The 124092-nt window shown below is 44.7% G+C and overlaps 5 protein-coding genes and 1 long non-coding RNA gene across 6 annotated transcripts; 2 read left to right on the top strand and 4 right to left on the bottom strand.

Moving 5' to 3' along the window:
- Nucleotides 1-16963: 16963 nt before the first annotated feature.
- LOC115104104 (C-type mannose receptor 2-like) lies at nucleotides 16964-58490 on the bottom strand. Its single transcript, XM_029625324.2, has 29 exons — nucleotides 58246-58490; nucleotides 51873-52307; nucleotides 47433-47606; nucleotides 47157-47321; nucleotides 46742-46855; nucleotides 44731-44874; nucleotides 44035-44226; nucleotides 43066-43220; nucleotides 42777-42881; nucleotides 40851-40966; nucleotides 40574-40722; nucleotides 40034-40254; nucleotides 38828-38973; nucleotides 36650-36746; nucleotides 36267-36396; nucleotides 29835-29867; nucleotides 29552-29718; nucleotides 29037-29205; nucleotides 28798-28940; nucleotides 28439-28553; nucleotides 27859-28025; nucleotides 27534-27642; nucleotides 27075-27313; nucleotides 26689-26854; nucleotides 26390-26539; nucleotides 22839-22958; nucleotides 22359-22538; nucleotides 22191-22214; nucleotides 16964-22015 (listed from the first exon to the last, which is right to left on the bottom strand). Exons 1-29 carry the CDS (start codon nucleotides 58361-58363, stop codon nucleotides 21795-21797), a joined length of 4464 nt encoding a protein of 1487 aa, XP_029481184.2. The 5' UTR covers nucleotides 58364-58490; the 3' UTR covers nucleotides 16964-21794.
- Nucleotides 58491-62023: 3533 nt separating this feature from the next.
- Nucleotides 62024-73796, bottom strand: LOC115104105 (serine/threonine-protein kinase tousled-like 2). The gene is made up of 21 exons (XM_029625327.2): nucleotides 73131-73796; nucleotides 71930-72012; nucleotides 69954-70025; nucleotides 69773-69842; nucleotides 69599-69642; nucleotides 69407-69508; nucleotides 69127-69228; nucleotides 68893-68985; nucleotides 68574-68684; nucleotides 68310-68446; nucleotides 68022-68174; nucleotides 67862-67928; nucleotides 67655-67752; nucleotides 67491-67572; nucleotides 67137-67228; nucleotides 66935-67024; nucleotides 66400-66569; nucleotides 63881-64019; nucleotides 63667-63778; nucleotides 63428-63535; nucleotides 62024-63235 (listed from the first exon to the last, which is right to left on the bottom strand). Exons 2-21 carry the CDS (start codon nucleotides 72008-72010, stop codon nucleotides 63062-63064), a joined length of 2097 nt encoding a protein of 698 aa, XP_029481187.1. The 5' UTR covers nucleotides 72011-72012; nucleotides 73131-73796; the 3' UTR covers nucleotides 62024-63061.
- LOC115104107 (uncharacterized) lies at nucleotides 69979-73120 on the top strand. The gene is made up of 2 exons (XR_003859695.2): nucleotides 69979-70205; nucleotides 71244-73120. It is a non-coding gene; the product is annotated as an uncharacterized LOC115104107 (long non-coding RNA).
- A 101-nt stretch (nucleotides 73797-73897) lies between the features above and the next one.
- LOC115104106 (tRNA N(3)-methylcytidine methyltransferase METTL2-like) lies at nucleotides 73898-80387 on the bottom strand. Its single transcript, XM_029625329.2, has 9 exons — nucleotides 80196-80387; nucleotides 79592-79680; nucleotides 76005-76279; nucleotides 75747-75796; nucleotides 75493-75553; nucleotides 75271-75410; nucleotides 75049-75155; nucleotides 74788-74853; nucleotides 73898-74435 (listed from the first exon to the last, which is right to left on the bottom strand). The coding sequence occupies exons 1-9, from the start codon at nucleotides 80348-80350 to the stop codon at nucleotides 74272-74274; spliced, it is 1107 nt and encodes a 368-aa protein (XP_029481189.1). The 5' UTR covers nucleotides 80351-80387; the 3' UTR covers nucleotides 73898-74271.
- A 1763-nt stretch (nucleotides 80388-82150) lies between these two features.
- Nucleotides 82151-103806, bottom strand: LOC115104108 (integrin beta-3-like). The gene is made up of 15 exons (XM_029625330.2): nucleotides 103651-103806; nucleotides 102416-102501; nucleotides 101887-102091; nucleotides 101452-101704; nucleotides 101038-101200; nucleotides 99324-99485; nucleotides 99136-99231; nucleotides 98950-99039; nucleotides 98142-98276; nucleotides 97570-97999; nucleotides 85598-85820; nucleotides 85321-85421; nucleotides 84270-84386; nucleotides 83612-83778; nucleotides 82151-83497 (listed from the first exon to the last, which is right to left on the bottom strand). The coding sequence occupies exons 1-15, from the start codon at nucleotides 103715-103717 to the stop codon at nucleotides 83429-83431; spliced, it is 2364 nt and encodes a 787-aa protein (XP_029481190.1). The 5' UTR covers nucleotides 103718-103806; the 3' UTR covers nucleotides 82151-83428.
- Nucleotides 103807-116978: 13172 nt separating this feature from the next.
- LOC115103606 (reprimo-like protein) lies at nucleotides 116979-117646 on the top strand. The gene is made up of 2 exons (XM_065006726.1): nucleotides 116979-117003; nucleotides 117237-117646. Exons 1-2 carry the CDS (start codon nucleotides 116979-116981, stop codon nucleotides 117644-117646), a joined length of 435 nt encoding a protein of 144 aa, XP_064862798.1.
- Nucleotides 117647-124092: the final 6446 nt, after the last annotated feature.

Raw genomic sequence — 124092 nt, forward strand, 5'->3', positions numbered from 1 at the left:
AGCTCCCAGACACATAAACTACTGCAGCATAAATACTGGAGGCCAAGACAGGAGGGGTCAGGAGAAATCTCTAGCTTTAAACAAACAGATTTTGATGGGGATTTGTTTATTGTGTTAATTACATGTGCATCAATAGACTCTTTAAGGACGAGAGGTGAGTTCCTGAAGACACAGAAAGCAAACTATGAGCATGAAAATGCCATTTTAATTCCCTCTGAGTTTTCCCAAACTGGCCTTACTCGAGAAGGCCTATTTGCTTCCCCATACCACAGTAACAGGGCCCTGGAAATAAACGTAATCAAGATAAGCCATCTGCTTGCTCTCATAAGCCTGAGCAAGAGAGAGATGTTTTCTGGGCGTCCTTTCTTCCTGTCGACACCACCACCACCACCGCCTCCACAGCCAGACCTGGTTAACACATGAGAGGAGAGATGGGTAATTGTCAGGGCTGCTGTGTGTAAAGTGCGGCTTCAGCAGACTGTGTTCTTCAATAGTACAACAACAGCCCAGATTACCACTGCCTCTGCCTGGGTCTGCTCCAAGGTGGGTGTGGGTAAGTTGAGGTGAGGACGGGACGGGGTAAACTGAATTGATGCCTCAGCCTAACCAAGTCTCATCTATCCTGAATGGACAACGAGGCATCAGGTCCACTCTCTCTGCAAACTGCAGAAGCAATATCAAATACCACTAACTGCATCAAATATTCAGGCAGATGAGTTTTGACAGGCAGCCTAAGTGAGATAAATTACACAGACATTTAGTTTTCTTTCCCTGCAAGAGAAACTATTTCCCTTGCTTGATTTGGGATGAGTGATTCCCTCCCTACACAGACGGAGAGGTCTCTCGCTTGATTAGGGCACAAAACCAATCTGCCTAAATACCAATATTAATCCAAGTGTTCTGCCTAATCACTACATTCCTGGTCCATTGGTTCATGGAACAAACCCCTGGACAGACACATAGGTTCAATCATTTGTCATTTTGGTCATAGCCAAACAGTGTACCAATGGCCAGTGGATGGAGCCGTCAAACCTCATGTCCGCCTGGCTGGCACACCCAGTCTGATTGTCTCAGTCTTAGCTCCAGTTGAACTCATTACAATGGCTCACAGCACATTAGTGCTACAGCTAGGGGGGGCCAGCCACAATGCCTCGCTGCCAGATCAGCCGCAACAGGCAGGCCGCACATAGACAAGCTATTGGTGTCTGCCAAGCCAGGCAGCAGGAGTCCCTGCCAGAGCAAAGGTAGAGGTCCTCGGTCCATTCTCCTCCAATGAGGTGTGGCAGATCAGGATCACAGCCTGAACTGAGAGTCTGAACAGACTGGATGGAGACACAGCCACAGACATTCAAGCACACAGAAACATGCACATACAGTAGATGTGTATGGGGTGGAGAGAGAGAGAGAGAGAGAGAGAGAGAGAGAGAGAGAGAGAGAGAGAGAGAGAGAGAGAGAGAGAGAGAGCGAGTGAAAGACAGAGAGAGAGAAAGAGAGAGAGAGAGAGAGAGAGAGAGAGACAGAGAGAGAAAGACACAGAGAGAGACAGAGAGAGAGAAAGACACAGAGAGAGACAGAGAGAAAGACAGAGAGAGAGAGAGAGAGAGAGAGAAAGACAGAGAGAGAGAAAGACAGAGAAAGACAGAGAGAGAGAGAGAAAGACAGAGAGAGAGAGAGAAACAGACAGACAGACAGACAGACAGACAGAGTATGAGAATATGACACATCAGACCAGGAAAGTGAGGAACTCATTTGAAACACAGTCAAGGTGTTACGGTGAGCAAGTCCTGCCCTCTGGTGGGGGTTCTTCAACATCACAACTACAATAGTCATGTTGCTAGTTCAGTCATGATATAATGATGTGCATATAATAGAGTAACTAAAGTACCAACAATTTATTCAATAATTCTATTGACAGTCATTTAGCCAAAATATATTTTTTATTAATTTCATAATTAAATTCAATATAAAATCAAAACAGGTGCTTATTTGAATCTTTCTTCACAGGGACTCAAATTTAAAAAGCCCACTCCACACATTCAAACAATGCCAGATAGGGTAGGACATCAGGGCCAGACTCAAACATCATCACTTTGTAGGCAGCTCCAACTGGTAGGCAGCTCAAATTCATTGCAAAATCGTTAGGAGGCAGGGTGCTACAGCAACCTTTCACTGGGTGAACCTAGGACATTTCAACCGTCTCTTTTCTAATCTCCGCTCCTCCTCCCTGCCCCTATTCTTACCCCATACATGCCTGCCTGTCTTTCTCTATCTCTCTCTCTCTCTCTCCCTTCTTTCTTTTCTTTTCTAACATTTCTGAGGACACTTTATCCTGAGCTCAGCGCAAAGCTGAAGCTGCTGCGTCGTCAGGACAATGGACAGAACAGTGCCAGAAAGCATTAGTGAAAACCAAGGAAACACTCCTGAAATCTGAGGCACTGACGTACTTCGACCCGTCATTGCCCATGAAACTATCTTGTGATGCTAGTCCCTATGGTGTGGGAGCAGTCGGGTCCCATATCATGCCTTCCGGTGAAGAGAAGCTGATCGCTCCGCATCCAGGACATTTAACAAAGCCATAAGTAACTATGCACAGATAGAACGAAAAGCCCGAAGCATATTGTTTTGGAGTAAGCACGTTTCACCAGTATCTGCACAGGAGAAAGTTCACCCTTCTTACAGATCACTCACCGCTGACGAGCATCTCTGGACCATATACTGGGATTCCACCACTGTCTGCAAGCAGAATGCAGAGGTAGGCGTTTGTTGTTGTCAGCACACACCTACGACATCAAGTACCACAAGTCAGAACCACACTGCAACGCAGACGGACCTTCCAGGTTTCCACTACATCTGGTCAAGCCTGAGTACATTTGATTGATTGATTGATTGATTGATTGTGCTTGAAAGGATGCACATAACTCTGCAGTGTTGGGTTGTCTTGGAGAGAGTCTCAGTCTTAAATCATTTCCCACACGCAGTCTGGGAGGGAGGCCCGAGAATCCACTCTCACATAGGTACATGGTTGCATAGGGCATCAGTGTCTTAACAGCGCGATTTGACAAGGCAATAAACTCTGAGCGCAGCCCTGTCCGGAAATCTGGCAGTGGCATCTGATTAAATTCAATTGTCACAGATCCGCTCGTTGCAATTTTGATGAGGTTCTCTTGTTCAGATACCGGTAAGTGGACTGGAGTCAGGGCATGAAAGGGATATCGAATCCACTTGTTTGTGTCGTCCGTTTCTGGAAAGTACCTGCGTAATTGCGCACTCAGCGCACTCAGGTGCTTCTCTATATCACATTTGACATTGTCCGTAAGCTTGAGTTCATTTGCACACAAAAAATCATACAATGATGGAAAGACCTGTGTGTTGTCCTTGTTAATGCAGACAGAAAAGAGTTCCAACTTCTTAATCATAGCCTCAATTTTTGAATACAGTTGTGGAGAGTCCCTGTAATCCTTATTTCCGAACACTCAGGTGAGAAAAAACACCACCCAGATTTGGCCAGTCCTGTGAGAAACTCGTCATCATGCAAGCGGTCAGACAAGTGAAAACTATGGTCAGTAAAGAAAACTTTAAGCTCGTCTATTCAAAGAAACGTCTTTCCAAAACATCTTTCAAGCGGTCAGGCATCCTGTTGGCAGCAAGAGCCTCTAGGTGGATGCTGCAGTGTACCCAAGTGACATCGGGAGCAACTGCTTGCACCCACGTTACCACTCCACTATGTCTCCCTGTCATGGCTTTTGCGCCATCAGTACAGATACCAATACACCTTGACCACCAAAGTTAATTTGACGTCACAAAGCTGTCCAGTATTTAAAAAATATCCTCTCATGTTGTCATGGTTTCCAGTGGTTTGCAGAAGACGATGTCTTCCTTAATTGACCCCCCATAAACGTAACGGACATATACCAGGAGCTGTGCTAGGCCTGCCACGTCTGTTGACTCATCCAGCTGTAACGCATATAATTCACTTGCTTGTACGTGAAGCAGTAATTGTTTCAAAACATCTCCTGCCATGTCACTGATGCGCCATGAAACAGTGTTGTTTGATGAAGACATTGTCTGTATAGTTTTTTGGGCCTTTCCCCCCAGCATTGTCCCAGCCATATCTGCGGCAGCAGGAAGAATTAAGTCCTCCACAATCGTATGGGGCTTGCCTGTCCTAGCCACTCGGTAGCTCACCATATAAGACGGTTCTCGCCCTTTCTAATTAATGCTATCTGTTGCTTTTATACATGTCTTACTACTCGAAAGTCGTCTTTATTCTTGCTCAAACACTCCCATGGCTTATTTTTCAAATGGTCATGTTTTGTTTCTAAATGTCTGCACAAGAGGGAAGGTTTACTACCAGAGAGTAACGGTTAATGTGATTGGATGTTCATTATTTGACAAGGCTACCTGTATTTGACATTACGTTGTTACTTCGCTGAACACTAGATGGTTTAACTTTATTTCACCCACATGTATAGCCCCATTGGAAAATATAAATGTACAGTTTGAAAATGTGAAGAAAATCACATTTTTATTTGGCGTACCCCCGACGACATTGCGCGTACCACAGTTTGAGAAAACCTGCTCTAGATATGCCTTTCTCCTTCGTGGATTTGACTTGTTGCAAATGAAGTTGGAAATGCAGCAGTTCAGTTGTTTGAACATCGACTTTGGCAGAAATATGGGAATCATTTGGAATCACAGTCGTGGCCAAAAGTTCTGAGAATGACACAAATATTAATTTCCACAAAGTCTGCTGCTTCAGTGTCTTTAGATATTTTTTGTCAGATGTTACTATGGAATACTGAAGTATAATTACAAGCATTTTATAAGTGTCAAAGGCTTTTATTGACAATTACATGAAGTTGATGTAAAGTCCAAATTTGCTGATGGTAGCGCTCACCTTGTCTTCTCCGGACAAGCTTTTTTCCGGGTGCCCCAAACAATCAGAAAGGGGATTTATCAGAGAAAATGACTTTACCCCAGTCCTCAGCAGTCCAATCCCTGTATCTTTTGCAGAATATCAGTCTGTCCCTGATGTTTTTGCTGCCCTTCTTGACACCAGGACATCCTCCAAAAGTCTTTGCCTCACTGTACATGCAGATGCACTCACACACGCCTGCTGCCATTCCTGAGCAAGCTCTGTACTGGTGGTGCCCCGATCCCGCAGCTGAATCAAATTTAGGAGACGGTCCTGGCGCTTCAATGGCACCCTGAAGACATTTTCACAACAATTGAACCGCTATCCTTGAAGTTCTTGATGATCCAATAAATGGTTGATTTAGGTGCAATCTTACTGGCAGCAATATCCTTGCCTGTGAAGCCCTATTTGTGCAAAGCAATGATGACGGCACGTATTTCCTTCCTTCCAAGCACCACCCTCCTTTTGAAGCTTCCAGTCTGTTATTCGAACTCAATCAGCATGACAGAGTGATCTCCAGCCTTGTCCTCGTCAACACTCACACCTGTGTTAACGAGAGAATCACTGACATGATGTCAGCTGGTCCTTTTGTGGCAGGGCTGAAATGCAGTGGAATTATTTGGGGGGGATTCAGTTCATTTGCATGGCAAAGAGGGACTTTGCAATTAATTGCAATTCATCTGATCACTCTTCATAACATTCTGGAGTATATGCAAATTGCCATCATACAAACTGAGGCAGCAGACTTTGTGAAAATTAATATTTGTGTCATTCTCAAAACGTTTGGCCACGACTGTACAGTCATCTTAACATAATTAATGTGACCCACTAATGAAATGGGAAGAGACGAACACATTATGAAGTCCTGCATAATGCACTCCAGGAATGTTTAAACAGATCCTTAAACGAACGTGGGATCTTTATCCCCAAATAAGTAAAGACCTGATGCTCCACCTTAAACGTAAAATTGGCATACCCAATACCTTCTGCTAAACTATTAATGGGGAGGAGCACACTTTTTGTTAGGTTTAACTTACAACGAAAGAATGTCCCAACACCTTGTTGCATGTCCAACAGATAGGGTATAGACTCCACATGGTTAGAGATGTATAAAAGAAGATTGTCTGCATATAAAGACACCTTGTGAGTTATGTCACCCCTTAACATTCCCTTAATCCCAAGTGGTGCAGCGGTCTAATTACCTGCATCTCAGTGCTAGAGGTGTCACTACAGACCCTGGTTTGATTCCAGGCTCTCTCACAACCGGCTGTGATTGGGAGTCCCATAGGGCGGAGCACAATTGGCCCAGTGTCAGCCGAGTAGGGTTTGGCCGGGGTAGGCCGTCATTAACTGACTTGCCTAGTTAGATAAAGGTTCAATAAAATAAAGAAAGAAAGGTGTCTGAGGCAGTTTCTGATTAGAAAGGATTTCATTGAGCTGAGGATAGGGGATAGCTTGGAGGAGAACGCTTTATTATATTCAGTAGGGAAGCCATCAGGCCCAGGAGCTTAACCGCTCTACATGGACTGGATTGCTCGAGGCATCCATGTTAGTGAATTGATGTCCAGATTGTCTAGAAATGTCTGCATACAAGATGTGTCAGGAAGAGCCTCTGACGAGTAAAGAGCAGAGTAGAATTGCTTCAACTGATTGTTGATTTCTTTGGGATTGGTAGAAGTTAAATCAGCTGCAACACAGATTTCAGGTATGGTGCTGCTAGCAGTGGGACTGTCAAAGCTGGTGAGATAACAACTTGATAGCTTTCTCTCCGTGTTCATAAAATGTCTGCCTCGAATTAAACAGAATCTGCTCCGTTTGTTTAGTGGAAAGCTTGTCAAATTCCGATTGGTGTAGCAGTCTCTCTTTGTTGAGTTCAGGAGCCCGGAGAAGAGGCATATCTGTTGTCCACATTGAGAATGAGTTGAGATATCTCCAATACACTTTTAGTGCGCTGTTTATTGTCATATGCTGTGTATGACATCATTTAGATCTGCTTTTAACGACTCCCACACAGTAGTATGAGACATGTCAGGTGTGCAAGTTGATCTGCATAAAGACATCAACGTGAGTTGATATGCCTTTTTTAAAGGCACTACAGGATAGCATTAGTGGGTCAAGTCGGCACGCTCGTTGTGACGCAGTACTGTCCGGAAAACTGGTATTTTAGCTTTACAGGGCTATGGTCTGAAATAAGATGCTGTGATATTGGCTATTAGTTACAAAAGGAAGAATTCTACTGTCCAGCAGGAAAAAGTCAATCCTAGAGTATGAGCTGTGGACTGGAGAGAAAAAAGGAGCACTGTTTAGCAGTGGGATTGCTACTCCTCCATGGATCAGACAAATTATATGATTCTAGAATTGAGTTGATTCCTGCGTCTGATTTTGAAATGACATTGTTGGGCTTCGGTCTGGCTCTGTCTTCACTTGGATGTAATACACAATATCAAATGGTGAGAGTTGAGGTCAGGAAGTGTTGCAATGAGTTCAGAGGAAAATCACTATAACATATCTGCCATTAGTGTCTGAAATCACTTTGGAGACAAACGGGGTGCATTTTCTGACAAGGAGGGCTGCCCCTCTGGCCTCAGCACCAAAGAAGGAGTGAAATGTTTATGGTCGCTGGACCGAAGATGGGTCTCTTGGAGATAAACCATGTCCGGACTTAAAGACTTGATGAGCATGTGCTCGGCTACGCTTGACCACATGGTAAATTCCAGCTGATAAAGTATGCAAATTAGGCATAGTAATTACAAATTAATGTTATTACAATCACATGGCCAGTGTGCTGAAAGATCATAATAATATTATAAAACAGGTTAAAAAAAATTAAAAAATCAGAAGAAAACCTTGGACCCCTATGCTGCTCTAGTCTACCTCTCCGAGACTAGAGCAGGATACTACCATGTTAAACCAAACTTCAGTAGAGCTCGATCCAGGGTGAACATCATCAAGTTTACACTTACGCAAGGGATTCTGGAGGGAACCACCTCAGTTCTCTAATGTATCTTACGCAATATGCATATTTGAAGGATAATGAAAAATAGATATACGGTAGCAGTTAAAAGTTTGGAACCACCTACTCATTCAAGGGTTTTTCTAAGTGTTTTATCATTTTCGACATTGTAGATTAATAGTGAAGACATCAAATCTATGAAATAACACATATGGAAACATGTAGTAACCAAAAAAGCGTTAAACAAATCAAAATACATTTGAGATTTGAGATTTTGCAAAGTACGGTGGGAAAGCTGACATCAAGGCAAAGGGGGGCTACTTTGAAGAATCTCAAATCTCAAATCGATTTTGTTGAACACTTTTTTTGCACACTTGAATGAGTAGGTATGTCCAAACAAATAGTAAAACAAACCCAGTATAATTCACCATTTGTATAAAATGTAACCCTCGATTGAACATCCTAACAAGCCAGAACACAGAAAAATGACTGGAAAAATGCATGGTAATTAATACACGTCCTGCAGTGTTCACTCGGCTGTACAACTTGCAGCCCCGTTGCTAGCAGCCATGAAGCACCAAAGTGGGCCAACCAGTCAAATAGTAAAGAATAATACACGTGGTCCTTTGGGAGTATTAACTTGTAATGTTAGGTATTAAACATGCTAACAGTATTCTGGTAGGGTATCCTATTAAGGCATGGAAATAGAGAGCTAAGTGACTAGCCTTATGTAGCGACTAGACAGCATACATGCGCTGGTTATCAAGGGGCAAAGTATTGGCACCTTCTTTTTAAGAGACGAGCTCAAATATTTCTTTACTGACCATCATTTTCACTTGTCTGACTGCTTGCATGATGACGAGATTCTCACACGACTGGCCTATCTGAGTAATGTTTTTTCTCGCTTGAATGATCTGAATCTAGGATTACAGGGACTCTCCGCAACTATACTCAATGTGCGGGACAAAATTGAGGCTAAGATTGAGACCTTTTCTGTTTGCATTAACAAGGACAACACACAGGTCTTTCTATCATTGTAGGACAATGTCAAATGTGATATAGAGAAGCACCTCAGTTGGGTGCGCAATTACGCAGGTACTTTCCCGAAATGGATGACACAAACAACTGGATTTGTTATCCCTTTCATGCCCTGCCTCCAGTCCACTTACCGATATCTGAACAAGAGAGCCTCATTCGAAATTGCAACGAGCGGTTCTGTGAAAATTTAATTTAATCAGAAGCCACTGCCAGATTTCTGGATTGGGCTGCTCTCAGTTTCTTGCCTTGGCAAATCATGCTGTTAAGACACTGATGCCCTTTGCAACCACGTGCCTATGTGAGAGTGGATTCTCGGCCCTCACTAGCATGAAAACTAAATACAGGCACAGACTGAGTGTGGGAAATGATTTAAGACTGAGACTCTCTCCAATACAACCCAACATTGCAGAGTTATGTGCATCCTTTCAAGCACACCCTTCTCATTAACCTGTGGTGAGTTATTCACAATTTTCGATGAACAAACAAAGTTTTATATGTAAGATGGTTAAATAAAGAGCAAAATGATTGATTATTATTATATTATTTGTGCCCTGGTCCTATAAGAGCTCTATGTCACTTCCCACGAGCCGGGTTGTGACAAAAACATTCTTATGTTTCTTAAATGTACCGTATAGTGTGTGTGTGGCACGCTTACAATCATTTAGCTATTTTATTTGGAATTTTAGGACCCCTTTAGATATCAAAAAAATATATACGCAAATTATATGATCAAGTATTGAATTGGTCTTTATTATTATAGCCCATGGAAACGCATTGAATAATACATTCATAAATGGCAAAAAAGCCAAACAATTAATCATGAGGAATACGGTTTTGAAGTGTCTGTCCTATATCTAGGAGTTATAAGAAAGCTCAGGAAATATTTTTGTTCTTTTGGACTCACATACAGTATTTAACCCTATAACTACCTTCAAACTTCCATTCATTTGAATGGGTTAACATTCAAACGAGAGATCTTCAGGTGCAATGCTCAGCCTTGGTTGGCCCTGTCCGTGGGTAACTTTCCCATCTTTACGTTTCAAACACACCGACAGTGTTAAGACGCTAAATGGTCCGCAGCATCATCTGGATATGTGTGCGACAAAAGTTCAACATTCACCTTCTGCTACCATTTCTGTCAAGCCGTCGATGCATACAGTTTGACAGGTAAATGAGATAAATCCAACGTTTGCACCACACCGAACGCACTGCAACTGCCTCTGCAGCGCTGCTGGGCAAACGCAGCGTTTCATTGGAAATGAATGTAATTCTGGTGTGCCAAAATGCATAGACGCTGCCAGTGTGATCGAGGCACTAGGACAACGACTCCCTCACTTAGGGCGGAGACATGAGCATCTCGCCATTATATACAGATCTGTGGTTTCAGTCTCTTGCGAATTGGAAAGGAAAGTTGGCGATGCACAGTGCACTGTTAGGATGCTGGCTTCACCTAAAGTAAAATGATGTTCTGCGCAAACTATATAATTACCCCTGTCTAAATAAAAACATTTTAAATACTTCACCAAAGAGCACGACTTAGCCACAGATGATCAATCATTAGCTTCTTTGAAAAAAAAATTGCCCTGGATTATTTCAAATCACAAGATGTGTAGGCCTTTGGCCATTTGGGCAGCCCATGTTGCAATATGTTTAGCTGATTGAGTTGCGTCTGTCAGTGAAAAACATCTAAAATATTTAGGAAGATAATGTGTCTTGAGTATAATTAAAAATGTTGCAACAAGAAGAAGGGGGGGGGGATATGGCTTGTCTCGCTCCAGAACGCATGCTCTCAGCTCTCCAGAACGCATGCTCTCAGCTCTCCAGAACGCATGCTCTCAGCTCTCCAGAATGCATGCTCTCAGCTCTCCAGAATGCATGCTCTCAGCTCTCCAGAATGCATCCAGGGGTCCAGAAGCTCTCCAGAATCATGCATGCTCTCAGCTCTCCAGAATGCATGCTCTCAGCTCTCCAGAATGCATGCTCTCAGCTCTCCAGAATGCATGCTCTCAGCTCTCCAGAATGCATGCTCTCAGCTCTCCAGAATGCATGCTCTCAGCTCTCCAGAATGCATGCTCTCAGCTCTCCAGAATGCATGCTCTCAGCTCTCCAGAATGCATGCTCCAGAATGCAGCTCAGCTCTCCAGAATGCATTCCCTCAGAATGCTCTCCAGAATGCATGCTCTCAGCTTTCCAGAATGCATACTCTCAGCTCTCCAGAATGCATGCTCAGCTCTCCAGAATGCACTCAGCTCTCCAGGATCTCAGCTCTCCAGAATGCATGCTCTCAGCTCTCCAGAATGCATGCTCTCAGCTCTCCAGAATGCATGCTCTCAGCTCTCCAGAATGCATGCTCTCAGCTCTCCAGAATGCATGATCTCAGCTCTCCAGAATGCATGATCTCAGCTCTCCAGAATGCATGCTCTCAGCTCTCCAGAATGCATGCTCTCAGCTCTCCAGCTCTCCAGAATGCACTCAGCTCTCCAGAATGCTCTCAGCTCTCCAGAATGCTCTCAGCTCCAGAATGCATGCTCAGAATGCACTCAGCTCTCCAGAATGCAGGATCTCAGCTCTCCAGAATGCATCAGCTCTCCTCTCAGCTCTCCAGAATGCATGCTCTCAGCTCTCCAGAATGCATGCTCTCAGCTCTCCAGAATGCAGGATCTCAGCTCTCCAGAATGCATGCTCTCAGCTCTCCAGAATGCATGCTCTCAGCTCTCCAGAATGCACTCAGCTGTCTCCTGCAAATTCTTGTTCATTCATTATTTCATTCTGTGAATTGTTTTCCTTTTGATTGTAATTTTTTTTTTTTTTTTATCAATTCCCCATTACATATGTCACCAGTAAACCAAGTAAATGTACCGTTAATCCCCCGTCATTTGGTTTCATACATTTCTGTTAATGCATGTATTAATTACAGTCATGTACCTGGCCTGCTGTGTGCACATGCACAGACTAGAATATGTTCTGGGATTCTTCACCTTTGGCAATTGTCTTAACTTCCCACAGTAGAGAGGTGAATGTGATTGGAAAAGAACAGAATTTTTATCAGGATATTTTTTACTGTTTTTGTTTGTCGGCTTTAGGCTTATTTATTTTGCTTAATTAAAGATACCTACTGCTGCATTGGCCTATAGGCTATGTATCTCTGATAAGCTATGTGCTTATTTCTTTAGCCGCCAATGGACCACAGTGTATCAATGTGTCCATATGACAGAGGCTGTTGCTCTTGCTTGAGTTGAACTTCAACTTAAAGATTTTTATAATTGTATGATTAACCATGTGACAATGATTTTGAGAAACAAAACGTTTTTTTTACTCAAATGTAACCCTTCACAAAAATGCACATATAAAAATACTCAGAACTGTCACTCAGATCGGTAGAACTGGTAGGCTAAATTACAAGCTTAGCCAAACTTGAAACTCACGAGCTGCAATGATCTACTATAAGATCCATGACAAAAAAATGTGTGAACACGCAAGCACATGCACACATAGAAGGTCCCGTGAAATAACGTCCCCACCTCTGGATATCAAAGGCCCGTCCAACTGATTCGTTCTGTCGCCGGCCCTGCCTCAGACTCTAACCGAGCCTCATCTGTCCTGAATGGACGAGGCATCAGGACCACTCTCTCCACAAACTGCGGTGGGGCCGGCTTCTCAAAACATTCAACCACGGTCTATGTAAAAAGCAGTGAGTCGGAGGCTTCTCAAAACATTCAACCACGGTCTATGTAAAAAGCAGTGAGTCGGAGGCAAATAAAAACATTCAAAAGGTTTCTCCGTTTTACCTTTTATATGGTAATGAAAAGTTTACAATGAAACTGAATTTAACGTGTTCAAAAACTGTATTCTTCTCGTCTACTGATTGAAGCAGTGATGTCAGGGATATGACGTCATATGGATTCAACTAAATGGAGAATCAAATCAAATCGTATTTGTCACATGCGTTGAATCCAGTGAAATGCTTACTTTACAAGCCCTTAACCAACAACGCAGTTTGAAGAAAAGACCTAAAAAAGTATGAGATAAGAATAAGAAATAATTCAAGAGCAGCAGTAAATAACAATAGCAGGGCTCTATACAGGGGGTACCGGTACAAAGTCAATGTGCACTGGTGTCCAGGTAATTGAGGTAATATGTACATGTAGGTAGAGTTAAAGTGACTATGCATAGACAATAACAGAGAGTGGCAGCAGCATAGAGGGGGGGGGGGGGGGGCAATACAAATAGTCTGGGAAGCCATTTGATTAGCTGTTCAGGAGTCTTATGGCTTGGGGGTAGAAGCTGTTTAGAAGCCTCTTGGACCTAGACTTGGAGCTCCGGTACCGCTTGCCGTGTGGTAGCAGAGAGAACAGTCTATGACTAGGGTGGTTGGAGTCTTTGACCATTTTTAGGGCCTTCCGCTGACACTGCCTGGTATAAAGGTCCTGGTTGGCAGGAAGCTTGGCCCCGGTGATGTACTGGGCCGTATGCACTACCCTCTGTAGTGCCTTGCGGTCGGAGGCCGAGCAGTTGCCATACCAGGCAATGATGCTTTCGATGGTTCAGCTGTAAAACCTTTTGAGGATCTGAGGACCCATGCCAAATGTTTTCAGTCTCCTGAGGGGGAATAGGTTTTGTTGTGCCCTCTTAATGACTGTCTTGGTGTGCTTGGACCATGTTAGTTTGTTGGTGATGTGGACACCAAGGATCTTGAAGCTCTCAACCTGCTCCACTACAGCTCTGTTGATGAGAATGGCAGAGTGCTCCTTCCTCTTTTTCCTGTAGTCCACAATCATCTCCTTTGTCTTGATCGAGTTTAGGGAGAGCTTGTTGTCCTGGCACCACATGGTCAGGTCTCTGACCTCCTCCCTATAGGTTGTCTCGTCGTTGTCGGTGATCAGGCCTACCACTGTTGTGTCATTGGCAAACTTAATGATGGTGTTGGAGTCGTGCCTGGCCGTGCAGTCATGAGTGAACAGGGAGTACAGGAGGGGACTGAGCACGCAGTGTGGCGGATGTGTTACCTACCCTTACCACCTGGGGGCGGCCCATCAGGAAGTCAAGGATCCAGTTGCAGAGGGAGGTGTTTAGTCCCAGGGTCCTTAGCTTATTGATGAGCTTCGAGGGCACTATGGTGTTGAAGGCTGAGCTGTAGTCAATGAATAGCATTCTCACATAGGTGTTACTTTTGTCCAAGTGGGAAAGGGCAGTGTTGAGTGCAATAGAGATTGCATCATCTGTGGATCTTTTGGTGCGGTATGTATATTGGAGTGGGTCTAGGGTTTCTGGGATGATGGTGTTGATGTGAGCCATGATCAGCCTTTCAAAGCATTTCATGGCTACAGACGTGAGTGGTACGGGTCGGTAGTCATTTAGGCAGGTTGCCTTAGAGTTCTTGGGCACAGGCACTGTGTTGGTCTGCTTGAAACATGTTGGTATTACAGACTCAGACAGGGAGGGTTGAAAAGGTCAGTGAAGACACTTGCCAGTTGATCAGCGCATGCTCGGAGTACACGTCCCGTTAATCTGTCTGGCCCTGTGAATGTTGACCTGTTTAAAGGTCTTACTCACATCGGCTGCGGAGAGCGTGATCACACAGTCGTCCGGACAGCTGATGCACTCATGCATGTTCCAGTGCTACTTGCCTCGAAGCAAGCATAGAAGTAATTTAGCCCGTCTGGTAGGCTTGTGTCACTGGGCAGCTCTCGGCTGTGCTTCCCTTTGTAGTCTGCAATGGTTTGCAAGCCCTGCCACATCCGACGAGTGTCGGAGCCAATGTAGTACGATTCCATCTTAGTCCTGTATTGGCGCTTTCCCTGTTTGATGGTTCGTCGGAGGGCATAGCAGGATTTCTTATAAGCTTCCGGTCTTTGAAAGCGGCAGCTCTACCCTTTAACTCAGTGCGAATGTTGCCTGTAAATCCATTGGGGGGTATTGGGGTATGTACGTACAGTCACTGTGGGAACGACGTCATCGATGCACTTATTGATGAAGCCAGTGACTGATGTGGTGTACTCCTCAATGCCATCGGAAGAATCCCGGAACATATTAGTCTGTGTATAGTCTGTGTATAGGCTAGTCTGTGCTAGCCTATACAAAGGGGGATTCATATACAAATAGATATAAATAGTCTAAATATGAACAAATGTACAAATAAATAATACGGTAATAACTTAAAATATAAAAATGCTATTTTCTACATCATGGCTCTTACATCAATACCACTAACAGCGTAAAATATTTAGGCAGATGAGTTTTGACAGGCAGTCTAAGTGAGATAATGACAAAGACATTTAGTTCTCTCCCTGCAAGAGAAACAATCTCCTCTGTTTGATTTGGGATGAGCGATTCCCTCCGTACTCAGACAGAGAGGTCTCTTGCTTGATTAGGGCACAAACAATCTGCCTAAATACCAATATTAATCCAAGTGTTCTGCCTAATCACTACACCCCTGGTTCATTGGTCCATGGAACAAACTCTGGAGAGACACCTAGGTCAAATAATATGCCAAACAGTGTACCCCTGGCCAGTGGATAGAGCCGTCGGGCCTCATGTCCACTTGGCTGGCACACCTGGTCTGACAAACTGATTGTCTGTCTTAAAAGGCTCCAGTTGAACTCGTTACAATGGCTCACAGCACATTAGTTATTACATTTACATTACATTTAAGTCATTTAGCAGACGCTCTTATCCAGAGCGACTTACAAATTGGTGCGTTCACCTTAAGACATCCAGTGGAACAGCCACTTTACAATAGTGCATCTAAATCTTTTAAGGGGGGTGAGAAGGATTACTTTATCCTATCCTAGGTATTCCTGAAAGAGGTGGGGTTTCAGGTGTCTCCGGAAGGTGGTGATTGACTCCGCTGTCCTGGCGTCGTGAGGGAGTTTGTTCCACCATTGGGGGGCCAGAGCAGCGAACAGTTTTGACTGGGCTGCGCGGGAACTGTACTTCCTCAGTGATAGGGAGGCGAGCAGGCCAGAGGTGGATGAACGCAGTGCCCTTGTTTGGGTGTAGGGCCTGATCAGAGCCTGGAGGTACTGAGGTGCCTTTCCCCTCACAGCTCCGTAGGCAAGCACCATGGTCTTGTAGCGGATGCGAGCTTCAACTGGAAGCCAGATCAAGTTATCAAGTATCAAGGTAAGACCCAAGTGCAGACTGTATGAAGTAACAATGTTTATTGTAACAGAGAAAGGCGAATGACAGGTCAAGGCAGGTAGGGGTCAATAATCCAGAGTAGGAGCAAAGGTACAGGACGGCAGGCTCAGGGACAGCCAAAGTGGTCAGTCGAGCGGGTACAGTGTCAGGAGTGGCAAGGGTTAAAAACCAGGAGGACGAGAAAAGAGAACCTGGGAAAAGACAGGTGCCGACAGGACAAACACTGGTAAGCTTGGCAAACAAGACAGGAAACACAGGTATAAATACCCAGAGGATAAGTGGGCAAGATGGGCGACACCTGGAGGGAGGTGGAGACAAGCACAAGGACAGGCGAAACAGATCAGGGCTAGACAGCTACAGCTAGGGGGGGCAGCCACAATGCCTCGCTGCCAGATCAGCCGCAACAGGCAGGCCGCACATAGACAAGCTATTGGTGCCTGCCAAGCCAGGCAAAATGAGTCCCTACCAGAGCAAAGGTAGAGGTCCTCGGTCCATTCTCCTCCAATGAGGTGTGGCAGATCAGGATCACAGCCTGAACTGAGAGTCTGAACAGACTGGATGGAGACACAGCCACAGACATTCAAGCACACAGAAACATGCGCATACAGTAGATATGTATGGGGTGGAGAGAGAGAGAGAGAGAGAGAGAGAGAAAGACAAAGACAGAGAGAGAGAAAGAAAGACAAAGACAGAGAGAGAATATGAAGCATCAGACCGGGAAAGTGAGGAACTCATTTGGAAACAGTCAAGTGAGCAAGTCCTGCCCTCTGGTGGGGGTTCTTCAACATCACCACTATTTATCTTACCATTTCAGTCATGATATGTCAACCGTAAACATCTTGTCCCCCCACAATAATGTGCAAATAATGGTGTAACTAAAGTACCAACAACTTATGAAATAATTCTATCGACAGTCATTTAGCCAACATATATTTTATTCATTTCATATAAAAACAACAAATATTTAAAAAATCAAAACAGGTGCTTACTTGAACCTTTCTTCACAGGGACTCAAATTTTAAAAGCCCACCACAGTCACACAGTCAGTCCCAGACAAGGCAGAACATCAGGGCCAGACTCATACATCGTCACATTGTAGGCAACTCCAACTTGTAGGCAGCTCAAATGTATTACAACCAGTTCGGCAGTCATTTGGAAGCAGGGTGCTACAGTAACCCTCCACTAGGAGGCAGGGTGAACCGATGACATTTCACTTCTCTCATCTCCATTCCTCTCTCCCTGACCCTTTCTTTCCCCATACGTGCCTGTGCCTGCCTGTCAGTCTCTTTCTCTCCCTCCATTCTCCCCCCCCCCCATTTCTCCCATTCTCTCACCCTTCTCTTTCGGCCCTGAGCCCTTTTGCTCTGATTGGTTCCAGACCTGCCACTGAGTTCTTCTTGTCGACTCAACATTCCACAGTTGGAGATGACAACACACACACACACGATCCCCCCCTCCTCCGTCTCCTTCCATCTTCCCTCCCCCATCTCTCCTCAGCCCCATTTGTCTGGTTTACAGAGCAGAAAAGAGCTGGATTCGAAGCGTGGCTCACTGGCCCACCGAGAGTTTCTATCTCAAACGTCTCCAAAGAATTCCACGGATCAGGAGGACAGAAATCCGGTCATGAGAAGGAGGGAACTGTAGGAAGAGGAATGTTATGTGGGGGGAGAAAACATCTGTTTTTGCCTCCTATTCAAATGGGAACCCAGAAGTTAGGGTTTGGGTTGATTCCCTGCATTGAATCTAGTTGTGCTTTGTTAGAAACCTTACTTTCCTCCCCACAATAATGTACTCCACAAGGTTAAGACACGACAAGGGGAAATAAGATGGATGAGTTGATCTTTCTATTTCTAAATATTTTAAGTATGTGGTGGATCCTTTCCCTTTTCAAACTAGTTCTTTGGTTTTCCTAGCTGTATTTTGCATTGATATAGAGGGTACCCCTTAAGTAAGGTTCTCTAGTACCTTGTGGAACATACCACATACAAATGACAACAAGTTTGTCGCAACATCCAGAACTGTAATACTGCATATACAGTACCAATCAAAAGTTTGGACACACCTACTCATTCAAGGGTATTGTTTTTTTATTTTATTTTTTACTATTTTCTACATTGTAAAATAATAGTCAAGACATCAAAACGGTGAAATTACACATATAGAAAGAATCATGTAGTAACCAAAACGTGTCCTGTTGGTCAACACACCTCCGTGCTGTGTAAGGTCTATTTGACCAAGGAGAATGATGGGGTGCTGCATAAAATGATCTGGCCTCCACAATCACCCGACCTCAACCCAATTGAGATGGTTTGGGATGAGTTGGAACGCAGAGTGAAGGAAAAACAGCCAACAAGTGATCAGCATATGTGGGTACTCCTTCAAGACTGTTGGAAATGCATTCCATGTGAAGCTGGTTGAGAGAATGCCAAGAGTGTGCACATATTATTATTTATTTTTTAAACACTTTTTTGGTTACTACATGATTCCATGTATGTTATTTCATAGTTTTGATGTCTTCACTATTATTCTACAATGTAGAAAAAAGTAAAAAATAAAGAAAAACCCTGGAATGAGTAGGTGTGTACAAACTTTTGACTGGTATCGTACATGTTGACTCATGTCAGATGTGTCACTTTCAAGTGAATGACCTACAGGTGACCTAAGTTCCATGACATGACCAAAAGTTTGTGGACACCTGTTCATCAAACATCTTGTTCCAAAATCGTGGGCATCAATATGGAGTTGGTCCACCCTTTGCTGTTATCACAGCCTCCACTCTTCTGGGAAGGCTGTACACTATATGTTGGGACTTCCATTAAGCCACAAGAGCATTATTGAGGTTGAGCACTGATGTTGGGCGATTAAGCCTGGCTAGCAGTCGGCGTTCCAATTCATCCCAAAGTTGTTCGATGGGGTTGAGGTGAGGACCTCGCTTTGTGCACAAGGGCATTGTCATGCTGAAACAGGAAAGGGCCTTCCCCAAGTTGTTGTCACAAAGTTGGAAGCACAGAACCATCTAGAATGTCATTTAATACATTAAGCATTTAAGCATTAAGATTCCCCTTCACTGGAACCAAGGGGCCTAGCCAGAACCATGAAAAACAGCCCCAGACCATTAGTCCTTCTCCACCAAACTTTACTGTTGGCACTATGCATTCGGGTAGGTAGCATTTTGCTGGCGTCCACCAAAGCCCAGATTTGTCCATCGGACTGTCAGATGGTGAATCGTGATTCATCACTCCAGAGAACGCATTTCCACTGCTCCAGAGTCCAATGCCGGAGAGCTTTACACCACTCCAGCCTATGCTTGGCATTGTGCATGGTGATCTTAGGCTTGTGTGTGGCTGCTTGGCCATGGAAACCCATTTCATGGAGCTCCTGACAAACAGTTATTGTGCTGATGTTGCTTAGTTACAGTTTGGTACTCAGTAGTGAGTGTTGCAACAGACGATTTCTACACCCTACGCGCTTCAGCACTCTGCGGTCCCATTCTGTGAGCTTGTGTGGCCTACCACTTCGCGGCTGAGCCGTTGTTGCTCCTAAACGTTTCCACTTCCCAATAACAGCACTTACAGTTGACCGGGGCAGCTCTAGCAGGGAAGAAATTTGACGAACAGTGGCATCAAAGTCACTGAGATCTTCAGAAACGCCATTCTACTGCTAATGTTTGACTATGGAGATGGCATGGCTGTGTGCTTGATTTAATACGCCGGTCAGCAACGGGTGTGGCTGAAATAGCCGAATCCAATCATTTGAATGGGTGTCCACATACTTTGTATATATAGGGTATGTTTTCCATGGCTGCAGGTCAGTGTGTAATCGTACCACCAACAAAACACAGATATTAACATGGGAAATCTAACCATCCGTACCAGTCATGAGACTAACACAGACATTCACATACTTTACACCAGGTTGCCCATCCAAAAGTCAAAGGAAGGAAATAACACAAAAACAATTGAAAAGTACCTTAGTAATAATGCATAAACAAAGGAGTGAATGCACTGTCCTTTGCTTAAAGTAACTGTCTAGAGGCCTCCTGACTGGCACAGTGGTCTAAGGCACTGCATTGCAGTGCTTGAGGTGCCACGACAGGCCCAGGTTCAATACCAGCCTGTGTCACAACTGTCCATGTCCGGGTGTTCCATAGGGCGACGCACAATTGGCCCAACGTTGTCCGGGGAGGGTTTGGCCGGGGGGATTTATTTGAGTCATTGTGCTCTTGTGGCAGGCTGGGTGCCTGCATGCTGTAATTAGTTGGAGAGTGCAGCTGGCGGGTGGGTGTTGAGAAGTGTGGTTTGGCAGGTCATCTTTTGGAGGATGCATGACTTGACCGTCGCTCCTCCTGAGACCGTTGGGGAGTTGCAGCGATGAGACAAGATCAACAAAAACAAAAGTAACTGTCTAGTGAAAATCTCACTTTTTTCTTCTGTTAACCCATAACCAAGTAATGTTGTTGACTTATCCTATACTCGTATTTGTGGTCAAAGCATGAAATGGAGAAAAAATACTTCAAAAGCCCCACCTCAAACCTGTATCTCAAACAGACTGTTTAAAAAACGCTTGCTACTTCCTCATAGAAGATGATTTCATCCTCCTAAGGAGGATGTGCTGGCGGTCAGCAGTCTACTCGCATTAATATTTTGAATGACCGATATACTCCCACACCATTCTGTTGTTGGGGTACGCCCCCACCATTCCAACACAGAAAAGCTGCTTTTAAACATTTTTAAGGAAAACTATTTCACTCATATTGTAATTAATTATAGGTCCTATTTCATAGAAATCTGGAAACACTGGACAGTTACTTTAAGTAATAAATGTTGGCTCTTCTCGTGATGGTGGTAGAAAGTGCTAAAACAAACCCTCTAAAACCCTCTAGAATGTTACATACTGAAATATAATGGGTGTCATACCCTTATCGACCCCATCACACTGTACCAAGGACAACAAAAGACGGTATCAGTCTGTATCAACGTCAAATTTCTCTCTCTCTCCTACTGTGGTGAACAGGCCAGGGACTCGTTAAAATCACTCTAAAATCACCACTCTAAAAATCACTGTCCTCTTCTCTTCCACACTGAAGTAAGTATTGCTTTCCAACCAGCCTGTGCTGACGTGTCAGTCAGAACAGAAGGGAGGGAGGGAGGGAAGGGGTCGGGCAGCAACAAAAGCTTCACGACAACAACCAGAATTAGAAGGAAGATTCGCTACAGATTCACTACAGCTGCACTGGACAAAAGAAAACACACAAAACAAACCAAAAGGAAATATACAAAACAAACCTGAAGTTAACCTCAGGTAAATACTGTCATGGTCTCGATGGAAATTGTGTTGATATTTGGATGATACTGAGTCTCCTGACAAGGGAAGAACTGGTGCAAAGCCTTAGTCTTTGGCTTTTGGCATCTGCCTTAATGACTTAGGGACCAAAAACAGGAAGTGTTTGAAATTAAATGTGAAACTGACATCTGAAACAGTATTGCTATACTACTAAGAAAAGCAGTTCATATTGTAATTTGCATATTATTAACCCCTTTGGAGAATGACTGTTTAAATGGAATTTGATTGGCATCTGCTGCGCTCGACACAGCACAGACCGTCAGCATCTTCAGCATCTTTTCAAACAGAACAGGGACATAAAATGTAGAAGCAGAATGCGTATCAGTCAGACAGTGGGTCAGTCAGTATTAGGTACTCCCAGGTGTCTCCTGCCCTGGGGGGAGGGGCCAGGCCTGGTTGGCTGTGCTACTCCGGCTGCTCGTTGAGCTCCATGTCAGACACCAGGATGTTCTTCTCGGCCTGTTCGGAGGGGTTGGAGTTGGTGCGGCTGTAGCGCGCCCCCTCGTAGGATCCACGGGAGCCTGCCTGGCGCCGGCGGTACAGGTAGATCACGCCTGCGATGAGGATCACCAACGCCAGGCCCGTCACCATGATCACAATCAGAGTGGGCAGGTGGTCCTCTTCAGCTGAGACAGACAGGGAGGGAGGGGGAGAGAGAGAAGGAGAGAAAGAGAGAGAGAGCGGGAGAGAAAGAGGGACTGTTTTTTTGTTTGTTTTTTTGCAGATTAGTATTACAGATTTAAACAAATCTAACATTTGATGACTTGAACAATCAACATGGGATATCCTATCCATACTTACAGACTACCGCCAAAGCCTCAGCACCTGCAACGGAAAAGGTAACATTTGAGTTGTGTTGTCAGTTCAGAGATTGCTGTTTGCAGATACAAATGAAGCACAGTAGGTGGTCATACTATGGCGTTGTCCATAGTGTTATTTGTCTGCGCTACAGGGTGAGGCCTTCCTTACTGCGTGGCCGTTTGCAGATGACTCCGTGTGTGTGGTTCTTGCAGGAGCCTGGTTTCCAAAGGCCCGTGTTGCTCTGGATCCAGAAGCAGGCGTTGGGAAACAGCGTGCTCAAGTTGGTGCCCTGCACCTCCCAGTTAGTGAACTTCACCTCCGCACTCTCAGACCACATCAGACTGCCCCCTGCAGGACAACACCAGGAACAACACACACACACACAAACACACACACGCTTGTCTGAAGAATATCTTGAAATATCCCTGGAGAACCCTATCACTGCTAATTTAGACTTATTGACGTGTACAAATCATGTATGTAATATAGGAATGAGTATATGGATAGCATATGTCACTCTGATAAATGACTCTTCTTACAGTACACATTAGATTATATGACCTTGCATTATATAATATGTACATGTTTTTAACAGTTGGGACCATCTGTGTATACTTTTCACTGTGTACATCCTGAGGAGTTCCTTACCTTTGGAGTTAAAGGTCATACCCAGCCAGGCTCCGTGGGCCTGCTCCTGGTAGCCCTGGATGTGCTCCCACACAAAGCCATTCTCTGTTTCATCCAGGACCGACAGCAGCTGGCCACCCACTGGAGGGGAGAGAGGGGGGTATAGAGAGAGAGAGAGAGCGAGAAGATCAGATAACCATATTGAGATAATTAAATGCGGTCAGAGAGGAGTTGACAGACAGAGGGAGGTGTGAAACAAGGAAAGAGAGGGATGATAAGGGAAAATGAAAGTGGGAAATCAATGAGATAATAAATAGAGTGCATTTCAATAATAGCTCAATGAATCACTGCTAATTTAGACGTATTGACGTGTTTGGTCATTGACGTCAGTGCTGAGCGCTGAAAGCTCTCTCCATGACTACAGCGATTGAGTGGAAAGAGCTGTAATGTACTCTGTGATCTTTTAGTGTCACAATGTGCATGTAAAGTGTCACATATAGAGACTGTTTGTAGTTATTATGGATCCCCATTAGCTATATATAGAGACTGTATTTGTATTTATTATGGATCCCCGTTAGCTACATATAGAGACGGGTCGTATTTGTATTTATTATGGATCCCCATTAGCGGCTGCCAAGGAAAAAGCTACTCTTCCTGGGGTCCGGCAAAATTAAGGCAGTTATACAATTTAAAAAACATTACAATACATTCATAACAGATTTCACAACACACTAAGTGTGTGCCCTCAGGCCCCTACTCCGCAACCACATATCTACAACACAAAATCCATGTGTATGTGTGTGTATAGTGCGCATGTTATCATCTGAGTGTATGCATGTGTCTGTGCCTATGTTTGTGTTGCTTCACAGTCCCCGCTGTTCCATAAGGTGTATTTTTTATCTGTTTTTAAATCTGATTCTACTGCTTGCATCAGTTACCTGATGTGGAATAAAGTTCCATGTAGTCATGGCTCTATGAAGTACTGTGCGCCTCCCATAGTCTGTTCTGTGAAGAGTGTGAAGAGACCTCTGGTGGTATGTCTTGTGGGGTGTGCATGTGTGTCTCAGGGCTCCCGAGTGACGCAGCGGTCTAAGGCACTGCATCTCATTGCTAGAGGCGTCACTACAGACCTTGGTTCGATTCCAGGCTCTATCACAACCGGCCGTGATTGGGAGTCCCATAGGGCGGCGCACAATTGGCCCAGCGTCATCCAGGTTAGGGTTTGGCCTGGGTAGGCTGTCATTGTAAATAAGAATTTGTCTAGTTGCCTAGTTAAATAAAGATGAAATTTAAAAAAAGGTCTGAGCTGTGTGCTAGTCGTTTAAACAGTCAACTCTGGACTCTAGGTCACCAGGCTGCTCGTTAGGGCGCACACCTGTCACCAGCTTTACGCGCATAATGACACTCACCTGGACTCCATCACCTCCTTGATCACCTGCCCTTTATATGTCACTCTCTTTGGTTTCTTCCCCAGTCGTCATTGTTGCTGTTTCATGTCGGTGCGCTGTTTGTGTTTCTTGTTTTGTTAATTAAATGTATTCACTCCCTGAACGTGCTTCCTGACTCTCTGCGCATATCGTTACGTTTCAACATGTCAATACCTCTCTCAAATGCAAGTAGTGATGAAGTCAATCTCTCCACTTTGCGCCAGGAGAGATTGACATGCATATCCAAGGACCAGTTGTGCTGCCCTGTTCTGAGCAAAGTCCCTCTTTGCGGCACCTGACCACATGACTGAACAGTAGTCAACGTGCGACAAAACTAGAGTCTGTAGGACCTGCCTTGTTGATAGTGCCGTTAAGGTAGAGCAACAGTTTATTATTGACAGACTTCTCCAAATCTTTGCTACTGTTGTAAAAAATATGTTTTGACCATGACAGTTTACAATCCAGGGTTACTCCAAGCAGTTTAGTTACCTCAACTTGCAATTTCCACATTATTTATTACAAGTTTTAGTTGAGGTTTAGGGTTTAGTGAATGATCTGTCCCAAATACAGTGCTTATAGTTAAATATTTAGGACTAACTTATTCCTTCCCACCCATTCTGAAACTAATTGCAGCTCTTAAGTGTTGCAGTCATTTCAGCCGCTGTAATAGCTGACGTGTATAGTGTTGAGTCATCCGTATACATAGACTAACTGGCTTTACTTAAAACCAGTGGCATGTTATTAGTAAAGATTGAAAAAAGGGGCCTAGACAGCTGCCCTGGGGAATTCCTGATTCTACTTGGATTATGTGGGAGAGGCTTCCATTAAATAACACCCTCTGTGTTCTGTTAAACAGGTAACTCTTTATCCATATTATAGCAGGGGATGTAAAGCCATAACACATACGTTTTTCCAGCAGCAGACTATGATCAATCATGTCAAAAGCCGCACTGAAGTCTAACAAAACAGCCCCCACAATCTTTTCATCATCAGTAATTTGTGTAAGTGCTGTGCTTGTTGAATGTCCTTCCCTATAAGTGTGCTGAAAGTCTGTTGTCAGTTTGTTTACTGTAAAATAGCATTGTATCTTGTCAAACACCATTTTTTCCATGAGTTTACTAAGGGTTGGTAACAGGCTGATTGGTCGGCTATTTGAGCCAGTAAAGGGGGCTTTGCTATTCTTAGGTAGCGGAATGACTTTTGCTTCCCTCCAGGCCTGAGGGCAAACACTTTCTAGTAGGCTTAAATTGAAGATATGGCAAATGGGAGTGGCAATATCATCCGCTATTATCCTCAGTAATTTTCCATCCAAGTTGTCAGACCCTGGCGGTGTGTCATTGTTGATAGACAACAATCATTTTTCACCTCTTCCACACTCACTTTACAGAATTCAAAATTACAATTCTTGTCTTTCATAATTTGGTCAGATATACTTGGATGTGTAGTGTCAGCGTTTGTTGCTGGCATGTCATGCCTAAATTTGCTAATCTTGCCAATTTAAAAAATCATTAAAGTAGTTGGCAATATCAGTCCGTTTTGTGAGGAATGAGCCATCTGATTCAATAAATGATGGAGCTGAGTTTGCCCTTTTTCCCAAAATTTAATTGAAGGTGCTCCAAAGCAATTTACTATAATTCGTTATGTAATTTATCTCTGTTTCATAGTGTAGTGTCTTCTTTTTATTCAGTTTAGTCACATGATTTCTCAATTTGCAGTATGTTTGCCAATTGGTTGTGCAGCCAGACTTATTTGCCATTCATTTAGCCTCATCCCTCTTCAACCATACATTTTTTCAAATCCTCATCAATCCACGGGGATTTAACAGTTTTTACAGTCGTTTTCTTAATGGGTGCATGCTTATTAGTAACTTCATAAATGTATCAAGTGCAACGTCTGTTTGCTCCTCATTACACACCATGGACCAACAAATATTCTTTACATCAACAACACAAGAATCACTACAAAAGTTATTGTATGACCTCTTATACACTACATTAGGCCCGCCTTTGGAACTTTGGTTTTCCTAGATATGGCTACTATATTGTGATCACTACATCCAATGGATTTGAATTGAGGAGGAGTGTCTGGCTGACTAAGGGCGTATCTGGACTGTGTGATTGGCAGTTGACAGAGTGTCCTCCTTACCCTTTCTGCAGGAGGAGTGGGCGTCGGTCTGCAGCCGGAGGCTCTGCAGGTTGAAGGAGTAGCAGTGGTTCCTGAAAGGCACCCAGGCCCAGTCGCCCAGAGAGTGAGGGCACTGTCCTGGGAAACTCCACTTGTGCACCAAAGCCTCCTCTGGTGTGTGTGTGGGGGGGAGAGAGAGAGAGAGAGAGAGGAGGACAGGGCTTACACACTATATACACACATGTTCATATACTGTATTAGGGCACACACACAAACATGCACACACACACACACACACACACACACACACACACACACACCTGTATTAATCTGACAGATGACAGCATCCAGTTTAGCGTCACAGGGGGTCATAGTCCACTGCCCCACCGTGGTCATGTGACCACATCCAGACAGTGTATTAGGCTCCCCATCCCGCCAGGCAGTGTAAATCAGGTCCTCCTCGCCCAACCAGCTGAAGTGCCGTCCCTGAGTGTGGAACAGAGGAGGAGTTAATCCTAAATCTTACCTCATTGGTCAATCTAGTTAAATCAATCTTTAAAGATCTGATTATATCAATGTAATATTGATTTGTAGTGATACAATTATCTCACCCTACATGTTACCATGTTGTTGTATCAAAACAAACCAATTAAGGATCTCGTACATGTGCATTACTCCTTCCAGCTTGTCATGACCAGGGCCTCACCCCATAGTTGTAAAGGCCTATCCATGCTGGGAGGTGTAGGCTGTTCATCAGCAGGGTGAGGTAAGCCTGTTGGTAGGGGTCTCTCACTGTAGCCAGCGTCCCGTTCAGAGACTCGCACACATGCAGCGCCCCCATCCAGTCCAGACGCTTCTTCACTATGCGGTACGACATCCCACCCAGGTCCAGGGCTCCGGACAGGGAGGAGGGCAGGAGGGCAGCGGCAGGGGGCAGAGCTGGGTCTAAGGAGACAAAGTTAAATCAGTATATAAAGGAAACTGTTTCTGATGACTGATGTTTAATATATGTTTAATATATCAGGTATGTTTTTCAGCAGGTACAGTACTATGTAATAGATTCACACAGGAATGCTTGTCTGTTACATAATTCACTGGTTAGTTATGTTATGCACTGTTGAATTGCGAGTGGCTGTGCCGTTTGGAGTTGTGACATGTCCTGTACCTTGTTTCTTCTGGCAGATGTAGCCATGTTTCTCCATCTCACAGGCCCGGGATGCCCACATGCCAGTATTTTTAGCTGGGTTCCCATGGATCATCACCACACAGTTCCCCTGTCAGGTGACAATGACGAACAATGGACATGACAAAGACTGAACCCACGGACCAAATATGCGTCCCAAATGGCACCATATTATATATATAGTGAACTACTTTTGACTAGTACCCTGGTTCTGAAGTAGTGCACTATGTGGGGAATAGGGTGCCATTTGGGATGCCACCATAGACTGGATTAATACAGAAAAAGATTAGACCAGGGTGGTATGTACCGGACTCTTGTTGTGGAGTGGTCCACTGTTGTCCAGGGGTTCTCCAGAGGCCCAGTTGGTGTAGCTGAGGAGTCCAGGACGAGCCCACTGGAAGTGGCCTTTAGAGTCAGACGTGAGCCCCACCCACAGGTCAAAACTCACGTTGGACAGCAGAGTGGTGACAAAGGCTGTGGGAGACAGCATGCATGATGTTATTCAGTGCTTCCCAAACTTTTTCAATCATGCCCCTCTTTCGTCATTGGGGACCTGGGACAAGTTACAAAAAGCTCTCTAAGGTCTGCAATGACTGACATGACAAGAGCAAAACTGCTGATGCACTCCCCAATTTCAAAACTTTCAAGAGTAAGTCGAAAGCCCGACTGAGTTCCTCAAAAAGTCTGTTTTCGTGTATGTTCATCTCCCCCTACCTCTCTGCCCCCCCTCTGCCGACAGCCCGACAGTTTGGGAACCACTGATGTTAATGGATGGTGTATTTGTGTGTTTGCCCTTGTGTGGGTATGTGAAACCGTGCGTGTGTTTGTTTGCTCGTGTGTGCGTGCGTGTGTGAGTGCGTGCATGTGTCAGTTGAGTATAAAACTACCTTGCTCCACGTGATTGGGCACCACAGCCAAGGCTCCTCCCTGTGACTCACACATGAGCCTGGCTCCTGACCATGTGGCCCTCCGGCTCTCCTCATGACCAAACACCTTATAACACTACACACACACAGGAAGGTCAGAGGTCAGGTCAGGAAGGACCATCATGCTCTCACATGTAACATAACCCAGGAGAAACCAGTACCTCGGGTGAGAGGTCTGTTTGAGATCTAACGTGAGATCTGATAACAACTGAGAGGCTAAAACGGAAGAGCAAATCAAAACATAACACCGTGATGTCACATTCATATAACTTTCACATCTTTATCAGCACAGTAGAAACTACATAACCCAGGAGCCCTACCTTGTGTAGGAAGGGACCCCAGCCATCAGGGCAGCCCGCGGGGGGCAGGGGGGTGGAGGGTGTGGGTGGGATAGTGCCTGTGACATTCACTCTCTTACAGATGTAGGGCAAGTCTGAGTGGCATTTCTGATCTGCCCACTCCGCTGTAGAACGTTTTAGAATTAAATATGAAATATTGTTAAAAAAAAAAAACACACACAAAATATGCTATTAACATTACAGCATCCCACAACCCTCACCTTTGCTGACTGACATGTGGACACACTTGCGGTCGCGGCTGAGTGGGTGTGGCCTGCTGAGAGCCCAGGACACATAGTTGAGCACAGAGTGGTCTGACCAGTGGAAACGGCCATCGTTCTCATACGTATGAAGCCCCACCCACCAGTGGTCCCCCTCTACCTTGGTCATCTGCAGGTGAGAAAACACACGCGACCTCTAGCCACACACACTTGACCTCCAGTGACATGCAGCGATGTACAGTACAGCAAAGACTATTGGCTTGGATAAAACAACATGTGGTGGCTGGTACCTTCTGTAGAGTTATGAAAGTGCCCACGTGGATGTTCTTCATGAACATGAAGTAGCTATAAAAGGGTTATAACTTTTTTTTTTTTTACGAAGGTTTATAAAGGTTATGTAGCGCACCTTGTGCACTATGTCAACCAGGAAGGCCTTCATCTCAGCAGTGGATGTGTTACTTTATGAAGGGTGATAAAGTTGTTGTAATGTTTTCATAAAAGCTTGTGTGTGGTACCTTGTGCAGTGTGCTGGCAAGGAAAACCTCCTCCGCAGAAGAGTGGATGGAAGCCAGAGAAGCACCGAACCAGGAGCAGATCCTCTGGGCTTGGTCCCACGTAGACCGGTGGTCGAAGAACTTATACTCTGCCTCCTGGAAGCCCACCCACTCACTGGCAGTGGGGGCTGGGGGTGATGAAGAGAAATAGGAGAAAGAAAAGAGAAGTTGGTGCTAGTGGGTTATGATGGAAGACTATAAAAAATAACAGAGACAATGAGAGGAGTGTGGTTTTTAAACTGACCTTCAGTGGGGTTTGGATCCTTATCAACATTTCCTGAAAACACAAAACAAAAAGTGGTCTGAATTCATCATTCAGAACAAATGCATAACACTAGTGCTGAGTGATTAGTGTTTTTTGAGGTCGTTTCGGTTTCGGGTAGATAATTAATAAATAATTACTGTTTTCGATTTCAGTTTCGGTCGTTTTTTAAAAGAATAAATGCATTATGAAATAATGAATGACATGACAAATATTTTTGAGTGTTTTAATGGAAATTCCAAAACCATAAATTGTGAACATTCAATTGCCAAAACGTTGAAAATATTCCATTGTCTTGTCAGGTCCACATTGGGTAGACGTCAATAGAAAAGTAGGAAATGACTATGAAATAATATAATATTTCAGGTGTGTACGGTGCATTCAGAAAGTATTCAGACCCCTCCACATTTTGTTATGTTACAGCCTTATTCTAAAATAGATTAAATACATGTGTTTCCTCATCAATCTACACACAATAGCCCATAATGACAAAACGAAACAGGTTTTAAGAAATACAGAAACACCTTATTTACATAAGTATTCAGACTCTTTGCTATGAGACTCGAAATTGAGCTCAGGTGCATCCTGTTTCCATCCTTGAGATGTTTCTACAACTTGATTGGAGTCCACCTGTGGTAAATTCAATTGATTGGACATGATTTGTAAAGGCACACACCTGTCTATATAAGGTCCCGCAGTTGACAGTGCATGTCAGAGCAAAAACCAAGCCATGAGGTCGAAAGGAACTGTCCATATTTTGGGCTTATTTTAGACCGAGGGTGAAACCTCTCGCTTTTGCCTCTTCTTCTCTGATCCTGTCTTTGTCCGAGTCAGAAAAAACTGGCGCAGTGGATTATGTTCATTGTAGTTAATTACCACGTTTGTTTTGTGTTGAACTAGGTTGAATATGTGACTCTGTGATGGAAATGTTATACTTGTGCTATTGTATCTACCAATTCCTATGTTGCATGTTTGTGCTTTCCTGTAAACTTATGCCTGTGTTCATGCGAGTGACTGACTGAACGAATCCTCACTATCAATAGCTGCAATTAGGCTGTACGACCAGACCTTTGTTTTGAGAATGAAAGATATCTTCGTTTCAAGGTCTCAGCTTAGAGAGAAGAAGCCTTGTGAGGTGTTGGTATGTCACATGTTATGAACCAGTATTGGTCGGTCGAATGAATGAAACAAAACGGTAATGAGGAATGAATTATGCTAAATCATGCAAATATAACTTGTCTGTGTAAAGCCATTATATAAGACAACTGCTGGGACTGCCCCAGCAGAGCTTCTGACAGACGTTCACTATGGTGCATTAGGTTTGTTGGAACCTCTCCAGCACAGTGTCAATAAACAACGATTCATTTCAAATTGACTTTGAGTGTCCCTGTGTAAGAATTTCCACAACATCTCATTTCAGGAAACTAGGCGAATGTTGCACGTCACAACTTCACAGGAGAGACATTTGAACGTAAACATACATTTCTTTATCAAAAGGCGTTTTTTAGCAGAAATGCCTTCTGGAACATGTGAACCTTTATGTGCCTTAATAAGAAACTTGTTTCCTATCTGTAAATACGAATACAATTGTTAATTTACGAGCCTATTTGTTTTAGACAAGGAAAAGACAGGAATCTTCCGGCTAGCCATAATTGACTGAGATAATGGATGGGCTGGACATGCCGAGATTTCGGATTGGTCTGCCATGTAGCAGGCTTTTGTCTATAGTCGTGGCCAAAAGTTTTGAGAATGACACGAGTATTAAGTTTGCTGCTTCAGTGTCTTTAGATATTTTGTCAGATGTTACTATGAAATACTGAAGTGTAATTACAAGCATTTTAGACGTGTCAAAAGCTTTTATTGACAATTACATGAAGTTGATGCAAAGAGTCAATATTTGCAGTATTGACCCTTCTTTTTCAAGACCTCTGCAATCCGCCCTGGCATGCTGTCAATTAACTTCTGGGCCACATCCTGACTAATGGCAGCTCATTCTTGCATAATCAATGCTTGGAGTTTGTCAGAATTTGTGGGTTTTTGTTTGTCCACCAGCCTCTTGAGGATTGACCACAAGTTCTCAATGGGATTAAGGTTTAGGGAGTTTCCTCGCCATTGACCCAAAATATTGATGTTTTGTTCCCCGAGACACTTAGTTATCCCTTTTGCCTTATGGCAAGGGCATGCTGGAAAAGGCATTGTTCATCACCAAACTGTTCCTGGGTGGTTGGGAGAAGTTGCTCTCGGAAGATGTGTTGGTACCATTCTTTATTCATGGCTGTGTTCTTATGAAAAAATTGTGAGTGAGCCCACCCCCTTGGCTAAGAAGCAACCCCACACATGAATAGTCTCAGGATGCTTTACTGTTGGCATGACACAGGACTGATGGTAGCGCTCACTTTGTCTTCTCCGGACAAGCTTTTTTCCGGTGCCCCAAACAATCGGAAAGGGGATTCATCAGAGAAAATGACTTTATCCCAGTCCTCAGCAGTCCAATCCCTGTACCTTTTTGCAGAATATCAGTCTGTCCCTGATGTTTTTCCTGGAGAGAAGTGGCTTCTTTGCTGCCCTTCTTTGACACCAGGACATCTTCCAAAAGTCTTCGCCTCATTGTGCATCCAGATGCACTCACACCTGCCTGCTGCCATTCCTGAGCAAGCTCTGTACTGGTGGTGACCCGATCCTGCAGCTGAATAAACTTTAGGAGACTGTCCTGGCACTTGCTGGACTTTCTTGGACACCCTGAAGCCTTCTTCACAACAATTGAACTGCTCTCCTTGAAGTTCTTGATGATCCGATAAATGGTTGATTTAGGTGAAGTCTTACTGGCAGCAATATCCTTGCCTGTGAAGCCCTTTTTGTGCAAAGCAATGATGATGGCACGTGTTTGCTTGCAGGTAACCATGGTTGACAGAGGAAGAACAATGATTCCAAGCACTACCCTCCATTTGAAGCTTCCAGTCTGTTATTCGAACTCAATCAGCATGACAGAGTGATCTACAGCCTTGTCCTCGTCAACACTCACACCTGTGTTAATGAGAGAATCACTGGCATGATGTCAGCTGGTCCTTTTGTGGCAGGGCTGAAATGCAGTGGAAATGTTTTGGGGGGATTCAGTTCAGTTGCATGGCAAATAGGGACTTTGCAATTAATTGCAATTCATCCAATCACTCTTCATAACATTCTGGAGTACAGTATATGCAAATTGCCATCATACAAACTGAGGCACCAGACTTTGTGAAAATTAATATTTGTGTCATTCTCAAGTTTTGGCCATGACTGTATATTATGAGCTGCTCAGTATATGTAGGTAATCCTTTTTAACACAGCTTTTTTGAAAGATATCGCGAAAAACTGCAAAAGTATTGCTAATGCTCGCCACTTTCAAGATGAAGCGAGTTTTGAAATCAGTGGAATGTCCGGTGGAAGCAGAGTATGATAGCTAAGGAGATGGAGAAAATTCTGCCTTTCAAATATGCGGAGGGAGTCAAAAAGGGATACAGAAGGCTGTTGTATAAAACACCTGTCTCTGGATTACATCTTCAAACTAAGGACAACCATGGCATCTGTAACAGGGAGGGAGAAGCGTTCATCCATGTATACGGATAAGAGAGTCTAGCTTGCTACATTTTCAGATATTATATGTTTCTCTAATTTTGTCATAAAGTTGTTTTCATTGCAAGTTGAAGCGCACTGTTAGCTAGCTAACATTAGCTGGATGGCTTACTAGCTAACACTACGTGTATGATCTGTGTAGTAATATTATTTGTATCTCAGAGCCATTTGCATTGCTAGTTATATAGCCTAATGTGAACTAGCTAGCTATCTTTGAACCTAGTTGTTTAGCGTTCGCTACCTGCAGATTCATGCATGGTAGTAACATTATGAGTTGGGATTATGGTTCTTTATTTAGCTAGCTAGCTACATGTCTACTCAACTATACAAGTAACCATTTCACTGTACTGTTTACACTTTCTGTATCCTGTGCATGTAACAAATAAACTTTTATACAGTGTGTGTTTACCAGAGACGGTACTGTGAGAACAACATGACCTGCACCAATGTCAAATTAGTATATAATGTTAGGCCAACAAGACAGTGTCAAAGTTCTAAAATTCTCAGGTAGAATGTCCTGCTTTTATTTGTGACCGTAAGCTATTTTCTGTCATTAGCTCGCCATTAACTTGTAAATAATGATCTTGTTTTTAGTTATTTTCCTGTAATAATGAATACAAATTAACTAACGTTGTCAGCTATATGATATGGTCATTATTTGAACTGGTTAGCTAGCTAACTTAACATTAGCTAGCTAGCTAACAACCTAGAAACAAACCAAAACATTGTTTAGAAAGTTGCTTTTAGTTGCCTGGTTTGCTAGATTGACATATACTAAATTCATTTTTAAGCAGATGGGTTTATTGGTGTTAAAATAGACAATCTATGCTATTTTAGACCAGCAGGCTGCTCATTTTTGTGTTCAATAGAATATTCATGATGTCACTGCAACAACTGTCTACAGACATGTCGATAGAAGTAGTATAAACCAGCCGTTAGTCTTGAAATCTTTGGTTGTTTAGTGCACTACCGTACTCACTCTGTTTAGCACATGGCCTCACATGTGAATCCTTAAAGAGATGGGTGGGGCTAAGGCTTAAGAGGGTGTGAACAATGCTGAATGTGTGTAGATAAAGAAGAGCTCTCCTGTAGGTGTGCCAAAACATTCAAAGGGACATTTTCTCAAAAGTGGTGTTACAAGGATATCAACTTCCAAAGCAGAATTACTTTTCTATTGTTCCTCAACTGTAGCCAGTGCTTAATTTGAGCCAGATTCTGCTGGAACAGGATCCGGGACCTCGCTGTTTTGGACTATTTTGATCCCGAACCAATTTGTCCTTATACGGTAAAAAATTGCAATGTAAAAATTTGAATAAAAGCAATCAAAGTTAATTTGAGTTGCCTCTTCGTTAATTCTCCTGCCCCCACAAAAGAACGTGGTGCAACATTGTAACCTACTCTATGTGTGAGACGAACGGGTGGTGGCTGTGTGAGAAGCATGCCTGTATCTCTTACATAACTAGGATGAGATTCACTTTCTTTTTTCTCTCTCCCTCTCTGCTCTGATAGACACGAGCCTGCAACCCTCATCTCTCAAGCCTTGCACTTCATCATTTATTTCCTTATAGAATGGTTCTAGAATTACTGCTGAAATCATTCCGAATAGCCTACTACACCATGAGAAGGATCAATAGCTTCTTGTGGATTGTTGCCCAATAACAAAGAATAGCCTACGGTCGTGAACGCGTGGCAAATGTGTCAGTGAACAAGCAGCATGCAGACAAAACAGACAAATACAATCGAGGGAAAACAGAGGTTGGAAAGCAAATGGCTCCTGCTGAAAAGAGAAGACTATGTTGCAGGCTACCAACATATTTGATGAACTTCCAAATATTGTTTTACAAAGTAAAACAAGCGAGAGAGAGGCTTTTGGCACGAACGCATCGGCCATCACCAGCGAGTGAGCTGCATGTCATTGGGTGAGTCAGTGAAACTGGAAAGTATTTTTAGGACTATAATTTCCTCCTCATATTGTAGCCTACAACATGCGCCTCCACACACCTAGGCCTAGGTTGTTTTTATTGATCTCAGATTCACATTTGTGCTGTATTAAATATAGTCTGCCAACGTCTCCAGTCACTTAGAATTGCATGAAATGTGTTTATAAAAGGCCACATTCTTCCCGGACACTAGGCTACAAAAATGTTCCCCAATGTGTGCAACTTGTGTAAGTGCCTCTACTCTACTGCTCTATGTCACCACGCAAATGCAATGATATGCATGCAATGCTTTACTATAAAGGTACCTCAGAACCTCAGAACTTCTCAACCCCCCTCTCGTGCTCCCTTTTTGTTCCAGAACCTCCCGAGTTACAAATTAAGCACTGACCGTAGTGTAAGTCATCAAATGTTCTAGCTCCGAGTCTCTACTTTTATCCAATGTGAAAAAACACCATTGCAAATGTTGCAACATAAGACCGAATCGAGCCGGTCGGTCACATATTTGCTTAATGAAAACTACAACTCCCTTCAACATCCCACATAGTTAATGACTGGATTTCTCTCCTGAAGTATTTGATTTCTCTCCAGGGAAACGGCGCATTAGGCCCCCCCAAAAAACGAAATGGAATTCAAGTTATTGAACCGACGTCGGACAATTAGTTGTTTAATAACCGATATAAACATTTTGGGGGGTTATTCGCTCAGCACCGTATAACACAGACTTGAATGTTCAAAATGAAAGCTTTCAGGCAACAACAAGGGCCCCTTGTGTCAGCGTGTCTCTATAGTGTCTGTATACAGCAGTAGCACTCCTTTGTGACTGTATCAGTGTCTATGTGTGGTTCCGTTGTCTTGCTGTTACCTTTGGGGATCTTGCAGATCCAGTCCAGTTCAGCGTCACAGCGCATGGCCAGCCAGGTCATGGTGCCCAGATCTGCTGCTGCACACTGACGGACGTTGTAGTAGTAACGCCCAAAGTTCTGGTACGTATACTGACATGCAGAGGAAGATGGGTTAGAGGACGTTACAAAATTAGATTGAAAAGTAGGTAGCTATATCTCTAAGCTTTGAGGTACACGTCTATGGTGCAAGAGGCTGTATGATGTTGCAGCTGGGCTGTAGCTATCGGTAAATCAAGGTCGGTGTGTCAATAATAGATAGTGCTGTGGTTTGGCTGCTCGATTTAGGTCCATGCTGTGATGTAATGCTGTGGCTGGATGACGGAACGGTGATGCTGTGACTCACGGCCAGTCCATCGCTCCACTTCCAGCTACCGTTGTCCATGGGGTTCCTGCGGTTCAGGCCGATCCAGAACCAGCGCTGCTCATGGTCCTCTGACTCCCTGTGGACCATCATCATCAACATCATCATCAGCAGCAGCAGAGTCGTCGGCATCATCATTATTGTCATTGTGATCATCAGGAGCAGCAGCATCATCATTACTATCATCATCAGCATCATAGTCTTCACCATAAAATATATATATATACAGTGGGGCAAAAAAGTATTTAGCCAGCCACCAATTGTGCAAGTTCTCCCACTTAAAAAGATGAGAGAGGCCTGTAATTTTCATCATAGGTACACTTCAACTATGACAGACAAAATGAGGGAAAAAAATCCAGAAGATCACATTGTAGGATTTTTAATGAATTTATTTGCAAATTATGGTGGAAAATAAGTATTTGGTCTATAACAAAAGTTTATCTCAATACTTTGTGATATACCCTTTGTTGGCAATGACAGAGGTCAAATGTTTTCTGTAAGTCTTCACAAGGTTTTCACACACTGTTGCTGGTATTTTGGCCCATTCCTCCATGCAGATCTCCTCTAGAGCAGTGATGTTTGGGGCTGTTGCTGGGCAACACAGACTTTCAACTCCCTCCAAAGATTTTCTATGGGGTTGAGATCTGGAGACTGGCTAGGCCACTCCAGGACCTTGAAATGCTTCTTATGAAGCCACTCCTTCGTTGCCCAGGGCGGTGTGTTTGGGATCATTGTCATGCTGAAAGACCCAGCCACGTTTCATCTTCAATGCCCTTGCTGATGGAAGGAGGTTTTCACTCAAAATCTCACGATACATGGCCCCATTCATTCTTTCCTTTACACGGATCAGTCGTCCTGGTCCCTTTGCAGAAAAACAGCCCCAAAGCATGATGTTTCCACCCCCATGCTTCACAGTAGGCATTCTTTGTCCTCCAAACACGACGAGTTGAGTTTTTACCAAAAAGTTGTGGTTTCATCTGACCATATGACATTCTCCCAATCTTCTTCTGGATCATCCAAATGCTCTCTAGCAAACTTCAGACGGGCCTGGACATGTACTGGCTTAAGCAGGGGGACATGTCTGGGACTGCAGGATTTGAGTACCTGGCGGCGTAGTGTGTTACTGATGGTAGGCTTTGTTACTTTGGTCCCAGCTCTCTGCAGGTCATTCACTAGGTCCCCCCGTGGGGTTCTGGGACTTTTGCTCACCGTTCTTGTGATCATTTTGACCCCACGGGGTGAGATCTTGCGTGGAGCCCCAGATCGAGGGAGATTATCAGTGGTCTTGTATGTCTTCCATTTCCTAATAATTGCTCCCACAGTTGATTTCTTCAAACCAAGCTGCTTACCTATTGCAGATTCAGTCTTCCCAGCCTGGTGCAGGTCTACAGTTTTGTTTCTGGTGTCCTTTGACAGCTCTTTGGTCTTGGCCATAGTGGAGTTTGGAGTGTGACTGTTTGAGGTTGTGGACAGGTGTCTTTTATACTGATAACAAGTTCAAACAGGTGCCATTAATACAGGTAATGAGTGGAGGACAGAGGAGCCTCTTAAAGAAGAAGTTACATGTCTGTGAGAGCCAGAAATCTTGCTTGTTTGTACGTGACCAAATACTTATTTTCCACCATAATTTGCAAATAAATTCATAAAAAATCCTACAATGTGATTTTCTGGATTTTGTTTTCTCTTTTTGTCTGTCATAGTTGAAGTGTACCTATGATGAAAATTACAGGCCTCTTTCATCTTTTTAAGTGGGAGAACTTGCACAATTGGTGGCTGACTAAATACTTTTTTACCCCACTGTATAATCTGTCACTGTGCCCTTGAGCCAGGTACTTAACCCTAATTGCTCCAGGGGTGCTGTACAATGGTGACCCTGCCCGTGACCTACTCCCTGCGGGTATCTCAGGGAGAGTTGGGATATGCAAAAAAACAAATTTCCATTACACACTGTGTGTAACAGGACAAATATAAGCACTCCCCCAAAAATCTTATTATATTTATTATTATCATCCTCATCATTACATCCACATTCCCTCTTTAAATTACAAACCCATCCCCTTTTCAAATAAGAACAACATTCTCCCTCCATCCAGTCTAGGCCCTGTAATAGAGAACCTTTCATTACAACCCATGGATGATCAAGGTGGAGTGTCCACCCACCCAAAGGCTTCATGTAGTATCTGCAGTATGAAGTGCTCCTCCTCTGGGCCACTGACACTCAGCAGGTTGGCTCCATGGTGTCTCTGACAGGCTAGGTGGGCCTGCAGCCAGCTCAGCTTCTGGTCCATCTGGGCCGAGTCGAACACCTGGGATACACACACATGCAGGCAGGCAGGCAGGCAGGCACACACGCGCACACACACACACACACACACACACACACACACACACACGCGTTAGAGGCAAATAAATGGTATCTATATTGACTAAACTAATACATATCCTTAAAATATACACTACCGTTCAAAAGTTTGGGGTCACTTAGAAATGTCCTTGTTTTTGAAAGAAAACCACGTTTTTTTGTCCATTAAAATAACATCAAATTGATCAGAAATACAGTGTAGACATTGTTAATGTTGTAAATGTCTTGTAGCTGGAAACGGCTGATACTTTATGGAATATCTACATAGGCATACAGAGGCCCATTATCAGCAACCATCACTCCTGTGTTCCAATGGCACGTCGTGTTAGCTAATCCAAGTTTAGCATTTTAAAAGGCTAATTGATAATGAGAAAACCCTTTTGCAATTATGCTAGCACAGCTGAAAACTGTTGTTCTAATTAAAGAAGCAATAAAACCGGCCTTCTTTAGACTAGTTCCGTATCTGAAGGATCAGCATTTGTGGGTTCGATTACTGGCTCAAAATGGCCAGAAACAAAGAACTTTCTTCTGAAACTCGTCAGTCTATTCTTGTTCTGAGAAATGAAGGCTATTCCATGCGAGAAATTGCCAAGAAACTGAATATCTCGTACAATGCTGTGTACTACTCCCTTCACAGAACAGCACAAACTGGCCCTAACCAGAATAGAAAGAGTGGGAGGCCCCGGTGCACAACAGAGCAAGAGGACAAATAGTTTAGTTTGAGGAACAAATGCCTCACAAGTCCTCAAATGGCAGCTTCATTAAATAGTACCCGCAAAACACCAGTCACAACGTCAACAGTGAAGAGGCAACTCCGGGATGCTGGCCTTCTAGGCAGAGTTGCAAAGAAAAAGCCTTATCTTAGACTGGCCAATAAAAAGAAAAGTTAAGATGGGCAAAAGAACACAGACACTGGACAGAGGAACTCTGCCTAGAAGGCCAGCATCCTAGAGTCGCCTCTTCACTGTGTAGTAATATCAAGCAGTGGTAAAGGTGTAGGATACCTTGTAGCAGTGGTGCAGCTTGCCGTTTGTCTTCCACCCGTTGGGGCAGGATCCAGTGAGGCTGGGGGTGGGGAGCGGGGTGGGGGGCTCAGGGCTGAGGGACGTGTCCTGGTTCAGTCTACAGATGAACTTGGCCCGGGCCGACGCACAGTCCTTCACCTCCCATAGGCCTGTGGCGTAGCCCGTCTCCATGGTTACACAGCCCCCTTTGATGTTTCCTCCTGACAGAGGAGAGGGGGGAGAGAGTGGTCCATGTTACGTAATTGCATGAGTCTGGGTCTGGGAGTAACTGACTGACTGGCACACCAGTGGGGATGGTAGAGATCGTGGCAAAAAGATGGTCTTGAAAACGGCAAACAATTGGCAATTTATCCACAATGAATACTCAAGAGATAAGTGTTTATACCGTATCTAGTTTTGACTTTGCTCTGGGCATATGGCATACAGCACAGACAGGTGCCCTGAAGACTAGTACAAGACCAACATGTCCGTCATGATAGCTCTGTGGACAGATAGAGAGACAGAGGTCCATGTCCCCACCTGGCTGGTCTCTGTTCCAGTTGGTATAGGCCACTTCATCCCCGCTGAGCCAGCGGAATTTCCCGGGGCTTTTCTGGTCAAGCAGGGCTATCCAGAACGAATCCCCAGAACGGCCAAACACCAGACTGTTGACAAATGCCTGCTCAAACCTACAACAACGCACATGGAAAAGGCTCGGGGGTCAGAGGTTACCCTAGGTGTGTGTGTTTGTGTCTGTGCGTGCTTGCTTGCATACGTACATGAGTGTATGTACAGGTACGCATGTGTGTGTGCGTACCTATTGGTGATGGTGATGAGGGTTGCTCCGCTGCCAGCGCAGGCCTTCCTGCCCTCCTCGAAGGTCACCTGCTCCTCTCCCACCCAGTAGCAGGCCGGACTGTGCCATCTCCAGCCCTGGCGAGAGAGAGAGAGAGGTGAAAGGTTGAGGAGGTGTAGAAATTACAACTATCCAAAGAGATCTATCTACGTCCAGAGACTTGCATGAAAACACAACCAGATGAGATGGTAACGTATAAGCATAAAGTACTATAAACCACACACGGCTAACAAGGAGAGGGCAATTCTTTTTCCCCTACTTATAAAACCGGGACAGGACAGAACAAGTCCAGGCTCAGAGCTACGCTCTCTCTCCACCACTCTCTCTCTCTCTCTCTCCAACACACAAAAAGGTCACAAGGGTTTGAGTGTGTAGTCGTGTAAATGTGTGCGTTGAAGTGAGTGTGTATGTGAGAGAGGGAGAGAGGGAGGTGGAGAGAGTCACTTTGTGTGATTCAGTCCAACTTCAGGCTTTTGCACAACTGCACTTGGCAGGGAGGGAGAAACCTCAGACTTCCAGCTGGTGAGCAGCCCTCCTCTATACGAGAATCATACTGGAGAGGCAGATGCGCATGTTATCTATTTCTCTCTCTCTTTCTCTCTCTCTCCTGTCACATGACCCACAATGCAACACTCTCTGGGGCTCTCTAGTGTTACAGTTCCCTGAGCCAATGAGCCAATGAGCTATGGATCATATAGACCCTATTGTTCCGACAGAACCGCAGAACCGCAGAACCATTAAGTCAGTAACTTAGTTTTCTCACACTTTCTCTTCACTCAACAACAAAAAAGCGAGCATTAACTCATACAAAATCACACAATGCAGTCAACTCCACCGAGAAGTTGGCCAAGCAGGAGCCAAGCTAACAGCAGTAACTCATTTGCCATGAGGCATTAGCTGGGCTATCCATCATGTCTAGTGAGGGAGGGAGAGAGTACATAAACACTAAATTACTGAAGCATCAGGATCAAACAGCAATACCTCTGCCCGAGTAAACGTTTTTAACCCTTTAAACAGGAGGAGAGGGTTGAAATATAGCAGGAGAGGAGAGCACACAACCACGGGGGAAACTAGTCAAAGATAAGAAGAGAATTACAGTCTGTGAAATTGCAGAGAGACAGACAGAAAGACAGAGAGACACAAAGAGAGAGAGAGAGAGAGAGAGAGAGAGAGAGAGAGAGAGAGAGAGAGAGAGAGAAAAAGAGAGATGGGTTTACCAGATGTGAGACCTGTGGATATGGTTCATTTGTGTGTGGATATTTTTTTGTGAATGTGAACACATTTGTGGGGTTGTCTGGGGGTTGTCTGGCTGATCTCCCTGGCCCTGAGGGAGTGATTCAGAGCAAATACAGACTGGGGCGGGAGGGGAGGTGGCGTGTGGTCAGAGGGCAGAGGGGCGGAAGGTGGAGGGGGCGGAGGGGTGCACGGGGAAGGGGAGAAGAGTGTTAGGGGGTGCACTCAAATATGTACCATCTGCATTCAGAGTGCCAGTGCTGACTGTCTGCATCTGGAGTTAGAACAGCGTGACACTGCTAGAACTGTGAATAGAGCGTTTCTAGGCAGACAGAGAGATAAAGGGAAGCAGAGTAAGGACGGCGAGGAGCGACAGATCAGACAGAATAAGAAAGATACAATAGATACAGGAGGGGAATAACAGATGGAATTGTTTGCCTTCAGCAAGCACACTAATGAGTGGGGGAGTAGGAGGAAGGAGTGAGAGAGAGAGAGAGAGAGAGAGAGAGAGAGAGAAAGAGAGTGAGAGAAGGGGTGAGAGAGAAAGAAAGTAGAGAGAGAGGGGGGAAGGAAAAACAGAGGAGAGGGAAAGGGAGAGGGAAAAACAGAACGTAGAGAGAGGGAAATAAAGAAAGGGACTACAGTAAATCTTACTGGTTTGCACCCATGGTCCTGTGCCTGTCCGTCAGTCTTCTGGGCTGCTTTCTTACAGATGGACGGCAGGGTCTGGTTACAGGGACTGTCATTCCAGCGGCCTTCCTGTACACACACACACACACACACACACACACACACGTACACACACACACAGAGAGAAAGAGAGAGGGCACAGCTGCAGAGTATAAACAATCGTTTTCTGTCGGCCTTGTTGGCAGTGAGAACACAATGCTGTGAGATGACGAAGGATCCAGGCTTTAGGGGTCAAAGGCCAAGGGTCACTCACGGGTCCCCAGATGGTGACACAGTCCTCGGGGGTGTTTTGGAAGTTGTTGGGCTCAAAGGGATGCCAGTAAGTGAAGATGACGGGCGTGTGGTCTGTCCACTGGAAGTCCATCTGCATAGCCGTGTCATGGAGACCAATCCACAGCTCCTCCACATCTGACACACAGAGATAGGACGATAACTATCACAGAGCAGGGAGGAGGAGACACTACAGCAATCACATTAGGACAGAAACAAGATGGGAGAAGCAGTGAGTGGATTGGAGTATTAGACAGTCTTCAACAAATATGCTCCTAAGGGGTTCTTCGGCTGTCCCCATAGGAGAATCCATTTTGGTTCTAGGTACACCCCTTATGGGTTCCATGTAGAGTCCTCCGTGGAAAGGGTTCTACTTTGAACCCAAAAGGGTTCTACTTGGAAATAAAAAGGTTCTTTCTACCTGGAACCAAAAAGGGTTCCTCAAAGGGTTTTTCCAATGAGTGCAGCCGATAGCACATTTTTTTCTAAGAGTGTAGGCAGGGTGGAACTACAGTATGCCAACCCCTGTCCTCATAGTGTGTTGGTGAAAAAGTTGTAAATAACTTATTATATACAGTACCAGTCAAACACTTGAACACACCTACTCATTCAAGGGTTTTTCTTTATTTCTACTTTGTAGAATAATAATGAAGATATCAAAACTATGAAATAACACATATGGAATCATGTAGTGACCAAACACTTTGACTGGTACTCTATATTTTTATTTCATTTAATTGTTGTTGTTTCAGGTAAACAACGTAAACAAATTGTACACGGGTGCTATATATAAACACGAACAAGAACCAAGATCAACTGTCTCCCGTGAGAGAAACTGTCGACACCGAAGTTGACGCTCCCTTTCGAGACATGTACATTGTTGTGCTATCTGTGTAGCTGCCTGTCTTCGGGTTGAGGAACCTTTCCGTGACATGCTGCACTATCTGTGTACCTCGCTTGATGTTGTTGATGATGAACTCTAGTTCAGGCAGGGTGTGGAGGCTGACCAGGTTGGCCTCCATTTTCTGACAGGTTTTCTGAGCAGCGTCCCAGTCCACCTTCTCTGACGTCAGTCTGTAGCAGCCTGCCTGGAACGCCTGCCAGCCCACATCACACTCGTACTTCTCATCATCCGCCCACGAGTCTGCAGCCCACAGAGCAGAGACAGAGAGCAAACAGAAGGGAAATATACCCTATATTAACTATTTGTTAATACAGTAGCGAGCATATAACCCGATGGTAACACAAATCTATGATTTTTTTCTATGACTCACATACAGGGGATGTAACTATCCATGAAACAACAAGCTACAGATCTGGATCTTAATTTGAGCCGGTTTGCCACAGCGGGAAAATAAGCCTGCAGCAACAGGAAATGTGAATTCTTATGTGGATTGTAACAAATTGACATTTTGTTGATACATTTTACGTAAAGGAAAATCAGGTCTGAATTTTGAAAGTGGAAATTACAAACATTCTAAAACTTTCTAAAAACTCAAATATACTAAAAATGTGCCTTTCCTGTTGTGCAGGAAAATTCTCAGCAACAGAAGAGTGATCAAATGAAGCTCCTACAGCTGTCAAAGCTTTAGCGGGGAGGATTGGATAAGGAGGTCTAGAGCCTCGACCGGTGACTAGGCAGACGTACCGGTGGTGAAGGGGTCCAGGGTGGCATTGGGTCTCTTCTTACAGACGTAGGGAAGGGCTACAGAGCAGTCTCTGTTCTGCCAGCGGCCGGACGACTCTGTCCTGATCGCCGCACAGTTCTCCTCATCCACATGGCTCGGCTGGTCTGGGATTGAAATACAACACATATTGGGAGATAGAAAGAAGGGAACGTTAGATGTTATCTGTGTAGTCTGTGGTGTTGGTGTTGTAAACAGATGGCAGAGGTTGGGTTGGGTTAAATGGATGGTTGAGGATGGACAAGGTTGGGTTAAATGGATGGTTGAGGATGGACAAGGTTGGGTTAAATGGATGGTTGAGGATGGACAAGGTTGGGTTAAATGGATGGTTGAGGATGGACAAGGTTGGGTTAAATGGATGGTTGAGGATGGACAAGGTTGGGTTAAATGGATGGTTGAGGATGGACAAGGTTGGGTTAAATGGATGGTTGAGGATGGATAAAAGTTGGTTTAAAAGGATGTTTGAGGATGGATGGGGTTGGGTTAAAAGGATGGTTGAGGATGGATAAAGTTGGGTTAAAAGGATGGTTGAGGATGGATGAGGTTGGGTTAAAAGGATGGTTGAGGATGGATGAGGATTGGGTTAAAATGCGTAGGTTGGCATTTATTGTCATGAATATTGCCCTGAAGGCAGCTCTGCAGAGTGGTCACTTGCTGGCATAGCCACAAAATCATAAAATCTGATTTTAAACTTAACCATAACCCTAACACTGCTAACCCTAACCTTAAATTAAGACCAAACGCTCATTTTCCTTTTCATACATTTTTACTATATAGCCAATTTGGACTTTTCAGCTGGCCCATCAAGCGAAGATCGCTCAGGTCTGCTTCCAGGGGAAGATTCATGACAATAAGCATCAATCTGCTTTTAAAGGAGGGTTGATGATGGTTGAGGTTGGGTTGGCTTAAAAAGATGGTTGAGGATGGGTTAAACAGATGGTTGAGGATGGTTGAGGTTGGGTTGGGTTAAACAGATGGTTGAGGATGGTTGAGGAGGTTGGGTTAAACAGATGGTTGAGGATGGTTGAGGTTGGGTTGGGTTAAACAGATGATTGAGGATGGTTGAGGTTGGGTTAAAAAGATGGTTGAGGATGGTTGAGGTTGGGTTAAAAAGATGGTTGATGTTGGGTTAAACAGATGGTTGAGGATGGTTGAGGTTGGGTTGGGTTAAAAAGATGGTTGAGGATGGTTGAGTTTGAGTTGAGTTAAAAAGATGGTTGAGGTTGGGTTGGGTTAAACAGATGGTTGAGGTTGGGTTAAACAGATGGTTGAGGATGGTTTAGGTTGGGTTAAACAGATGGTTGAGGATGGTTGAGGTTGGGTTAAAAAGATGGTTGAGGATGGTTGGGGTTGGGTTAAACAGATGGTTGAGGTTGGGTTGGGTTAAAAAATGGTTGAGGATGGTTGAGTTTGAGTTGAGTTAAAAAGATGGTTGAGGTTGGGTTGGGTTAAACAGATGGTTGAGGATGGTTGAGGTTGGGTTAAACAGATGGTTGAGGATGGTTGAGGTTGAGTTGAGTTAAAAAGATGGTTGAGGTTGGGTTGGATTAAACAGATGGTTGAGGATGGTTGAGGTTGGGTTGGGTTAAACAGATGGTTGAGGATAGTTGAGGTTGAGTTGAGTTAAACAGATGGTTGAGGTTGTGTTGGGTTAAACAGATGGTTGAGGATGGTTGAGGTTGGGTTAAACAGATGGTTGAGGATAGTTGAGGTTGGGTTAAACAGATGGTTGAGGATGGTTGAGGTTGGGTTAAACCGATGGTTGAGGATGGTTGAGGTTGGGTTAAACAGATGGTTGAGGATGGTTGAGGTTGAGTTGAGTTAAACAGATGGTTGAGGTTGAGTTGGGTTAAACAGATGGTTGAGGATGGTTGAGGTTGGGTTAAACAGATGGTTGAGGATGGTTGAGGTTGGTTTAAACAGATGGTTGAGGATGGTTGAGGTTGGGTTGGGTTAAAGGCAGTGTTCTCTCACCGTTCTCCCAGTTGAGGTATTTGAGCGGGGAGGAGTCAGCCCACTGCCAACCTCCGCTGATGTCCAGGTCATTCAGACCGATCCACAGAGCAGCACTGTAACCAGTCAGCAAACCTACAGCAGCAGGGAGAGACTTCTCTTAAAAACCTAAGATGTCCTCATATAAACCCGAGACAAGAACACACTCTACCTCTTTAAAACTATTGGAGAAGAGGTAAGTTGGGAAGAGATGGTAACACTTGATTTTAAGGTATCCTTTTAAATGACTTAATACATAGTTGTTTACCAGTAATGTTTAATACCAGTTCATAACACACCTATAAACACATTTCCATCAAACTGAGAATAAGGGGGAAAAGCACTCCCGTGTTGTAGCACAGAGGACTGCATTTTAGACTCTCCTCTGGTCTCCTACCGTTGATGTAGGTCTGCTCATGCAGCTTGGTGATACTGAGCAGGTCAGCCCTCTGCTGTTGGCAGCTGATGCGAGCCTCGCTCCATGACAGGGTGGCCTGGAAGTTGAACTGGTAGCAGCTGTCTGTCAGGGGGTCTGTGTCCCAGAACGTCTCACAGTCATTGCCTGGCAGGGGGAGAGAGAGGGGGGGAGGAGAAACAGAGATCATTGCAAGGGGAAAAAGTCATAAAGAAACATAGAGTCTGTGGTGTGTGTGTGTGGGGGGGGGGGACTCACTCTTAACAGGACAGAAGCCCCAGCGTTCGTCCTTGGTATAGTCGTAGGTGGTGGCACACCACAGGTGACCGTCCTCTCTGCCGATACTGGTGCAGTTGTGGAACCACTGGCCATCGTACATGAAGGGCAGGTAGCAGGGCCGACCGTGAGAGTTCCCCTGGATAGTATAGATCTCTGCAAAGGCACAGGATGGAAAGACTTCACATCCCAGGAAGCACTGAAGCTCCACTCTCTGTCCCATATTGATTTGTGTGGACCGTTTTACTGAGTAAACAAATATGTGTACTCAAAGACGTGCAATTAAACATGAGAAATAAATACTAGATATATTGCAGGAAATGAAGACACACGCCAAAGTGTGATTTTGGACCAAAAGTTATGGGAAAGCTCATCAGATGTAAACAATAAACCAAAATAGACCAGATAAATGGAAAAACAATCAAACAATTTTCAACTGAAAAATAGATAACTGAGGACAAAGCTTTTGAAAACTCAATACACTGTCTCAAACTAAAAAAAGTATGCCAGAAAGTAATTTTCACTAGCAATTGACAAGGGTAGAAAGGATACTCCTTCCAAAAAACCTTCTCTAAAATAATAAAATAATGAGTTTAATTTATAAGCAGCTGTTTTAGTTATTTTTCCAGTCTATTATGAGACTGCCATGTATAAACTAAACTTGTTTTTTGAGAGGTGAATGAACATTACTTTGAATGAAACCTGATCTCCACAGTTTGACAAAAAGCCCAGGGGTTGCCACGGTAGCCTCTGCATTCCACTGGATGGCGGGGTATGAAGGAAAGGGCAGCAGGGGGAAAACGCAAATCAACTCTCCAAGACACGGTGGAGAAAGAGAGAGAGAGGGAAGAGAGCGAGCGAAGAAAGATAGGTAGAGCGAGGAAAGAGAGAGAGAGCGCGAGAGAGAGAGAGAGAGAAGAGCGAGGAAAGAGAGAGAGAGAGCGAGGAAAGAGAGAGAAAGGGTGAGGGAGAAAGGGAGAAAGAGAGCGGGAGAGAGAGAGAGAGAGAGAAGAGCGAGGAAAGAGAGAGAAAGGGTGAGGGAGAAAGGGAGAAAGAGAGCGGTAGAGAGGGGTAGAGAGAGAGAGAGAGAGAGAGAGAGAGAAGAGCGAGGAAAGAGAGAAAGGGTGAGGGAGAAAGGGAGAAAGAGAGCGGTAGAGAGGGGTAGAGAGAGAGCTGTAAAAGAGAAAGACTAGAAGGGTGTTTGCGATGTTACCAAAACACACAGAGAACTAGCCAGGCCCATGGAAAGTAGGGCATATGTGTTAAAAAAAAAGTGGGAAAGGCCTAGAAAGTTCCCTCCCTCCTTCAGTCCCAACTCTCCTCCATCAGTGGCTGGTTCGTGTCAAGCTGCTAGCCTGCTAGCTACACAGCGGGGTGACTAATGTCCGTGGCATTCATTATTCAGCAGCCTGTTGACTTCACAAAAGCAAGTTGTGAGGAATGGCAGTTCAAAGTTACAAATGCTCGTTTGCCTCACCACAAAAAAAAGGCAAGAAAAGAAGGAGAGGAACGATAGAGAAGAAAAGTAAAGAAGGAGAGGAAAGATAGAGGAGGAAAGTAAAGAAGGAGAGGAAAGATAGAGGAGGAAAGTAAAGAAGGAGAGGAAAGATAAAGGAGGAAAGTAAAGAAGGAGAGCAAAGATAGAGGAGGAAAGTAAAGAAGGAGAGGAAAGATAGAGGAGGAAAGTAAAGAAGGAGAGGAAAGATAGAGGAGGAAAGTAAAGAAGTCGTTTTCTGGACTTAGGTTGTCAGAAATATGGTTTTAATTGCAGTCAGACAGGCTAGAGACAGTATTTCACAGACTAAGGCCAGCAGAAAGGCTGTCAGTGCAACTTAAATTATGACATTTGATATCTGTATGAATAATAATAATAATAGTGGAAACAAGGCTTTGCTTCAAAACCACACTGCTAACCCTTAAAGAGGGGGCTTCAACTCCTGAGTCCTACATAAGCACTATCATACCGTAGGCTAGAACTGGGCGATATGGACAAAAATCCATATTGTGATAAATTGCCTGAATTGATGCGATGATGATAAATAGAAGGATAGTTTATAACATTAATGTGCAATTTTTTTTTAACGTTTCCTTTAAACTACTAACTTACTACGAGTCTGATGGTTGTAGCCATCAACTGTCCCATGAACAATCACCCACATTAACACACTTAATTCATTTCAAACTTCACATTTCTCTAGTACAGGCTACGTATCGTAATGAACGATATCAGGAAAATGCCCGCGATAAATTATTGTTATGGTCGGTGTCGATCATTTCCGGTTTAATGTCCCAGCTCTACCGTGGTCTATGCGAGGGCAAGGGCATTCCACTGTTTACGTCTTGAGTTTACGAACACAGAGTGAGAGGGCTTTCCTTAGCTGTCTAGCTGGCGGGCTGCCAGTCAGTCATACAGTCAACAGAGAGGCCCAGGGCAAAAAAATTGCAGCATGCGTCTGAACAGACACAGCTGTACCCTCCTCAACAGTGCAACACAGCTGACTAACCCTGCCTCAGCATTTAATTTACAAGCACTGTTGGGAGAAATAGAGACAAACCATATTCTGACTTGTATTTTCAATTGCAAAATGGCTGACTCCCCTGTTCTACCAGATTCAAACTAATGTCTTGTTGCTCCATACCAAAACAAAATCAAGACTGTTATTTTACTTGTCAACCAACAAGTAACCAACACCATCACTTTATATAATTACAGTTGAAGACGGAAGTTTACATACACTTAGGTTGGAGTCATTAAAACTCGTTTCTCCAACCACTTTTCAACCACCAAAAAATTGTTTACAGACAGATTATTTCACTTATAATTCTTCGTATCACAATTCCAGTGGGTCAGAAGTTTACATACACTAAGTTGACTGTGTCTTTAAACAGCTTGGAAAATTCCAGAAAATGATGTCATGGCGTTAGAAGCTTCTGATAGGCTAATTGACATCATTTGAGTCAATTGGAGGTCTACCTGTGGATGTTTTCAAGGCCTAACTTCAAACTCTGTGACTCTTTGCTTGACATCATGGGAAAATCTATAGAAATCAGCCAAGACCTCAGAAAGCAATTGCAGACCTCCACAAGTCTGGTTCATCCTTGGGAGCAATTTCCTGATACCTGGTACCTGAAGGTACCACGTTCATCTGTACAAACAATAGTAAGCAAGTATAAACACCATGGGACCACGCAGCCCTAATATAGCTCAGGAAGGAGACACGTTCTGTCTCCTAGAGATGAACGTACTTTGGTGCAAAAAGTGCAAATCAATTCCAGAACAACAGCAAAGGACCTTGTGAAGATGCTGGAGGAAACAGGTACAAAGGTATCTATATCCACAGTAGAAAGAGTCCTATATCGAAATAACCTAAAAGGACGCTCAGCAAGGAAGAAGCCACTGCTCCAAAACCGCTATAAAAAAGCCAGACTACGGTTTGCAACTGCACATGGGGACAAAGATCGTACTTTTTGGAGAAATGTCCTCTGGTCTGATGAAACAAAAATAGAACCGTTTGGCCATAATGACCATCGTTATGTTTGGAGGAAAAAGGGGGAGGCTTGCAAGCCGAAGAACACCATCCCAACCGTGAACCACGGGAGTGGCAGCATCATGTTGTGGGGTTGCTTTGCTGCAGGAGGGACTGGTGCACTTCACAAAATAGATGGCTTCATGAGGGAGGAAAATTATGTGGTTATATTGAAGCAACATCTCAAAACATCAGACAGGAAGTTAAAGCTTGGTCGCAAATGGGTCTTCCAAATGGACAATGACCCCAAGCATACTTCCAAAGTTGTGGAGAAATGGCTTAAGGACAACAAAGTCAAGGCATTGGAGTGGCCATCACAAAGCCCTGACCTCAAGCCTATAGAAAATGTGTTGGCAGACCTGAAAAAGTGTGTGCGAGCAAGAAGGCCTACAAACCTGACACCAGCTCTGTCAGGAGGAATGGGCCAAAATTCACCCAACTTATTATGAGAAGCTTGTGGAAGGCTACCCGAAACGTTTGACCCAAGTTAAACAATTTAAAGGAAATGCTACCAAATACCAATTGAGTGTATGTAAACTTCTGACCAACTGGGAATGTGATGAAAGAAATAAAAGCTGAAATAAATAATTATCTCTACTATTATTCTGACATTTCACATTCTTAAAATAAAGTGGTGATCCTAACTGACCTAAGACAGGGAAGTTTTACTAGGATTAAATGTCAGGAATTGTGAAAAACAGAGTTTAAATTGATTTATTTGGCTATGGTGTATGTAAACTTCCGACTTCAACTGTACATGTCAGTCATTTCCTGGCCAGAATGACTCAACTTACACTTGAATTTATCAGACAAAGAGTACCAAAATAGCCTCATCAACCCTTTGTAATCCACTGGAATGACTTTGTAAACCAAAAGCAGAAGCTCTTCTACTTACCACGATAGGCCCTAGAACAAAGGTCCTGATCGTCCCCAAAGAGCCTCCACTTGAGCCCCTCCCGTGGGGGCTTGACATCCGAGGCCACCACTGAGGAGTTAGCGGAGGGGTCAACAGGGTGCGAGGGTGACGGCATGTACAGGTTGAGGTTCTCCAACACATGGACACAGTACCAGGTCCAGCGGACCCCTGGAGGCTCTCTGTCACAGGGGTAGACGCCCAGTGGTGAGGCGTCCTCCCTGGAGCTGTAGTTGCCTGTTGTCAGGCCCAGGCACAGAGAGGAGCCTAGGTTGAAGAGCCGGCCCCTGGTCACCCACTTCCACTTCTGGGCGTCATCCTCGCAGGACTCGGACAGGGACAGGGAGTGACCCTGCACCCCTAGACAGCCCTGAGCCCCCTCGTGGAAGAACACAAACACATCACCATTCACAGGCTCTGTGGAGAGAGAGATAGAGAAACAGAGACACACACATAGAGAGATACAAAGAGAGAGAGAGAGAGAGAGAGAGAGAGAGAGAGAGAGAGAGAGAGAGAGAGAGGACAGTCAATAACACTGTTCAGAAATGATTCCATCTTTAGCTGCTAATGTGGAGAGAGCCGGAACACGATCAATATCACTGTTAATGGATGTCCTGCTTTGTTAGAGCAAGCATATTTCAGCTGGTCGTGGTGCTGTCGAAAGGCTAGCTTCCTCACAACGATACCTAGCCCACTGTCATGTCTCCTCTCACATGTATGACAAAGCAGACAAAAAAGTTGGAGAAAGAAATTATTTAATTTGCGTATTTAAAAGACCATAGGAGGCTCTAAAACCTGTATCAACTTAAGCAGACATTGACCCAGGTTATGTGTCTAGACATGTGTTAATTGGACGGGCCTGCTGCTTTGAAAATGTAGTTGCACGTGTTTTTTCACGCGTCTATTAACGTTGGTAATGTCTATGTATTTGTTATTTCCTGTCAGACTCTAGGACATTTGCCCCATTTCAGACATGTGACCTGGAATGGCCTTTCTCCTCACGGGGAGTCTGTGGTCTGAATGTCATGTGAGGGAAGGTTGGCTGAAGAACGAAATGAGGACTGGGCGGTTTGGGGGTTTTGGGGGACTGGTTTGGAACTTTATCAGGAGAAAATGTCTGGTTTCATATATGAAGATGTTTCTGTTGTCAATATCAGATGATATTACATGTCATTACTTCACTTAATTATGTCAGTAATTTACCCAGACCGAGTGACCCTACAGTTAACTCTCAAAAAAGTTACAATGAAATGTCATGAACTGTACCTTGGCTTATTTCATCCTCATGTAGTAATGTATATGTCAATGTGCCCTGCGCATTGGGTCTCCACTGTAGGCTCAGTGTAAGACCAGAGTAAGTATACTGTATACACTCCAAGCCTGTATGAACTGAAAAGAGGAGGTAGAGAGAAAGTGAGATATTTAACTCTGAGCTAGCTAGACGATACTGGCTGGACTCCAGCCTCTATGACTGGAATGTCGGGAAGAAAACCCAACAGCCGTCCAAAAAACCCAGTGTGGTTTTCTCTCATTCCCACTTCTTCTCCAATATTTTCTTTTTATTCTCCTGCGAGGGGGTAGTACGGGGATTGGGAGGTTAAGGCCAGGTGATTCAAAAGTGTGCGCACTGGTGGAAGAGAGCGAGAGACGGGGCCGAGAGATGGAAAGGGAGAGAAAGACAGGAAGAAAGAGAGGAGGGGGAGAGCAGCTGTGATGTTAAGCGAACACAAAGAGCAAGGAGAGAAAAGGAATGACCCCAAAACAAACAGAAGCTTCTACTTAGTGAATCTGGGTCCAGAGAAGAGAAACAGAGAGAGAGAGAGCGTCAAGCATTCCTCCTTCACGGGGCCCTCCGAGGGGCCAGGAAGTAGGGAAGGTGGGACAGATCACTGGGCGTTGGGCTGGACATAGGGAAAGGGGGATACCTAGTCAGTCGCACAGCTGGAGGCATTCAACTCAAATGTGTCTTCCACATTTAGCCCCTTCTGAATCAGATGGTTCTGGTATGGGGGTACTTCAGTCCACACACAGAACAGGGGTCCTGGCCTGTAGCACAAAAACCTCCTCAAGTCATCTAATCAGTCCACTGTAGCTCTCTCACAGAACTAGCAACACCGCCCTTGCAGCACTACCAACACTAAAACGACGGAGAAGCTCCACAAAAAGAGTCCCTACAAAAGTCGTTATAAAACAGACCTTCAATCAGTGTGTAGCACTGGTTTTTCTCAAGACTCACACAACCTCTGTTGCGACGTTGTTGAGAAATAATAGTCAGCTTGTGGCCTTGGTCGGCTTCCAGACGCTGCGAACGCTGTAGTTACAAAACACAATGGCTGCGTGGTTCCACGGAGCTGTGAGAGCCTCCACTGGCAGTGCTTTGTACAGTGTAATCAGATACAATTACCAGCTGGAGCCGACTGCTGCAGACGTCTCCTTGTAGCAACCTGTTGTTAGTCCTGTTTGCTGTCCACTAATTGTGACGCAGTAAAGAGTCAGAAGTCAAAAGACCTTTTCTCACCTGGTAATCGGGCACCTCTGGAAACATCTTTACTCGGCACTCTTAGAAGAAAAGTGTTCCAAAATGTTTTATTTAGTTATTTAACCTTTATTTAACTAGGCAAGTCAGTTAAGAACAAATTCCTATTTACAATGGCGTCCTACACCGGCCAAACCCTAACGATGCTGGGCCAATTGCGTGCGGCCGCCATATGGGACTCCCAATCTCGGCCGGTTGTGATACAGCCTGGAATCGAATATGGGTCTGTAGTGACGCCTCTAGCACTGAGATGCAGTGCCATTACACCGCTGCGCCACTCAGGAGCCCAGTTCTGCAGTTGTCGCCATTTGAAGAACCCTTTTTGGTTCCAGGTAGAACTATTTTGGGTTCCATGTAAAAACCCTCTGTGGAAAAGGTTCTACCTGGAACCAAAAGGGGTTCTTCAAAGGGTTCTCCTATTGGGACAGCTGAAGAACCCTTTTTGGTTCTAGATAGCACCTTCATCATTGAAGTAAAAAAATGAGGGGCAGATTCCAACAGACAAAAAGCAACTGAATGTCTTAACATTGACAAGTCTGCCTTTCCATGAGTTTATAATGTCAGACTCCTATTATTAACGTAACACAATCCATAACAGTCTGGAATGAAAAAAACGTTCCATGGACTCATTTCTCTCCAGGAAACTCATTGTCTGTCATTTCCATTAAATGGCATGAGTTCAATAACCTTGCTACAGTTATTCAAGCATTCTCTACAGATCTCCAACAGCAAAGACAAACTGAGTCCTGTTAATGCCATACCGTATGGACCCTGTAGAGCAGACCGCTCAGCAAAGTCGCTGTCCTTGATGCCTCTCAACTCAATGATCTTTCTTAGCTTTTGGTCCATGCCAAAACATTTAGCAGTGCTCCCAGCTACCTCGGGTCTGAAAATCCAAACTTTCTATTTGTTATTTTAATTGGCTCTACTCTGCCATGACAGGCAATCCACCCCAGCTGTGAGCAGATTACAGGATCAACTTCGCCCTTCCCAAATTTGTCAAAACACTGTACAGAACAATGAATTCATTTTGGACATCTACAGCACTGACTTAAGCCGGATGCTCTGAGGCAAGCCGCGCTGCCTCCAGTGGTGTGTGATGTCCCTGACAGGGCTTACATAACGATGGTTGTGGCCACGCTAACGCTTGGCAACACTCACGACGGTGTGGTAAGAGGAGTTTTTAGGAGACGTACATTTTATTAAAAGCCGCCTGATGTCATTTTGTCTTCGGTCGTGATGAGAATAAGAGCCACAACAACAGGAATGTTGGTTTTCTGTTGCTACCAAGGCAGTGAAACTGGGACTCCCTGTTAGGGGATGACCAATTTCCCACAGGCCATGACTAGTACCCAACAAGCTGGGTGCTGATGTTACTGATGTTGTGAAGTAGAAGCTCTTAACTTCTCAAAGTGCTCAAAGCTGGGCCCTGCAGCTGTGTTTTGAAGTGCTGATTCAACCTCAGACGGCTCTGCCAAGTAAAGGACAAACTTTGAATGTAATTCCAGAAGCGGAATTGAAAGTGTTTGATGTGAATACAGTAAAGCACAGATCAACAGCTTCACTGAATCTTGGCGAAAGTTAAACCTTGGGGAAATACAACCAGAACAACACCCATCTAGCCTGATGCCTCCTCTCCCTCTCTCCCACTCCCTGCCCCGTCATCCTGCTCAGACCCACGCCAGTTTCCTGCTGCAAAAGAGAGAGGCTTAAACCTGCAGCCAAGAACAACAGAACACAAGGAGCCAAGAGCAGAGAGGTTGATGTTCCCAGAACCACCTTCTTCTCCTCCAACTCTGGCTGGTGTGTTGATGAGGTCTCTCTGGGCGTGGGGGTGTGAGCAGGGCGCTGGAGCTGGAGGACAGAGGTCCAATGGAGGCTGAGGTACACGAAACCAAGGTGACTGGCTTGATCCACACTGAGGTGAGACGTACTGTAGAGATGGAGGCACTGGGACTGGGAACAATATTGGAATATAAATTTGAGATAACAAACATTTTACTCCCATAGATGTTGAAGCAAAGTTGGAGTAAAAGTGTGGGTGGATGTTATTGGATAAGAACAACAACGATGATAGATTCTGGTATCAGGTTAAAGACCCCCAGGTCTAGATGAGGGTCTGGTGGTGGGACCAAAGGATTGTCCCTTGAACCTTTTTCTTATTTTGACAGATGTTTGAGATGAAAGGGGACGCTTGTTTACCGGGTAAGCTTTATAAAACAGAACATCTCCTTGTTCAGTAAAAACAGCAACCAACAAATTGAGAGGACATTCCAGCCTGTTAGTATGTTTGTTTTTATTTATTTTATGACAGTCCAGGCCATCCTCTGACACTGCTGAAAGCGGTGGTAGGCCCCCACCCAGGAAACATCTCAGTGGGAGGGGAGGAGAAGCAGCAGTGAGTGGGTGGGATTTGTTAGGGGCTGATCAGCCTTTTAGTGGGTGGTTGGGGGGGATTTGTTAGGGGATGATCAGGCTGTTAGCTTCCTGCTTTCTGTACAGCTCGAGTCCAAAGACACAGAGGTGGGACCTGAAATTCCTCAATGATCCTAAAGGTAAGACCGAGCCCCAGGATAGAGGGATTGTTCTGAGACCTGTACACTCAGGTAGACCTCAGGTTGTGAATAAGTGTCTAAAAGACAGAATAAATAGAAATGGTGGAAAACAAGAACGAAAGCATGTGAATGAGAGATCTGCCTTGCCTTTGCAGTCGGCAAACAAACCCAGTAACATCTGCACTGCAGGTGTAACAGTTAGACACAACAGTATATCTGGCCCCTACATGACATTGTGTTGAGATGACGCAACTGTGCTTTCCTCAGAGAAATGACACAGAAAACAAAAACAATGACTGTAATAACACAGCAATAACAGAACCCGGTGAATTACAGTGTATGGTTGTCTTATTTATGTCATCACCTTGAATCATCATACTCAGCTTTGTTGACACTGTTTCCCCTCCCTTGTACTAAGTGAACTAATTCTGACCCCATAACACACAATGTATATTCCGGTGTAGACCCATATCAAAGAACTGAATAGATCTTGTTGAAAGCTCAATTCCCTCTGGATTTGTGATATAGGGTCGGCCAAGTAAGTTTAAGTTCTGTTTCCACTTGGGAAGAATTGAGAATTTCAGTTTTTAGTTAGGCCCACCTCGAAAAGTTGTCGACACTGTCGAGTTGGTTACTGGGCCTACTTTGTCTTCATTTCAGAGTGGCAGTGTGGTATTTCTAGAAGTAACTGTTATAGCCTAGTGTTATCCGTCTTCATTAATGTAATATAGCTTTTTTTAACCTAGATTTAATCTCTACAAATCGACCCATAGCATGCCTAGGAGTAAGGCAGGTCAGTGTTCAAAAGCGAGAGGTCACTGTCGTGGCAATAGGGCTACACGGTAGTGAGAAAGACTAAAAAGGGGACCGAGAAGAGATGGACATAATTGTATAACAGGATGTAAGGGTCACATCTGCCTGCGGGGCAGTCCCATACCAGCTTACAGAGGAACGACACGGAGGTGTAGGACATGTATGGCATTTTAAGTTTCCAAAGACCCCCCCCCCCCCCCCCTCCGACACACACACACACACAGACACACACATCTGGTTCCACTTAGAATTCGGACTTTCGTGGCATTCCAATGCATCAGTGAATTTCAGATTTAAAAAGTACCAGTAAAATCCCACCAGGTCTCCTACCCCAAAACAACAAAAAGCTAAATAAACTTTAGGTGGATATTCAAACGTCCCATAACAAAGAGAGCCTGCGACTCTTGAATGAAAAGCCGAGAAGCATTCGACAGCAACATATTGTTCTTACCTGAAACGCTGCGGTTTAGTTCCAGACTAAAGATGAATAAATATAAAGTGCATTTGTAAAAGTGAAGGCATTTTTTCCATGTTCTCCTCGAATCCTTGTTTCGGTCGCAGCGTGGCATGCCCGCTATTGCTCAGCAAATTGTAAATCGGAGCAATTTTTTGAAAGCTTTCCTTTCGGGACGGATGGGTAGAGTGGTGGTGAGTATGATGGGGTGCAGAAGAGAGGAGGAGTAGAGTGGGCTCTGTGTCTTTTTAGTGCGTCGTTAAAAGTGAAGTTAGCAGACGCGTTGTGTCAGCGTCACCATACTCTAGCCCGCCTCACATGCATACACAGTTGTGCACAAACTAGACACATTGTGTTGCAGATATGCGACATTGTATCTCAGAATCTCAGACTTGCAACATTGTTACCTTGCATCTTCTTCAGATCTGCCCCGCTGTTACATTACAACAACATCCCTGCTTGTGATACGCTACATGCTGCGAATATGTAGCCTAGCTACCCTAGGCCCATTTGTTTCCTTCAAAATAAGGTATTGGCATTACAAATATAATATATATATATATATATATATATATATGTATGTACACCTATATACACTCGATTTAGCATATTTAAAACTACAGTAAAGATTGAAAACATAAATGTTTTATTTGACTAGATTCTGGCTCATAGAATCATTCCCCAAATCAGCAGTGGGGTGACAGTTAAGCACACAGATCATCCAAGTGAGATTGCAACAAGAAACACTTTTTACAAAGCTAACTCATAAATATGTTTTAAAAAATACTAAAGTGATGGCTTCTTGGCCTCCACCGTTGTGAAGAAAGTATTCTGGATGATTTGATTATCACAGTATTGCTGTCCCTTCCTCGTGAATCAATTAAGATGCCATGGTGCACATAGTTTCACATGGAGTCATCCTTATTCACCCCTGGAATTATTCCGTGTTGGGGATTGGTAGTGGTGGATGTGGGGGAGAGTGGAAACAATCCCATGTCAATCTGTTGGGAAATGCAAGAATGATGCATCAATCAGAACAATCTTACATTGTTGGACAATGTGGGAGTGTGTGCACAATCTGCACAATCTGCACACGTAGCCTAACAGTTCAAAGCTGGTGTTACTGATGTGTTGGCTTCATCCTCTCTCTTGGGAACACAGACATTGTTGGACCATTAGCAGTATGTATGGCTCAGGGCCCTGTCTGTCTCCCTCTCCACTGATCGTTATTGATCTGTGGCTTTGGCAGTGCACTGCACACAACCACACTCAGTTTAACATACAGTGTATAGAAAGAGAGATGTTGAGATCAGACCGCGGACCCCCTGCAGTACCTCGGGGTCCGTGGACCCCACTTTGAGAAGCCCCGGGGAGCATAGACGGGTTGGTTGTTTAGCAACAAAACACATAAGAAGAAATGGGGCAAAACATACAGTGTTGGTTTAGATTGTTGACATGTAAACTATATTTAGTCTCAAAATGTTTATTGAAAACAAATACATTTGCACAAGGAGCACTTGTTTCTCAAATACATCATTACAGTTGTTGGTTAGCTAGCAAATTTGAGCCATATTAGCATAGACATGAGTCAAAACACCTCAACACAGTATCAACGAGATGAAACTAGCCACCTACGATTCCCCACATGGTTGTTAGCTATTTTAATCATACCACCACATGGCCTTCTTCCTCATCGATGTGCTCACATTCTCCTGACGTTGTCAGCCAACCCGTCTCTCTAGGTCATTCAGACTTTTCCATCAGGTTTGGTTTCCCCCACTTCGTTATATTAATTTAATATTTTTGTCATTTAGCAGACGCTCTTAACCAGAGCGACTTACAGGAGCAATTAGGATTAAGTGCCTTGCTCAAGGGCACGTCGACAGATCTCACTTACAGTTGAAGTCAGATGTTTACATACACTTAGGTTGGAGTCATTAAAACTCGTTTTTCAACCACTCCACAAATTGCTTGTTAACAAATTATAGTTTTGGCAAGTCGGTTAGGACATCTACTTTGTGCATGACACAAGTAATTTTTCCAACAATTATTTACAGATTATTTCACTGTATCACAATTCCAGTGGGTCAAAAGTTTACATACACTAATTTGACTGCCTTCAAACAGCTTGGAAAATTCTAGAAAATGTCATGGCTTTAGAAGCTTCTGATAGGCTAATTGACATCATTTGAATCAATTGGAGGTGCACCTGTGGATGTATTTCAAGGCCTACCTTCAAACGGAGTGCCTCATTGCTTGACATTATGGGAAAATCCAAAGAAATCAGCCAAGACCTCAGAAAGAAAATTGTAGACCTCCACACGTGTGGTTCATCCTTGGGAGCAATTTCCAAACGCCTGAAGGTGCCACGTTCATCTGTACAAACAATAGTGCGCAAGCATAAACACCATGTGACCACGCAGCCGTCATACCGCTCAGTCTCCTAGAGATGAACGTACTTTGGTGCGAAAATTGCAAATCAATCCCAGAACAACATGAACGTCCTTTACCTTGTGAAGATGCTGGAGGAAACAGGTACAAAAGTATCTATGTCCACAGTAAAACGAGTCCTATATCGACATAACCTGAAAGGCCGCTCAGCAAGGAAGAAGCCACTGCTCCAAAACCTCCATAAAAAAAGTCAGACTACAGTTTGCAACTGCACATGGGGACAAATATCATACTGTTTGGAGAAATGTCCTCTGGTCTGATGAAACAAAAATAGAACTGTTTGGCCATAATGACCATTATGTTTGGAGGAAAAAGGAAGAGGCTTGCAAGCTGAAGAACACCATCCCAACCGTGATGCACGGGGGCGGCAGCATCAGATTGTGGGTGCACTTTACAAAATAGATGGCTTCATGGGGGAGGAAAACTATGAGGATATATTGAAGCAACATCAAGACAACAGTCAGGAAGTTAAAGCTTGGTCGCAAATGGGTCTTCCAAATGGACAATGACCCCAAGCATACTTCCAATGTTGTGGAAAAATGGTTAAGGACAACAAAGTCAAGGTATTGGAGTGGCCATCACAAAGCCCTGACCTCAATCCCATAGAAAATGCATGGGCAGTACTGAAAAAGCGTGTGCGAGCAAGGAGGCCTACAAACCTGACTCAGTTACACCAGCTCTGTCAGGAGGAATGGGCCAAAATTCACCCAACTTATTGTGGGAAGCTTGTGGAAGGCTACCTGTTTAACTTGGGTAAAACATTTCAATTTAAAAAGGTCAATGCTACCAACTACTAATTGAGTGTATGTAAACTTCTGACCCACTGGGAATGTGATGAAAGAAATAAAAGCTGAAATAAATCTCTATTATTCTGACATTTCACATTCTTAAAATAAAGTGGTGATTCTAACTGACATAAGACAGGGAATTATTACTAGCATTAAATGTCAGGAATTGTGAAAAACTGAGTTTAAATGTATTTGGCTAAGGTGCATGTAAACTTCCGACTTCAACTGTAGTCAGCTCTGGGATTCGAACCAGCGACCTTTCGGTTACTGGCCCAAAGCTCTTAACCGCTGGACTACCTGCCTCCCTTTGAAAGATATTCTTGATTATTTTAGTTCTTCCTCGATAGACCTTCTCCAGCTGTTCCTGGGTCTTCCCGGTTTCCTTTTCCCCCTGGAAATTCCAGGTTACAGATAATAAATATTACACAAGTGTGCTTTTGTGTTGTTGATGTAGAGAAATGAGCTTGCCGAGCTTTCTGAGAGTAAACAGCCCAACCAGAACCAACCCCCCCCCCACATACACTCAGATCGCACAGTTTAACCAATAGTATTTAATGGGTTATGCAATTCTCTGCTAAGGCCCAATCTCCTCCCAACAGTACAGTACAATGAGTAAACCAGTCCCTTGCATTTTATTGGCAAAAAATTCAATAAAACAGACCTAAATAAATATGTGTTTTCATGAAGGGGCAATTACTAAAAAGAGAACAGGGCAAAAATCAAAATAAATCAAAATTTAAAAACCACCAATTGCTTTTTTTTTCTTCGAATTGGGAAAATGTAAAAGTAACGATTCTTAAAAAAGGGACCATTCATTCGTTTTCCACGTCACATATCATGTAACACAACTAGAACCAATATAAAAAACTGCAGCGAAACAGTGCCACCATGTGGAAGTCTTAAGCTTTGGTCACAGGATTTAAAACACACGGGGGGGGGGGGGGGGGGGGGGTATGCCTCCCTTCAAAAACTACCTGGACCCTGGAGAGTGGCTTAAATTAACGAACTCCATAGGTCTTGTACAGGTCCAGTCTAAAGGCAGGCTAGACTGGTACTGTCAGTCAGGGGAGGGGGTTGGATGACAACCAAAGCATTTATCAAAGGAGAACCCAGAGCATCTGGGACAACTCCGAGGCATGGTGTGTATGAGATGGAAAACAGTCCCATTTCTCAAAACTAATGTAGCCCGATTCCATTCTTTTCATCTTAAAATTGTTGAATTTTCTCATCAGCTTAGTGCCATGCCCCCCTCCTCACTGTGGGGGGACCCTAGGGCTTTGACCCCCAGAACAACACCGCCCCTCAGGGGAGGGAGAGACAGGGAAGCTGGGTGGGTGAACATGGGAGATGGAGGGCTCCAAGTTGCAGTTGGAACACTGATTACCCCACCCCTCCACCTCACCCATGATTACTCGCGCTCCCCCTGCCTGCACCCCAGAGGTTTCCCTGGGGTGCTGAGCCCATGGCAGGACATAGCAGGATGGTAAGTGGTGAGGGGGCTGAATCAGGCAGCCACCCCCACCTCCACCTTCCACTCAGGTCAGTCAGTTCGTAGTGAGATAGATAGTGAGGGCTCAGTTTGAGGCGCTGCTGTTGGAGGAGCTGGAGGTGGAAGGTATAGCCGTGCCAGAGGCCCCGGAAGTGGCCACAGACTTGCGGATGTGAGGCATGAGGAAGGGGTCACTGGCTAGCTGGTGCACATCGATACGGTCTTCCTTCCGGTAGACCAGACAGCGCCTTATAAAGGCCTGGAGAGAGATAAGGAGGGGACATTTAGAGAAGTTGTGACAGGGGAAGAGTTTGTGTACAGAGCAGAAAGGGATGAATGTGTAAAGTGAAACAGGGCTGGAGAAACAACACCAGGTGAGGATGATTTTAAGGAATGGACTAACAAATGACAGAAAGGTGAGGGAAGGACAGACAGAAAAAACAAGCAGTACCTTAGCTTCTGGGGTGACTACTGGTTTGGGGGGAAACTGCACCTCTGTTGCCTTCAGTATGGTGTTCTCCTGCAGGATGTCCTGTTGAGACTGGTTATGGCCAAAGGGCTGGAAGGGAAGACAAAGAAAGAAAAAAGGCTAAAGTTAGCAACACAAAACATCCTCATCTCTTAAATGGAATATAAAGAGTATGAAAAAAATTCAGAGAGTAGTTAGTAGCGTGTGCGTGCTTGCATTACCTTGCGTCCATACAGAGCCTGGTAGAAGATGACTCCCACTGACCACACGTCCACCTTGTTGGAGATTTTAGGAGGCTCTTTACCCACCACAAAGCATTCTGGGGGAAGGTACCTGCAAGGGAAGATCATTTATTAGAGAAACACTCTTTCCACAATAACAAATCATCCAAAACAAGATAGTCATTCTATTGCTGTAGTTTGTGCGAAGCCTCACCAGTAGGTCCCTGCACCCTGCGAGGTCAGCTCCATCCCGTCCACTGAGTTGTAGCTGTCGTCGTCCATGATCTTGGACAGGCCGAAGTCGGTGATCTTGATCTCCCCACAGGCTGTGCCATTCACCAGGAGGATGTTGCCTGAGGAAAAGACAAGTCAGAGATCAAGACAATAAAAAGGTCATAATGAACATTCCCCAGTAATATGTGGTCAAGGCTGGTTTATAAATTGGTCTAACGACGTGTCTGTAGACAATTCGAATATGACAAGTTTCGCTGGGCCAAACAACATTTCATTTATACTCCGGTGGAATGTCTATAGAGACGGTCACTGAGACTTTCAGTTTCCTTGTGGCAGACAGATTTTAAAAAGTGTTGTCATGGTTACCTGACTGCGACAGCAACGAGACAAAAAAAAATATCCAGTAGAGTGCCCTGCATTTAATACGTCACACTCGCAACAGTAAGCTATTTTCTGTAATTAGCTTGCCTTTACCTTGTTGTGAGTTTACTTTCCTGTAATAATTAATAAAAATGTACTAAAAAAGGCAGCCTAGTGGTTAGAGCGTTGGGCCAGTAACCAAAAGGTTGCTGGATTGAATCCCTGAGCTGACAAGGTAAAAACCTGTCGTTCTGCCCCTGAGCAAGGCAGTTAACCCACAGTTCCCCAAATGCCGAAGACTTGGATGTCGATTAAGGCAGCCCCCCCAGGGTTGGGTTAAATGCGGAAGACACATTTCAGTTGAATGCATTCAGTTGTACAACTAACTAGGTATCCCCCTTTCCCTAAAAAGATGTCAGCTATGCTCATTATTTGAACTGCCTACCTTCTAACACGCTAGAAACTAACCAAAACATTGTTTCTAAAGTTGCTTTTAGTTGTCTGGCTTGCTAGATTAACATATCGAATTAACGGATGGGTTCATCGGTGTTAAAATACACCAGTTATGCTATTTGGACCACCAGGCTGCATATCATAACAACAACGACAAGTTTCATGTCGGGCAACGATAGAATGTTCAAGATGTATGGATGTGATGTCTTTGACTATTTTCTACACTGTAGAATAATAGTGAAGACATCACAACTATGAAAGAACACATATGGAATCATGTATTAACCAAAAAACAAATCAAAAACACATTTGATATTTGAGATTCTTCAAATTAGCCACCCTTTGCCTTGATGACAGCTGGGCACACTCTTGGCATTCTCTCAACCAGCTTCATGAGGTAGTCACCTGGAATGCATTTCAATTAACAGGTGTGCCTTATTAAAAAGGTAATTTGTGGAATTTCTTTCCTTCTTAATGCGTTTGAGCCAATCAGTTGTGTTGTGACAAGGTAGAGGTGGTATACAGCAGATAGCTCTATTTGGTAAAAGACCAAGTCCATTTAACGGCAAAAACAGCTCAAATAAGCAAAGAGAAACAACAGTCCATCATTACATGAAGGTCAGTCAATCCGGAACATTTCAAGAACTTGAACGTTTCTTCAAGTGCAGTCGCAAAAAGCATCAAGCGCTATGATGAAACTGGCTCTCATGAGGACCACCACAGGAAAGGAAGAACCAGAGTTACCTCTGCTACAGACATCTCAACATCAACTGTTGACAGGAGTCAGGCCTTCGTGGTCAAATTGCTGCAAAGAAACCACTACTAAAGGACATCAATAAGAAGAGACTTTCTTGGGACAAGAAACATGTGCAATGGACATTAGACTGGTGGAAATCTGTCCTTTTGGTCTGATGACGCCAAATTTTAGATCTTTGGTTCTGACCGCGTTGTCTTGGTGAGACACAGAGTAGGTGGATGGATGATCTCCGCATGTGTTGTTCCCACCATGAAGCATGGAGTAGGAGGTGTGATGTTTTTTTTGCTGGTGACACTGTCTGCGATTTATTTATAATTCAAGGCACACAGCCTTCTGCAGCGATACGCCATCCCATCTGGTTTGCGCTTAGTGGTACTAGCATCTGTTTTTCAACAGGACAATGACCCAATACACTTTGAGGCTGTAATGGCTATTTGGCCAATAAGGAGAGTGATGGAGTGCTGCATCAGATGACCTGACCTCCACAATCACCCGACCTCAACCCAATTGAGATGGTTTGGGATGAGTTGGACCGCAGAGTGAAGGAAAAGCAGCCAACAAGTGCTCAGCATATGTGGGAACTCCTTCAAGACTGTTGGAAAAGCATTCCAGATTAAGCTGGTTGAGAGAATGCCAGGAAAGTGCAAAGCTGTCATCGAGGCAAAGGGTGGCTACTTTGAAGAATTTGCTTAACACTTTTTTGGTTACAACATGATTCCATATGTGTCATTTAAATTGTTTTGATGTCGTCACTATTATTCTACAATGTAGAAAATAGTACAAATAAAGAAAAACCCTGGAATGAGTAGGTGTGTACAAACTTTTGACTGGCACTCTAAGTGATGGCATCAGTGTTGACCTGGTACTAATATTGCAGTGTAACTGCTGCCATGCTAGTGTCCGTGCGATCCGTTGCTGTGTGTACCCACCAGGTTTAAGGTCGTAGTGGATGATGGGTGGGCGGATCTCGTTGAGGTACTTGAGGGCGTTGACCATCTGCATGATGATGGAGCGGCCCTCCTTCTCCGACATCAGCTTGTGCTGCTTCAGGTAGAAGTCCAGGTCGTTCCCTTCACAGTACTCTAGAACCGTACAGAACCTGGAACACAACGAGACAGAGGAACCCACGGTGAGGTAGTGTTTAAATCTCGAACCGTACAGACCCTGGGACATAACGAGAGAGAGAGAGGATGTGGTACTGTTAAGCGCTAGAAACGCACAGAACCTAGAACAATGACAGTGCAATCGGCTGTGTGGTACTGTCTTAGTTTAGAACCGTACAGAGCCTGTTCCACAACGAGAGACAAGGGAACAGACTGAGGTAATGTTTCAAAACAGTCGGACACAGAGTTGAAAGGAAAAAAATAACACCGGAACTAGAAACACCCCCCCCCCCAAAATCTCAAGTTCTATTCCAAAGATGTGTTGGATATGTTCTGCTGCTGTTTTGGGGGGGCGACTTACGAGTCTGTGTCGAGTGAAAAGTAGTCGTAGAGTTTGACTATCCGTGGATGGTCCAGCTCCTTGTGGATTCTATACTCTCGACATGCGTGTCTGAAACAGAGACCACGTTAAAAACTCCAATGTTAAAACCAAAGTGCTTTTGTTACCCGTATCACTCTGAGAAAAAAAGGTGTCCGTCTATGATAAGAAAAAGGGAACTCACTTGTGGTAGTTCTCTTTCTTTTCATCCCTCCAGTTCTTGTTCAACTGGTGGATTTTGACTGCGACGTATCTCTGCTCCGTTAGGTCAAAGGCCTTCAAATACGTGAGAGACGTGACATCAATTACAAATAAATCTTTCGATCACATCCATTATTCTTTTTCATATATGAGCGAAACCTGGCACCAATATGAAACCTTGGCACAGACTTAAAAAAAATGGATTCAGGTGAACATCAAAAGTTCATCATTATGAGAAATCCTTTAGACCATGTAGTCGCTGTACTTAGTTCAATGGGTATACAACTATGCATTTGACCATGATGACAAAAAGGTCAGTTCCAATGAGTGCCCTCACCTTGTAAACTTCACTGAAGCCACCTCGGCCTAGTAAGTAGAGCAGTAGGTACCGGTCGTTTAGCGTAGGGTGGTCTTTGAACCTGTTGCGGAAATCAGACATATTTCGATTATAAGTCAAACAGAGAGAACACAAATAAAAGAACACTGGTAGAGAGCACGTACGTGGAGTTATCCTCGTTGTGGATCCTCTTGAGCTCGCGGATGTGCAGGTTCCGTACTCGCTCCAACCTCTCCAACTCGGCCTGGATCTCTGCCTCTTCCTGCAATACATGGCAAGCTTATTTGCAACTTTTACAGGAACCAACAGACTAACAGTACACAAACTATATACACAAAATATATAAACATTGCAGGTAAACAGCACACCACCTTCTTGAGATGGCCCAGTCTTAGTTTGAAAATCTCCTCTTGCTCGTGATACTCGGCCTGTGATAACCTGGAAGAAGAAGAAACTCACCATCACAAACAGAAGCAAACCTGGGAAAATGTATGCATTTATACAGAGAGGGGAAGAGGCGGGGTAACGTACGCGTCGCTCTCGGCTCCGTTGGCCTTGCTCTTGCGTTTGTTCTGCTCCAGGCTAAGGGGCAGGGTTTGGGCCATTGAGGGCGGTTTCCTCTTGGCCAGGGCCTTCCTCTGTCTCTCTATGTCCTCTCGCTGGGAGTTGATCCTCTCCTGTTGCCTAGAGACGAGACACAGACAGACAGGTGGCGGGGAGGGTCCGTGCTGGTATGAGAGAAAGATTAAAAACAACAACAGAGGAGGGTAGAGAGGAGCATGAGATGTAGAGTGAGAGAGGCTTTTGAGTGACCCTTACTTGATAAGGTTCTGAAAGGCATATCCGTCGGTCCACTGTTCTGTGAATGAGGCACCATGTCGGACGGTGGTGAAGTGACCCAGACGAAGACGGTCCTGCATGCTCTTGTCGCGACATGCCATCTTCTCCTGCTTCGACTGGGGGGGGGAGAGAAGAGACACACACGTTATAGATGGGGAAAGCTAGTCCTTGGTCAAGAAAATAGACATGGGTGACGGTATTCTAGACTCCCAAGCCTGTTGTAGGGACAGAGGGAGAACTCACTTTCTCAATCAGCAGCTTCTTGCTCATGGTCACGCATTTGTTCAAGCGTTCTTTGTACCTCTCCAGCATCCTCTGCTGCTCATCCAACTGCCTTCGAAGGTCACAGTTCGCCTGAAACAGAACGGGTCAAAATCCCATTCATTAATAGTCCCTTTTAAATTAAACAAAGCGGTTTTAAAATGTCAGTTAGTAGTTTCTGAAGAGATCCGTTTCCATGTCTGGAGCATCATGCTGTCTCATGACGAGGCCCACAACATGCTATTCCATTAGAAGACAGAATGGGAAAACAAGGGCGTGTTGATGGCAGATGTGTTCCCACCCGCAGTAAGTCATCTATCCTCCCCTCCTTCTTCTCCAGGTCCGAGTTCTTGTTGTTCTCCATAGCAGTAAGCTTCTCTACCGTCAGGTCAGACTGCAGGAGGAGAACCAGAGGACGAGAAAGAGAGACGAAGTCGAAGAGTCATTAGAGACAAGGAGACGTGTCATAAGAGTTATTACAGACATCACCAGTGCTCTGTGTGTGTGTATACATATGGTGTAAGGTAACAGCTACCTGTGTGGCTTTGTGGTTCATGTAGAGGGAGACAGGCTTTAGGGAACAGGATGAGTGCTCTGTGTTGGCTGAACCCATAGAGGACGGGCTGCCCTGCTGCATCTGGGATACAAAGACATCCACACATACCACTAACATCATGTCATGGACCACAGTAACATTATGCTTTGCATTCAGGTCAGTTTGAAGGACACAATGGGTTCATTAGGAATGGGGGGGGGGGGGGGCACGGTGAAAAGGGAGGCGGAAAAAGAAAGGAGAAGTGAGGGAGCATGCTCACCGTGCCTGGGGGGTTGGAGAGGGAGTGATGTTGTGGGGAGGAGCGGACAACTGGAGGAAGACTCCTGGCAGGACTAGTACCAGGACCGCTACCACCCGCAAACTGACAGATTTAATGGAAAAGTCAGAAGAAGAGCGAAGGAATTCAAAGCTATGGAGGAGTATTGCCAAAAAGTGCATCTTGCACACTCACCTCAAAATAATCACTAATTTTCTGTCCTCTTCCTCCTCCTTTCCCTGGAGAAGAGAAAAAAAAAGGCTGAAAATCTGTGGGCCGTTGATATATTCTGACAACAAAATGGCAGCCGGCAAGGCACGACTGAGGTGAATGAGAGAGATCACGGAGGAAGGGAGACCGACATCTCACCTTGGCTGCCATCGTATGGCTCTGCTTTCCTCTTCCTCGTTCTCTGGTCGTTGGGCTTTTTCTCTGGGGTCTGGAAAACGAGTAGGAGAAACACATTGTACTTTAAGACAGTGGAAGATGCATAAAATATCATATAACAAGAGTGAAAAGATTTATGGCGCCACTGCTGTGGGACTCTGACCTCCAGCTCTTTGTCACTGAGAGAGCCCACGCTGCACAGGCTCTGATTGGACGACTCATTGTGGCCTGAACCCTGTTCAAAAACAAACAAACCCACACAAGTACACGTCAGACAAAGAGTGGAAGGATATGCCAAGGGCTGGGAGGGACTAAACTTAATTCACAGTTAAACAAACCAGGGGTGTGGAAGTGAGGGATGACTGACTGTTTCTGACGGTTTCTCCCCATGTCTACTCTCTGGTGAACAGATAAGGTGAGTGATTGTTTTTGAGAGAAAGAGAGAGCAGAAGAGAGTCGGAGAGGAATAGGGTTGAGCTAGCTAATATCATCACCATTCGTCTCCACACTGTGTAACTACCCTATCAATTCTAAATGTCTGTTGCCTAGGTGATGCCTGTCACTCAAATGACTCACTTTTGAATTCACCAGACTCTGCCATATCAGAGAAATATACTTAGTCATTCTGGACACATAATGCTGCTCCCTCTAACTAAATTGAACCTGAAATTGCTGAACATCAGACATAACTAATGCAGGTGGGAGTAGGTCTCTCAATCTTTTTCTCCCTCACACTCTCGCCTTTCATTATTTCATCCTCATTCTCAACCAGCCTTGTTCAAACTATTTTAAAATCCTACTACTCAGATAGGGTATTGGAGGGCTTTCAGTGTTTCCCTTGTATTCACTTAGCAGTAGCGCTTCGAAATGAAATACATTTTAAGGATGGACAGGGTGTAGAAAATATAAAAATGGACCTATATATTGATATATAATCTTTGAGAACTAGAAATCCCCCAAATAAAAACTAGCTAAACGACTTATTTAATACTATTTTTGGAATGGCTGGATTACTGACGTGGCATGCAGGGTACATGCCAAGGGGCCCCGATTGGGGTCCCCATAGGTTATGTTCTAATGTTTAAGCATAAGAACACAGAAATGCTTAGAATTGCAGGGAATTTGCTTTCGCACTGCAGAATTCTTTCAGCTCCATGGAAAAATTGATAGAATTGCAGGAAATTAGCTGAAAAACAGCACATTTCTCTCTGCCGCCAATTCTGAACAGATTTAAGCCGCGCCCACAACGCTTATAAGGCAGCTCAGGATGACTGATAGGGAGCAAAGCTACAGGGCTGTTCAAGGTCGAGAGACATAAGTTGAGCTGCCCCCACCACATCCTGGGGCTTTCAGACCTATAACACCAGAGCAGGCTATACGTCTCATCTCTCTCTAGGCTAATACTTCCTTTCTCTCTCTCCCCCCGTCTTTCCACACACTGCAACTCTGTCAGACAGAACCTGGTCAGACGGGTTCGGCCGTGGCGTGACGCTTTAGCGGGAGCCGCCATTTTCTCTGCGACAGCACCATGCTCTGGGCTCAGTTCTGCCTACGGCTGGCATAGAGCCCAGTCCTGGCTCTCATTCACTCTCTGGGCTTCGAATCACTTCCCACAAAGGCAGCTCTCTAAGATGGAGTCTACCACCAGCGCCACCAGGCAGGACCTCTAATCAAAAGCCAGAGCGCTACTGCCATAACATCTGGTCAGGGTTTCTACGCGTATGAGAGTGACAGGCATTCCTGCCCTTCCCTACTTCCCCCTCCTGCCCGTTCCCTGTCTTGGCAGCCCTCCGCACTTGCATATGCAGCCGCCACATCATGAGCCAGTAGAAAAGGATACCATACCACACCAGCCAACAAACACAGACACACAGCTCTACATTCTCAAGAGAGAGAGAGACGGAGGGGGCTCTCCTATCCCTGACCAAGCTCAACCAGAAAGAGAATCAAACAAAGAAAGGGAGAAACAAAGAGAAGGGGTGAGAGAGAGACAAAGACAGACAGATATGGTCCTGAAATAAAAGTTCACTACTGAGATCCTGTTGTCAGTCCTACATTAGTAGAAAGGGTGGAGCGGGAAGGAGCAAGACCCTATATAGGCCTCTCTCATCTCCAATAATATAATGTAGTAACACAGACCTTAGCCACGCCGACCCCAGTGAAGCGAGCCTCCAGCAGCTCCTGGCGTCGCGGGTCCAGGCTGTGCAGTTCCTCCATCATGGCTGCAGGGACAATGAGCAAGAAACACACAATTTGATATCAGATCTGTTTACTTTCCATAGCACAGACGAACATCATACAGAGTAAGCATACAAGGGGCTGGAAATCCTCTGACAACAGCTTGAAGATTTAGTGACACGACCAGTTCAGGGTTGTCTATAGATGAATGTGTTGATGCATGCAACTATAAATTCGTGGAAACTGACTCACGGATAACCTCAGACACACCTGTTTTATTTTTATCAAGTCACCACCACTGATTCCAACGCAGAACTTGATCAACAACAAGAGATGAAGCAAAGACTAAACAGGCAAGAGCTGAGCATACTCCTGTGCTGACAAGGGACATTTCAGCAAATATGGTTTCAAAACTGTGATTACAGTATCGTGATAAGATTAGTGAATCTGATGGAGTCATTTTGCCACATAGCTTCGTTGCCTAGCTAGATAGCTGACAGTTTTGGCAAGAAGGGTCAGGCCAGCGACCAACCAACTTGTTAATAGTATATCAAATCAACTCGATAGATAACTAACTAGCTGATCAAAGAGTACAGGCAGCTATACATCATCCACTTGAAGGTGACAAAATACTAACAATGAGAGTAACATGATAGACATTGCCATGACTCATGATCATGTGTTCATTACACATTAGTTGACATGTGTCAATAATTCAGGTTCCCCCCTTGGCTAGTCTATGGGAATGGCTGCCTTGTTGGTAATGGCATTCCAAACATGTTTTTGTTGCTAAACGCTTGTTGGCTAGCTAGTTAACTACAGTAGCCAGCTAACGTCCGACGTTAGCCACCTGGTGCAGCTAACTATTAACTAGCAAGTTGGTCACTTCGTTGGCAAATATGTCTGATAGGTAACTAAAAAAAACAGCATTTTATATTTCCAAATTATAACTACTTGCAAAATTGTCAATTTAAAAGGGGGAATAGATAAGTAACGTTACTAGGCTAAGGGTGATGGATAGCGATATGGCAAATGTCCGACTAACATGGAAGGTTAGCTAGCTAGCGTTAGCTACATGAAAACTGCTGTTTTTCAGGAATATTATGTCCCAACCCAAAGTTATGTGAGAAATAAAACATTAATACAACTCGACCAAGGATACCTGTTGTAATTATATTTTCCACGGGTCCAATCTTTATATGTCCACGATTCTTGTCTCCCTACCTCGACACTGTCAAACGAGGCCTCATCCAAATCCCCGTTCTTCGGTGTTGATTTGTTACCCGTTAGGAGACGAGCGTCTGCTTGGCCCCCCAATAACGACGGATAGTTCCCTTCTCCGCCTAGAAGTCCCGGGGTATCCCGAACCAGCCTTTCCGCACTCCTTACACCGGTATCCCCAGGTTCACATTCCTTTCATCAAGGGCCGTACCATGCCTCTTTCGGGGTATTTTATCCCGAACAATGACCATCACGTTCCCTTTTCATCGCGAATATGCTCCAACAATGTGGCTATTTTGTGTTATAATGTTGTCCTCCGATCTGATATGTTCGGTCTAATTCTGTACTCAATCAGAACAAAGTTGGTGTCTGGCTTCACCTTCCTCGCCCTAGCAAACCATATGTTACGGAAATGGTGTTATTCCGATCATTTCAGTTTAATCTGGATCGGTTCGGTCTCTTTTTTTGGTAATATAAACAATAATCGGCAAATCTCCTTTATTCTCGTGATTTTGTTCAAATTTGGCTTTCCACCTTCATCCCAACCACGCCTTCCCCCAAAACCGACTGTAGACCAATTGAAATTGATTTACAAACTAGCTACATGCAATCTAAAACTGGCCATAACTTTTCAGGGAGACAGAAACGCAATCATCTTTTGAAATGTGAAGTGAAGGCAATTATCTGAAAGGAATCATGTGACAATGATGGGTTTACACATAGTTTTTTAATCATCTTGAAAGTGTTAATGTAAAAAATTGTTTTTAACTCATACATCACAATTAATCTAAAACAATGAAACATGGCAAACAGTCTGTTGAATGTAAACATTAGAACATTGGGTTTCCAGACCTTTTTTCAGGTTTCATTAGCTCATCATCCTTTTCTATATGCCGTTTCTGAGCCAGGGCTGTGAAGACAAATGGCTGAGGGAACCCAATAGCAAAACATGTCTAATGCATTGCACACACATCACCCCTCAATCCAACTCTATCCATCCCTCCCAGGGGTTGCAGTCCCACATCTACCTCAGACACTAGTTCAATGATAAGCCACACCGTGTTCTCTCTGCTGTTCCTGGCTCACTCCTGTGTCTCTGGTGGTTGGGTATGAGGCTTGCGGTACTTGCATTGGATCCAGACACGGTACATGGTCAGCTGCTTGCCTCTGTTCACCTGCAGCCGCCGGTCCACCAGGTTCTGGACCTTCTCCAGACCCGCTTCACTGAAGTAGTCATGTAGCTCATCTGGAGAGAGATGTCACGGAGATATTATACACAAAAAAAAAACAGAAAGGGTCTAGTGTCTGAGGTAGATGTGGGACTGCAGCCCCTGGGAGGGAGGGATAGAATTGGGATACCTCCATGAGACCATTGTAATGATGGACACTATGGAGATGGATTGAGGGGTGATGTGTGTGTAAAGCATTAGTCATGTTTTGCTATTGGGTTCCCTCAGCCAGTTGTCTGCACAGCTCTGGGTTCACCCAGGTGCTTAGATACAAATATATACTTAAAAAAATTAAAAATAAACAGACTTGCAAATTACCACTGTTAAAAAGCAGTATATACTAGCCTTTTGATTGGATTTATTTATTACCTTGAGTGAAGAAATAGACTCGTGTTCCATCACCCCGGACATAAAAGTTATCTGACAAGCACCTTCCTGAAAAAGGAACATTCAATAATTCAATATTTTCCCTAAAACATGTACATATTGCTAATCACAATTTACAAGCATTTCGATACACACAAGCATTACGCTACACCCACAATAACATCTGCTAAATATGTGTATGTGACCAATATAATCTGATTCGATTCCACACAGTACCACGCATGAGTGCCTATGGTAACTAACCTTTCTTGAAGCGTAGCTGTGCCATGTCATAGCGCCCATAGTCCCTGAGCAGCAGCACTCCTCCAGGCTTCAGCAGCCGAGCCAGTCTGCTGATGGAGGCCTGCATCCTGACAGAGAATTGTTTTGGGATTTGATTGCACTTAAATTTTCCCTATCACACACACGCACCCACACTTGCTTGTTGCCACACTCAAACACACACGTCACACAGGGGCGTCTTACTTGTCCGGATGCAGGGCTGAGAGCACGAAGATGAGCACTATAACATCCTGGCTGGTGTCTGGGACAGGGTAAATAGCGCCCTCATCACCCAGGTCATGAACAAAGGCATAGCAGCGCCCGGGGTCATACTCTGAATTAGCCTGGTGGTGAAAGGGACAAGATGAATGAATCCATTTATCAGCCAACTAATGACACCGTCTATCAAGCATTTCTCCATCTCACCTTGACCAGCTCTACAGCGGTGCTGGAGAAATCACAGCAGTAGACAAAGAGTCCAGGGTCACTGTCCCACACAAAGAAGACAGGGTCATGGAACATGGAGGTGCGAACAGGGTTGCATCTAATACATATTGAGATCTGAATAGCAGATATAAAGCACACGAAGAGGGTAGTAGCTAGTATAAAACGTCAAACTGATCAGGCTGCATACTGCATAATGGGACTGCTCAATACACGTGGTCCCAACCACCACTCACTTGTTGGTCTTCAGAATGGGAAAGACAGTGTTTCCAACACCACAGCCAACCTATTGAATCAAACAAGGACATAGGTTAGCCTACTTTATGCCTGAGGGACACATATACTTAGCTGGACCCATATCTGTTTGTGCTCTTGCCAACTCTATTGCTCATTCTCACGGCAAACATGTCTAACATTACAATGAGTTGGCATAACACAGACTGGCACTCAAGCTAACATATACTGCAGTCATACTATGATACAATATTCCTCACCTCCAGTATGCGATACATGGCACTGGATCCAGGGTAGTCACCATCTACATGGGCCAGAGGGGTGACTTCACTGCTTTGGCCCTGGCTCTGTTCGAGACCATGTGGTTCACTCTCCTCAGCTCTATAGTCCCTAATACAGGAGTCCCGGTTGAGGCGACACTGTGGGGCCAGCTCAGGGAACTCTGTGAAGAGCCAGTGGCGGTCTTTGAAGAAGCGATTCTCATGGATGGTGTAGAATTCATTCCAGTACTCGTTCGCCCGGCAGTCAAAGTCCTCTGTTGAAATGAGTGGAAGAGATGCAAATTGACTACTACATATACTATATCTTGTTCTGGTACTAACACTACATGACAAAAAGTATGTGGACACCTGCTTGTTCAAAAACTTGTTCAAAAACCATCGGCATTTAATATGGAGTTGGTTCCCAGCTTTGCTGCTATATCAGCCTCCACTCTTCTGGGGAGGCTTTCCACTAGATGTTGGAACATTGCTGCGTGGACTTGCTTCCATTCAGCCACAAGAGCAATAGTGAGGTCGGGCGATTAGGCCTGGCTCGCAGTCAGCATTCCAATTCATCCCACAGGTGTACGATAGGGTTGAGGTCTGGGCTCTGTGCAGGCCAGTCAAGTTCTTCCACACCGATCTTGACAAACCATTTCTGTATGGACCTCACTTTGTGCAAGGGGTATTGTCATGCTGAAACAGGAAAGGGCCTTCCCCAAACTGTTGCCACACATTTGGAAGCACAGAATCATCTAGAATGTAATTGTATGCTGTAGCATTTATGATTTTCCTTCACTAGAATTAAGGCGCCTAGCCTGAACCATGAGAAACAGCTCCAGACCATTATTCCTCTGCCACCAAACTTTACAGTTGGCACTATGCTTTCGGGAAGGTAGCATTCTCCTGGCATCCGCCAAACCCAGATTAGTCCGTCGGACTGCCAGATGGTGAAGCATGATTCTTCACTCCAGCGAATGCATTTCCACTGCTCCAGAGTCCAATGACAGGGAGCTTTCCAACACTCCAGCCAACGCTTGGCATTGCACAGTGATCTGTGCGGTTGCTAGGCCATGGAAACCCATTTCATGAAGCTCCTGACAAACAGTTATTGTGCCGAAGTTGCTTCCAGAGGCAGTTTGGAACTCGGTAGTGAGTGTTGCAACCGAGGAGAGGTTATATATTAATTTTTTTCTCCCCAATTTTGTGATATCCAATTGGTAGTCACTCTTGTCCCATCGTTGCAACTCCCGTACGGACTCGGGAGAGGCGAAGGTCAAAAGCTGTGCTCCCCGAAACACGACCCCGCCAAGCCGCACTGCTTCTTGACACACTGCTCGATTAACCCGGAAGCCAGCCACACCAATGTGTCGGAGGAAACACCGTAGAGTTGGTGACCGAAGTCAGCATGCATGCACCTGGCCCGCCACAAGCAGCCGCATGAGCACGATGGGACAAGGACATCCCGACCGGCCAAACTCTCCTCTAACCCGGACGACACTTCAGTACTCAGCGGTCCAGTTCTGTGAGCTTGTGTGGTCTATCACTATGCGGCTGAGCTGTTGTTGCTCCTAGACGTTTCCACTTCACAATAAAAGCACTTACAGTTGATCAGGGCAGCTCTAGCAGGGCTGGAATTTGACGAACTGACTTGTTGGAAAGGTGCCACATTGAAAGTCACTGAGCTCTTCAGTATGGCCATTCTACTGCCAATGTTTGTCTATGGAGATTGCATGGCTGTGTGCTCGATTTTATACACCTGTCAGCAACGGATGTGGCTGAAATAGCCGAATCCACTAATTTGAAGGGGTGTCCACATACACTATATATACAAAAGTATGTGTCTAGCAGGCCTATGTATGGTTGTTTGTTTTATCACTTATCAGCGTCTAGCGCTGAAATAATTGATACCATACTCTCAGTTGGTGAAACTGTTCCCACAATTGGGAAACACCCACCCCTCAACACCACCCACCTGCTCTCAAGGATTAACGGGGTGCAATGAACCAACCTGAACTAAAATTTGGGCTTACACGAGACATTCTCCTTTAAGCAGCCATTCAGCAGCTTTTTAAGCTTAAAGGGATACTTCGGGATCTACTTTCCCAGAGTCAGATGCACTCTTGGATACCATTTTTATGTCTCTGAGTGCAGTTTGAAGGAAGTTGATAACTAGCGTTTGCGCAATGACTAGAATTCTTTGGTAACCGCTAGCATGCTAGTAGATACCATAGACTTACAGTTTTTTTTTTTTTTTTTTACCTTTATTTAACTAGGCAAGTCAGTTAAGAACAAATTCTTATTTTCAATGACGGCCTAGGAACAGTGGGTTAACTGCCTGTTCAGGGGCAGAACGACAGATTTGTACCTTGTCAGCTCGGGGATTCGAACTTGCAACCTTTCAGTTTCTAGTCCAACACTCTAACCACTAGGCTACCCTGCCGCCCCAGTCATGGTGCTTACGCTAGTTAGCATTGGCTCGCAAAACTCTCTCTAACTTCATTCACAATGGATGCAGATACATAAAAATGGTATTCATTAGTTAATTTGACTCTGGGGAAGTAGATAAAGAGATGTCATTGCCAAAATCCCAAAGTATCCCTTCTAAAGTCAATATACATTTGGCACTTACCAAAGAAAGGAGTTTCACTGAGCAGCTATCGTCATTACTGCCCTACCCAGAAATTGTCAAAATAAAAAGTGACAAACAACTGAAAAAACGCCTTATATGGAAATAATCTTGTTTTTGAGCAAGTGCTCATGTGCCAAATCCACCTCATTACTGCCACCAGAGATGTGTATATGATGCTCATGTCTCCGCCCTAACAATGGGAGTTGTTGTCCCAAAGCCGGGAAAACAGTAGACAAGCTTAGGTCCAAAATAAGCCCATAGAAACATATTGGGCTTATATTTGGACTGATTTTGGCCAGAGTGAAACCTCTCGCTTCGCCTCTTCCTCTCTGATGCCACGCACAGATTGGCTGATCCAGCAGCAGGAAAGGGAATTGATTTTATCACCTACAACAGTGTATGAACCTCATAATCTGTTGTTTCACCCATTCTACACGGAATGCAATAATAGATTAAGTAGACAATATAGGGTGTTTTTAGTGATTGCATATTTCAAGGCTTTCTTTAGTGTATTTGAATTATGTTACTAATATTGCAGAAGGTGCAGAAGAGGTAGATTTAGATTATTTCCAGAAAAGGCATTGGCCATGTTCGAGAGCATTAAAACTGCAATGTATCATGGGTAAATTGTGACTGACTGACTGATCTTCAAATAATAATGGGTCGTTACTTATGTCATTTGTGGATCAGTCAGTCGAGACATTATATACAGATCTCTGATGGCAGTAATGAGGTAGATTCTTTTTCAGATGCATGTCAATTTTATTTAGACCTTTTTTGGAAGTACATACTGTCTGGGATGGCAGCAATGATGATAGTTGCTCAGTGAAACTCCTGTCTTTGGTAAGTTCCACATGTATTTTGACATTATTAAGCTTGAAATGCTGGTGAATGAATGCTTCTCGGCTTAAAGGGGGACATCTCCTGTAAGGCCAGATTCTGTTTCAGAACCAACCTTGCTTCTCTTGAGGGAGGGGCTGACTGTTTTCCTGGACCTTCTTCTTGGCAGCTGCCTCTTGCTCCTCTGTCCACTCCACATTGTCCCTGAAAGTGAATGGGACACCAACACCACTAGAAACCAAGAGGAAGACATGCTACCCTATGCCTAGTTCTGTTCTGTCCATATGTTAGCCCAATAATAGACTAATGAAGCCTAAAGTTACTCCTTACAGTCCAAGGACCTTACATGTTCTGTTGAAAAGCAAATGTACAAAAAGGTGATAGAAGACGTAGATAGTTAATCTGTTTTGCCAAACAGGCGCTGTAACATGGAAATATGGCCGTGTGGGAACCCTAGCCCTATATAAAAATCTGTATCAATTTAACCTTGTTCTGATTTCCCGCTGATATGAAATGTAAGGTATTTGTGCTTCCAAAGCCGTACCGCAAGCGATGCATGTTTATGTTCAGACCAAGCCGTGGGGCTCTAAACAAAATACACATGTACAAAAGACAACTTCATCCAATGACTCTTGTGTAATGTAATGGAACTGAGAGACATGATCAAGGGCTATTCATGTGTGTACTACCACCAGTAGTATGCATGCTCAAATACGAACCATGCGTTGTGTTGAAAAACTTGACGTGGGTCTGTCAGGAAACGGGTTCCGAACTGAGGTCTTTTCAGTTCTCCAGATGTGGATTCTGGTAATATTTGTTCCGTTTCAGTGATGTTTTGCTCCACAATCCCTCCCACAGTAACGGGCGCTGCCATGTTGAATTGACGCACCGGAAGGAATGTCCAGAGAAGTTGAAGCAAAGACTACATTGTCAACGAGATATCCCACTATAGTCCGTAAATCAGCATTGCCTGTGAGTACTCTATTACACCAGTTGAGCGCGCCATAGCCCTACATTTGGCATTATGATCGAGAACGTGGCTGCTGGTGAGAACCCCACATGGGGATGAATGGAGGTAGGATGAAAGATGATGGCGGGCAAGGAAAAAAGTGCAGTGTATGAATAAATATGGAGTGTGGGATTGCACACACCTTCTGAAAGATCTGGCGAAGGAGAAGATGGTGGATAAGGGAAAAAGGGGATTATGTTTAGAGGGAGTAATGAATTGAGATTTGCACAGAACTTTTAGAAGAGCTAGAGTAGGAAGGTGAGGGTGAATTCATTGTGGTGGCAGGTGCAGTGATGACCACCGAGAAGAAGCTGAGTGTAGAGGGCAGCTGAGTGTAGAGGGCAGCGGTGTGGTGAGGGAGGTTGGTGCCAAGTGCAAAAAGAGGGATACGTCCTATAGTAGCTCAGAGGTGGAACCTGGCGAGTTTATGGGTGTTGTACCTGTGGTGAGGATCGCCGAGCATCCCGAGGATAAAAAGGATGATTCTGTCTCAGTGGGACGGAGATTTGTGGAGGGGAATCGATCCTTGCATTTTGGCTAATCCATATGTGGTGTCAGGTTGGATGGAGAAGAGGTTGGGGACTGTTGAAAGTAACTCTGAGTGGAATAGTTATGATTTATTGTGTTTCTTCAGTCCAGATTGAGTTAGGGACAAGAAATGTGACTTGCTTCGCTCTCTTGAACAGGGTGGAGTTGAAAGGAGTGATAACAGGGATGGCATTGTGTTGTGGATCAGTTGAAATGGAAGATTTGCGGTGTCTGTGACACCCGCCGTTTGGTGCGACGCAGACCCGGTGGAGAGCGTTGGGAAATGGAGAAGATATTGTCTGTCCTGCTGAGTAGAGTCTTTGGCATGAGATGAAGGAATGTGGTTTTACAGGTGGTGTTGAGCGGTATAGTGTTCTGTTCTCCCCGACCGTTGGACAGGAGCAGGATTAGACAGGGTTAAAAAGTGGAATGGGGTAGTGTGTTTTTTTTTTGAGAGAGAGAGGGCTAATAGTTGGCAGGGTAATTTTCCTTTTTCCCAATTTTGTATTACTGTATCAAAAAAATGTAATGTAGGTAGGCCGTGAATGGCCTCACACACCAGTACAGTAGGTGGTGGTTTATGCCCATAAAAATTGGATGTGCTCCGCCAACCAAATCCTTTAGAAGAGAAATAAGACTTTGCACCTGCCCCTCTGGAAATCATTGGGATGTTCCTCTACTCAGCTAACATGTGGAATTGTTTTAAGATGGTCATACCAAGGATAATTTAGCTATATGATGTAGAATTTAAGGACCCCTTTTAGGTATAAAAAATACATATAATAAAATTATTTGAGGAAACATTTAATTTGGCCTGCTATTGTTATTGGAACCATTGAAACGCATTGAAAAACAGATTCATACCTGGAAAAACAGATGTTGAAAAAATCTAAACAAAGTTTGTTTTTAAATGTCTGGGCTGCCTGCAGACAAGTATTGTGTGGCTTGTGGGAATCGTAGATTCCATTTTAAATAATAGTCGAGACACATTATCTTCCCACATTTGAAATGCTTTTTACTAGCAGCTGCAACTCAATAATTAGCTATGCCTATTGCCACGAGCACTGCCCAAATTGCTGGCTTCCCAAATAGCCATAGGCCTACGCACGTGTGATTTGAAACAATAAAGCTCTCTGGTAAAGTTTTTTGAATTATTTTATTTAGACAGGGGTAGTTATATACTTTTGGCAAAACACCAATGTACTTTAGGGGTTAGCCAGCATCTTAACAGTGCACTGTACACCTGCCAATTAAACTTTTTAATTTGCAAGTGTCTGAAACCGGAGATCTGTATATAATTACTAGACGCTCATGTTACGGGTGGGTGAAGCCGCAACCGAGCGCTGAGCAACAGCTACAAAGGCAGCGGAGTGGAAATCCTGCACATGCGCAGAAATCTCCGTATCTTTATCCATGGCAAATCGTGTTTGTACTGGTTTGCACAATGTGTTATTGATACTCATTCAATTACAAACATGATGTCATATATAAAAGCAAAACGCAAAAGCAGATAATTTTTTCAAAAATGTTTCTTGGCAGAGTGAAATTGCTATAAAAAAAAGACAGAAAAATGGATGAGTGATTTCACTTTTTTTTAAATCAACATAGTAAAACCAATAATCTAACCAAAAAACCACTCATTCCCAAAACACATGAAATGTAACATTGACATATTTGAACATACAGCATACATTGGGCACCAGCACCATTAACTAAAACATAATTCACTCATGATATCCCATGTGGCTGTTTATTACAGGTATTGACTTTGACCTTTTTGTAATACAGTGTGAATACCTGAGTTTAGTGTCATAACGCAAGTAAACCATGGCAGTAGAAGCAAGCAGTTAGGTTCCATAATAACATACTACAACCAGTTCGTTTGTGGAAGAGGCCTGTGGGCAAGTGTGCTGTGGGCAAGTGTGCTGTGGTGTGTGCAGTGGTGTGTGCAGTGGTGTGTGCTGTGGTGTGTGCAGTGGCGTGTGCAGTGGTGTGTGCTGTGGTGTGTGCAGTGATGTGTGCTGTGGTGTGTGCAGTACAATTTCATGAAACAACAACAGAGCATAACAGTCTTTGTCTTTAAAGTTCAGTTTGGGGTCTCTGAACTATACCTGGCCTTATTCTGGGAATGACATCACACTTTGTGGGTGAAATAGGGGTCCTGGAGGCCCTGCCATAATTTGTACGGATATCGAAATGTTGGATAAGGCAGTTTTAATGCTTTGGTTTTTACATGATATATAGAATACCATCACTACAGTGTAATATCAACAAACGTATTTCACTGACAGTAGAGTCAGCACACTTTATCACGACGGTGGAGAGGGTCCGCCTCACCAACCCCCTCTGTGTCACTACATTGCATCTCTCTTATAAACCCCTGAGTTTTGCTGATTGTGATTGGTCAAGAGTCCCTCAAGTGTTCCCACGGTAGGTCACATTGGTGAAAGTGGTGGTGGCTCCTTTGTACAAGGGGTTGTTAGCCTGGAAAATAGAAACAAATAGAGGACATGTCATCTTGACATGGATAAATATTCTTGCCATTCATATTTTCTCCATCAGATGGCAGCTTTGTCTTAAAAGCATAGTCGGACTCACCGTATCCCACTTGGCCTTAGCCCTCTCCTCCTCAAACTTGGCGAACTCTCGGCGGTCGTGGATGGTGACCAGCAGCTTCCAGATGAGCAGGCCAGCCAGACCCAGAAACAAGATGGCCCCCGCCACCGCCATGAGAACCACCAGGATATCAGGCCCTTTAGGACAGTCTGAAAGAGATAGAAGAAAACAGGAGGAGAGAGAAGAGAAGGAGGATATTTGTGTCGGCAATATGATATTTGTGTAGGGGACTAGCATTAATGCACCTCACTCTTGCTTTGGGGTTGTCTTTGTTCCTCTTGGGTGCGTGTCAGAGGGGAGAAGACTACCAGGAGTGCCAGGGCTGAGTGCTATTATCAGCTTTAGAGAACCATTCTGCCCTCTCTGTACCTGCTCTACTCTCTAGTGGTGCCTCCCAGCCACAAAGACAAAGACACCCAGGAACACACTATTCTTATCTAGGGAGAAAAATCGACTCCTCCTACAGCTCCCGGCTTTAGTCCTATGCACACATAGTAATGCACATTATTTCTACACACACAATTATTCTCTAGATAACTAAAGGAATTCACTCTCATCCACACCCTGCCAAACGCATATCATATGCTGTACATACGAGCACAGAACTCCGACCCATTCACACACGGATGGACACACTCACCAGGCTCCATGACATACAGGATGGACTTTCCGCTGGCATCCTCGTAGTACTGGAAGCGCTCTACACAGTCATTCTCATCCTTATAGGTGCAGTTCACAGCATTCTTCTCATAGAAGACTGGGATGAAAGAGAGTTAGATCCAAGTGGAGGATAAGGAGAGAGAGAGAGAGATGAGGAGCCGGAGGTTAATTATATTTATTTCGCAGCACAGAGTGAAATCAATGGACACATAACATTAAATATACAGACAAACAAATACAATATAAACAGCAGTGTCCACAGGAATTAGACCTCTAAACCAGAGATGAATAAACCAGTCTGTACCAAAACAGCACAGTCCTACCGCATATTGAGAGAGCTAATAGCAGCTGGGATTTAGGAGAGTTTTGATCTATTAGTTTTAAACCTTTGGAGGCTGTATCTGCGCTCTAAGGGAAGCACACAAAAATGTATCAAACGGGGGATGCTAGGAGTCTCAGAATGGATGGCTCCTTGCATATGATTCATGTATGTTGCTGGCGAGAAAGGTCAGTTACTGTAAGTTCATACCAATGATCCTGCTGCCTGGTTTCACAATGTTACTCAGCCTGTTCTGGTTCTTTAGGTTTAGATTACCGAATCAGCAGATCATACTGAATGTTAAAATGGAATTCAATGAATGATCTCTAGAGAATGGTCATCAGCGTCATATCCACCCTGAAACTGCAGAGTTTCCTCAGGGAGAACAAGCTCTGATACTGTAGAGAAATTGGGGCCTCAATGTGGGTTGTTAACACCCAGTTTATATAACATGTTTTGAACTACTTAAAGGAACAATTAGGGTTAAGTGCTTTGCTCAAGGGCACATTGACAAATATCTCACGTAGTCGGCTCAGTGATTCAAACCAGCAACCTTCCAGGTACTGGCCCAGTCTACCAGTCTACCTGCCACTCACATCATAGGAATATGTGAGAACATCAAAAATTTTAACACGCACTGTAAATAATGCAATCTGTTGCTTGGAGAGCATGTTGAACTCACAACAAGGGAACGTTGTGTAATAGTTCTTACCTAGTTCTTCCACCTTCTGAATTTCATCCCTGCAGATTCGGGCACAGCTTTTCTCCTCAAAGAGACGGCCTCTCTTGAAGTGCTTACATTCAACACATTCCCTGCAGATACAACACAATGTTAACTCATCATCATCATCATCATCACCAACTTCATCATAATCATCCTCCTTTTCCTCCTCTTCCTTATTGCATCACCATTTCCTCATAACCCCTATCACATGTACTCATACAGTATCTGTGTGTAGGCAGTTATACTGCCCCCTGTATTTACTCACTTCTTGATGCTGCAGGCATCAGGGCAGGTTGGACACCTCTCACAAGTGGCCCCGTAGGCCCCTGGCTGGGTGCACTCACAGGCCCCACACACACACTGGCCCCGGCCGCTGCACAGCAGGCCCATGCTGGACATGCAGGTGTCTGTCCGGGTTGTGCAGTTACAGTTCTCCCCCATCCAGTCAGAGCCACACTTGCAGAAGCCACAGTCACATTTCCCATGGCCTGGCAGAGACACAGAGAGTGAGGATGGGCCGTTTTTTATGGACATTTTATGTCTAACTTAGATTGTAATAATGTATATTTTGTACATCACGTTATCAGTACTGGACAAACCCATGAGTGCAATTACAACCCTGGCCTGGAATGTTTTGAATTTCTAAGCACTGTGTATGTGAGTGGTTGTGCACGTGTTTTTGCCAGATTGTATCTATACTTAACTAAAATAGAAACCCAACATGTAAAGTGTTGGTCCCACGTTTCATGAGCTGAAATAAAAGATCCCAGAAATTGTCCATATGCACAAAAAGCTTATTTCTCTCAAATGTTGTGCACAAATGTGTTAACATCCCTGTAAGTGAGCATTTCTCCTTTGCCAAGATAATCCATCCACCTGACAGGTGTGGCATATCAAGAAGCTGATTAAACAGCATGATAATTACACAAGTGCACCTTGTGCTGGGGACAATAAAAGGCCACTCTAAAATGTGCAGTTTTTCACTCAACACAATATCACAGATGTCTCAAGTTTTGAGGGGGTGTACAATTGGCATGCTGACTACAGGAATGTCTACCATAAGCCGTCTCCAATGTTGTTTTGGAGAATTTGGCAGTACGTCCAGCCGCAGACTACGTGTATGGCGTTGTGTGGGTGTTGTAACTTTAATGGGTTACAGAGTTAATGTTTACAGTTAATTAACTAAGCTGGATCTAAAGATATTTTCTTTAGAGTTATTTACATATGGAATTGTATTAGAATTTGTGTGTTGGAGATTGAGAGAACTACGTACATATTTATGTTGTATTGGCTAGTATTGGATTACGCTATTGACGGCAAGTTCCAGAATGCCTTGTGACAGGAAGTAGAGAGAGAACGCGCCAGTTATGTACAAGTGACAAGTGATTATCCTGACTTTCGCTAGCAACTTTCTTTTATTGTTTTGTAGAATCTGAAGTTGTTAAATGTAACGTGAACAAGTAGTATTACTAAAAGAAGCTTTCATTTCAAACCCGACGTCCCGAGTCATTACTTTGAAGATAGTTATTCTACAGTGGGTGAGCTGTGTCAACATTGTGAAAAGAGTGCCCGATGGTGGTGATGGAATTATGGCATGGGCAGGCATAAACTACGGACAATGAACACAATTGCATTTTATCAATGTCAATTTTAATGCACAGAAATAACGTGACGAGATCCTGACGCCCATTGTTTTTAAGGTGTCTTGTGACCAACAGATGCATATCTGTATTCTCAGTCATGTGAAATTCATAGATGAGGTTCTAATGAATTCATTTCAATTGACTGATTTCCTCATATGAACTGTAACTCAGTCAAATCTTTGAAATTGTTGCATGTTGTGTTTCCATTTTTGTTCAGTGTAATTGTCAGCAATTCTGCATGTGTTTGTCTCTGTATTCATGAGTGTGTTGAGAGCATGGGCAGGCAGGCAGGCACATGTGTGATGAGTCCATATTGAGTAATAATTCCCAGAACATTAAGTCATCAAATCATGACCAGACAGTGCAGACAATGGCAGGATAAGCACCCTTCTTAATGAAGCAAACTGGTAATCCATCCCACTCATCACCTCCCAACACTGGGACAATCCCTGGGATGTGATGACCACTCCCTGGAGCCTCCACAATATATGTCAGACCAGCCAGCAAAATTGAGAAATGATTGTTTGATTGCCCTCAGACAGACAATAACGGCTGAAGGTTAATGCAACAGGGCTGGGCAATGAATGACGAAGAGCAGAGACAAACTGAGTCACTGTCTCAGAGCTCAGCTGGGTTATAGTGACCGCTGGAAACTGAACAGAGGTCTGTAAACTGTGAAAACAGGCCCTCAGAGACATGGGCATTGTTGTTTTCAGGTGAAACCACCTCCGTCAGCTAAATTCCCCAGTTCCCACGCCCTATCTGACTCTGTCATCACTGTGAGATAAGTGAGTGTGTGTGTGTTTGTAATGAAAGAGGCAGCTATAGGTATAAAAAGTCGCTTTACGGTCTGGCAGGCACATAAGCTGTCTGAGTTGAGCTGGTTAACGTTTTACAGTATGTATCCCACAAACAGAGCACGAACCCAACTGAATGGGACACATTCAACACATAGTAAAGAAAGTCCCGGTTTTCCTCTCTTAAAAACGTTCTTGCGTTTGGCTAATGCTCCTTATACTCTACCTCATCCGTACAGTGAGTTCATGCTTGTGCCTTGTTCTCTCTACTGTACTTGTTGTAGGGTCGAGTCAGAGACATGGGAAGGAGTTTCTAGGCATACATCCCAAATGGCACCCTATTCCCTACACAGTGCACTGCTTTTGACATGAGCCCTATGGGCCCTGGTCAGAAGTAGTGCACTATACATGGAATAGGGTGCCATTTTGCATGCATGTCTAAATAATCTGCCTCGGTCTGAGATGGCACTCTAATCCTCCAATTTATCAAGTCGTAAACATGTACTACAGAGACACATAAACATGGAGTCCAGGAGGGAGGACAGAGCGAATGAGAGCGAAGCGGTGGAGGAAGTCAGAGACATAAAGAAAGAGAGAGAGAGGGAGAGAAAAAGAGCACGAGAGAGCGAGAGGGGGTACTGTAAACACACCGATGAGAGAATAATACAAATGTAAAAAAGAGAGAGGAGATGAGTGGAAGTATTTGTGATGGAGGTTAACTTTAAAAGAGGGAGAACGAGAGGATAGAAAGAGAGAGGGCAGAGTGCCAGAGGAATGCTAACTTTCCTGTTCTCTCTTGCCTGTTTGTGTGCCCTGGGGATGTTCTTGCTGACTCCTGCTCCACAGCCCCAGCCCCAACCCCAGCCCCAACCCCAACCCCAGCTCCAGCCCCAGCCCCAACCCCATCCCCAGCCCCAACCCCAACCTCAGCCCCAACCCCAGCCCCAACCCTAGCCCCAACCCCAGCTCCAGCCTCAGCTCCAGAGCAGAGGGAAAAATACACGCCCTCCGGAGGATGTGGGAGGGCCTGGGGTTGGGAGGACGGGACGGGATGGGGGAGACTCAAATTGAGCTGGGCCCAGGGACTCTTATACTATATTGTTTGTCACACAGCAATGACATAATGCCAACAAGACTCCAGAGACACAGGCTGACTAAGTTGAGTCTCCTTCACTGTGCTCTACTCACTAAATATGGAGTTCTGGACTGTTGCATTTCTATGCCAACCATAGACAAGAGTACATCTCAATGACTAAGACCACAATCCCACAAATAACATATTTTCCACTGACGAAACCATAGATAATGCTGAGTTAAGACAGTAATTACTGTTTTAACCAAATATAACCCACTCCCAAGTCCTGACTTCGCCCTAAGCACCATACATAACATTTCACACACAGCATACATTTCACTCAAAAAAGACAACTTAACCAATTGCTTAATCAGCATTATTTTGTGAATTGAAGGAAAATGAATGTAGCTAACGTGTGAAGGTTTGTTCATTCAACAAACTTTGCTCACATTGAGCTGAATGTATATGAACTTGTTGAGACGAATTACAAGTTCATGTTTTCCTTTGGAGTAAAATTACAAATATGTTTGCTAAAAACCACACCCATCGTTATTATATTTCCCAGCATGCTCTAATTGCAGGTTGCTTTTCAGAATAGTTTGTTTCAATATCTATGTTTTTGCATGTACAATGATTGGTTGATTAATCTTATGCTAAGCTACACAAACATAAAAAAACATTAATTTTTCAAAACGAATCCAATCTGTTTGTAGTTGGACTTTTTGTACCCGTTACTGAGATGGCTGTCCCAGTTGATTAGATTTAGGTAGTCTCAATAATCAATATTTTCTACCCCTGTCAGTCATTCTCAATGCAGGTTGTGGGTGATTGAAAGTTCCAATTGTTGGATATCCTCACTCTAGATGGATTCCAATAGAAATGACACATCATAATGTGACTTGCAGGCTTGATGTGGCCTGTACACCAAGGGTTTAACAAAAAATATCTAGTTAACAGAAGAAAGGAAGACAAAATAAGGACAGAAGAAAAAGGAAAAGAAAAAGGACAACAAAGTGAAACCTCTAAAGAAACAAGAGACCATAATACAAGAAACAGCACTATAGAGAGATAGAACAACAACAACGCAGCCACTGCCAGCTAGCCTACTTCACAATTCTGGGCGACTTTAACCTCCCCACGTCTACCTTTGACTCATTCCTCTCTGCCTCCTTCTTTCCACTCCTCTCCTCTTTTGACCTCACCCTCTCACCTTCCCCCTCTACTCACAAGGCAGGCAATACGCTCGACCTCATCTTTACTAGATGCTGTTCTTCCACTAACCTCACTGCAACTCCCCTCCAAGTCTCCGACCACTACCTTGTATCCTTTTCCCTCTTGCTCTCATCCAACACTTCCCACACTGCCCCTACTCGGATGGTATCGCGCCGTCCCAATCTTCGCTCTCTCTCCCCCGCTACTCTCTCCTCTTCCATCCTATCATCTCTTCCCTCTGCTCAAACCTTCTCCAACCTATCTCCTGATTCTGCCTCCTCAACCCTCCTCTCCTCCCTTTCTGCATCCCTTGATTCTCTATGTCCCCTATCCTCCAGGCCGGCTCGGTCCTCCCCTCCTGCTCCGTGGCTCGACGACTCATTGCGAGCTCACAGAACAGGGCTCCGGGCAGCCGAGCGGAAATGGAGGAAAACTCGCCTCCCTGCGGACCTGGCATCCTTTCACTCCCTCCTCTCTACATTTTCCTCTTCTGTCTCTGCTGCTAAAGCCACTTTCTACCACTCTAAATTCCAAGCATCTGCCTCTAACCCTAGGAAGCTCTTTGCCACCTTCTCCTCCCTCCTGAATCCTCCCCCCTCCTCCCTCTCTGCAGATGACTTCGTCAACCATTTTGAAAAGAAGGTCGACGACATCCGATCCTCGTTTGCTAAGTCAAACGACACCGCTGGTTCTGCTCACACTGCCCTACCCTGTGCTCTGACCTCTTTCTCCCCTCTCTCTCCAGATGAAATCTCGCGTCTTGTGACGGCCGGCCGCCCAACAACCTGCCCGCTTGACCCTATTCCCTCCTCTCTTCTCCAGACCATTTCCGGAGACCTTCTCCCTTACCTCACCTCGCTCATCAACTCATCCCTGACCGCTGGCTACGTCCCTTCTGTCTTCAAGAGAGCGAGAGTTGCACCCCTTCTGAAAAAACCTACACTCGATCCCTCCGATGTCAACAACTACAGACCAGTATCCCTTCTTTCTTTTCTCTCCAAAACTCTTGAACGTGCCGTCCTTGGCCAGCTCTCCCGCTATCTCTCTCAGAATGACCTTCTTGATCCAAATCAGTCAGGTTTCAAGACTAGTCATTCAACTGAGACTGCTCTTCTCTGTATCACGGAGGCCCTCCGCACTGCTAAAGCTAACTCTCTCTCCTCTGCTCTCATCCTTCTAGACCTATCGGCTGCCTTCGATACTGTGAACCATCAGATCCTCCTCTCCACCCTCTCCGAGTTGGGCATCTCCGGCGCGGCCCACGCTTGGATTGCGTCCTACCTGACAGGTCGCTCCTACCAGGTGGCGTGGCGAGAATCTGTCTCCTCACCACGCGCTCTCACCACTGGCGTCCCCCAGGGCTCTGTTCTAGGCCCTCTCCTATTCTCGCTATACACCAAGTCACTTGGCTCTGTCATAACCTCACATGGTCTCTCCTATCATTGCCATGCAGACGACACACAATTAATCTTCTCCTTTCCCCCTTCTGATGACCAGGTGGCGAATCGCATCTCTGCATGTCTGGCAGACATATCAGTGTGGATGACGGATCACCACCTCAAGCTGAACCTCGGCAAGACGGAGCTGCTCTTCCTCCCAGGGAAGGACTGCCCATTCCATGATCTCGCCATCACGGTTGACAACTCCATTGTGTCCTCCTCCCAGAGCGCTAAGAACCTTGGCGTGATCCTGGACAACACCCTGTCGTTCTCAACTAACATCAAGGCGGTGGCCCGTTCTTGTAGGTTCATGCTCTACAACATCCGCAGAGTACGACCCTGCCTCACACAGGAAGCAGCGCAGGTCCTAATCCAGGCACTTGTCATCTCCCGTCTGGATTACTGCAACTCGCTGTTGGCTGGGCTCCCTGCCTGTGCCATTAAACCCCTACAACTCATCCAGAACGCCGCAGCCCGTCTGGTGTTCAACCTTCCCAAGTTCTCTCACGTCACCCCGCTCCTCCGCTCTCTCCACTGGCTTCCAGTTGAAGCTCGCATCCGCTACAAGACCATGGTGCTTGCCTACGGAGCTGTGAGGGGAACGGCACCTCAGTACCTCCAGGCTCTGATCAGGCCCTACACCCAAACAAGGGCACTGCGTTCATCCACCTCTGGCCTGCTCGCCTCCCTACCACTGAGGAAGTACAGTTCCTGCGCAGCCCAGTCAAAACTGTTCGCTGCTCTGGCCCCCCAATGGTGGAACAAACTCCCTCACGACGCCAGGACAGCGGAGTCAATCACCACCTTCCGGAGACACCTGAAACCCCACCTCTTTCAGGAATACCTAGGATAGGATAAAGTAATCCTTCTCACCCCCCCCCCTTAAAAGATTTAGATGCACTATTGTAAAGTGGCTGTTCCACTGGATGTCTTAAGGTGAACGCACCAATTTGTAAGTCGCTCTGGATAAGAGCGTCTGCTAAATGACTTAAATGTAAATGTAAATGTAATGGGTTTCAGATGACTGCGTTAGGGTGTAACTAGGCCCTCAAAGAAAGGCCTGATGATATATGTAATATACTGTCGTGAAGAGTTTCATTTCACACTGGGGAAATATGCAGATAAACTAGAATAGAATGTATGTTGGTTCAGCTATATGCCCAAATATTGAGCAAACTCACAATCCTTTTGCAGCTGGTTGCCTTAGATACGTTGAATTTTAAAAAATGATTCCGGTGCACATTACCCCTCTTGTTCAGCCCACGGGCCCTTTTTATAGTGCCTTCCCAAAGGGCTAGACTGCTTAGGTTAAGAGATGTTGTCTCACATGACTCAGACCCCCCCTGCCTTCCCATCTAAATCCCTGTGGAGTCATGCTATGGCTGGGTGAGGGGCGAGAGGGGTGAGGAAAAGTCTGGACAATGTGAAAACAAACATGAGAGGCGGTTGACCATGGGAACATCCTCATTCCTAGGTCGAAAAGACTCAGGGCTACGCTGGGAACTAATGGCAACCATCTATTTGACAACAAAGGTCTTATGGAGGGAATCAAACAGTGCATTTTCAGTCAAATTACGATAATAGACTACATAGCTCTTTCCCTAAAAGAGTAACAGACATAACCTCTCTACATGTATCCAGTGCCTCTCATTCTTTCAGAGATTACAACAGTGATTGGCCAATCTGACTTTAACCTCTGTTACCATAAGCAAAGACCTGGTTGTCTAATAAAGCTTAGTCCATCCCTAAGGGAACGGCTGTGGTTAATACACAGAGTTATAGCTACAGCCAACACATACAGTACCAGTCAAAAGTTTGGACACACCTACTCATTTAAGGGTCTTTCCTTATTTTTTGCTATTTTCTACATTGTAGAATAAGACATGAAATAAGACATGAATAAGACATGAAATAACATATGGAATCATGTAGTAACCAAAGAAAGTGTTAAACAAATCAAAATATATTTTATATTTGAGATTCTTCAATGTAGCCACCATTTGCCTGGATGACAGCTTTGCACACTTTTGGCATTCCCTCAACCAGCTTCACCTGGAATGCTTTTCCAACAGTCTTGAAGGAGTTCCCACATATGCTGAGCAGTTGTTGGCTGCTTTTCCATCACTCTGCGGTCCAACTGATCCCGAACCATCTCAATTGGGTTGAAGTCGGGTGATTGTGTAGGCCAGGTCACCTGATGCAGCACTCCATCACTCTCCTTCTTGGTCAAATAGCCCTTACACAGCCTGGAGGTGTGTTGGGTCATTGTCCTGTTGAAAAACAAATGATAGTCCCACTAAGCGCAAACCAGATGGGATGGCGTATAGCTGCAGAATGCTGTGGTAGCCATGCTGGTTAAGTTTGCCTTGAATCCTAAATAAATCAGACAGTGTCACCAGCAAAGCACCATCACACCTCCTCCATGCTTCACGGTGGGAACCACACATGCGGAGATCATCAGTTCACCTACTCTGCGTCTCACAAAGACATGGTGGTTGGTACCAAAAATCTCACATTTGGACTCATCAGACCAAAGGACAGATTTCCACCGGTCTAATGTCCATTGCTCGTGTTTATTGGCCCAAGCAAGTCTCTTCTTATTATTGGTGTCCTTTAGTAGTGTATCTTTGCAGCAATTCGACCATGAAGGCCTGATTCATGCAGTCTCCTCTGAACAGTTGATGTTGAGATGTGCCTGTTACTTGAGCTGCAATCTGAGATGCAGTTAACTATAATGGACGTATTCTCTGCAGCAGAGGTATACTCTGGATCTTCCTTTCCTGTGGCAGTATTCATGAGAGCCAGTTTCATAATATCGCTTAATGGTTTTTGCGACTGCACTTGAAGAAACTTTAAACTTTCTTGAAATGTTCCAGATTGACTGACCTTCATGTCTTAAAGTAATGATGGACTGTCGTTTCTCTTATTTGAGCTGTTCTTGCCATAATACGGACTTGGTCTTTTACCAAATAGGGCTATCTTCTGTATCATGAAGACAAAGGGTCTCTACTTTGAAGAATCTCAAATTCAAATCTCAAACACTTTTTTTTTGGTTACTACATGATTCCATGTGTGATATTTCATAGTTTTGATGTCTTCACTAGTATTCTACAATGTTGAAAATAGTTTTTAAAAATAAAGAAAAACCCTGGAATGAGTAGGTGTGTCCAAACTCTTGAATGTCACTGTATATAAACGCAGCAACGGCACCATGGCTCATCTGCTACGCAGCAACATTCAATTATCCAATGACAGGACTTATTACAATGCTTCTACTTTGATTTTGCAACGGGTGTGCTTGTGCAGGCATGCAGTAGGGAGAGATGATCAGCGATGACACCTCATACTTCATTCCCAAGAGTGGTTAGAAGAGTGCTGTGAGCTCGTTTACTATGCTAAAATGATCATGGGAGAAGACGTGGTTTTGATTTGAATAATCTGAATAACTTCTCGTGAATAAGTATATCGTAAACATGTTCCGTTTCCTTCGAATGTTTTCACCTTCATAATACAAAGTGTAAGAGCAGACGAGGTATATCCATTGGAGCTACAGTACAGTAAGCATAGTGGATTTGAGCAAATGTTAAAGGTCAAAGACATTGACCAATGGTGAACCACTGCATTCTCTGTTTATTTCTACATAACATTGTGTAGTCTTGGTCTATTTCAAAGCCAACAGCGTTCAGTATATGGCATATAATAAGAATGTTGGGTAACACCTTATTTTACAGCCTGGTTTAAGCCGGTATTTATCTACTATTTACAGTGGCAAGAAAAAGTATGTGAACCCTTTGGAATTACCTGGATTTCTGCACAAATTGGTCACAACAATAGATAAACATAGGGTGCTTAAACTGATAACACACAAATTATTGTATTTTTCTTGTCTATATTGAATACATAATTTAATCATTCACAGTGTAGGTTGGAAAAAATATGTGAACCCCTAGGCTAATGACTTCTCCAAAAGCTAATTGGAGTCAGGAGTCGGCTAACCTGGAGTCCAATCAATGAGACGAGATTGGAGATGTTGGTTAGAGCTGCCCTGCCCTATAAAAACACTCACAAAATTTGAGTTTGCTATTAACAAGAAGAATTGCCTGATGTGAACCATGCCTCGAACAAAATAGATCTCAGAAGACCTAAGATTAAGAATTGTTGACTGCATAAAGCTGGAAAGTATCTCTAAAAGCCTTGATGTTCATCAGTCCACAGTAAGACAAGTTGTCTATAAATGGAGAAAGTTCAGCACCGTTGCTACTCTCCCTAGGAGTGGCCATCCTGCAAAGATGACTGCAAGAGCACAGCGCAAAATGCTCAATGAGGTTAAGAAGAATCCTAGAGTGTCAGCTAAAGACTTACAGAAATCTCTGGAACATGCTAACATCTCTGTTGACGAGTCTACGATACGTAAAACACTAAACAAGAATAGTGTACATTGAAGGACACCACCGAAGAAGCCACTGCTGTCTGAAGTTTGCACCTGGATGTTCCACAGCACTACTGGCAAAATATTCTGTGGACATATTAAACTACAGTTGAGTTGTTTGGAAGGAACACACAACACTATGTGTGGCAAAAAAAAGGCACATTACACCAACACCCAACTGTAAAGTATGGTGGAGGGAGCATCATGGTTTGGGGCTGCTTTGCTGCCTCAGGGCATGGACAGCTTGTTATCATCAATGGAAAAATGAATTCGCAAGTTTATCAAGACATTTTGCAGGAGAATGTTAGGCTATCTGTCCGCCAATCGAAGCTCAACAAAAGTTGGGTGACGCAACAGGACAACGACCCAAAACACAGAAGTAAATCAACAGTAGAATGGCTTCAACAGAAGAAAATACGCCTTCTGGCGTGGCCCAGTACTGACCTCAACCCGATTGAGATGCTGTGGCATAACCCAAGAGAGTAGGTCACATCAGACATCCCAAGAATATTGCTGAACTGAAACAGTTTTGTAAAGAGGAACGGTCCAAAATTCCTCCTGACCGTTGTGCAGGTCTGATCCACAACCACAGAAAAAGCTTGGTTGAGGTTATTTCTGCCAACGGAGGGACAACCAGTTATTAAATCCAAGGGTTCACATTCTTTTTCCAACCTGCACTGTGAATGTTTACACAGTGTGTTCAATAAAGGCATGAAAATGTATAATTGTTTGTGTGTTATTAGTTTAAGCAGACTGTGTTTGTCTATTGTTGTGACCTAGATGAAGATCTGATCAAATTGTATGACCGATTTATGCAGATATCCAGGTATTTCCAAAGGGTTCACATAGTTAATGCCATATACCGTGGCAAGAACAACGAAGAAAATGTGGTAACAATGGATCAACTACGATTTAAAGCCAAGCTAATAATCGACTGGGTTAAATTAACCGTAAAAGAGAAAGTACTGGATAAGGGTCAACTGAGGCATTGTGGACATGTTCTATGGAAATCCCCTCTATCCTGCTAAAACCATAAGTCTGCCAAAAAACCTAACCCCAAAGCAAACACAGACAAGGAATGTTACAAAAACAACGTGTGTTGATGAGTTAATCTTCAAAACTCAGCAGAAAGGAACATGTAGTAAAAGAGTGGTGCAGGGGTCTAAGGCACTACATTGCAGTGCTAGCTGTGCCACTAGAGATTCTGGTTCGAGTCTAGGCTCTGTCGCAGCCGACCGGGAGACCCATGAGGCGGTGCACAATTGGCCCAGTGCCGTCCGGGTTAGGGGAGGTTTTGGCCGGCCAGGATGTCCCATCACGCTCTAGCGACTCCTGTGACAGGCCGGGCGCATGCACGCTGACACGGTCGCCAGGTGACACATTGGTGCGGCTGGCTTCCAGGTTAAGCGGGCATTGTGTCAAGAAGCAGTGCGGCTTGACTGGGTCGTGTTTCGGAGGATGCACAGCTCTCGACCTTCGCCTCTCCCAAGTCCGTATGGGAGTTGCAGCGATGGGACAAGACTGTATAACTACCAATTGGATACCACGAAATTGGGTAGAAAAAGGGGTAAAAAAACAAAACACAAAAAGAAACCAACATTGCTGTCTCCTTGACAGACACCACAGTGGTCTATCCACTCACCTGAGCAGATCTCTCCTTTGAAGCGCAGGCAGTTGAAGTCGTCACATTCGCAGTACTTGCCCCACACCTTTCCAAAGCCACTAGTGTGGCAGGAGCATTGGCCACACACACAGTTGCCCCTCCCACTGCAGATGGGGTCATCAGGTTTGGGGCTGCAGTTGCCCTGGTCTGAGGGCCTGTACTCTCCGTCGGCACACTCACAGCGGTCTCCCAGGCGCCCCGGGTTACACTGGCACACACCACACTCGTAGGTCCCATTTCCCCGGTTACAGAGAGGGCTCGCGGGCTGGGCTGTGGCCTCACAGTCACACCCGCAGGCGAAGTGGACCGTAACCTCCAGGGCGTCCTTGAAGCCCACAGGTTTAATGGTGAAGGTACGGTTCTTCTCCTTAGGGCAGCCGCGTAACCTTGCCTCCACACTGAACGACACCTGGGGGGGGGGGGGGTAGGTGTGTGTGATACAGCAGGTTACATTTGAACTGTGCAGTAAGAACAGAGCATTATTCCTATACCTAAGATCTGACACTAGGCCAGCATTTATCATCCAGATGGTGAGTGATACAGGTACTGACTGTGTCTCCGATCTTAAGTCCGGAGCAAGACTTGAGTCCCTGGATGAGCTCTCCGTTGAGGCAGGTAGCATTGAAGGACAGAGCCAGCTCCTCTGGAACACCCAGCAACTCCAATTCCACCTTGGAACGGATCCTCTACTCCACAGGTCAGGGGTCAATGGGCAGAGGTCAGAAAGAACTCAATCAGAAACATAAACGATTCAGAAAACCTCTACTCTTAGTCTCTGTGGAAATGGATACAGTGTGTATATACAGTGTTCTATCTGTCACGCATGGGCTCGTGGGAAGTCAAATAGACTGTTTGAGAATTTAAGGGGGGCTGAACTCACTCCTTTTAGCCTCGCTTTCCACGTCCTCATTAAGAAATGCTAGAAGCAATGAGAGTTTGAAGTGGGAGCCTTATGTTCGCTAATGTTGTGTGTTCCTCTTGAAATATCTCAAACAGCCAATGTACGTGACGGATGGTTTAGCAGCACATGACGCAGCATGACCAGCTCAGGGCCTTTCCTGCTTTCTAGAGTATCTGTATTTTTTATGACTGTTGTGTTGGTGATGTTTGCTCCTGTCCTTTCAACATAACATTGGCTACGAGGCGCTGCATGCTAATGGGTAGTTCTGTTGTCTGTAAATGGCCGGGCTGTAGGCTGATTCTGCTGCTACGATTGGATAGAGCGCACTCAGCGCGGCTGTTTCTCAGTGCATGACAATTCTCCCCTCGGTGTTACCAACTCGTGTTAATGGTAAAGTGGGCATGACTGGGCGTGATTGAAATCAAAACCCAATTCTCATATATACGGCTGTCTCTTACCTCGTAAGCATCCAGGATGAGTTGGATCACATTCCCGGAGTCATCCGACAGCGTTCCAACCGTGGTGCCAGGAATCAGCTGGCTGTAGTTCTGAGGAAAGAGGTTCCAAGGGGGCATAATCGGCATTGTACCATGACCCTACACCTAGTAACCCCGGTGACCCTGGTAACAGTCAGGTGTACTCACCTGGTAGAGTGGCATCACATTGTTGGTCACAGCGAAAATGAGGTTGATGTTGTTCTCAGACATCTTCTCTGTGATCAGAGCCAGAGAGGGGTAGTCCTGAAGAACGAGACCGTCGTTATCATTACGTTTCTCTTGTGATAACAGACGAATAGAACTCCAACACAAACTCCCTGACACACACCACTCACCAGGGTTGACGACTTGTCATAGTTGTTGTCTCTGTCGATGTGACACTGTCCATCATTGGGCTGCACTAGACCAGCCAGCCGGCCGTCCAGGGCTATGTGTGTCGTAGCATCGGTAGTAAACACCAACAGGTGGGAGGCATCCCCACGCCAGCCTATCTTGTCCTAGTGACAGAGGGAGGGAGAGAGAGGGGAAGAAGAGGAGAGAAGAGAAACGGTATGTATTCAAGTTTGCATGCTGTTTTCTAAACCACTGAGTGTGTGTGTGTGTGTGTGTGTGTGTGTGTGTGTGTGTGTGTGTGTGTGTGTGTGTGTGTGTGTGTGTATGTCTCTAGGTGTGTGCGTACACGCGTGTGTATTTACAGTTGAAGTCAGAAGTTTACATACACTAATGTTGGAGTCATTAAAACTCGTTTTCAACCACTCCACAAATTTCTTGTTAACAAACTATAGTTTTGGCAAGTCGGTTAGGACATCTACTTTGTGCTTGACACAAGTCATTTTTCCAACAATTGTTTACAGACAGATTATTTCACTTATAATTCACTGTATCACAATTCCAGTGGGTCAGAAGTTTACATACACTAAGTTGACTGTGCCATTAAACAGCTTGGACAATTCCATAAAATTATGTAATGGCTTTAGAAGCTTCTGATAGGCTAATTGACATAGTTTGAGTCAATTGGAGGTGTACCTGTTGATGTATTTCAAGGCCTACCTTCAAACTCAGTGCCTCTTTGCTTGACATCATGGGAAAATCAAAAGAAATCAGCCAAGACCTCATAAAGAAAATTGTAGACCTCCACAAGTGTGGTTCAGCAAGGAAGAAGCCACTGCTCCAAAATCGCCATAAAAAAGCCAAACTACGGTTTGAAACTCCACATGGGGACAAAGAGCATACTTTTTGGGGAAATGTCCTCTGGTCTAATGCACAAAAATGGAACTGTTTGGCCATAATGACCATCGTTATGTTTGGAGGAAAAATGGGGAGGCTTGCAAGCCGAAGAACACCATCCCAACCGTGAAGCACGGGGGTGGCAGCATCATGTTGTGGGAGTGCTTTGCAGCAGGAGGGATTGGTGCACTTCACAAAATAGATGGCATCATGAGGAAGGAAAATTATGTGGATATATTGAAGCAACATCTCAAGACATCCGTCAGGAAGTTAAAGCTTGGTCGCAAATGGGTCTTCCAAATGGACAATGACCCCAAGCATACTTCCAAAGTTGTGAAAAGTGGCTTAAGGACAACAAAGCCAAGGTATTGGAGTGGCCATCACAAAGCCCTGACCTCAATCCTATAGAAAATGTGTGGGCAGAACTGAAAAAGCGTGTGCAAGTAAGGAGGCCTACAAACCCGACTCAGTTACACCAGCTCTGTCAGGAGGAATGGTCCAAATTATTGTGGGAAGCTTGTGGATGGCTACCTGAAATGTTTGACCCAGGTTTAACCATTTAAAGGCAATGCTACCAAATACCAATTGAGTGTATGTAAATTTCTGACCCACTGGGAATGTGATGAAAGAAATAAAAGCTGAACTAAATCATTCTCTCTACTATTATTCTGACATTTCACATTCTTAAAATAAAGTGGTGATCCTAACTGACCTAAGACAGGGAATAATTTTTACTAGGATTAAATGTCAGGAATTGTGAAAAACGGAGTTTAAATGTATTTAGCTAAGGTGTATGTAAACTTCCGACTTCAACTGTATCACCTTGCACACCACTGCCTGTATGACCGCGTCGAAGCCTCCCTCTGGAGAGTCTCTGTTTCGAGACACCTGCTGCTTCGCCACCTCCTCGGTGAAGCGCTCCACCTGCTTGGTCAGAGACAGCACGTGCTTGTAGCCAAACTGAGGCAGGCACCGCGTCTGGATCCTACACATCACACCCCATGCCATGCCGAAAACAGGAAATTGACAAAAAAGGTGGCGAGAGACAGAGAAAGAAAGATAAATACATTGCTGTTAGACACGATTTGACAGCTATTAACAAAGACACATCCTGAGGAAGTTTGAGCTTCAACACAGAATATCAACCTTTTTCAGAACCAAAATCTTCCACTCTGAACAATCTCCTCCTCCTCTCCCTCCTCCTCCACCTCTCTGTCCCCTCCACCCCCCACTCACCCATAGCAAGGGTTACTGATTGCTTCCTCAGGGTAGGTGTACATATATGGGGACAGGGGCTTGTCCACAAAGGCCCCAAAGCCCATACGCAGGTTGCTGGTGGTGCGGCCCATGGCTGCAGCCAGCTGGTTGCCCAGGGAGCGCAGGCGGGCCAAGTCGTCCTTCATGGAGTAGGAGAGGTCCATCAGATAGTACAGGTCAACTGGGTAGTCCTCCACCTGCTTCACTGTCACTGTGAAACGCCTGGCATCATCTGAGAGAGAGAGAGAGAGAGAGAGAGAGAGGTCAAAATCAGGTAGGGTACAAAGGATAAAAAGGAGGTGTTTGAATTTGTGAGAGAGGAGAGGCGAAAGATGTACTTCAATGTACTTTAGATGAGTTGTGAAGCCAGTGTATATGGGTGTTTGTATGTAAGCCTATGCTGTGTTAGTGTACCTGGTCTCAGAGTGAGGCTGAGTTTCTGGGGTCTGATCTGGGTGACGTCGTCAGCAGCCCCCGATGCCTTGTCACTGAGGGGCGTGTTTTCTTGCACACTGATGGTACTGAAGGGGAACTCTAGCCCCCCCTTCGTACACCCCCCATCCAACAGGTTCTGCTTCAGGTCACAACGGGACACACTGGAGCCCCCTTGGCCAAACTCCTGACCCCAGGAAGACAACACACACACTGGTGAGAGTAACACTTCCCAATGAGACAACCAGTAAAGGGACAGTGATCCATTTTTTAAAAAAGTGCATCTACAATGGAAGGTGGGTTCAGTAGATGAATACAGTTTTTGGACAGTGACACATTTTGTTGTTGTTTTGACTCTGTACTCCAGAACTTTGGATTTGAAATGATGCAATGACTATGGTATTAAAGTGCAGCATGTCACCTTTAAGTTGAGGGTATTATCATCCATATAGGGTGAAACATTTAGAAATGACAGCACTTTGTGTACATAGTCTCCCAGGGGTATACTTACTTCCTTAAAGCACCAAGCACAGCTAGGGTGGATAGCCAAACACTGTCTGCAGGTGCTCACCCCTCGAGATGTGCAGATGTTTGAGCCTGAAGTACACACCAACATAAACATGAGTGAATCGGTAGGAGGTCCAGTAGTGGGAATCAAAGAAGCTATATATGGACACTTGAATAGGAATCATATAGTATGCTATGTGCTGTATGGACACTTTTAGATTGATTCTTTATTAGCTTTTGAGTGTTTCTGACAATGTTATTCTACTTGCTGTTTTGCCCAGTAATTGTTTCTCATGACGTTTCTCCACACTGACTCTGCATTTAAACGACACTTCTTCAACTTTTCTCACTACTTCAGTAGTTAGTTGGGCCACAGACGGTTCCGTATCTCTACCACACTCTCATTTCTCTCTCTCTCCTGGTTCCCCCTCCTCTGCTTCCTCTCTGCCCCAGGCTCTACTTCTCTCCTCTTCTGTTACGCCATACTGCTTGCTACTCAAGCCTGTGCTGTCACGCACGGTGTTTTGTAAAACGGCTGTCATGCAGGCAATTCGATGCTAGTGAAAGAGGCAGGAATTTCCACCACTGTACGACGCTACAATGTGTCATGTTGACGCTGCTCAATAAGTCTCTAATGTTAAACATTACGTCTTGCAACAGTTGGTTATTAAAACCTGATTGCAGTCATATCATATATTTTTTTCAATGAGATGTATACGCGTTGTCTGTTCGATGTGTTGAGGTTTAATTATGTTTTAGATATCCTTTTCTATTATTATTATGATTATTATTATTATTAGGCTATTCGCTATTGTGCATGTTGAAGTGATCGCGTGTCTATATAGCACTGTTTCTATAAGAACAGGAGGCCAAAACAAATACTATGTGAAAGTGTTATCTTTTGATGCAAAGGTGTGGCCTGTACAAATATGAGCGCACTCTGGCACAACGTCTCGCGAATTAGCGATCCCTTCTAAGGAATCAACATGCCCAATGTTCCATTCCGGTAGCGCAATACAGTGCCATACAGTTTATTGTTTTAGCAAATAAAATCGTTAAAAAAAACTATGGTTTGGTGAGTTTTCCTGGAACTTAAGACGTATTACTTATTAAAAACATAGGATAAAACAAAAGTATGATTAAAATTCTAGCCGGCGTTCTAGAATAGAAAATGTATTTTAGAATGGCAGAGGAAAACTTATTACATACAAATTATTAAATGAAAAAGAAAATACTTACCAAGAACTTCAGAAGAAGCTAATAATAAACCAGAAAATATCCATAGACGGTCTAAAAAAGTTCCCATGTTGGAGAGACGGGTTAGGACTGACTGCTTGACTTTCTCTGCCTGCTCCACCTCCTGTATTAGTAGCCTGATCTCAAACCAGTGGATCACCAATTAGAATGCTTTTCCTCATACTTGCAAAATGCAATGCTGATTATGATTCAGAGAGGCTCTGACATACACGTTTAGGCTACTGTATAGAAACGTAACTGTACGACATAATATATAGACGAGAGTGTGGATATGCATTATATTAAATAATATTCTCCACGTGTCAGTGGCATAGATATGTCTGTCACTATAATGGTAGCAAGCATCTGTGTGATTCAAGACATTCAAATTGCCTGCTAATCTTTTGAAGTCTATTCGACAATACCCCCCCCCAAAAAAAAAAAAAACTGAAATAAATGAATGAATACATTTAAATATAAACTAAACAAATGTATGAAATGAAAATAAGACTCATGAAATAAAAAATGTATAGAAATACAAAACATATTGTCAAAAACAATACACTGTTATAACAATGCAGAGAAAGGTGTTTGTAAACGTTGTGGTTTGCATCTTTGTTTAATTTTCAGATAAGGCTTTACAGGGCTTTGAGCATATTTTGCTTGTTGTGTATGTGGGCATGTAGGCTGGACTATTTACATCCATTCTCTGCCATCTCTTCTTTAGAGAAGGATTCAGTAGTCCTGTTTGATCCATTCTACCTTTATCTGAACCTGACCTGTTTAGTGGCCCTCCCAGGCTTGTCCATTGTGGAGTGATGGAGCAGGAGAGAAATGGTGTACCTCTAAAAGTGCAGGAGGGGGATAACAATGAGGGGGAGGGGGGCAGACAATGTCTCTGTCTCTCTCTCTCTCTGCCTCTAAGCTTGTCCATTTATTGAATCACTGTCCCTCTCCCTCTATACCGTTATTCTCTCTGTCTCGCTGGTTGCTAAGCTACTGCCACCAGCCAGTGTTCTGGAATTGCGGCGAGGTGGGGGGATAGAAAAAGAGAAATAGATAAGCTGTAATACCCAGGAAGGCAGGCGGTGTGCTTGCATTAGGCTCTGATTGCTCCTGGCTGTGGGTGGGGGATAATGCTCCATGGCTCACATTGTACTGGTAAAGAGCTAAAGAGGGGGTCAGATGGCACCCAATTAAGACAGTGAGCTGGACCATTGGGGGGTGGTGGGGGGGGCAGGAGATTGGTCTTGACCTCTGCCTCCGCTCCATAGAGCACATTGTCAAGCTTTTCACTGAGTCTGAGAATGCAATCACTCTGCCAATATCAGTGTTTGGATAACCAACCATCACCACGTCACCCCTTTCCTTTTCACTGGGTCTGATATAATGAAGACCACCTCATTATGTAAGAGGGGGTCCACCTGGGATTTGTTGCAACTCAGGTAGTCTATATCTCATTGGGGTTTATCTTACGAGATGTGGCCTAGCTCTTCTCATGGCGGACATGTTGTTTGTGTTGTGACGCTGTGCCTCCTGACCCGCTGGCCCCCTGCCTCTCTGGCTCGGAGAGCACTGCTCCTCTCCTCAACAGGTGTCCCTCGGTAAAGAGCAACTCAAACGAGAACGTATAGGGAAAGAAAGACCCTTAACTGGCATTTAACGGAGGGGAGAAAGGGATAGAGGGATAAAGAGAGGGTGAGCATTTTTCTTCCACGGGCTCTTTTTAAAAGCACATCCACTCTTTGGCACAATGGGGTTGTTTCATAACCTGCTGTGTAACACAGAAAGCCGGAGACAAAGAGAGAGGGGGAGGGAGAGTGGAGAATAATATATGGTGGAAGGGAGAGAGGTGGCGAGAGAAAGAGGGGGCGAGAGAAGGAGAGGAATCCAGTTTAAAAGTTTAATGAGTGATGTGTAGATCTGCCAACATGTTTAGGCCAGGAGATTCTTCAATGAGGGAAGTGTGGGAGACGTTTTCCCTGGAGATAGGAGGCAGAAAAAGCAAGTTAATTAAATTAAGGCAATGCAATTCAAATTCACTGCCCTCAAACACACAAACAGATACGCTCACTCAAACAAATGGGTGCGCGCACACACACACACACACACACACACACACACACACACACACACACACACACACACACACACACACACACACACACACAGGACAACGTTACAACAAATTAAGGCAATGAAGCCATTATCTCGCTGAAACAACTTGAATGACTAATGGATGCAGCCTGTTAAGGGGTTGTTGAGTGGAGCGGTCAGAAACACTCTGCTGCTGTGTACCTGGAGTCTCTGTCAGGGGGGAACTAATGACTACATTTAGCTCTATGTGATTAACTGTCCCACAGGTGACAGTGCCCACAACCCCAGACATGGCCTCGCTCTCTCTGTTTCTCTCTCTCTCTCTCTCTCTCTCTCTCTCTCTCTCTCTCTCTCTCTTTCGGATTCTCTCTTCTATACTCCCAAACCTTCTCTCTGTTTATGTGTGTTTCCTGCTGGTTAATCCCCTCACTCTCTCATTGAATCTTGACCTCCACTCACTAACATGCCCGTCGCACACACACACTTTGTTCATCTAATGAAGCCCTGGCTGTAGGTAATCTATTAGACTAATTGAACTTGATCAACATCCTAAGAAGTATGCCCCCAGCTGCACCTCTGGAGAAGGGATGTGGAGATGAAGGGGTTGGGGTGGGGGATGGAGGGTGTGGGCTTCTACTCTGCTGTGTTCAGATGCTGCCATGCCGTGTGTGAAGGCCTCTAAAGACATGGGTGGAGGTGGAAGGGGGAGGAGGGAGGTAAGGGCTAAACCCCTGCGTGGTTGCTAGGGGATGTCTTTACTTAGTTTGTGTTGCTAGGCTGCCAATTCCCCTGTGCTAAGTGGAAGCGTTTTGCCTTCTCCTTCGTCCAGGCACCCCATCTCTCTCGCTCCCTCTCTTCTTCCCTCCCTCCTCTTCTCAACCAAAATAACTTTACCAGCCATCTATCACTATGCTCACAGGTCTACTGTTGCTAAGGAACAAGTCTTTGGACACACATACATGTCTATATGTACTTTCCATATCTATTTATATCTTTATACACAGGTCTACATGCTGTGTGTCATGATATGAAATAATAATGAGCTCATGCCACCTGTGACCTGTGTTGAGTTCTGTATTGCATCTAGTGTCACTAATGATGTCGATAATTGACAAAAAAGAACGTGCTGCTTCTCCGAAACTATAACGTCTGTATTCCACAATATAAGCCTCAGTTTTACCAACAGGTTGTATGCAGCAAAAATGAAAGAAAAAAGATCATTCATTGACTTCAAAGTCTGCTGAAACGTTGTGAACGAGTCTTTTGTCAAGCAGCTTCACATCAAAATGTTCCAAAGTAACAGACTTTTCATTCAAGAACTTTCTCTTCACTTTTGATTCAGGAATGAAACTCCCTGGCTGTACTTTGTACTGTAACCGTATTTAACTTTGCGTGGGCTGCAGTTTAATGTTTCATAAATAGACGACTGTGTGCTTTATCGTTAACGGGGAGGCAGGCTGTATTTACAAAGGAAATCGACATTTAAATCCATGTCTGTTTCTATAATTACAATACACTATTAAATGAATGAACAGAATGACATCTACACAGCATTAGTTGATAGCGCCAACTGTTGTCATTTTCAAGTCCCTGATTGAAATGAGAAAAGCTAATAGGATTATTCCAGCTTGGTGGACACCAAAACACTTCGTTTGATCTCCAGTTATTATACAGTGATAAATCAACTGTAATTGACCCCCTAGAAGTGTAATTAAATATTTGTGTAAAGAGCTAATCGTTGTTTGTACACACGCTTGTCAGTTCGCAGCCTAAAGCCGCTTATAACCAGACATATCGTGAGCATCCTCAATTGGCTTTCAAAGGCTTTGTTGAGCAGATAAACAGAATATTAGGTCTGGGGGCTTTAATATTCTCTCACATTATCTGAGGGAGTATTTTTTTGAAAGCATCATCATAGCCTACACCTGCTCACCCATAACGTCGGTGCCATTGCTTCTTCATATAATAGCCTACTCTACAATGCCCAGGGACAGGACAAGCATAAATGACAGTAAGGTTATTATAATACTCCTGTTCAAATATAAAGAAATACTGAACCGTGGAGGTTCCATGTGATTAATAGTAGTGGTCTGGTCTATGATGAGAAATACTGTTTACTACTCAGAATGATATCACTTCTGTTCCAAGTCAATGTTCTCTACACTCAAAGTCATTGTGGAGGCCAGAGATAAGGACCTATGAGAATACAGTTCCCCGTTTGGCCATTAAAGAGGGCTTGATGGTACTAAAGATAACAGGTGGTAATGGAAGCAGGAGAATAATATTACTGTAGCAGGTGATCATCATGAGAGGAAGAATATGAGCAGTTACAATTTGCCTCTTAATAACTTCTTATGGCTGCAGGGGCAGTATTGAGTAGCTTGGATGAAAAGGTGCCCATTGTAAACGGCCAGCTCCTCAGTCTCAGTTGCTAATATATGCATATTATTATTAGTATTGGATAGAAAACACTCTAAAGTTTCCAAAACTGTCCAAATATTGTCTGTGAGTATAACAGAACTGATATTGCAGGCGAAACCTACAGCGAAACCTACTTCCGGGTTGGAGCGAGCGGTCGCATCCGAGCGCTTCGGTCTGCAGGTAGTATAACTTTTCATTACATTTCATTACAATTCATTATAGTACAACGGTTTGATTTGTCTAATCTTAGCAATTTCTTCTTAGCTAGCTACATAGCCGTCTTTGTATCAAAGATAATTGCATAATTATCGTATTTCGTCGTCCTAACGTAGTCTACACTGCTATCTGCTATCTGCCCAGCAGCTAGCCAGCTAGCCAGCTAGCAAACGTCCACCGTCTTCCGAATAGCAGCACTGTAAAAACTATTACACTCAACTGAACGACTTGATTAGGGTAGTGTTAGCTAGCTACATAGTTGTCTTTGCTGTCTTCGTATCCAAGATAATTGTGTAGTTTAGAGTGTGTAGTCTTAGAGTGATTATCTTAATTTACCGAGGTTAGCTAGCCAGCTATTTGTCGTCCTTAACGTAGGAGACACTGCTAGCTAGCCAACAGCTAGCCAACGTCTACCGAATAGAACTTCCTCACTCAACAACCCGGTCGCATTCGCTCCACAGGTAGTATCACATTTTCATTTCATTTCATTACAGTACAACGGTTTGATTTGTTTGATCGTAGCTAGCTACATAGCTAGCTACATAGCCGTCTTTGTATCAAAGATAATCGTGTAGTCTAGAGCGATTTTCTAGGTTAGCTACATTTACATTACATTTAAGTCATTTAGCAGACGCTCTTATCCAGAGCGACTTACAAATTGGTGCTTTCACCTTATGACATCCAGTGGAACAGCCACTTTACAATAGTGCATCTAGGTCTTTTAAGGGGGGGGTGAGAAGGATTACTTTATCCTATCCTAGGTATTCCTTAAAGAGGTGGGGTTTCAGGTGTCTCCGGAAGGTGGTGATTGACTCCGCTGTCCTGGCGTCGTGAGGGAGTTTGTTCCACCATTGGGGGGCCAGAGCACCGAACAGTTTTGACTGGGCTGAGCGGGAACTGTACTTCCTCAGTGGTAGGGAGGCGAGCAGGCCAGAGGTGGATGAACGCAGTGCCCTTGTTTGGGTGTAGGGCCTGATCAGAGCCTGGAGGTACTGAGGTGCCGTTCCCCTCACAGCTCCGTAGGCAAGCACCATGGTCTTGTAGCGGATGCGAGCTTCAACTGGAAGCCAGTGGAGAGAGCGGAGGAGCGGGGTGACGTGAGAGAACTTGGGAAGGTTGAACACCAGACGGGCTGCGGCGTTCTGGATGAGTTGTAGGGGTTTAATGGCACAGGCAGGGAGCCCAGCCAACAGCGAGTTGCAGTAATCCAGACGGGAGATGACAAGTGCCTGGATTAGGACCTGCGCCGCTTCCTGTGTGAGGCAGGGTCGTACTCTGCGGATGTTGTAGAGCATGAACCTACAGGAACGGGCCACCGCCTTGATGTTATTTGAGAACGACAGGGTGTTGTCCAGGATCACGCCAAGGTTCTTAGCGCTCTGGGACGAGGACACAATGGAGTTGTCAACCGTGATGGCGAGATCATGGAGCGGGCAGTCCTTCCCGGGAGGAAGAGCAGCTCCGTCTTGCCGAGGTTCAGCTTGAGGTGATGACCCGTCATCCACACTGATATGTCTGCCAGACATGCAGAGATGCGATTCGCCACCTGGTCGTCAGAAGGGGGAAAGGAGAAGATTAATTGTGTGTCGTCTGCATAGCAATGATAGGAGAGACCATGTGAGGTTATGACAGAGCCAAGTGACTTGGTGTATAGCGAGAATAGGAGAGGGCCTAGAACAGAGCCCTGGGGACACCAGTGGTGAGCACGTGGTGAGGAGACGGATTCTCGCCACGCCACCTGGTAGGAGCGACCTGTCAGGTAGGACGCAATCAAGCGTGGGCCGCGCCGGAGATGCCCAACTCGGAGAGGGTGGAGAGGAGGATCTGATGGTTCACAGTATCGAAGGCAGCCGATAGGTCTAGAAGGATGAGAGCAGAGGAGAGAGAGTTAGCTTTAGCAGTGCGGAGCGCCTCCGTGATACAGAGAAGAGCAGTCTCAGTTGAATGACTAGTCTTGAAACCTGACTGATTTGGATCAAGAAGGTCATTCTGAGAGAGATAGCGGGAGAGCTGGCCAAGGACGGCACGTTCAAGAGTTTTGGAGAGAAAAGAAAGAAGGGATACTGGTCTGTAGTTGTTGACATCGGAGGGATCGAGTGTAGGTTTTTCAGAAGGGTGCAACTCTCGCTCTCTTGAAGACGGGAGGGACGTAGCCAGCGGTCAGGGATGAGTTGATGAGCGAGGTGAGGTACGGGAGAAGGTCACCGGAGATGGTCTGGAGAAGAGAGGAGGGGATAGGGTCAAGCGGGCAGGTTGTTGGGCGGCCGGCCGTCACAAGACGCGAGATGTCATCTGGAGAGAGAGGGAGAAAGAGGTCAGAGCACAGGGTAGGGCAGTGTGAGCAGAACCAGCGTTGTCGTTTGACTTAGCAACGAGGATCGGATGTCGTCGACCTTCTTTTCAAAATGGTTGAAGTCATCTGCAGAGAGGGAGGAGGGGGAGGGGGAGGAGGATTCAAGAGGGAGGAGAAGGTGGCAAAGAGCTTCCTAGGGTTAGAGGCAGATGCTTGGAATTTAGCGTGGTAGAAAGTGGCTTTAGCAGCAGAGACAGAGGAGGAAAATGTAGAGAGGAGGGAGTGAAAGGATGCCAGGTCCGCAGGGAGGCGAGTTTTCCTCCATTTCCGCTCGGCTGCCCGGAGCCCTGTTCTGTGAGCTCGCAATGAGTCGTCGAGCCACGGAGCGGGAGGGGAGGACCGAGCCGGCCTGGAGGACAGGGGACATAGAGAGTCAAAGGATGCAGAAAGGGAGGAGAGGAGGGCTGAGGAGGCAGAACCAGGAGATAGGTTGGAGAAGGTTTGAGCAGAGGGAAGAGATGATAGGATGGAAGAGGAGAGAGTAGCGGGGGAGAGAGAGCGAAGGCTGGGACGGCGCGATACCATCCGAGTAGGGGCAGTGTGGGAAGTGTTGGATGAGAGCGAGAGGGAAAAGGATACAAGGTAGTGGTCGGAGACTTGGAGGGGAGTTGCAATGAGGTTAGTGGAGGAACAGCATCTAGTAAAGATGAGGTCGAGCGTATTGCCTGCCTTGTGAGCAGGGGGGGAAGGCGAGAGGGTGAGGCCAAAAGAGGAGAGGAGCGGAAAGAAGGAGGCAGAGAGGAATGAGTCAAAGGTAGACGTGGGGAGGTTAAAGTCGCCCAGAACTGTGAGAGGTGAGCCGTCCTCAGGAAAGGAGCTCATCAAGGCATCAAGCTCATAGCTAGCCAGCTATTGTCGTTCTTTTAACGCAACGTAACGTAATCAACACTGCTAGCTAGCCAGCTAGCCCCCGAATAGCAGCACTGTTGAAACTATCACACTCAACGGAACGACTTGACTAGTGTAGTGCCAACAACGCAGCCACTGCCAGCTAGCCTACAAAGTCAACAACGCAGCCACTGCCAGCTAGCCTACTTCAGCAGTACTGTATCATTTTAATCATTTTAGTCAATAAGATTCTTGCTACGTAAGCTTAACTTTCTGAACATTCGAGACGTGTAGTCCACTTGTCATTCCAATCTCCTTTGCATTAGCGTAGCCTCTTCTGTAGCCTGTCAACTATGTGTCTGTCTATCCCTGTTCTCTCCTCTCTGCACAGACCATACAAACTCTCCACACCGCGTGGCCGCGGCCACCTAATCTGGTGGTCCCAGCGCGCACGACCCACGTGGAGTTCCAGGTCTCCGGTAGCCTCTGGAACTGCCGATCTCGGCCAACAAGGCAGAGTTCATCTCAGCCTATGCCTCCCTCCAGTCCCTCGACTTCTTGGCATTGACGGAAACATGGATCACCACAGATAACACTGCTACTCCTACTGCTCTCTCTTCGTCCGCCCACGTGTTCTCGCACACCCCCGAGAGCTTCTGGTCAGCGGGGTGGTGGCACCGGGATCCTCATCTCTCCCAAGTGGTCATTCTCTCTTTCTCCCCTTACCCATCTGTCTATCGCCTCCTTTGAATTCCATGCTGTCACAGTTACCAGCCCTTTCAAGCTTAACATCCTTATCATTTATCGCCCTCCAGGTTCCCTCGGAGAGTTCATCAATGAGCTTGATGCCTTGATAAGCTCCTTTCCTGAGGACGGCTCACCTCTCACAGTTCTGGGCGACTTTAACCTCCCCACGTCTACCTTTGACTCATTCCTCTCTGCCTCCTTCTTTCCACTCCTCTCCTCTTTTGACCTCACCCTCTCACCTTCCCCCCTACTCACAAGGCAGGCAATACGCTCGACCTCATCTTTACTAGATGCTGTTCTTCCACTAACCTCACTGCAACTCCCCTCCAAGTCTCCGACCACTACCTTGTATCCTTTTCCCTCTCGCTCTCATCCAACACTTCCCACACTGCCCCTACTCGGATGGTATCGCGCCGTCCCAACCTTCGCTCTCTCTCCCCCGCTACTCTCTCCTCTTCCATCCTATCATCTCTTCCCTCTGCTGAAACCTTCTCCAACCTATCTCCTGATTCTGCCTCCTCAACCCTCCTCTCCTCCCTTTCTGCATCCTTTGACTCTCTATGTCCCCTATCCTCCAGGCCGGCTCGGTCCTCCCCTCCCGCTCCGTGGCTCGACGACTCATTGCGAGCTCACAGAACAGGGCTCCGGGCAGCCGAGCGGAAATGGAGGAAAACTCGCCTCCCTGCGGACCTGGCATCCTTTCACTCCCTCCTCTCTACATTTTCCTCTTCTGTCTCTGCTGCTAAAGCCACTTTCTACCACTCTAAATTCCAAGCATCTGCCTCTAACCCTAGGAAGCTCTTTGCCACCTTCTCCTCCCTCCTGAATCCTCCTCCCCCCCCTCCTCCCTCTCTGCAGATGACTTCGTCAACCATTTTGAAAAGAAGGTCGACGACATCCGATCCTCGTTTGCTCACACTGCCCTACCCTGTGCTCTGACCTCTTTCTCCCTCTCTCTCCAGATGAAATCTCGCGTCTTGTGACGGCCGGCCGCCCAACAACCTGCCCGCTTGACCCTATCCCCTCCTCTCTTCTCCAGACCATTTCTGGAGACCTTCTCCCTTACCTCACCTCGCTCATCAACTCATCCCTGACCGCTGGCTACGTCCCTTCCGTCTTCAAGAGAGCGAGAGTTGCACCCCTTCTGAAAAAACCTACACTCGATCCCTCCGATGTCAACAACTACAGACCAGTATCCCTTCTTTCTTTTCTCTCCAAAACTCTTGAACGTGCCGTCCTTGGCCAGCTCTCCGCTATCTCTCTCAGAATGACCTTCTTGATCCAAATCAGTCAGGTTTCAAGACTAGTCATTCAACTGAGACTGCTCTTCTCTGTATCACGGAGGCGCTCCGCACTGCTAAAGCTAACTCTCTCTCCTCTGCTCTCATCCTTCTAGACCTATCGGCTGCCTTCGATACTGTGAACCATCAGATCCTCCTCTCCACCCTCTCCGAGTTGGGCATCTCCGGCGCGGCCCACGCTTGGATTGCGTCCTACCTGACAGGTCGCTCCTACCAGGTGGCGTGGCGAGAATCTGTCTCCTCACCACGCGCTCTCACCACTGGCGTCCCCCAGGGCTCTGTTCTAGGCCCTCTCCTATTCTCGCTATACACCAAGTCACTTGGCTCTGTCATAACCTCACATGGTCTCTCCTACCATTGCTATGCAGACGACACACAATTAATCTTCTCCTTTCCCCCTTCTGATGACCAGGTGGCGAATCGCATCTCTGCATGTCTGGCAGACATATCAGCGTGGATGACGGATCACCACCTCAAGCTGAACCTCGGCAAGACGGAGCTGCTCTTCCTCCCGGGGAAGGACTGCCCGTTCCATGATCTCGCCATCACGGTTGACAACTCCATTGTGTCCTCCTCCCAGAGCGCTAAGAACCTTGGCGTGATCCTGGACAACACCCTGTCGTTCTCAACTAACATCAAGGCGGTGGCCTTTCCTGTAGGTTCATGCTCTACAACATCCGCAGAGTACAACCCTGCCTCACACAGGAAGCGGCGCAGGTCCTAATCCAGGCACTTGTCATCTCCCGTCTGGATTACTGCAACTCGCTGTTGGCTGGGCTCCCTGCCTGTGCCATTAAACCCCTACAACTCATCCAGAACGCCGCAGCCCGTCTGGTGTTCAACCTTCCCAAGTTCTCTCACGTCACCCCGCTCCTCCGCTCTCTCCACTGGCTTCCAGTTGAAGCTCGCATCTGCTACAAGACCATGGTGCTTGCCTACGGAGCTGTGAGGGGAACGGCACCTCAGTACCTCCAGGCTCTGATCAGGCCCTACACCCAAACAAGGGCACTGCGTTCATCCACCTCTGGCCTGCTCGCCTCCCTACCACTGAGGAAGTATAGTTCCCGCGCAGCCCAGTCAAAACTGTTCGCTGCTCTGGCCCCCCAATGGTGGAACAAACTCCCTCACGACGCCAGGACAGCGGAGTCAATCACCACCTTCCGGAGACACCTGAAACCCCACCTCTTTCAGGAATACCTAGGATAGGATAAAGTAATCCTTCTCACCCCCCTTAAAAGATTTAGATGCACTATTGTAAAGTGGCTGTTCCACTGGATGTCTTAAGGTGAACGCACCAATTTGTAAGTCGCTCTGGATAAGAGCGTCTGCTAAATGACTTAAATGTAAAATGTAATGAAACCCAGAGGAAAATCAAACCAGGAAGTGGCTTCTATTTTGAAAACTCCATGTTCCATAGCCTCCCTTTGCTCCATTTAAAGGGATATCAACCAGATTACTTTTCCCATCGCTTCCTCAAGGTGTCAACAGTCTTCAGACATAGTTTCAGGCTTTTATTTTGAAAAATGAGCCAGAAAGATGACATTGCCTCAAGTGGTCGCACAAGTTTTGCTCGAGCAACAGAGTTTTTCCCTCTCCTACTGATAAAGACATTTGCGGTTGATATATTATCGTTTATATATTTTAAAAACAACCTGAGGATTGATTATAAAAAACGTTTGACATGTTTCTGTGGACATTACGGAAAGTATTTGGAATTTGTCTGCTTTGTCGTGACCGCTCTTTCCTGTGGATTTCTGAACATAACGTGCAAAACAAACAGAGGTATTTTGGATATAAAAATAATCTTTATGGAACAAAAGGAACATTTATTGTGTAACTGGGAGTCTCATGAGTGAAAACATCTGAAGATCATCAAAGGTAAACAATTCATTTGATTGCTTATCTGATTTTCGTGACCAAGCTACTTGCTAAGTGTACATAATGTTTTGTCCAGCGATCGATAAACTTACACAAACGCTTGGATTGCTTTCGCTGTAAAGCATATTTTCAAAATCTGACCCTACAGGTGGATTAACAATAGGCTAAACTGTGTTTTCCTATATTGCACTTGTGATTTCAGGAATATAAATGTTTTTTGTAATATTCATTGAATGTGGCGCAATGCAATTCAGCAGTTGTTGATGACAATTATTCTGTTAACGGGATTGCAGCCATAACATTAAGGCTCCTTGTGAGGTCCTCTATCTTGACACGAGCTCAACACCGAAAGCCAAATTGGGAAGGGAAAAAGTCCTTACAAACCACGGAAGATATGCATAATGTGAGCCTTGGATACTCTTTCAGTAACTAGAATATGTATAGCCAAGCATATAGCCTATCACTAGGGCACATATACGGTTTTCAATACAAAAGGCATGGTTGATAAGGTTGAGTCCATAGGAGGCAAAGGCAATAAGCTCTCATAACCCAATCTTCAATCTGCATGTAGATGATGGTGATTATGGTTGCTTTCAATTTGTCAGAGCATCTAAACCTGCGCATCTCGTTGACAGGTATAGGTTGACAGGTATAGGCTACAGTACGAATAGTACAGTGCCGTATAGTGCTGCAGAGATCTTACTTTTCGTCAGGGGTTTGGCTGAAATAGCTTGACTGTTGACATGAGAGAGAAACTGATATTTGAATAAGGCATGTTAATAAAACCGAGAGAGGCTGCTACCCAGCAAGTTAATCTCAGCGAAAATAGCACTGGCGTCTAGACACACGGGGAAAGTATGGAGAGAGAGGAGGAGTGGAAATAGACTTCTCTGCTGAAAAGTTTGCCCAGATTGATCAACTTGATTACATTTCTCCATCTCTCAATTCAAGTTGAGAGATGGAGAAATGTGTCTCTCTATGACTGTGCTCAAGGTTGTACTGTCACGGTGGCATTTGGAGGATGAGTGCAGAACTGAACTGTACAGTACCTCGGTTTCTTTTCAGAACCCTCCTTTGTTGTTATGCCTCCCGTTTTATTATGCAGTGGATATGAGAATGTTGTGTTGTAGAGATTGATACATTCATCTACCGTAATTAAGGTTACAAAGCATTGCCACGTTCTACATCCATCAGAAATCATCTAATGGGAGTTCTTAAGTGGTGGTGACAGACCATAACCATTCCTTATGCCTTTGATTACATATTGTAATAATAACACTCCATATAACTGCCTGTCACTGACAGTCGATGAGGGTTGCATAAATCGTTCAATTGTCTACTCTCCGCACCCGCCCGCCCACCTCCCCTCTTGGAGAGCGGAACTCATCATCTCTTTAAAATGCACGAGAGACTTGGCACGAAAGCGCACTCAAGCGGGCACATGTGCGCATGCAGGGCAGTCTTACGTACAGATTTACACCTCCTTCGAGATGTCCAAGGGGACCCGCCTGAGAGGTTTGAGCTACGTAGAAGTTGTGTTCAGTTTATTACTTTGACTCGCAAGTATGATGCTGAATAGGGCATCTGGTTAGGGTTGGGATAGTTTCTCTCCGCTGACACGCACCTACATATCAGCTTTTGGCCGTGCTGCTATTGTCGAATTTAAAAGAAGGTTATGCATTTCTCATTTGGTTTTTACTTTGGTTTGTTTTCCCAGTCACATGACGCAAATTGAAACTGCGAGCCAGGTTTTAGCCGTGAGTGTGTGTCTGTGGAACCGCGTGCGCCCATATCTGCCAAGCGCTGTCAGATTGACATCCACGGAGACATGAACAGCTCCTTCTTCGACCAAGCCCAGGGCGTACTATTCAACAGGAGCCAAGTCCTCGCTGGTACTCTGGCGAACTGCTGCAACGCGACCGAAGTGGCAACCAGTGACGGCGGCTCGCTGGCGCTACCTCCGGACGAGCGGAAACTCTTCATCAGTCGCGTCGTACAGATCGCCGTCCTGTGCGTACTGTCGCTCACCGTCATGTTTGGTATCTTTTTCCTCGGCTGCAACCTCATGATCAAATCAGAGAGTATGATTAACTTTATGGTGAAGGACCGGAGACCTTCCAAAGACGTAGAGGCGCCGGGGATGATAGGACTCAGGTAGTCTCTGGCGCCGGGATGGAGAATGGTGTGTAAGCAGCGCGCCACGGACCCATAGCCTCACCACGCTGTCTTTTGGGCGGCACGCTGATATGCAATGCGTTTGATTTCCTTACGAAATATGTTTGCCAATAAAGACTGCAATTGCAGTCAAGCGCGGACAATTCCTCACATCAAAAGTTCAAGGAGGACAAGGAATGCATCGTTGTTTACGCATAGGCTGTTGGATATGGTTTTGTTTTTGACTGTCAACTTGAACAAAGTAATGGACTCTTGTGATATAAGTGTTTACACGTTGTTACCTCAAATTCTATTTGCAAAAATCGATATTTCATAATTGTTCAAGTAACAAAACTAACTCGTCAGCAACTTTACGCATGCAGATGTTGTGTTTTTTTCCCTTTCCAGTTCTGACTGTAGGCTGTGGATGTTTTGGATGTGGGAATTCTCTGAAAATATATTTTTCTTGGTCCCGTTTCTTAGTAGCATGTCGGGCAAACACTCAAGGTGCTGGGATCTTGCATGTTTAACAAACTCCATCACTGCTTCAGATAGTGTTTTCTTGTTCAGTTCCAGCATGCACGCGGCTTGGTCTGTAACCTACCGTACAAGGTGGTATTTGGACCTACTGTTTTTGCACTTTTTGAAAGCACCTGATGCTGCATGATTTTTGTACCACGATGAAACTTGAATGAAAAGTGCAGCATGCTACGAATAAACGTGACGTTGTCGTATCTCTTCATTGATATCCAATGTACATAATGTACCTAGACTACCTGTTGCAGTAGATTCGATTTATTCATGTATGGCATAGGCCTATCGCACAAAGCAGCATAAATATGCAGTATAAATTAAACAAATGAATTACATTTAAATGTGATCGAGGATCTTGTGCATGTTATACTGTACTGTGATACCAATAACAGTAACAACAACAATAATAATATAAGATAGTAATAACAGCGATTATAATAATAACGATAATGTTATTAGTCTATTATAATTATAATAATATATTACAAGGATACATATGAATGGTTTATGGACAAGTCTAAACTATTCACCATTTGCACAGTTACGCACGTAAATAACTGTGTAAAATCTAATATTGTTGGCTATAAGACTAGTCCGTTTTAATGCACAGGTGAACAAGTACTCAAGACTATTAAATGTTGTGCACTCATGCCTTGACATTTATCAAAATGAATTCGTGAATTTCTTGTCTAACGATAAAGTGGAGATACTCCATGGAGGGTATGATCCATAGAGGCCATCTCGCTACAAAATCCATGCAGTCAAATAAAGTCAAGGTTGAGTAGAGACATATCCCACTGGGCAGAAACTGGTTTAATCGACGTTGTTTCAATGTCATTTGTAAATGTATTGTGACGTGGATCTACCTGCAAAATACATTGGATTTGAAAAAAGTAACCAACCTAAACATGTTTTGAGGATGGAATTTCAACCGAAGGATTATGTCATAATTGTAAACCATTTTCAACATAGACAAACCTTGTATAAAATATGTTGAATTTGTACCTTTAAAACAATGTCAGATCTTCAATGTTATATCCACTATCAAAAAAAAAACTAAACAATAGTCTGGGCTCCTACTGGTCGCCCATCCAATAAGCTCCTACTGGTCTCCCATCCAGAGTTTTACCCAAGCTCTGCTAGTTTTGATATTTGTCACTGACTACTACCAATGTGCTATCACGAGAAGGATTATTGATATCTAAATAACTAAATATATTCACTGTTGTTATCAAAGTCAGTCCAAAGAGTCGGTTTAAACAGAACAAATACAATGTAACCATACTTTATAAGTCATATATCATCAATATTATACTATTTATTCCTAGATAGCATTTGCAAGTCATCAACAGCTGTTGTTTCAATTCAACCCGCGGTTCAACTACAAATAGACCATTCATACAGTATAGACTTATGGTTTCAAGCTTTGGTTGGTTTCAAATGTAATCTTCAAGTTAATCATTAATATGTTGGATTCACATCTCCAACTCAACCAAAAAATCAAAGTTAAAGCATAGCACTAAATCAAATCAAACTTTATTTAAAGCGCATTCAAAGTTTGACCAGATTAAATGTAGTCTTATGCATTAACTTTGATTTAGTGCCATGCTTTAACTTTGATTTTTGGTTGAGACGGAGAAGTAAATCCAACATATACATTATTCATGTGTAGACAAACTGGATATTGAATTGTGTTTGGTTGTCATCGCAACCAGATATCAACGTTTGAAGGAGAGGTATCTTCAGCTTGGATAGTTCCATCTGTGCCACTGATTTACGCACCGTCCAGGCGCCGAATTTATGACGAGTTGAAGTGAGTAGAAATTAAGAGCGGGCTGGCACGGTTATAAACTTCGCTTGATGTACGGATTGGTTTCTCAGCTCAACACTGCAGCGAAACCTTTTGTCGGTTTTGGGTCGAATTCAGGCATAACAGCGACCTCTCACAGAAGTCCTCCACCTGCGAATCCGAGACCCTGATTGTGCTTCCGTGGTGGTAGCGAAGCAACCTTTATTTGCATGCAATTAACATATGTTAATATGCATTGCCATGTCTTCCGAAAGTGGAAGAACTGCTCTGGTGCGCCACATGAAACAGAGGCATGCTTCACCCGCACTGCGCCGAAAGAGTGGCAGAGGCTGCTGAACTATTATCAGAAGTCCAACGAGGCGCATTTATAATCGTTTAAGGCGGCACTCGATCCCCGCTCTTCCAGTGAGAAAGGGACGTTTTAGAGTGGTGTTTGAACTAGGGCTAAGTCTGGCATTAATTCCACTTTGTCTACAAATTAATAATTGATATGTTGGATAATGAATGGATCTTATATAACGGTTTGATTTGATTTAGTCCTATTCCTTGTCCTAACTTGTATTTTTGGTTGAAATGGAGACATGAATCCAACATATCAATTATACATTTTTAGACAAACTGGAATTAAAGCCAGACTAAGTCTGTGGCCCAAAATATACATCTCCTGCTTTTATACCTAGGTGTCTGGCTAGACTGTAAACTCTCCTTCCAGACTCATATTAAACATCTCAATCCAAAATCAAATCTAGAATCGGCTTTCTATTTCGCAACAAAGCCTCCTTCACTCACACCGCCAAACTTACCCTAGTAAAACTGACTATCCTACCGATCCTCGACTTTGGCGATGTCATCTACAAAATAGCTTCCAACACTCTACTCAGCAAACTGGATGCAGTCTATCACAGTGCCATCCGTTTTGTTACTAAAGCACCTTATACCACCCACCACTGCGACCTGTATGCTCTAGTCGGCTGGACCTCGCTACATATTCATCGCCAGACCCACTGGCTCCAGGTCATCTATAAGTCTATGCTAGGTAAAGCTCCGCCTTATCTCAGTTCACTGGTCACCATAGCAACACCCACCCGTAGCACATGTTCCAGCAGGTATATCTCACTGATCATCCCCAAAGCCAACACCTCATTTGACCACCTTTCCCTCCAGTTCTCTGCTGCCAGTGACTGGAACGAATTGCAAAAATCGCTGAAGTTGGATACTTTAAACATGAACTATCTGAGCAGCTAACCGATCACTGCAGCTGTACATAGTCCATCTGTAAATAGCCCACCCAATCTACCTACCTCATCCCCATACTGTTTTTCTTTTATATACTTTTCTGCTCTTTTGCACACCAGTATCTCTACTTGCACATCATCATCTGCTCATTTATCACTCCAGTGTTAATCTGCTAAATTATAATTATTCACTCCTATGGCCTATTTATTGCCAACCTCCTCATGCCTTTTGCACACACTGTATATAGATTTTATTTTCTCTACTGTGTCATTGACTTGTTTGTGTTATTGGCTTGTGTAACTCTGTGTTGTTGTCTGTGTCACACTGCTTTGCTTTATCTTGGCCAGGTCGCAGTTGCAAATGAGAACTTGTCCTCAACTAGCCTACCTGGTTGAATAAAGGTGAAATAAAATATAAAAAATGATTGAAAGTGAAGTGATAACACATTTAGATGACAACTAAACCAAAAATCTGATATTATTTTTCCATTGTAATTTGGTTGTGCTTTTAGATGGTTCAAAGCATAGTGCTAACACATCCGAAATTCAACAAATCTCTGGCTGTCTATTTGAGTGGGTGAATAAAGGTTGACATCTCATTGATTAATGTCTAGACAAAATATTACCCACATTTCCACCAAATGTATGGGTGGCTCATGAACCTCCAAAGTTACGAGGAATACTGGGTAGTGAACAGCTAACATTGTGAACACCTAACGTTGTAAACAGCAAACATTGTGAACAGCTAACCATGTACTCCCAGTCCAAGGCCTACAATCTAAACTCTAAACTGAATAAGCGCTTGTAAACCTAATAATAAAACACTTCACACTGTCTACCTTGAGATGTGAGCACAGCCTCAGCTAAAACCCATAGGACTGGACTGACACCGTATTGGGTTCACAGGATCTGACCAGTTCTCTCTAGTCAAACCCTGCAATTGACTGACCGCACCAGTTGACCGCAATTAGGAACCCTTTCACCCCTCCTCACACCCCTGGGGCATCTATCTACTGGACCCTAAGGGCTTTGGTCCAGGCACACCATCTGTCCTCAAGACATCCACATTAATCTCTTTCCCTCAGGATCTAAACAATGCTCTGAGAGAGAGAGAGAGAGTTTGTCAAAGCACCTTCAGACAGCTATCCTTCACATTCTCTTTCTCTCCCTTCCTCTCTCTATCTCGACCTGCTGTCACATCTCTTAAAGCAGACCTCACTCTGTTCACCCACATCACCAAAACCCTTCCTTATTTTTGCTCCATCATACTTTTCACCATTTTTCCCGTCTTCCTTGAAGTTTCTTTGCATTTCAAGGAAATCATACCGAGTAGAGTCTACGTCAAAATCTATCCCCCATATTCCTCTCTTTCTTTGCCTCTCTCTCTCTCACCCATATGCCTATCTCTGCTCTCCTCTCTGCTTTCCCCTACCCCCTCTACTTTTCTCACTCCCTCTCCCTCTCTGACTCCCTACTCAGAAGCAACAAATGTTCTCATTATTATTTTATCACTTGTCAGGGGAGCTGAGTCTCTTAGAGGTGGATGAGCACAGACACACACACACACACACACACACACACACACACACACACACACACACACACACACACACACACACACACACACACACACACACACACACACACACACACACACACACACACACACACACACACAAGCTCCTTGTCCACTGAGGCATCCACATACCCTCAGGCTGAAGTCCATTTAATCAAAAGAAGTGAAAGAAAACAACACACCACAACGTTTTGAGAATGTGGACCCGTTGACATGGAGACCACAAAACCCTTAGATTTAGATTTGAAGCCCATGAAACTTGAAGCCCTTTGCTGTAGATATGACCATTCTTTGATCACTGGCTAATCTCTGGTTATAAGGCACATTAACGATTATGAATCTAGATATTTCTGCATAGCCATTCTGGAGAACAAACACACTGTAGTGTTCTGAGATACAGTCATGATCTGTAGGTGAATGCTGATTGAGAGAGAACAACGTGCTGCTCTATATTTAGAAGAAAAGACAGTTCACGTCTTAACTAAATTACATGAGACCCCAGACTGCCTGGCTGAGGGAGGGAGGGCAGGAGGGAGGGAGGGAGGGAGGGAGGGAGGGGGTGAGGGAGGGTGAGAGGGTGAGAGTCCAGCACACTGTTGTGTCGGAGGAAAAACAACATCTATCATGAACCACTAGTTATAGCAGGGAAGATGACAATAACAGGAAAACACTCTTAGATGTGAAAAAAAGGAAAATGCTTAGCTACAACACTCACTGATGGATCATGGAAACAATGGGACCTAATTGGAACTGTCATATCTGAAGTCCCTTAATGAAGCCTGAAGATGACATGCCTAATTATGCTAATTCCACTTTGAAGGATTGATTGATTGTGTGACAAGGATAAATAAAAAATGCAAATGATATGGCGAGGACTGGTGTGGGAGAGTTTGGGGATGATTGTTTCAAAACGGTGGATGGGGAAGATTGAGAGGCATCCAGATCATTGGATCGCTATGCTGTGTGAACACACCCTAAGTACACTGTATTGTTGCAGGGGCTGTTTCTCATGCAGTCATTCAGTGCTAGACTGACGGACGTTAACCCTTCCCCTTTGTGGAGAATGTGGACCTTTATTACTCTGGTACACTGCTCTGAGCGCTCCATAGAGCTATATTAGCTTGTCAGGCAACGTCAGGGGTGACCTTTAACAACAGAAACCATCAGTGGATATAATGAACGCTACACCAGGACTGGAAACATGACAGAAATAATGGTGATTAAGTCACGGTTGGTATTTAACACTTAGTGGAATAATGCATTAAATTATTCACCAGCATAGAAACTTTGTCTGG

The sequence above is a fragment of the Oncorhynchus nerka genome, linkage group LG21 (assembly GCF_034236695.1).
Source record: "Oncorhynchus nerka isolate Pitt River linkage group LG21, Oner_Uvic_2.0, whole genome shotgun sequence".
NCBI lineage: Eukaryota > Metazoa > Chordata > Actinopteri > Salmoniformes > Salmonidae > Oncorhynchus > Oncorhynchus nerka.

Excerpts from the sequence above, each read along its gene's own strand:
- LOC115104106 (XM_029625329.2), bottom strand. The coding sequence starts at position 80,350 with ATGGCAGCGCCCGTTACTGTGGGAGGGATTGTGGAGCAAAACATCACT. Across the intron at positions 75,797-76,004 it reads CCATGTATCGCATACTGGAG|GTTGGCTGTGGTGTTGGAAA; the intron begins GTGAGGAATATT and ends TTGATTCAATAG. Across the intron at positions 74,854-75,048 it reads ACAGCTACGCTTCAAGAAAG|GAAGGTGCTTGTCAGATAAC; the intron begins GTTAGTTACCAT and ends TTCCTTTTTCAG.
- LOC115104104 (XM_029625324.2), bottom strand. The coding sequence starts at position 58,363 with ATGCCACGCTGCGACCGAAACAAGGATTCGAGGAGAACATGGAAAAAA. Across the intron at positions 29,206-29,551 it reads TTGCCAGCACACTGCACAAG|ATGACCAAGGTAGAGGGGGA; the intron begins GTACCACACACA and ends TCTCACCTGCAG. Across the intron at positions 28,941-29,036 it reads CCACATGTCAGTCAGCAAAG|CGGAGTGGGCAGATCAGAAA; the intron begins GTGAGGGTTGTG and ends AACGTTCTACAG.
- LOC115104105 (XM_029625327.2), bottom strand. The coding sequence starts at position 72,010 with ATGATGGAGGAACTGCACAGCCTGGACCCGCGACGCCAGGAGCTGCTG. Across the intron at positions 69,643-69,772 it reads GCCATACGATGGCAGCCAAG|GGAAAGGAGGAGGAAGAGGA; the intron begins GTGAGATGTCGG and ends TCTCTTCTCCAG. Across the intron at positions 69,229-69,406 it reads TCTCCAACCCCCCAGGCACG|ATGCAGCAGGGCAGCCCGTC; the intron begins GTGAGCATGCTC and ends TTTGTATCCCAG.
- LOC115103606 (XM_065006726.1), top strand. The coding sequence starts at position 116,979 with ATGTCCAAGGGGACCCGCCTGAGAG. Across the intron at positions 117,004-117,236 it reads CAAGGGGACCCGCCTGAGAG|GTTTTAGCCGTGAGTGTGTG; the intron begins GTTTGAGCTACG and ends ACTGCGAGCCAG.
- LOC115104108 (XM_029625330.2), bottom strand. The coding sequence starts at position 103,717 with ATGGGAACTTTTTTAGACCGTCTATGGATATTTTCTGGTTTATTATTA. Across the intron at positions 85,422-85,597 it reads GATGCCTGCAGCATCAAGAA|GGAATGTGTTGAATGTAAGC; the intron begins GTGAGTAAATAC and ends TTGTATCTGCAG. Across the intron at positions 83,498-83,611 it reads CTAAGGCCAAGTGGGATACG|GCTAACAACCCCTTGTACAA; the intron begins GTGAGTCCGACT and ends TCTATTTTCCAG.